The sequence below is a fragment of the Tinamus guttatus genome, unplaced genomic scaffold, assembly GCF_059628265.1.
Source record: "Tinamus guttatus ecotype Peru unplaced genomic scaffold, ASM5962826v1 Tinamus_guttatus_pri_ptg000489l, whole genome shotgun sequence".
In the NCBI taxonomy this organism is placed as follows: domain Eukaryota; kingdom Metazoa; phylum Chordata; class Aves; order Tinamiformes; family Tinamidae; genus Tinamus; species Tinamus guttatus.
This window is the reverse complement of record NW_028289023.1, coordinates 2137593-2249235: the sequence shown is the minus strand read 5'-3', so window position 1 is coordinate 2249235 and position 111643 is coordinate 2137593. Positions and strand designations below refer to the sequence as shown.

At 39.9% G+C, this 111643-nt stretch overlaps 1 protein-coding gene across 3 annotated transcripts; it reads left to right on the top strand.

Moving 5' to 3' along the window:
- The first annotated feature begins 23103 nt into the window (after positions 1-23103).
- On the top strand, positions 23104-109524 carry SRPK2 (SRSF protein kinase 2). 3 transcript variants are annotated; one of them, XM_088533186.1, is made up of 16 exons: positions 23104-23353; positions 69423-69577; positions 73226-73334; positions 73885-73972; positions 74248-74335; positions 79300-79406; positions 84525-84690; positions 86610-86635; positions 88077-88323; positions 89285-89773; positions 93529-93629; positions 93728-93835; positions 102891-102960; positions 103655-103747; positions 104231-104323; positions 109190-109524. In XM_088533186.1, exons 1-16 carry the CDS (start codon positions 23316-23318, stop codon positions 109372-109374), a joined length of 2163 nt encoding a protein of 720 aa, XP_088389312.1. In that variant the 5' UTR covers positions 23104-23315; the 3' UTR covers positions 109375-109524. The 3 variants fall into 3 exon arrangements, with proteins under 3 accessions (XP_088389312.1, XP_088389314.1, XP_088389313.1); XM_088533188.1 differs by lacking the exon at positions 103655-103747; XM_088533187.1 differs by lacking the exon at positions 104231-104323 and having other exon boundaries at positions 23105-23353.
- The last annotated feature ends 2119 nt before the right edge of the window (positions 109525-111643 follow it).

The window sequence follows — 111643 nt, the reverse complement described above, 5'->3', positions numbered from 1 at the left end:
TTGTTTTCTTATTGAAATGGTGACCTTGTTCAAATATATCCTCAAATAAGCATGAATAATAAAAACAATTGTCATTAAGAAAAATCTCTCACAATATAGTCTTTTTCCTTTCATGAAGTAAACACTTGATGGGTGTCTTGTAGGCCCAGTCTTATCCCCTTTTTTTCCCTCTTAAGAATAAGGATTCACTAAAAAGATGAACAAGTCTACAAGGAGCATTTTGCATCCTGTATGTGGTAGAGGAACATGTCAGGAAGGAAAGCTCTTACGTTGGCATCATGTGTCCTACTGAAAGCGTGTGAGGGCAGCAGTGAAGCTGCCTTGGGACCACCAGGCCAGAGAAAATGAGGAAAATGGTGGAATTGCCTCGGGTGTAAAGATGAGTTCCCTGCTGCACCATGCTTTTTGTACTTCTGGTGTTAAGCTTTTACGTTTTATGGAGGAATTTTGGAAGCTATTTTGTAATGTAAGCATGCCTGTCTTGTCCAAGTTTCGTAGCAGTCTGAGATCTGAACGGCTTTTATGTTTCTCTGCAGGTGGACACAGTGGTGCCCAGGTTTTTGTCTCCAGGAACTGCTTTGTGCCTAGTTTATGTGACTCAGTTGTTCTTGTCTGGAGAAAGTCTCAGGCTTTGCTTTTCAGGTTCCTGATCTGAAGGGAATTGAGGTGGTGGCCCTGCTAGGGTGCGAGGCTTGTGCTGAAACTAGGGCTGGCTTATCAGACATCAGGCACAACAAACTGCTTTGCTTTTGTGTTTGCTGTTTCATACACTGAAGCATTTTTTTAGCTATGTATTTGACTGTATAGTTTTATTATGGAGAATTTGAATTGGACTTTGCAAAACCCTATGAAATAGCTGTTTTGATCAGTAGCAGCCAATCTTTGTGTAACGGAACATAGTCCGTGCGTTTCTGACCTGGCGTTTTGCTGTCGAGCTGCGTTCTGTCTCTGCCCTAACAGTGCTGGTGTGGATTTGCTTTATGCTTGAAAGGGAGGTGCGCTGCCGCGAGGGTTATCCTCATGGTTTTCCTTGAGGATTGCTGCTTTGGAAAATAAGGAGTGTCTCTGAGCCTGAATGATGCTTCTTTAAATATAGAACCTCCGTCTGAACAGTGAGCTGCGTTTATGTGACTCATTGCCACGCTATAGTGTGGTGTCTGGAGGGGGAAAAATCCACCAAAATTCTCAATACTGTGTTTTAACAACATTGAAACAAATACAGGTAATTCCTATGTTGCTTTACTTTTGGCTTGACACTGCAAGTTTATCTGAATATCTTAATAGCGCTGATCAGCAGCGTGACTGTGGCCTTATAGGCTTGGTGTTTCAGGAGATTTTAATGTACTGGAGTTACCGCTTAAAAAGGGAACAGTAGGTATCAATTTTAGGCTGTTCTTTAGCTTGTGTGGTATCATTTAAGAATGCATGAAGAAATGAATAGTGTGAGTGGAGCTAATACTGTGTTATTTAAATGTCTGAATGTCATTAAGATGATGTCACTGCCTTAGATGTGGCATTTTGCACTTGCACTGAGGTGAGAAGCACCAAGTGGGCGTAAGTAGTTCAAAGGCTCCATACTGCAACCCTGTACGAAGAGCAATCAAAGTTAGTCACACTGTATCATATCGAAACAGCAGAAAGTACAATAGGGACAGCTCCATTTTAATAAAGGAAGAATAGAGAGAGAGAACTAATTTTAATTGAAATAATTTAGATCACTGAGGAGGCTGCTTGGGAATTATTTTAAAAAAGTAATCATAGAAAATGGCATACTAATTTTTTCTGGGTCAGATGTGAGGAAACGACAACTAAAGAGAAATCAGGGCTTTTACTCATATTATTTGCCAATGTTTCAATGGAGATATAAAAACAAAGCAATTAGAACAACATAGGTACTTATTTAGCAATAGTTATAAGAAAAGCAAACTTAGACTTGCAAAGGAGAACCTCACAAGAACTTGTAGTGGGCTGACACCATTAAAATATGAAGTTGACGTGGGTTATTTCTGCATGAACCTGCTTCTGAATTTACTTCATTATTTGATTGTGATGCTGCTAGTGGTGAACTCAAGTCAAAATTTTTGATAATTTAATAAACCCAGTATAAGATGATAAGTATGATTAGACATGATCTAAATGTACTGATTTTTACGTACTTACAGGAAAGCATATATTTGAAAAAATATTTTTGCTTTCTATTGTTTTAAAGATACCGGTAAATAAGACCTTTATTGTGCATGACACCTATAGTTAATTTTGTTTCTGACACTGAAGGTTGTTCAGTTTTGGTGTTTCTTGTAGCACATTGATGTTTTAAATTTCACACACTATTTTTGCAACAACTTGTGCTAGATAAATCAAAGCCTTTAGCAAAGGTCAAAAACATTATCCTGACTGTGCAAATAGGTGTATATAACCTCAGCTTCATGAAAGCATTAGACTCCTATTTTCTATTTAAGTGCCATGTCAAAGGTCTCTTAGAACTACAGCTTTTAGGTAGACAAAGGAGACCTCTTGTTTCCACCTCAGGCATCAGCTGGAAGGAACACTGAAATCAAATTATTTGTTTATGGGGATCTGTTTTACTAGATTAAATTGTAAAATAACTGTTCAATGCTGACTTAGTCACTCAGAATATTTGTACAGTCTGATTCTCCAGCAGAGTAGGAATCACTCGGCAGATCTAAAAGAGAGCAAAGTAGAGAGGACATGCTTAGGGCTCCTCATGCTTTATAAATTCCTTTGAGGGGAATTATATATCTGTGTGTGTGTGTGTATATACATATATATATTTGTTTGTATATATATTCATATATATATGTTGGCTAATGAATCTTTTATTTATCTATTTATCTATATATGCATCTAATACTACACATATCTTAGAAATTGTTTGCCTTTTTTGCCTAATTTTTGATGATTGAATTCTAGACTGTTAATATATTTTATAACTAACAGATCTCTTAGTAAGATATTGCAAACTATTCTATATACTGATAACTTTATTAGCCTCATATATCCTCAGGAATTACTAAACTCTGTAGTTCCAAATTTGGAGCCCTAATACCTCGCAGAGGAAAGCATGCCTTGTCAGTGCTTCTCTAAGGAGGTAGTAAATCAACAGCCTGTAAGTAAAGGGGAAAAAGTAAATTTCTTGAGCCTTCTCAAGATGTTTAGATTTTGAGAAGTGCTTGATTTTACAGTATCTCTCTCAGAAGAGAGAAATTGTTCTGACCCTCATTACTTCTAAGCTTTTGCCTGGAAGATCTCCCCGATAGCATCAATTCCAGCTGTCAGAGCACGGGAGCGCTCGGCGCTGGCAGAGCAGCATGGACTTACACCTGCCCCCGCTAACCCTGCGGCTGCGGGTGCAGAGCGTCCCGCAGCACGTTCACTTCTGTCTGCTTTTAGCTGCATGGCTCTCCATGCCTTTGAACGTCTGTCTGCAGGGGTAGGGAAAAAAGAACTAATTGGATAGCAGTGCATAGTCACATGTATGCTTAGAAATTCTTTATCCTGTACAGTTCTGTCTAAATAGTTCGCATTATGACACTAGTAACTGAAATCCACAAAGCAGTTAGTGTTGGCTAGGATCATCTTCAGCAAAGGTGTACGGATTTGACCTGGGAACATTAGCAAATCAGTGTTCTCTTTAGGGATCTTCATTTCTGCTTCAGTCATGACTAGTTTTTAGCTTTTTTCAAAACCTGTATCGCTCTCTCAAAAAACAAGAAGAAGAAAAAATGCACACGTTGCCTGTTAATAGATATGTTTAACTAAACTCTTCTTTTCTTAAAATGTGTTTATTTTTAGTTTTTAGCTTTGAGGATGATATCCTTTATGTTTCATTTTTCTTTCTATACCTGTATTTCATTTTGCAGAAGTTTAAACCTGGGGTAATCTTTTAGAACATAATAAATTCTACAATTGCTTTCTGTAAATAGTACTAAACATTATAAAAACTCACAGTTTGTCAGGTCTCCAACAAAGAAAAAATACTTTGAATTCTCTTAAATTATCTTCTTAGGAGGTTTCATATTCTTTCATTTGCCTCTTCTAGGCCGCTGGAGGCCATTAAGGACATTTCTGAGGACAGCTCATGAATTCTCTCTTCAGTAGCAGTGACTCTGAATTTTGAGATCTCTCTTTCCTGTGTAGAAAAATTCTCAGACACAAACCCATGCTTGGGAATCATTTGTGAAATTTTTCCTCAGTGAGAATTGTAAGTGATTTTTCAACATTATTGCACCTTCAGCTGTAATGATTAAATGTACAATAGTCTGCTAATGTTTAAGTAAGTGCTGTATGTATTGCTTTGAAAATTAATGACCTTGAATCTGTGGCCCAGGATTTTTTATAAGCGATTTACAAATATTAAGACATTATCCGATAACTTTACTTGATTATGTGCTGTAACTGCAGAGGTCGATATTTTCTAGCTTCAGCATGCTCTTAAAGAAGTTCCACAGCTAATGGTTTTAACTAAGAGAGACTTATTTGTGCTTTGTCTGGGGATTATCAGTTCAAGTACTCAAGCTTCTCTAGTAATAAATTGGCAAGTGATTCTCAAGGGCTAGAATCCAAGCCAGTTTGACTTGTGCATCTCAACTGAAATCTATGAAATAAGAGTGAGGGATGAACTGTGGAAACGAGGACATGAAGCCACTGTGCTCTGCGCTGTGAGTGAATTTATGGCTACAAAGATAAACAGTGGGTTTAAAGGTGATTAAAAATCACCTATTCTTGTCATGGGTTCTGGTTTGGTTGATAATACTGCTGCTGTGGAGCAGGCTTAGGAAACAACTTCCTTGCTATGACTTTGTGTTTGCCTGTGCTCGGGAAGTGCCTCTCACTTGTATTTTTGTTCATGGCGCTCGGTCCAGTTCTGTTGATACCAAGTGGCATGGCATGCAGTGCTCCAGAAGGTGGGATAAGGAGAGGAACAAGGCAAAAAATTACTAACGGAGGAAGGAAAAGATGAGAAACTGAGGAAGCAGGCACAGAAGAAGTTGCAGAAAAGGATGATAACTTTATGAGAAAGTGGCATGAGGCAAGTGGCGAGATGGATTGTTATGTCAGTGCTTCAGAGAATGATTTCTAAACTGTCCATCTCTGAAACATCTGATACCTTTGATCTAAGGAATAGATTTTATTTTGTACTGGTTCTCCCATCAAACAACAGAATAATATTAAGTTATATTTAATCCATTTTAGCATTCCCTTATGTAAAATTAGGATAGAAATTTTCAATTTTGAAGTGTCTGTGAATCTATTAAAGAAAAAGCTACTAGGTATACCTTTGTAATGCCTTTCTTTTCCTTAAACATACGGACTGTGTACTTTGCATACTTATTGATCAGATGAGTTGACAGTGTTGTAGTAGCTGAGCTTTTAAGGTGATAATTGAAGACTACCTCTTTGGTAATACCAAAGCTAAGACATTCTGAGATTCAGACTTGTATCCAGACTACACATGAACATAAACATTTCAAAATAAAAAATTCCTGGAGCACAGATGTCCATAAAAATTGAAAATTTCTGACGATCATGTTTGAAACTCATCAGTTTAAATATATGCTATGTTATTTTTATCACAGATTTAGTTTGGTGCTAAGAAAACGAGGGAATTGTACTGTGTTGTCCTAAAGATAAGGAGAGTTGCTGCCATGTTCTAAATGAGTTGATAACTGTTGCAACTTAAACTCTTCGGAGACTGACTGAGCAGGCAGTGATTATTACAGTGATACGCAACAAGATTCTTACATTTCAGTTAAAATAATTTGACTTATAAAATTCAAGTAGTGCTTTTCTTGCTCAAGGGGAGAAGCAATAAATAGTCAAAAGAAGGTTTTGATCTTTCCTCTTAGCTAGCTGAGTATTTGTTAGTAGAAGTATCTTCATGAAATGTATGTCCTTTTGTTTATAAAAAATACCCATTGTTGTTTCTCTCCCTCGAATCTTCATGCACTTAGAAATTTTGTATGCTAAGTTGGTCCTTGAAGTGGACTTTAGTGAAGTGGAAGCTTAGAACCATCTTCTCTTAGATAGAAATTATTGTAACATGGGAGGCTGAGAATTGATTTGGAGCAAAAGCTGTAATGGGCAAATGCTGCTTTTGTTCCTCTAGTGTCTTCAAAGAGTCTGGAGAGGAGACCCGTAACCTCATTTTGGCGAGCTGGCCGACTAATATCTTTTGTCATTTGAGGTCATTTGCAGAGAGAAGATGTGATACCGTACGTTGTTGGTAATTGCTGGCAGCCAGTGAAGCGGTGCAGCTGCAGATTTCATGAAGAAGAAATGTGCGAGTCAAGAAAGATGATAAAAATACTGTGTAAATCTCTCCACATTGCTGCATGTTTGGGGGCTAAAAGTAATTGTAGCTGGGTTTATGAATAAATGTGTGCACCATCATCATAAAGGTAAAGAATATTGCTGTGGTATTACTTGTTACTAAAACTAAGCAACAGAACTCAGTAAAAACAGAATTCAGATGAGAATTAAAAGAAATACAAGTAAGAGATAGCTACTATTTTGTCTTTGTAATGATGTCAAGCAGTAACTAAGGAGGTATTTTTAGGAGTTTGATTTTAATATTTAAAGATACGTAATGTCATGTGGTTCATGTTATTCTCATATTCCTGCTCCATCCTCAGTGGCCTCACTGCAGGTGGATTACAATCCGTTCCTCTTCAAGATACTGTATTTTGCATAATATGAATGCAGTGTGTTAAAGAATGCAGTGCTGCCAAAGATACCTTCTTGCTGACGACTTTTAGACTATCAGCTTGATTTTATGTGAAGTTAATATGGAATTATGAAAGCTCTTAGAGGCTAGAATGCGTGTTAGCACTTAGCATATGAAATGCAGAAGAGAATCTTAATTGAGTCTGGGAGCAATAAAACATGTTTGTGTTCTAAAAGACTTCTCAAGTGGGGAAAAAACAATCTGTGTGAGAGAGGAATGTATGTATGCCTCACCTGGTGGCTTGATTACTGCAGCATCACCTCTTCTGGTCCATCTAGGAAGCCTCATGAATATATTTTATTCCATGTTTTAAACAAATCGTCCTTGTTAGATTTCTTTATCATCATTCCCTTCCTGCTCTATTTTTTTTCTTGTTTATTATCTAAATTTGTCCCGTGTCCCTCCGTCATGTGCAAATTTCACTGCATCTTCTCTCTGTACCTCTGACAACATTGTGAGCCTTGCCCATTCATTTATCTCCTATAAATGCTCTTTTCTTCCACCCGTCATGATCCTTTTCCTTCACAAACCCTCTCTGACCAACATTGGAAGCTAATATACTCTTTGTTTTCAACCTTCTTACTCATTTCTGCTATCATACCCATAAGCAATAGAGGGTGATGGATGTAGCTGGCAATTGTGCAACTCTAATATAAACATCGCCTGTGTAAATGTATTTATGTATTTACTTGTATCTTGCCATGCCCGCATTCTGCTTCTCTCCAGTATATTGCTTGTACTCTTAGTTTGTAAAGTTTTCAGGAGGGTGGTCGTGTCTGTGTTTTAACCCTAACTGAGATTAATATAAGCACGATACAAGGATACTTCATTATTATGGTAGATGTTCTGGCTGGTGTAATTTTGAGTCCCAGTATTTGCTGTAAGCTCTGTGTCTGATCAAATTGCTACAACTGAAATATAAGAAGAAAAAAAAAAAGTGGTTTGAGGTCTGTCACAAATGCTCCATGGCTGTAATGCTGAAGGAAATAAAAATAAGGATTTAACAGAAAGTCTATCTTAAAACACAGTTTTGACACTACAGCACTATTATTTATTTACAGCATATTTATCCTAGCGTTTCTTTGTATGGGTACAAAAACAAGAATGTGCAAAGAAAAGAACATTAATTGAAGGGAAATATAACAATCCTCAGGCAAGGGGAAGTGTCATCTTGAGTTTTCCCTGATAGTGAGCACTTTCTGCAGCTGCCTAAAAGACCACATTTTGTATTTTGAATGAACTTCTGCTACAATGCTATAAGAAAGGATTTTAATGTTAGACATTGACAGCAATAAAATTTGGATTGTGGCCCTTCTCCCCTCCACTACACAGGTTTTCATGACAGATGAGCATGTGCTCATCCAGATGGGTCTTACAGGGCAGGGCTTAACGGCAGCGTTGAACTTGACTTCCTGTCTTGGAGACACGGCCAAGCTCCGTGTGCGTGGCTAGGCCGCGCGCCCGGGATCCGCACACTGAGACACCACCGCGAGAAACAGGCCGCAGATCTCGCAGCCTGGAGAATACTGTGCTGAGCGTCAGGGCTGGAGGAGTTGAAGTGAAAGATACCCTTCTTTATAGGTAGCTCTGGAAAAATCATATTTTCACCTTGTTTTTGTAGTTACTACATAATTTTTAATTAATTAAGACTGAGCTGGGCCTGTTTAGCCTGGAGAAGATAAGATTGAGAGGGAATCTGATCAATATATACAAGTAGCTGAGGGGAGAATGTAGGGAGGATGGGGCCAAACTCCTCTCTGTGGTGACCAGTGACAGGGCAAGGGCTGGTGGGTACAAGCTGAAGCACAGGCAGTTCCACCTCCATGTGAGGAAGAACTTCTTTCCTGTGAGGGTGACAGAGCCCTGGAACAGGCTGCCCAGAGAGGCTGTGGAGTCTCCTTCTCTGGAGATCTTCCAAACCCACCTGGATGTCACCCTGTGCCACGTGCTCTGGGTGTCCCTACTGGAGCAGGGGGGTTGGACTAGGTGATCTCTAGAGGTCCCTTCCAACCTCAACCACTCTGGGATTCTGTTAAATTCACCAAAAGGTCGCTGGTTTTGAGCTAGTTGCAACACTGCTTCAATGTATTAAAACTCTTTGAGATACAAACTTGGACTGAGATAGCTTGCTGTGTGAATAAAAACATTTCTTTTCTTTGAATACATAGTTATGATTTATTTTTGGACTTATACTATGGTATTTTGCTTTTTCTTCAGTGTTCACATTCAAGTTTTGCTACATAATCTGTGCTCTCTTTGAGGAAAGGACAAAAAAAGATCTTTTAAATGTTTTCTTATTAATATTCCCACACAATATAAGGGAGACCAGTAGTCTGAAACACATTTTACTCTCAGCAACCTCAGTCCTGGGTTTCAAGAGGTTAATATGCAGCTTAAAACAACGCAAACGTCCTATATGCAAAATAGCTTAAATGCAAGGCAAAAAATAAGGACTCCCCAACATGATTTAAGAATATGTACTTAACAGTTGCGTAAGAGCAGATTGATAAAGCTCTGCTGAGCTAGATTTCTGACTAATAATAACACAACATGTAAATAATATATGCGGATCACAGACTTTTGTTTGGAATGTGTTAGCAACTAATGATATGTAATGTTTTATTTATCCTTTCATGGTGTTGCATTTTATAGTATTATAACTATAATGATTAGAAACTAGTAATTAATTTTAGCTTAATCAGAAGACTTTTTAACTAGTCAAGAGGTCTAAATCTTGGTTGTAAACTTTCAAACCATTTCCGAGACAAGATATGTGAAATTAGAAGCAATCTAGAACATTTAATTTTCTTTGATATCCAAGGACAGGAAGTAGAAATTCCCCTTAAAACATATAGAGGAAAGTGAGAGATTTGCTTGTAAAGTTGAAGCTGAAGTACTTGAAGATTGTATACATCAATAGAACTGTTGAATCTGTAGTATAAGGGTGGGATTCACTTGACCTTATGTCTGCAATATATAGACATTGGGTTACCTAAACTCCTTTATTATCAGTGGGGAGAAATTGGCACTTGCAGGGTTTGAGCCATCTTGTTTAGAATTTGACTTACTGAATTGATTAACTCTGTGCTGATGTTTTTATTTCTCTTTATACTGTGAAAGGAATCTCAGGTAAGTCAGAGGAAAGAATTATTTTCTTATATATATAATATATATATATAAAAGGCAGAACTGATTCTGATGCAGGGTGCGATGGATAGTTGCATCTGCCTTGCCAGCGAGAATTATAAGAGGACCTCTGGATATAGCCTAGTGTAATGTGAAATAATTCACACTTTCTTATATATTGCCTCTGGATTTGGCCCATCCTTTATCACTTATCTGCTTTCTCAGGGATATGAGCAAAGGAACAAAGTAAAGATTTCTTGATTTCTTGGGCTGTAAAGGGAGTCTGAATATTTTTACCATCGTCAGTCACTCTTCCTATTGATATTTCTAAGTGAAAGTAAACCAGAGCAATGTTAAGTCTTGTCCTTGTCTTCTTGTTGGAGGAATGGCTTGATGAATCATATTCATTGGGATTTTTTCCAACTTCAACATAGCAATTGGGTTATTGCATTTTTTTTTAAGCAAGCTTTCTTCCTACTCTTGTAATTAAAAAATCATGAAAAATAACAGCAAAAACTGCATAAGAGTCTGAACAAAAATCCCATTTTCTGGGTTCACATTTTGCTTTTGATATTCTTTGTGTCATTCTACTGTTCCACTCACAAGTTTTTTTATAAGCAAAAGCAGAATTTCTAATTTAAAAAGATAGATGCTACAGAGTTCCCAAATATCTTTTGGAGTCTCTTAAAACAGACGTAAATTGAACTGAAGATACTGTATTTTTCGGTACATAAGGACCTCTGAAAAGTACTTCTAAGTGCTTCTAACTACAAGCAGCTGAGCTGCCGCCTCCTCCATTGCTGCAGTTGCTGCCGTTGCTTCTTGAAGCAACGTAGTGGCCAGGAAACCAGTTATGTCTGCTGCGACTTTTTGTTCGAGGGGAGGAAAGGATGTGTTGTTTTCCAGCTCATACTCCAATGAATTTTGTAGACAGTGCATAAGAGAGTGCACATTAATCTTCCTGAAATATTTGAAGTGCTCTTCTCCTAAACAACTACTCATTGGTTGCCATATGTTGAGCACATTTGGTTCTTCCCCCTGCAAGATGTAGCCCCTGTCTTTTTATAGTTCACTTTCCTTCCTACACTCTCCCCAGCTTTCTTACCCTTCTTTGTCTACTGTCTCCAACTATCTATATTTGCCTTGGCAATGAACCTTCCTCCCTGACAACATGCCTGCTTCCCTTGTCCTCTCCCCGGAAATTTTGCTTTATTTTTCTCGTGCTTGATTTTCTGGTGCTGTCAGTGATTCCTGCTAGTTTGTCTTTACTCCCTAGTCTTTTTCTAATATAATATTAATCCATGTAATATTTGATGCATGTTTCCTTTTCTGTGAGGGAAGCCAGGGTGGTGATCATGAGGCTTTGTCTAGGCTAGGCTCTCCAGTCCTGTTGCAACTTGATTTTTTGCATGTGTCTTCTGTGACTGTAAACATAGGTATTTTAGGGAATGATGAATAGGATTGTGAAATGAGAAAACAGATAACTTTCAGTATTCCTTCTTACGACTTTTATTTAACATTGTTTTCTCTCCCCCCTCCCTCCTTTCTTACGATGTATTTATAAATAAGGGATATGTATCTATAGTATCAAGGTGGGACTCTTTGTCTGAGTCCTCCGTGATGTAAATCTGCCTTTTTCCTGCTTTATTTTTCCTTTTGATGGCTTTGTCTGTTTTGGTATAATAAAGAAAAGAAAGCAAAACAAACAAAAACAACCAAACTTATCTTATTTCATGACCCCCACCAAAGATATAACTAACACTACCAGCAGCGTGTTCAACACTGTGTGTTGTCCAAAGCCTTGCACCCCTGGTTACTAAATTAGGAAGTGATATTGTGGGATTCTTGCCAGCAGTGAAAAGTGAATATGCAGGAAAAGACTGAAACGTGACTGTTTGGACAGGCAGAAGTGACACCATTTACCCACGCCGCCAGCCCGGGGGCTGGGGGTGCTGGTGGTGACGAGGCCTAGTGAAGGCCTCTGCGCCAGAGCCAGGGCAGCTCTGGGGGAGGCCACCAGCAGCCACATCACCCTGTGTCACTGCCGGAGAAACCACTGGCGGGCAGCGTCTCGGCATGGCAAAGCCCAGTTTTCCTGTGATGGCTGAGTTAGTACTGGGGCAGTGAGCTGCGAGAAGGCGCGCAGCTAGGGAGATCTTGAGGAGCTGAGGAGATGAGGAGACTTGCACACCAGCAAAGCGCACGCTGGATTTTTGTGCACTAACAGCCAGTTACAACATGCTTTAGATGAGTTGTTATTAAAAAAGGGCAAAAAATCATTGTAGATAAAAGTAAATAGAAGTAAAAAGCCCTCCTGATTGCAAAGTTAGGTCTTCTGTCTGGACAGACTTCTGCTTTCTGTAAATTCCCCCATCATTGTTGTTGCTTTTATCTTCTTCCTTTTCTTCAGGAATGTTTTATATCCAGACGTTTTTTTCAGATAAGATTTTTGTTTTTGATTTCCCATACTTTTTTCATTTTCTTCCAGATGATACTTTCTTGTGGCATCCTTGACTATTTACCTTTTGCAGTAAAGGATTAGAGCTGTTTCTCCAGACTCTTTCCATGTTGTTTTGCATGTATAACACGGCTACATTCTTTGAAAGTAAACCGTCATATTTCTCCAAACAGAGCAAATGCAAAGCAAGAACGTGTTTTGACATATATTTGCATGTGCTATATGTTTTACTTGTAAAATTGAAAATATTCCATATGGAAGTCATTCAAGAATAGAAAACTTTCAAAGCATTCCCTTAATAGAAAGAACCTCTCCTAAATATTCAGTGATAGATATTCAATATATATGTATTATATTTACACGCCCGCTTTAGAAAATCTTAAGTATTCTGAAGAATTCAAGCCATTTTTGTTCCTTGTGAAAAAAAGAGTGCAAAGAGAAGATTTTCTCTGTTTGAAGATTTTTGGTCAGCACCAGATTTATGTGATGAGGGTGTTTAAATTTAAATAAATATCTTCTTATATTAATACGATATCCACTGTTAGTGTAGGGAAGAGCCAAACAGAAAAAAAAAAGTCTCTTCATGTTGCTATGTAAATGTAGGCTGGCATTTAATCCTATAAAATACTATATCAGAGAAACATATTTAAAATATAATTAGAAGGTTCCTTTTTTGTATCGCTGAATGCATATTTAAAATTTGTCTTCAGTGCAATTTTTTCCTCAGTAACAATATTCAATTGATTTTTTTTTAGTTTACAGACTTTCTACTAAAAATCCTGTTTTGAATACCTTAAAATTGTTGAGTGTGTAGGATTTATTTTATTTCTGTATTTTAAAATAAGTATCTTTGGTTTATTAAAATTTTATTTTAGAAAGTTAAAAGATGCTTTAATAATGGAGAGCTGTGCTTCTGCTCATGGTCGTATCCTCTTTCTTGTTGCTACTAGTTGTCCATTCTAATAGAGAGAGATTTTCTGCTGTGTGCAGTACAGCAAGTTTTGCTTTTGTTGGCGGTGCCGATGCTCTTAGGAAAGCAGACCCATGCGTGGGAAGCAGTATGATTGCAGCTAGTGCCCATGCATTGAAGGTGACTGGGAGGTGGTAGTACTTTTTCTTTGTTTCTTCTACCTTCTGCTTGCTGTGTGCTTCGCCTCGGAGGCAGCAAAGGTGGTGGGCAGGCTCGTTTCCACATGTCATGGTCCGATGCCTTTTTCTTGCCGTAACTGATGTTCATCTGACAAGCACTAACAGAGGATTTCAAAGCATCCTTAAAGAGCTTGCACTGACCTTCAGTTGTCTTTTCCACAAGCAACTAGCTGTGAAGAACCTGCCTGAGGACCTTGGGATGCTGTTTGTCTCAGATGCCTAGCTCTGTTCCGATTAGAAATTTTTAGGTATGTTTTTAACAGGAAGGTGGCTTTGAGACAAAGCCTTAATATTTTATGCAGTAGTGCCACTGATTCCTGGAATCTCGTGTACGCAGTGGCAGCAGATCTGAACATTACTGTTCTTCATACAGCAACTTTACAGAGTCCAAACCTAGCAGCTATAGGGAAACATGGTAGGAATATTTAGATATTATTTGACTTTTGTGGCATAGTGCAGCCAACATCAAAATCTTGGCTTTTGCCAGCTGTTACAGCCTACTGGCATTTCAAAGATGCTCTGATTCCTCCTTGTAGGAACTCTATGTTGTTCCTCTTTTCTTTCCCTCATCTCCTCCTTTGCAGTCAGTAAGGGACATACTATGTTGACATTGGACTGCAAGAGCTGTTTACTCTTCCTCATGTTTCTAAAAAGTTAGTTTCAGGTAAGATGATCAGGAACCTGGACCCATGTTCTTATCTCATGGGACACACAGAAGGGCTGATGGAACTTGATGCTGAGTCTTTCTGGCTTGATTTGTGCTCAGGCTGCCATGCACTTTTTTTTTGTTGGAGCTTTGTCTTAGAGATGATTGTCCTTTTATAAGTCCAGAAAAAGCAAAACAAGTCTTGTCTCTTGTTCTAGAGGAACAGAGCTCAAACCATCTTCTTTACAGTATAGACTTCAAGGAGTACACACATTTGTTAAAACTGGATAACTGGATAAAACTTGGGTAAGCATTACGGGAACCCTGCATTACAGAAGCTTTACAGAGTACAGAAGTTTTGACAGAACATGCTGAAAAATACAGAAAACAGCTTGGGAATATCCTGTCAGAACATCTTAATTCAAAAATATTTAGATTATAGGGTTTTTTAATTTTAAAATTTATAGCAAAAAGTAAGCAAAAAGAAAGTCTTTAGAGCAGTGAATAACAAAAAGGCAAAAGGGAAATACTAATTCAAAGCTTGAGATTATAACAGGTATCTAACAGTTGTGACCCAGTTTAATCCTTTGGGGTAAATTATGTAGCTTCATCTTCTAGAAGAGTCAGAAATCAGAATGTATGCAAGAATTTTTGAGTCATTCAGTTACTCCTTAGAAGGTAACATATGCCTGACTCTGTGTAGATGAATAGAAATCTGTTCTTTTTTTTCTAAAAGCTGGAATTTAATGTCATACCACAAAATCTAAGCAATTTTTTTTCTTGAAATTTTAAGAAAAAGAACATAACAAAATAAGTAGAAAACAATATTATTTGAAAATGTCAATAGACCTTAGACATTTAGGCAAACTGCAGACCGGAAAGAAAATGCTGTTGTTGGAAAAATTCTAGCTCAGTGATTGTACCCTAGATCATATAAGGAATAAATCAGAAATAAATCACTGCAGAAATCAGAAATCATCATTTCTGTCTGATAAATTAAGACAGTATTAGAAGTAATCTAGTTAGATATGTGGAAAAAAAAAAAAGCCCTCTGGTAGCTGACATTGCCTTCTGATGGAGGTTCCCCTTCCTTCGGCTTGGATGGGAAAGCTGACCGTGTGCGCTCATGTGCATTCACACTAACCTAAATACTTCTCTTTAGAGCAGGTCTGGAAAATACATCTAATCCCTGGCAGTGTTTTAACCAGCAGAGCAGTAGCTTCTTAAATTACTGTTTGTTTAGCTAGATTTTTTTGTGAGCGTTCCTATAAGATGTTTTCCCTAGTAACAGGAAGCAACTGGCAGCCTATTACAAAGGACAGGAGGGTATGTTTCAACAGACTTAGCTAAATATGTTGTTTTTCTGGATATGCTTTCAGGAGTTAGAGTTCTGTTTTTCAGCAGCTTTAAGAAATGTTTTTAACTCTGTCCCTGACCCCTTCAATCCAAAACTTTCAGGACAGATTAATACATATGAGTAATTAGAAAATACCAGTAAACACAGTCATGTTTGGGATAGTTGATGTTTTCTTTGGTGTGCTTTACTAGTACTTAATTTCTCAAGTAGTTATGCAGAAAGATGGTTTATTTTTTAATTTAATTTTATTGTCTTTGAATACTGGCTCCATGCACAGCCAGAGACACTCAAACACTCAGTGTTACACATGCGGGTATCTTAACTAGTGGAAACGGGGAGAGAAGACTTCCTGATAAGAGAGAAGCCAGGGAAAAGCAACAATTTGGTGTTGGGAGAGCAGCTGGATAGGGAATGTTGCCAGACCAAGGAGAAGCAGAAGAATGAAGAAATCCTCTTAATCTCATCCGTGTGTTTCGATGAGCACTTACGTATAAATGCTGCAGCCTAGCAAGAGTTCAAGTGCCAGATAATGTCAAAGGCTTAGTTAAAGTTATGTGGGTGTTGTAAAATAAATTCAAATGTATAGTTAACTGTAATGCCATTTCCCTGAGTTTATGATGGACTATTTTTAGGATAGTTATACCCTTAATACTTTTCTTCTTAAATATCTAATGCTTTACTCAAGTTTATCTGCAAACAGAAATTTTCATGTGCAAGCATAAATGAGAAACCCAAGAATTTGTTTATATGAAAAATTCTTCGGGGATATTTACTATGAGACTTTGGCTGATATTTTTATGTATTTGGAAGCTAAATATTTAGCAAACTGAAAGGCAGATGCATCTATATATGTCATATGTTTTTGGAGAAATAGAAGGCAGCTTGAAGGTACTGCTGAGGCCTCAGGCTCCTGGTTTCCCTCCTGGGGACGCCTGCAGTGCCGGTTTCCTCCCCTGTGTGTGTCATTCCCTCCTGCGTCCCTTGTTCTCCACGGCCTCCTCAAGATTCAGTGAAATGAGGTTCTGAAATGTACTAGAGCTGCCATTTTTCACAAATAAGATATCTCCCTTCGTAAGTCCTTAATAGAAAAAGAAGGTTTGATGAGAAATTGCCTTGTTTCTAAAATACCGCAGGGACTGCCTTGTTAAATATATACTGGCTTTCCAGTGTCTTTGGCCTCCCTCTGTGTTAGCATCCTTAATTATCTACCTCTTGCAGTAAAATATTATAGTATTTCTTTTAATCCTTTCTAATCATTTATTGGATATCATTTTTGTAAAAGTATTATGTACCAACTTCAGCTAAAAACTGTGTCCAGACTCCCCTGCTCGTGTATGCCTGGAGGGAAGGTGTATTTTAAAACAAACTGCTGTGTTTACATTCAGAGCAGTAATTAAAATATATCTGGTGTTTAAATGTCCAGAAGGTTGTATATTTTGTGTATTTTATACTGCAGCATGATCATTGTAGACTTATGTTCTAGCAAACAGATGTTGCACAGAAAGTAAAAGAAAATAGTTGAACTTCTTTTTTGTATATATTACCAGGGTAGATTAACAAACATGGATGAGCCTGTGTATTAATAATCAGATATTTTCTTGCTTCTGTTTTCTATAATGCTTATTTTAAAAGTGCTGTCAGGAATCTTATTTGCAGTGGTTTACATGGCAATAAATTGAAGCTAATATGTTTATCTACCACTTGGTCTCTACTCCTCCCCCTTCCTTGCTCCCAAGGGAAATTAAAAGCCATAAAAAGACTGCAGTAAGAGTGGTTCCTGCTTTGGATATATTTCATACATGCATGTTGGTAAGATACTTACTCATGACTGAACATGTTGTAGACCACCGAGATAACTGTTTTCAATAGACACAAGTTTTTACTGAAACTAAAAAGTATCATGAAATCATAGAATCATAGAATGCTTAAGGATGGAAGGGACCTCTAGAGGTCATCTAGTCCAACCCCCCTGCACACACAGGGTCACCTAGAGCACGTAATCAGACGTATCAGTTGACTTTGAAATAGTGGTGACTCTAATATCTCCCCATATGTCACAGGGAACATGCTTTGTGCTCCCGTCTACTTTGTCTGCACTTTTCCATCTGTGCTAAACAGCAACTAGTTTTTTTTTCTTCTGTTTGTCTCGTGTTTAGCTTATTGGTAAAAACAAGCAAGCAAAACTGTGGGCAAGTTTCTTTCATTATCCTTTCTGACCTGGTTTGTTCTAGGTTCTTTGTGGAAACTTTCTCTGTTCATTCCTGGAGCTTTCTCTGTGATGCTGTCCTACAAATCCCTTTTGAATATAAGAACTCTGCCAGCATTTCTTGCTATGGCTCTCCATTTTTCCAAGTCTCTGGTCATCTTTTTTTTGTCAGAGCAAGTGATGGTCTCACTCTAAAATGAGAATCCCTTCCTGTTTTTACTTCATCTGATGCCTTTTCCTCTGAGTCAATCCACACCTGAAAAATCTCAGACTAGGAAGAAAAGAAAGGCTGAGCCCAGCTTCCTCTAAATGGTTAACATGTGCTCTGCTTTGCTTAAACAAACAAATAAATAAATAAATCCTGGTAATTAAGAAGTCATTTGGGCAGTGCAGAGCCTTTCTGAGCTTGTTTTTTTGTTTTCATTTAATTGCAGTTTGAATGGTATGGTTTGAGACTTAGAGTATCTGCTTTGCTCGGGTCTTGGGTGAGAGCCAAGTGTCTGACACTTGTTCTCCCTCCAATGTAAAATTCCTCGGAGGCATCTGCTAAAGTGTATGGAGCAAGTGGTGAACTGGTGGCAGTGATTCTCCATACCTGACTTTATTTTTATTTTGTAACTTGGGAATTTTATTACATTTGGATTCCCAGGCACTAATTTTCATTTGTTTTTGCCTTTCTTCATCTGGCGTGATCTATTCCTTTGGATGTGGTTCTCCCTACAGTGTCCCTTCTTTGTTGCCTCAGAAATTAGGGCAGTCCAGAAATCTTCCGAGAGACTCCAGTTGCTCACTTACTAAGTGGAGGTATTTGTATGATGTTCACTGCACTGAAGCACAATCATCAATACAGTTATCTGAATAACCCATAAAGGTGTTTTAAAGTAGTTTTGGAATCCATTACTGGTGTTAGTCCTGGGCAGCTTATTTATGTCTTTGGTCACAGCTCACCAGAAGTTGAGCTCTGGAGTTCTCTGGGTCAAGCTGGAGGGTTTGCAACCACGAGACTTTCAGGAAGAGCTGTTTGGTTGCAAAACTTTGTGTTTTTTCTTTTCCTCATTTTCAGTTTAATACATGTAATTGCATTTTACATTATTCTAGGCTATATCTGTGGAGGCTGCTGAGTGGGTGGTAGGGTAACCATTATTTGCACAGGCTCTGTGTTTGAATTGGGATAAAATTGTATTGCATGTTTGAGTGGATTCTGTGTATGAGCCCAGTTTTCTGGACATGTAATTTATAAATAATCATAATAATCATAAATGTATGTATAATATAATCATAAATAATCATAAAATAAGTAATCAAAATTAAAAAATGATATCATTGCTGTTTCTGCTCAAAGGAATTTAGTATAAGCATCTGCTTTATTTTAGTGATATTATTTCGGCCATCAGTTTTGTATCTAGAGTGACAGGGGCAATATCTGCATGACCTTACAGATACAGAGAATGGATTTGCTTTAAAAACAATGGGAATGAGTTCCCTTGCAAAAATCTCAGCTAACAGAGACAGAGGGTAGGTAAATCCCGAATAAGAAAGTTTCTCAAGTTGACAGCAGAGGGTCAAAGGGTGGAACGAAACGAAAAACCCAAGTTAATTATTTAATGCTGTGATGGAAATTGTATTGACTGATAGGTGAAACTGTGCATTAATTATATTATATATATATATATATATATATATATAATATATTTGCTGTGAGTCTCAACTTATTTATTCTTCTTACATTTATATTAAATGCATCCTTGATACTATGGAATAAAATGAATATTTATTGGAATAGCCTTACAAGAGAAAGGTTTTTTGTCAAGTTTCAGGCTTATAGTAGCTTTTATCTTGCATTTTATGTTTAACATACTGGCTTGTGTATTTAACAATAAACCTTTAGCATAATAACCTTAGTGTTCATTTTATATTAAGGTAGTGTGAAAAGCCTACTTGAAGGCCTGCATGCAGGATGGTTCTGTTGATCACTCTATTCCAAGCTCTGTGGATTTTGTTTTGTTATAGAATCGTAATCTTGGCTTTTCCATCTGTATCATCATTTTTAAATTTTAAGATGATCAATTAGCTTCATTGGGAATAAAAAAAAGCACCTGTGAAGTGAAGCACCTGTGGGTAGGGCAATTTCAACTCTATGTAGAATTGGAATAAAGAACCTGACAGAACTTCTTTTCTCAGGCGCTCATCAGGTACCTTCATACCAAAGAAAACCAAGCGAATAAATGAACACCCCCAACCCTGCAGTAATAGTAGAGAGTACTAAAGGGATAAGCTGTTTCCAGCAAAGCTGTCAAAACCTTCAGTCTCCTCCATCCACAAAATTTTCTGTGATGTGGCTATTAGCTTTTAGTACTGAGAACGTAAACATCCTAGCAAAATGTGTAAGAAAGGATCCTGTTCTTGCTGAACTGATTGGGTCAAGGCAGAAAGTGAGAATCAGTAAGGAATTACGAGTGTGTTGATCCTTAAGAAAACAGTGCATCCAAGAATATCGACTGTTTGGGTCAAGTCCTAATGCCATGCAAGTTAGAGTTGCAAAATTTGCTAGTCTGCTAGAAATGGAAACTGGAAGATGGGAGAGGGAATTTACTTCCTGGCAGCAGGTGTGCTCTCAGTGTGCCCTGGATCACATTCAAGAAGAAGGATTTCAGGCCTTTAACTGCCCGTGGAGCAGAGAAGACACACAGGACACAGATCCACCTGCCTTTAATGAAACATCGTGTTTTTGTAGAGGGCAAATGTATGTCACTTTGCACACACAATGTTTTTTTGTAACAGGACATGTTGCAAATGCCATTTAGTTGGATGGATATGAACAGCTGGGATTCTAAGCGATAAAAAGGCAAGCATTAAGGAATGGAATCTGTATATAAAAATGGTGGAGGAATTGTTGGGAGAGTTGTCACGCTGTCTTCAGTTGGAAACAACTGTTAGAAACACACAGGGACACTCCTCTTTCATTACAGATATTGTAGGTCAATATTTATTTTCTGCTTGGAATTGACCTTAAGTGCTCAGAAGGGTTAAAGTGCAAAGTAGATACTACCTGGGACTTTATGGAGCAGGAAGGAAGGAAGCAAAGTTTGGGAGGAGGAAGTTTAGATCAGGAAAAAAAGGTACGGCAGTGTATACTTTCTTTTAACCTCCAGTATGAATCAGTCTTTATTCAGAGACTAGTCAAAGCATTTTTCTTCTGAATTATCTATCTAAAACTATCTTAAAGGCAAAATTTAATTTAATTAAAAATTATCTCTCCTTCAAGAGAGACTGCCTTTTTTTCAAGCTGAAATTCGGTACTGTAACTTTTATGTTCATTTATATTAGCTGTTAGATTCTAACACACACCCAATATTTTTCCAGTATTCTGAATTACCCGCTTGAGTCTCATAGCAAATGTATTTGATCACCCCTTACTGCTCTTCTATCTTGTTAATCATCTGTGCTGTATTCATACAATCTAAACATAAAGATGTTTTAAAATACTCTTTTATGATAAGCCTAATATGATAAGCTCCATCTCTTTAAAACAACCTTTAAAATAAGTGACTATATACCCAGCACATTGGGTAAGTTTTATGATCAACAGCAATGTCACAGGTTACACTAAAAATGTGTTTAAAAAAAACCAAAACCCATTATGATTGTATAGATGAAGGCTAGGCAGTATTAAAGCTGTGCGGTGTACCGTCATTTGTGTCAGGGCGTTTTTACCCTAACATGCCTGGCTCTGAGGGAGTGGTTGCTCAGTGTTTTCTGTTCTTGTTCACTGTGTAGGTCTAGGTGTAGGTCCAGACTGAACACAAAATTAAATAACTTGGGGCTGGAGGAGGCCTAGAGGGACTTAGGCATGCTTTATCTTGACTTCTTTTTTTTTCTAACCTGTGCTCTAGTAAGGTTTAGTTGATGCCATTCTCCTTTTGGATATCGGGAGAACTGAGGTGTGGAGAGAAGATATGTACGGCCTAAAGGAGAGCTGCAGTGCACTAGGAAATCGAGATCGACAAGGCAGTTCCTTGGTGCTGCCTGGAACAGCCCTCGTGCCCCTGTTGTGGTGGTTGTGTGGGTGGCAGGGAGATGCCTGTTCTGGGATGAGCACCCACCACCCGCGCTGGGCAATGTCATGTGCACCAGGTTTGGGCCTTGTGGTTGTCCGTGCAGCAGACATGTCTGTGTGCGTACGGAGATCTCAGGAGCTCTCTGAAAGCCCTGGAAGCAGCTGCTTTCAGCAGGACACCTAAGGTTCCTTTTGGAGAAATATGTGGCTGGATATGATCTGGGAAGAACAAGGGACATATGCTAAAATCAGGATGTGATCCCTGTAACTTTCAAACCCTCCACTAGGCCTTGGGGATGCTAAATTCTTTTTTAATTTGGGTAAAAAAAATATAAATTTCTCTTTTTCAGTTTTCAGAGATTTCTGAGACTTTGTACATGAAATTACATATATACATATATAAAAATATATGTATGAGTGCGTGTATATATATGCCAAATGAATGCTATCTCATGGTAGCATCTTTAATCCTAAATGGTTGATGTTTACTTAAGCTGTAAAAAACTCAATGTAGTCTTGCACAACCTTTCCCAGTATTTCTATAGGTGGTACTAATATCTCCAGCTGTGACAGGATCTTACAACGATGCTTACATTTGTGATAAAATCAGCAGTCTTTAATTATTTTTAATCACAAATGTCTTAAGTATATCCTTAAGTCTATAGTTATGGCTCATCCGAATTCATTTTTCCACCAGATACCTCTTTCGGATGTGCTCTTGTGAAACAAGTCACAGATGGCACAAGAACGTCCCTGTCTCCGCTCTGCTCCCCCTTCCCTCTGCCCTCCCAGGAGAGGGGCCTGGTCGCAAACGCAGCGGCTCCGCTGCGGCGCCCGCGGTCGCCTCACGGCCGGCGCTGAGGCAGCGCGCGCGGAGCCTCCTCTTTGGTGGTGCCGAGGACTGGATTGGTGATTAATGCAGAAAAAATAACTGGGGGAGCATCCAACATTACTTTGCAAAATAAACTTGAGTGAAATTAAATGCGGGACACTAAAAAATTCCAAGTATGTGTAGTGTTTTCTATCCATGATTTTTAAGCTGTGTATTGAAGTACTGATTTAATACTTCATTCTTTGTGACAAAAATGATTCAAAGAGCCATATTTTTCAGGGCTTTGGAAATGAATCTTTCTGAGGGTAGCAAATAATGCTTACGTAATTAAACTGAAAAGCAAGGAATGCCCTAAACCACTTGTTTTAATTTTTTGTGCTAGGAGCGCACGTTTGTGCGACAGTTCGTACTGGCTGTGATAAGAATCACCTCGTAAATGTGGCAGCTCACCCTAAGGAAAGGAAACCCCCCTCTGCTTAAAAGCAATGGTACTTCCTGCTTTCATAAACAGTCATGTGCATAGTTTAGCAAGGCCTGATGCCTCTGGAGCTTTTTCCTTCATAGCCCGATTGAATCGGTCTTCACAGAAGTACTGTGCATCTTGTGGCCTCATTTTAAACAAAAGGGATTAGGGAGAAAACATCATTTCACTATAAGACTTTGGAAAGCAAGGGCAGGCAATCTTGGTTGTGAATATTTTCTGATTTTTCCAGAAATCAAGCAGAAGATTGAGCTGCTGATGTCAGTTAACTCTGAGAAGTCGTCCTCTTCAGAAAGGTACAGCTACAGCTCTTGCATGAACAATTAATGGGGTAGCATTGCAAAGCAGCCGCACAGGGCTTTTTATTTTCTTTGTCGAGTTTGCTAATTTTGTTGATGTATTGCATGCTGGTTATTGCAATGTATCAATTGAATCCCTGTTTTTTGGTTAAGCTTTGTGCCTTTTTGCAAGGGTTTATCGATTTCCTTTTATTTTTTCTTTTTTTAATGAAGTCTACTCAGCTGCAGCATGCAAATCGTAATACAGGAGGCTACCGGTTTGTGTGTGCTGTTGTTGCAAATCTGGCTCCTTTTTATTTTCGTGCCGGCAGCATCTTGATTTCTGAATTCCTTTTTAAAGATGCAGTGTTTTTATAATGTTTTAAAAAACATCCAAAGGTTGCAAAGGCTTCTTTTGAATTTAGGTTACTAGAAAATATAACTTGGTGAAGCGTCTAATGTCCTGTTATGTAGAAAGGGAGTGTCCTTTGCAAAGTAGCTCAGGAATCGCAAATCCTCAAATTAGTCACATTCTGTAAGATAGATGTGATCCTTGTTCAAGTCCATGCTAGGAAATGGAGCAGTCACTGCATGCAGTAATGGTTCATGCCTGCAGGTAAGGACAAAATGACTCAGAAGTGTTTTTAAAGCAATTATTTTATCCGTCAATCAGATTAGAATAATTTTAAATAGCTGTTTCATTTTAAGGAAACATTTTGAGGTACTAAATACACAATGAATTTTCTGACATGAAATGATCTCCAAGTGACTATTTTATTGTTTCTAAAGATCGAGCCTGTTCACTCCCGTTTTGCCTGGGGCTCATTTGTAACAGAATTGCCATTAGTGAAATTGCTTAAGTCCAGATCAACATAATATCAATTTGTATCAAATTATTTACATTAATCATTTCAGCTGTGTGCAAAAGGCCATCTAATGTTACATTTTTGCTTTTTAATATCAGCATCATCAAAAAATAGTTTTTAATTAAATGCATTTAGACTGTATGTTTAGGAGAAATTATCTAAAGTACATTATTGAATGGCTCAGCATAGTAAGGCATGATAATGCATGGAAAGCTATCTTAAGGAAACAGGATAAAAGACAAATATTTCAAAACGAGCAAATCTATGTGGCATGAATGAATTAAAAAATCAAAATGAGCAGTTCAAATTTAAGTGTATTTGTGGTAGACAGCAGCAAACCATATTGCCTTTCAGTAACTATAGTAGAGCAAAATATCAGCACTGGGAGATAAAATGGTGGGGGGGAGTGAGTTGTTAAGTCACCCTTCGAAAATGGAGAGAGATAACAGCTTTGAGATTTATTTAATTGATTTATTTATTCTGAGTTAGGATTTGTGGGAGAAAATGTTAATGTTTATTCGTTTACCTCTATCTCGCCCTGATGCTTTAAAATTTTTAAATGGCAGGCTAATAAAATGGTGATGATAACAGAGAGGATGATGGGATGAAAATAGTAAAGGGAACAGGTGTTAACTCGATTTTGGGGAAGACTTTCATTAGAGTTGACATTCCTGAGGAGGGGAGGGTTCGGATTCAAGGGGATTTCCTTTTTGTTATTTTTATTTTTTTAAACCAACCTGAATGTTTTGCAGCACCCTAGCACTCATCAGTGCATTTTTGAGCAAAACATGCCTGCAGTTAAACTAATGGTTGTCCAAGATGAATGTGTCCGTGTGGAGGTTTATAGGCCTAAACAGATCCATTTGTCTGAGTTATGTTTAAATGTCATTTTTTAAAAGTAAGATTTTGCAACAGCCTGATGCATAAATAGTATACGGGAAATAATGCAGCAGAGATTAAAATGTGAGCATTGTGCATACATATAAGCCTAACTCTTTTGAGGGCTTTAAATGTGTGGTACTATTCATTTACAGATTGATTTGACAAATCAGCTGCACAATTGTATATGATCAGTTATAAATAAAAACAACTCTACATATTTGCTGGGTATTTTTTAAATAACCACATTCTTTTTCCGTCTCTAAAAATAGACCGTTTTTTTTTGCAAGCTGTTATGAAACAGTGCTGCCTATTCTACTAGCTTTCAGTTTCATACAAGGCCCTTTCAAAATTCCTATATTTAATTTTTTGAAAGAAAAAAGAGTTGTATTGAATGTCTGAACTGCAAAAATCTCTCAATGTGCTGTGTAGAGAGATTGCAGTGTGTTCATAGTGCACACAGACACGCACACACACGAAAATATACATGTTTTTGATGAATATTAACGCAAACTCATGCACTTCTAATTATGATTAGTATTTGCCCTTGTTTATACAGGTTGGGCTTTCTGTGAAGCTCGTGTTCCCTGGAATGCCAGGGAGAAGGTGTAAATGGGTCCATGGCTTGTTCTCCACACAAACAGAGGCTGCCAGACAGCACTTGCACGTAGGGAGGGCAGGCGGGAGGAGGTGCTTCGTGCATGGAGACGATGGAGCAGGAGCAGAGAAGGAAGGAGAGAGCAGCCCATCATGTCCCCCTGCTCTGTTTCTTCCGCCAAAAGAGTTTGTCGGTGTCTGTAGGTTCTGCTGCTCATTTGGCAAGTTCAGTGCTGTCCTGTCCTAGGATAGCAAAAGAAAAAAAATTATATAAGGAAGCTGGGCTATAATGGGCGGTCTGGCTGCTGTGGACATTCAGTGTTGGAGATGCTGCAGTGTTCTCCTGGGGTGGTTCGTGGTTATGATTTTGAGAGGCGTTTAGGAAACATCAGCAAGAAAACAAGATGAAGCCTTGTGTTGAGCATGCTGTAAGATGCTTTCGATCTCAAAACGTTTGTTAATAAAAACCTGAGATGTTTTCCTTTATAGGGTTCATCCCTCCCCTCACCTCTCCACCAGAAAAACTTCAATTGCTGATTGAGAGGAACAAGATACTGATATTTTGGATTTGCGGGGGGATATTTCATTAGGCAGACACAACTAAATAGCATCTTCCAAGTCCTAATATCCTGACTGGTTAGTGTCGTTCTGCACCTCCTATGTGTGTCGGTGACAAAGTCCTGTGGGGCGGTGTGATAAGGTGACGCCGTAGCCATGGATGTGACACGTGCGGCGGTTGCGGCGGCCCAGCTGCCCCGCTCCGACTTGTTGCACCGAGCTGGGCTCTAGCAAACAGAAGGAAGCTCTAAGTGCACCATGCAAAGAAAGGCTTCCTCCAGCATGCTTACAACGCATCACATACTGCTTTTTCTTCTCTAATAAGCAGTAATTTGACTACCGTGTAACATGAATGTTCCTTAATTGTTTTTGGGGGCACTTGTCCCAAGTCTTATAAATGTTGTTAGAAAGGTAGGGCCAGAAACCAGGCAAGGGAAAACAGTATTTCAAGAAGCTTCACAGAAAGCAAAAATACTTATTTTTGTTGTACCAGTTATTGAGCTGAATTTTTTCTTTCTTTTCTTGCTTTGTTAAGGACTTTGTAGAACTTGTGAGTTTTTTTTTTAATTCCATTTGGTGAAATGTCAGTTCTTCTGCCCACATCATTTTCTAATTTTTACGCTGTTCTTCAATAAAATTCAATGAATATATATATATATATATCTTTGTATGTTAAGGCAAAGGGGTCGGTATTTTTGCAGCTGTGATTTGTGTATTCTGCATTTCTGTAGTTTGCCCACAATGTGTTGCTGGTAAAGGTCACTAGGGAGGCTCTTTGACCTGCTCTTTTCCTCCCTTTCTGCAAAGGCTGTATATACATGTTGCCTTAAAATGAATTTATGCTTCAGTGTTTTTCCAAACAAAAATTAAAAAATCAATAGCAATCAAGTGCTCATGAGCAGTCCTAAAGTAGATAATCAGTGCCTGTGTGTAATTTGATTTTCATGATTTTGAGGGCTTATTTATAAACAGAAGTAAAAGAAGATATTGTCCAATGACAGTAAAACAGCAAAGTTCTTGTTATTCAAATATGTAGCAGTATTTGGGCTTGGAGGGTAGTATAGGAAAGGTTTAAGGACAACTGTTCTTTGTTTTTATTTCCATACTGTTTTGTTAGCCTTGAGCTATGTAAACTGTACACTTTCTGTGTAATTTATCTTTTCATAACAAATTGAATGTATTTCTTAATGCTCTTACATGGTATTTGGATCAGGTCATGCCAAGAATGCAGTCGGGGATGAACTAAAGGAGGAAGAAATCTAAAATGATGAAGGGGAAGAAAAAAGATGGAGACTGAGGACGGTCTGTTTCCTTTTTTAAGAAAAGCTCTAACGTTGCTTGCTGTAGGAGACATTGTGAAACAGGCTGCAATGCTGAAAGATTCCTTCAGGTTTAGAAACTAGCAGGGCTTTTATTTATATATTTCATTGTGGATGCACTGTTTCTCCTGAGGCGCAAGTGTCATTTATTGTAATGAATTGCAGGGATGAAACACATGTAAAAGTGGAGGAAAAAATCAGCTTACAACATTTAATATGACCTGACATTACTGTGTGTCAAATAAATGTTTAGAAATAATTGTTAGATAAGAGGGCATTATAAGGTAATAATTCTATGGTTATTTTTGTAACTAGCATTGAAAGCAAAAATAATTAGCAAAATAATACATAAAATAATGTTTTATTAGTTCCACTAAATTCTGTCTAAGTATTTAAACTTCAGTATAAAAGAAACGTCTAACTTCTATTTCAAGACATATCCAAGTGTTTTTTTTTTTTTGTAGTACTCTTGATCATACTGCTTTGATTTTTTTTTTTTTTTGGTTTTACTTAAAATGATATGCAGTAATGGTGAACATGTATATTATTTCCCTTTTTATAAAATTCCAAGCTATTTGTGCTGCTTTATCTTACCTTACTTGATGTTTTTAGGGGAAAAAAAAATCCTATCTTAACATGGGGCCTGAGCTACTTGCCTAGGAATGCACTTCAGCCCCTGTAGGAGAGCTGAATGACTGTTTGGTGGCAACTCAAGGAGCCAGCTAACTTAGAGTAGATATTTAATTTGTAGATGGCTAAAATTGGACCAAAATAGACCCAAATCTTTGTGTATTTTTCATGTTAGAGATTTCACAAGCTCAGTGGACATTTAAGTGAAGTATGAATGGGAAGGAAGAGGGAAGGGATGTTGTAATTTGCTTTTGTGATTGTGTGGAGAAAAAAATGAAAATAGCATATGTAGAAACAGGCACTTGGGAAGCAGCTTTTTCACTTTCTAGGGGATGCTCCACATTTTAGGTTTAAGTATACTAATGGTGACTGGAGTGGCTGGATCAGTCCACTGGTGACTTTTGAAGAAGTTTAGAATTGGAAGTGTGTAGTGAGAGATCTTGCCTGTTCCTGGGTCTGTTTTGAAATTCTGCTGTACATAAGAAAATCATAAACATAAAATATTAAAAAAAAAGATTTGAGTATTGTATTTTATCTTTCTGAGATACACGTACATATCCAATTTTATTTGAGGAAAAACATCAGAGAAAAAACAACAGTTGATTTTAAGATAAGCCTTTCGTATCACAAATTTGGTCTGTTTTCATGACTGGGAGCTTTTTGCCAAGTCATTCCCTTAACCCAGCAGTCGCCCAAGTGTCTGCTGGAGCCCCACGGCAGATGTGGGGGAGCAGCGCCCGGGGACGGCGCCGAGCGATGGTCACTGTGCCAGGCTGCTGTGTCGCCTGTGCTGCACAACAGGGTCTGATGCGGTTTCCTGCGTCTTTGTGCTCTACACTTACAATCAATAAGAGACTATTTAGTTATTATTCTGTAAATTTGCTATGATGTGATAGGTGTATTTTAGTTGCTGTGCAATTGATGTATAACCACGTATACCTAAGCCATGAATAGCTAAGCCACGAGTTTACATGTATATTGACTTAAGCATTGGGTGCTTCTGCATTTTCTTCAGGCCTTACTTTTAGGCTTGAGTAGCCATCTGACAAAATCGTAAAAACCTTAAAAACATTATGAAAGTAATTGCATTTATGATTGGGTGGATGGTGGATTGTTCTTTCCTTTTCTTTTGCTTCCCTTCTGCTTCCCTTTCTATTCCTTGTTAAACACATGTGTTTTAAAATTTCATTGATTAATATGAAGACCATATTATTTTAAACCTTGGAGCGATGTAATTTCACAGGAGGGAGGAGAATTTTCTTAGAGCTACTTTATTTTTGGCAAAATGTCATTGGAGATTAGCAAGAGACTTTTTAAGACCTCGGTGCTTTGTCTTCAAGAAGCAGCTTCCCATGCCCGGATCTACTGGGACAACCACTGTGTCCCTAAGAAGCCAAGGACCTGACTCTAGTTTTGTTGCTAAGTACTAGTGTTCACAGGGATGGATCAACTGTCTACCTCCTTTCTGGGACAAATTTAGCCATATTAGCCATATTAGTTCAGAAGCATTTGTAAAACTGAGCTTTGCTCTGTGTTGTCAAGTCTTAGATTTTAGCAATAATTCTGGGAGAAACCAGCAGAATGCTTTTGTTGCTAGTATTGCTATAAATAATATTATTTTATTTTGTAAACGCTATTACCAGAACTGAATCAAAATCTGCAGCGGCGGTTTTGACAAACGTGGAGATGCACAGGGGCTCTGCAGTTCATACGTGTATCGGAGGACAGCTGACTGTTTCTTTACTCTCCACCCAGCACCAGGTCCCTCAGGGCCTCACTGTCTTCTTCAGCTGCCGTCCAGCAGAGCAAACCTGCCTGTGTTTAGTCCATGCCAGAAACCAGGCTTAAGTGTTTGAAATTAGCTCTGTTCTTGACCATTTCATGCACAAAAAGAATGACCTTCCCCGTGCCAAGCAGCACGTGAGGTGTCCTGCTCAGAGCTGTGTGTCTCCTTTCAACAGAGAGCTCCTTTTAGGATCCCCAGGATGGGTCCTATTGCTCATGGAACAGGAATCAGGACCTGCCACTGCTGTTTGGTGCTTAGTGAGGACAGGATACAGCAACACTGCCCTGGACCAAGGCTTCCCTAAGTCATATAGAAAAGATAAACATAGTGATTCTGAAGCATAAATTTTCTCAGAGGTCAGACATTTATGGCACAGAACTAAGCTCTCGAATGTGGTGAGTGCTTTTACCAGTTAAAACACTTTGTCCAAAATATAGAGTCCAAACAATCTTTAGCCACTTTGCTTGAAGTGTCATTTGGCTCCTTCCCAGGTGATTAATGTTGCAGAATATTAGAATGTTAGTCTAGAAAGCCAAAAAAAATGACCATCTTCCTCAATTTTATTTATTTATTTACTTTAACGACAGAAGATACAGGATGCTGACCTTGCAAAGAAATTCCGAGTGAACAAGAAAGCAACCCATCTCTTCCTCTTCCCCGCCAGCGTGCAAAGTACTTGTTTGTAGTAGCTGTGGGTTGACTGTTGAATGTCCCAGATACTTGGGCTCCCTGCTTGTCGTGCGTTGTGTGTCAGTGTATTGCTTCTTGTGCAGGACACTGGTATTTGAAGTTGGAAATCTGTTCACAAGTTTCTCCAAGGCAAACTTACTAAATATTTTCCTGTAATTTAATTTACATATATTTTATCTCTGTATTTTGTCTCTCCCGAAGAAAACATAGGAAAGATCCAGTTGAGATTCCTTTCAAACATGGTTAGCGCTTAGGAATTTCAAGGGCTATTTAAAGAACCAGCGACATGCAGTTAGAATGGAAGAACAGTGTCAGAGAAATGCCAATGCATTTTTCTGCTATCGTTTCAAATACTTAATAGTTCACATTTTTTTTAAGCAAAATCGAATTGTATGTGTTCCAACAAATGCAAGACAACTTAGGCACAGAAGTCTTGTCCTGAACTCCAATTCAAAGCAGATGGACAGTCTTAGTGTAGCGAAGTTGCACCACTTTGAAACACTACTGTGACTTTGGCTAATAAACTTGGTGAAGGTGTGTGTCCGTTCGGGATTTTCACACTGCATGCATCACTCCAGGAGCTCTCTGGAGGTGCTCTGACTAGTAGCTGGAACCTAGACCTTTTATCTGCTGGATGTCTGGTCCGATTTGAGGCTCACTACCTGTCGGAGTAGAAAGTGCACCTATATAGAAGATAGTGAGAAACAACATTTAATGACAATATGTAATAGGTAGTAATCAAGCTCGGAGCACAGTCTCACATCTGTACTGCTGAGCTGCCTGCTTGCGCTGGACCTTCCCATTTAACTTTCCCCACTGTTTTCCCATGCACGGTCCCCTGTTGTCCACCTTTATCCCTCTCTTTCTCCACCTCTGTTTGCTTCTTTGAAACATTTCATAGTAAGTATTACATGATAGGAATTTAAATACGTGATGGCACAGAGACATGGTGGGATAGCTCACATGACTGGAGCGCTGCCATGGAAGGCTATGTGCTCTCTAGGAAGGACAGGCTGGGAAGGTGAAGTGGTGGAGTTGCTCTTTATGTGAGAGAGCAACTGGAATGCATGGAGCTTAACCTGGGGGTGGATGATGAGCGAGTTGAGAGGTTGTGGGTAAGGGTTAAAGGGCAGGCTAATGTGGTGGGTGTCTGCTACAGGCCACCTGACCAGGATGAGGAAGTTGATGAGGCCTTCTATAGTCAACTGGATGTTGCCTCAGAGTCACAGGCCCTGGTTCTCATGGGGGACTTCAACTACCCTGACATCAAGTGGAAGGACAACACAGCCAGGCACAAACAGTCCTGGAGGTTTCTGCAGTGCGTGATGATAGCTTTTTGACGCAGGTTGTGGAGGAGCCGACGAGGAGAGGTGGGCTACTGGACCTCGTGCTAACAAATAGAGAGGGACTTGTAGGAGATGTGAAGGTGGGGGGTAGCCTCGGCTGCAGTGACCATGGTGGAGTTGAGGATCCAACGAGGAGGAGGCAGGGCTGTAAGTAGCCTTGCAACGATGGACTTCAGGAGGGCCAACTTTAGCCTTTTCAGTGACCTCCTTGGAAGAATCCCATGGGCTAGAGCTCTAGAAGGAAGGGGGGCCCAAGAGAGCTGGTTAGTTTTCAAGCGGCACTTCCTTCATGCCCAGCAACAGTGCATCCCTGTGTGTAAGAAGTCAGGCAGAGGGGGCAGGAGACCTGCGTGGATGAGCAAGGAGCTTGTGGCAATGCTCAAGCAGAAGGCAGCGGTATACAGAATGTGGAAAAAAGGACAGGCCCCCTGGGAGAAATACAGGAACGTAGTCAGGGAATGCAGAGATGCAATAAGGAAAGCTAAGGCGCGTTTGGAACGCAATCTGGCAAGGGATGTTAAAAATAACAAGAAAACTTCTTCAAATATATTAACAGCAAAAGGAAGATCAGGGAAAACCTGGGTCTGCTGGTGAACGGGGTGGGTAGCCTGGTTACGAAAAACACAGAAAAAGCAGAGTTGCTGAATGCCTTCTTTGCTTTGGTGTTTGCCAAGGGCAGCCCTTTAGAGCCCCAGGCCCTAGGGACAAGAGAAGAAGCCGGTGGAGAGGAAGACCTGCCCTGGGTAGAGGAAGATTGGGTCAGAGAGCACCTAAGGAACCTCGATACCCACAAATCCATGGGCCCTGATGGGATGCACCCCAGAGTGCTGCGGGAGCTGGCAGAGGTCATAGCTAAGCCGCTCTCCATCATCTTTGAAAGATCCTGGAGAACGGGGGAGGTGCCGGAAGACTGGAAGAAGGCCAATGTCACGCCAGTCTTCAAAAAAGGCAAGAAGGAGGACCCAGGCAACTACAGGCCAGTCAGCCTCACCTCCGTCCCCGGAAAAGTGATGGAACGGCTCATACTGGCTGTTGTCTCCAGGCACATGGAGGACAAGAAGGTGCTCAAGAGCAGTCAGCATGGATTCACCAAGGGGAAATCTTGCCTGACTAACCTGATAGCCTTCTATGATGGAATGACCGGCTGGATAGATGAGGGGAGAGCGGTGGATGTCGTTTATCTCGACTTCACCAAGGCTTTTGACACCGTCCCTCACAACATCCTCCTGGGCAAGCTCCGGAAGTGTGGGATAGATGAGTGCACAGTGAGGTGGGTTAGGAACTGGCTGGATGGCAGAGCTCAGAGGGTGGTGATCAGCAGTGCAGAGTCTAGTTGGAGGCCTGTAGCTAGTGGTGTCCCCCAGGGCTCAGTCCTTGGTCCAGTCCTGTTCAATTTATTCATCAATGACCTGGATGAAGGCACAGAGTGCTCCCTCAGCAAGTTTGCTGATGATACCAAACTGGGAGGAGTAGCCGATAACCCAGAAGGCTGTGCTGCCATCCAGAGGGACCTGAACAGAATGGGCAACTAGGCAGCGAAAAACCTCATGAAATTCAACAAGGCCAAGTGCAAGGTCCTGTACCTGGGGAGGAATAACCCCAGACACCAGTACAAGCTGGGGACAGACCTTCTGGAGAGCAGCTCTGCAGAGAAAGACCTGGGTGTCGACCATGAGGCAGCAGTGTGCCCTTATGGCCAAGAAGGCCAATGGGATCCTGGGCTGCATTAAGAAGAGCGTCTCCAGCAGGTGGAGGGAGGTGATCCTGCCCCTCTACTCAGCCCTGGTGAGGCCACATCTGGAGTATTGTGTCCAGTTCTGGGCTCCACAGTATAAGAGGGATGTGGAACTGCTAGAGAGAGTCCAGCGCAGGGCTACAAGGATGATCAGGGGCCTGGAACATCTGCCCTACGAGGAGAGGCTGAGGGAGCTGGGCCTGTTCAACCTGGAGAAGAGAAGGCTGAGAGGGGATCTAATCAGTGTGTCTGAGTACCTCAAGGGAGGCAGTGAGGAGGATGGTGCTGGCCTCTTTTCACTGGTGGCCACCGACAGAACCAGAGGTAATGGCCACAAGCTGAAGCACCAAAAGTTCCACATGAACTTAAGGAAAAATTTGTTAACAGTGAGGGTGACAGAGCACTGGAACAGGCTGCTCAGAGAGGTTGTGGAACCTCCTTCTCTGGAAATCTTCAAAACCCACTTGGATGCAGTCCTGTGCCACGTGCTCTAGGTGACCCTGCGTGTGCAGGGGGGTTGGACTAGATGACCTCTAGAGGTCCCTTCCAACCTTAAGCATTCTATGATTCTATGATTCTATGATATCATAATCCCCTTAAAGCATCCCGTAAGTTTTCCACAATCCCAAACGCTCTTTCCCCTGTGTCCCAATGTAAGTCCTATAACCCTCAGGACAATAATCTTCTTTCCCTGATTAGATAACTAGGGTTCTTCTGCCTATTGTTTTCCTCTGATCCTGCCTGGGTCTGCTTTAATTGCGAGGGACCACTAGCACATTAGACTCTAGTCTCCTGGGAATCATTTACTCCGTGCCAGAGCCTAGTAGCACCTGTTAGGAAGAGATTTTTGTCAACCCGACATGGACATCCAGAAGGCTGCAATCTGCTGAAGATGCAACATGCACAAATCCTTTTCTCCAACTTTTTTTGTCTTCTGTAGATTTACAGTGCTGCAGAGTTTTGTCCATTCCTTGATTCCTAGTCAGTTTGCAGAGAAGTGTCTCTGGAAAGGAAAACTGAGGTATCTTCTTACAACTTGTTAAATAAATACGCTGTGCTGCAGGCTTCACACCTGCCCGAGATGTTACTCTCATATAGATCTAGTGGCACAGACAAAGCTCAGCAGTGACCACAAGCAAATAGTGCTACTCCATGGAAACTGTGCTCTGTGTTTGTTGCAAAACCCATCCCCAAGGTAAGGAATTCGGGGACGTCTTGTGGGTGGGATTGCTGAGCATAAACAACTCAAACTAGACATCTTCCCTCTCTCCATTCTGGTCCAGAAAAGTGTCTAATGTTGAGAATTCCGTTAGCATTTGTTGGACCTGTTGAAAAAGGCAATAAGCAATCAAATATTCTCATTTAGAAAGGGAGTTGTGTCTCTAAGGTGCACGGGACAGCTAATGGTTAATTTGACCTGCAAATATTGAGAATGCTCAATTCCACAGCAAGGCAAAGACTGAGCAGGCAAAAAGCAGGTCTACGACGTGAACAACGTGGGACTGGCTATGCAACGTGCATGCAGAAGAGTTGGCATCTATTATTTCTAATATAATAAGAGCCCAAGCGTTAGCTAATGTTGAGGCTTTGCCAAGTCGCTCCTCTCAGAAGGAGAAATGGATGATGTGATGAGAGGGTTGTGGGACTTGGTGTGTGTGTGTGCGCAGCCCTGTTTATTTACTGGGGATGTAAACAGAGCTCTGTTTGCTTGAACAGAATGGAAACAAAGCTCAACAGGCTGCTATTTTGCTGATGTTTTCAAGTCTGCTTATCTAGAGAGTGCTGTAGCAAAGAGGAAAAACAAAACAAAACAAAACTTGTTCCTCCACCTTCCCAAGATCACAGGCACTTTATTTATTTATTTATTTATTTATTTATTTATTTTTGCCTAATGCCCTGGGCAGATATAGCTGCCACCAGTTTTCCAAACTCTGGTAATTTCAAATTTTTTTTTTCAATCCATGCACCTTACAATCTGACTAGATTTGATGTGTCGTTACTTTGGACAGTGCTTTTATTTTGCACCCAGCTGGAAAATAAACCTTACATAAAAGGTCTCACGTTACTTTTTTATTTAAAGTAAAAGGAGAGTATTTAGCTCAACTGTCAGTCTTGATTGCAGATTAATATGGATTTATTTAGAGAGCCGCTGGATCACAGCAATTAGATTTTTACATTAACAATATCATACCTAAAATATAACTTTAAAAAGGACGACTGTGCATGCTATAATCGCTATATCCACTTGCTAGACTCTACATTTTCTTCCCCAGTCACACTGCCTGGCATCTGAAGACTCCTGCCCTTTGCCGTAAATAGCTCTAGTGAGGCCTTTCTCATGGACAGGTGGGAGCTCCTTTAGGATCTTCCCAGACTTCTGCCAAATCATCACTGGACTTTGGGCAAAACTGTTTAGCTCCAGTTCATCCTTGTTTTCTTTTGTTTTTCCTGTAAACGACTGTTTTTCTTTTATAGGCAGCCTAGCTCTAGAGTGTGGTGCTTAATTGCCCTGCTCTGATGCTTCAAGCCCACGGCTGGGGCTGACATGCATACGTACATACATACCTACATGCATATGTACATACATCTCCTTCATTAACTCCTGAAAGCTTCTGCAACTCTCATGACTTCCTGGCACTTTAAATTACTTCTAATATCTAGTTGTTTTGTCCACATAGCTAATACATGTTCATGTTTATACTCCTGCATGTAAAAAGAAAGCTGAGATTCAGTTACAGTGGAGTTTTATGTGCAAATAATGTAAGAATATGATTATCCCAGGGATGTAGCCCTTCACCCGGTCCTCATTCTTGTTGTGTACTCCTTGTGTTTAGATGTGACCTGCTCCTAGGCCTTTGCAGTCTGCTTGTTTTATTACTCCCACCTTTCATTTTGTGCTCATTACTTGAAAAGTTATTTTCAAGCACTGATAGCTTCAAAGAGATTTAGAATGTTTGAAGTGAAGATCGTAAGTATGAAAATCTGGTAGCACTTGCTTCTGCAAATTTTTTTTTTTCTTGGATAGAAGATTGTTATATCATTATTGTATCATTTCAGGTAACCTGTTAGCTTATATCTTATATCAGCCAAGATTCACAAGAGAAACAAATAGAAAATACCCTGATGGAGAAAAAAAGTGTTCTAAATATAGTGGAGAGTGGAAACGTTAGAGGCTTAAGATATATTTAATGTAGATGAAATGCTAGCAGAGGGTGTGGTTTTATCCTGACTTCACGAAGACTTTCAACACCGTTAACCATTACTTACATGTTGGCAAATTGATGAGGTATGGGCTAGATACATGCGATGAGGTGGGTTGCAAGCAACGGGCCACTGGAATGACGAAGGGTCTGGAGCATCTGTCACACAAAGAGAGCTCGAGAGGGCGATCCTGCCAGGGTGGGTGAGTATCTCATGGGGGAGAGTAAAGAAGCTGGAACCAGACTTTTGTCAGTTGGGTTAGAAGCAGTGGACACAAACTGAAATACGGGGATCGCCCTGTAAACATAAGAAGAAAACATATTTAGCCTGTCAAACACTGGAACAGGTTGCTCGGAAAGGTTGTGGAGGCCCTGTGACTGGGCATGGTCCTGGGCAGCCTGCCCTGGGAACCCTACTCAAGCAAAGAGTCGGACTAGATCATGTCCGTAGATGCCTTCTAACCTCAACTGTTCTGTGACTGGGAAGACAGAGTGTTTGGATAAAACAATTCAGTTAAAAACTATAACTGATAAATATTTCATTTTTAAAAAGCTTTTCCTTTCTCTTTGAAAATAAAACCTTCTTGCACCAGGAGTTTGGCTTTCATCCTCCTGAACTTGTGCTGCAGTCGTAAGACTTGCTGCTTATTCAGCTGGTCTGTATCTTTTTCTATAAAAAGCACCTTTCTCAGCCAGTTAATTCCCATGAGAAGGCTTAGCTTTCTTCTCATGCAGTTCTGTATGTTCCTGGTTATTGGCCATAATAACATTTTTTGGTCAAAACCTGCAAAAATGCCTGCCTGAGAGACTTCTCTGTAGATCTCTTTCTGGCTATTCGTTTTGCCTGCTGCAGTAATTGGTGCCTCCCTTAAGTGTACAATACTTAATTTGTCTTTACCTTTTTCCCTTAACTGTTTCTAGACTTCAGTATTTGGTATTCAGCTGTTTTTCATCTAGGGTGGGAGCTGGGTCAGGTCTGTATAGGGAGCAATTTTACAGTGGTCTTGAACAAGACAAAAGCATCCAAAAAGGGAAGTGCTTGATTGCTGTTCATCACCTGTTCTGGCTATTTCAGTAATGCATACGTACATAAATACTCACACATGTATATGTATGTATATATATACATACCCTCCTATACATACATACATATGTATATATAGCATTGCAAATGGAGTTACATGGAATTGTTCATAGTAGATTACATTCTTCAGCTACTAAATGTTCAGCAGATTCTAAAATAAGATTTTTTTCCCTTTTTGTAAATATAAATCCTTGATGGTTGAGAAGAAATCTTTTACTACATTATATTAATTATGTGCTGATTTAACTCCTTTAAGACAGGTTACTGATTTATTTTTTCATACGCCATACAGAAATTTTCACTTTTGGGACATCTTTGCTCTTAACAGAGATATTTAAACATCATCCTCACTTTGGTTTCTGTGGGAACTGCTGTGAGGTAACAAGTGGGCAAACCATAACTTATTCCGTGTAACTGTGCAGCTGGAAAGGATCTTGTATCTTCTAGGTTGGTACCGGTCCATTACAAGTAATAGAATACAAACTACACATACTCAACATGACAAAATATGGGAACATTGCTTATTGAATAAAATTGTGATCAGAGTTTTAAATTTTTAAAAAAACAATAATAATAAAGATGCAGAATTTATTTTAAATGTTTTGTGCTTAGGTGAAATGAATGCTGTTGTGTTTTTAGTGAAGATTGGTAAAAACCTGATAATTCTGAGTGTAATGATGGAGCCCTCAGCATGGATATTTGTGCAAAAGATTTATCTGTAAAATGCATTGCACTCCATTTTTATTAAATTGGCATGTTATGAGAATTAGTGATGTGTTGTTAGATTTCTGCAAATGTGAACTTTAATGATTTACATGAAAGCATTTGGTAATGACTTTCCAGTTTCCAATAACTGGAACATCGCTTCCTTTTTAGCCCCACCTGCATCTATTTTCCTTCTTCCCTGTTGATTGTTTCTTGCATTCTTTGGATATTCCCAGGCAATGGGAGCTCAAGCTTGTGGAGCAGCTTGGTAGCCTGTTAGAAGACCTGAATATTGAAGAATCAGTAGGCAATCAGGAAAGAGGATAATTCTTGCAAAATGAAAGTGAATTTTTTAGTAAGGAGAATCATGCAGTATTCTTAGGAGAAAAAAAAAATCCAGTTTGCTGATCTATAGAGCTCAGTGTACTTTCAAGTTTATGAGAAAGCATTGCTTGTGCTGACCATAATAAAAATTATTTTGTTTCAAGGTAACTTTGAGATGGTGAACTAATAGTTATGTTATGTAGAATGCCTTTGCTGCAAGATTTTTGAAGTGATGTGTAAATGGTGAATGATGTGTAAATTATGATTAAAGGAGAAGATAATGATACATGAGTTTAAAAGCTATGCTTCCTATCAGGTGATCTAATCTTTTTTTTTAATCAAATCCTCCTAAGTTGAAAATCAAAATTTTGTAATTTAAAGTGTTACATGAGCTTTGAAAATCTTAAAGGAGGATTGTTTTTCTAGTTATTTTCTGGCATGTTTGTTGCTCTTGTTAGTGCACAGTGCTATAATTTGGTAGTAATGAAAATGTCTGGTTTCAGTTAAGATTTTATTCCCTGCCTGTTCCTAGGAATCAGGAGAACTCCAGCAAAATGTGCAGCATCGTTCTGTGCCAGAGCGGAGCTTTGGAATTGCTCTTGCATAGAGTCGTGGATGGTGCCAGCAAAGAATCACTGGGGATGATTAGTTTGCTTTGAATCCCTAACTGGGTATTAAAAAGCAAGCTTAGGAGTTTGTAACTCACTTTTTATTCTTATTTTATATTTTCATTTGGCTTCAAAATACAAATCTTTATTAATCTAAGAGAAGCAATTAGAAATTATGAAAGGCAATATGTGTTGAACTTAAGGATCACAACATGCTATAAAATATGCAGAAGGGATATTATTATTTATACTGTGGTAATATATTTTTGACAGTGGGGAGTTTTTTTCTGGGTTTTCATGCTGGCTAAATTTGACAAATAAGACTAGATACTGCTAATTAGTGGTCCGTTACAGTTGATACTATATTTTGCTTTTGCAAAATCCACTGGATATTCATATTACATGTTTGCTCGAGACTTTTTTTTTTTTTAAACAGTTGTGGCCAATTGCACGCTGCTCTATTGACATACTTGAGAGCAGTGCAAACTCGAGAAGCTGTAAACATAATTAAGATGATGGTCGTGTTATGGTGCAATTAGGTGCTGTAAGGTTATGAACACAAAGGGGAAGTGTTTTATTCACAAGAGATGGTAACAGTAATTTGTCTGTTTTAAAGTTTTCTTCCAAGTGATCTGATTTTTTTTTCTTAAGGACGCGGCTGCTCAGTTTAAAAGATCTAAGTTTTTTCTTCTAGGGTTTTTTTCCTAAACGAACGTGATTAATGGAGAGATACGATGCAAGGTCCTCTGAAGTTAGGGAATTTTTAAAAAGTATTTTATTTTTTAGAAGGAGCAAGATCTCCATTTTGAGAAATTAAAATGCCTTATCCCTTCTAGTAAAACATGAGCCCTGTACATACATACCTAAGATGTATGTAACTGCAATACATTGCTTTGAAAAATGGTAAGTATTTAATGTAGTTGAGTATTTCCTGTCTTTTATTTAAATGAAAGAGACAGGAGCGAGGCTGGTAAAGCACTGTTTTCAGTAAGTTTGTATTAATTTGTTGCTGCCTTGGTTGGAGACGCGATCGCGCTGTTTCCAGCTGGCTGCTCTGCGGGCGGTGGGTGCAGAGGGCCCTGCCGCAGGGAGGCCGCGAGCGGCTCCCGCAGGCGCCGCAGCCGAGCGGGCCGAGGGCCCCGGCGGAGCCACAGGAGCCCGACCCCGGAGCCCCGCGGGCCGCCCTGCTCCCCTGGAGAGCCCCGCTGTTTCCGTGGTGCACGGAGGGGCTGCCCAGGCTGGTAGCGGGCGCTCGCGCCTCAGGCACCTGGGCTGGGCGGCCGCAGGGCCTGGCCTGCGCGCTGGAAACGCCCTCACTGTGTGGGCTGTTGGCGGGGCCTGTGAGCTGTGTGGTCCCTTCAGCAATATGAATTCTTCAACAATATTCAACAATAATGACATTAATATCTAGGTTTACAAACTTCTAGATCCCGTGGGCCTTGGATATCCAATACAACCTCATGCCTGTCAGGATGTGCTTTGCACCTCTCTCTAAAGATGGCTAGGATAGCTGGATATCCTGGCATTTTTACATTTTTTGTATTTTTTTTTCAGTCTCCACTATTAAGTAATATAGTATCTGTTTTTATCTTCTGTTTCACAGAAAGGCACCAACAATTAATTTGTGCCATATGAGATCATTTAACTTGTTGCCTCAGGACGTGGTAATAGCAGCTGAGTGGCTCTTAAGCTTTCTTAAACCATTCTCATTCTCCTTAGCAAAGTTTGAGAATAGAGGCATTGACTTCTTTAATAACAGTGGAAGACACAACTGTGTATTTCTGAAAGAGGATTCAGTGCTCGAGCAAGGCACTGGCATTTGGTTAAACCTGTACCTATCTGTAGGGTGACATAGGGTGTTTTGATCTGTAATCATTAGTAAAGTGTTTTTTTTTTTTTTTTTTTTTTTAAGATGAATCTTGGAGCAGAAAATTCTCCTAAGTACTGACCTAGTTCAACAATAGCATAAAAGAAAGTTTTCTGAATTAAAAGAGAAAAAAAACCCCAAAGCCTTGGAAAATAACCTTACATGTATGTTTGCCCATTTGAGTGATGTGGTTACATCAGCTGGGAACTGGAGATCTAAATGTTGTCAAAGGCACATTTGTGATATGAAAGCCCCCATTATAATCTCCATTATAATTCATAACAAGTGTTTTAAGTTGAGTCTGCCCCAAACCTTTTATGTTTTTGTTAAAGGGAGAATGTTTAAGCCCTAGCCTTAGTGAATAGCTAGAGCTTGCGCATGCAAAAAGACATTTGATCTCCGAGGCAGTAACCCCAGGAGACACTGTTACCTTGTTGATAGTCTTGTTTGGAGGTAGGAAAAGAGCCTTTACTGTTCAGCAGCCTCTGACAAGAGCAGCTGGTGGGAGGCTGGCATTTGCTCTCCCTTGCAACAGTTGCAAAGAAATAGAAAGGGCTTGAGAAAGTAAACAGTGCAAATAGGCAGTGACTAAAACTACTGGGTGCTTCAGTTTCTTTTGGAGAATCAAGGAAAAACCTGGGAAAGGAACCTTGTTCATATGGTAAAATTTGGATTAACCAGGTCAGTATAGCTTAGTGATGGATGATGACAGAATGTACTTAGGAAGCTAATGAACAGGGATGCCTCTGCTGCACACACTGAGCGCACGGTAAACTTGGGGTTTGGAGAGGAGTTTCTGTACGTGTGTGTATACATGTACGTATGTGTAGTTTTCTCCAAAATCCTTATATGAAGGATGTGGGTTGCCCAGGCTTGATTTTAGCGCAGAGGTTTGGTCTGCACGAGAAGCCAGCAGATCCCTTTCGGCTCTTGGTTTGATGTGTGTTACTGCATGGGTTGTAAGGAATTAATGGAAAACGAGCAAAAAGCAAGACGGTCACCTCCCTCCCCACAAAACTGGAAGCCTGAATTTAGACCAGCTTAAGTTAGTTGTAAAGTTTCACTGGCATTTTTTGAAGAGAGCTCTACAAAGTGTCCCTCAAAAGAGATACACCAGATAACCTGAACAAATCCGAGAGCTCATTGCCACTGAAGTGGCTTATGCGTCTTACGTGCACTCCTGCCTGCATCATCTCATCCCTTCATTTTTGCATTATCTTTAAGCTCATTAAACACACTCTAGAAAAGTGAATAAACACTGCTAGAATAAAGCAAATAAAGCGCTGCTAGGAGGGAAGGGGTCAGCTCTGCATGCCGTGAGTGTGGCAGCGAGGAACTGAGGCTGGGTCCTGCAGTGGCAGCAGGCTGTCACGTTGTCACAGCATGTGCACGAATGCACATTGACTCCTGCCTTGCATCAGCTCACGGGCCCCTTCTGTGCACTCGGGAGAAACACTAACCAGTTTGATTTGCTTTTAGGATTTTTTTTCCCTGTTTTTTCTGTCTTTCCTTAGTAAATTGGAGAGGTTCAAGCAGGAGTTCAGTAAATTCCAGTACCTCTCCTTGGTCAGTGGCAGGATGGGAGTGAGCAGCTGGAGGCAGGTGAACAAAAATTGGAGTGCACAGTGTGTCCTCCCACTGTTGGAATGATAAACGTGACACTGGCTCCCTCATCTCAGGAAACTGTCTGTGAAATATTTCTAGCTCTTATCAAAAGAGAGAAAAAAAAGAACATTAAAAGACAAAAAAAATAAAAGGGGAGAGGTTATAAAAGTCAGTGTGTTCCACTGGGAAAGATGCATCCTAGAAGCGAATGCAATGTGAGGTGTAAAATATGCAGAAAATTTCCTGAGAAGTCGGGGAATGAGGGAAGTTTACAGTAAGTCAGTGGATAAAGGAACAGAAGAAGACTTTCCTTATTTAAATTTGATGGATTAGCTGAATTTTTTCTTCACCCCTATATTTTACAGCCCTTTGTAACTGTGTTATATTACTTGCACCTTCTTAAACAAGGTTTTTGTATGTATTTTGTCCTGATTTGATTTCCAAGTAGGAAAAATACCTATGCGAAGCAAATGGAAGTGTTGACTGGTGGGATGATGGAGAGTAAAGAGTGACAATACGAAAGAATGGAAGACTTTTTTGCCACACCGAGAGTTGATGCTGACATTTTAAGATGCAGTCAGTGAACTGAAGGTACTGACCTAAGAGACTCGTCATGTAATTCAGCCCCGCTGGATGTTGAGAGTCTGTTTCAACATGGTAGTGATGAAGCAGTCACTCTGTAACAGTGATCATGGTATGGTAAAATTTAGCATCCTTTCAGGAGAAACAAAAACTTAAACATGTCAGAATCTTTGAGGTCTATAGATGCTAGGAGTAGTCAGAGAAAATAGAATCATAGAATCATAGAATCCTTAAGGTTGGAAGGGACCTCTAGAGGTCATCTTGTCCAACCCCCCTGCACACGCAGGGTCACCTAGAGCACGTGGCACAGGACTGCATCCAAGCGGGTTTTGAAGATCTCCAGAGAAGGAGGTTCCACAACCTCTCTGGGCAGCCTGTTCCAGTGCTCTGTCACCCTCACTGTTAAGAAATTTTTCCTTAAGTTCCTGTGGAACTTTTGGTGTTTCAGTTTGTGGTCATGACCTCTAGTTCTGTCGGTGGCCACCAGTGAAAAGAGGCCAGCACCATCCTCCTCACTGCCTCCTTTGAGGTACTTATATACACTGATTAGATCCCCTCTCAGCCTTCTCTTCTCCAGGTTGAACAGGCCCAGCTCCCTCAGCCTCTCCTCATAGGGCAGATGTTCCAGGCCCCTGATCATCCTTGTAGCCCTGTGCTGGACTCTCTCCAGCAGCTCCACATCCCTCTTGTACTGTGGAGCCCAGAACTGGACACAATACTCCAGATGTGGCCTCACCAGGGCTGAGTAGAGGGGCAGGATCACCTCCCTTGACCTGCTGGAGACGCTCTTCTTAATGCACCCCAGGATCCCATTGGCCTCCTTCTTGGCCACAAGAGCACACTGCTGCCTCATGGTCAACTTGTCATCCACCATGACACCCAGGTCTTTCTCTGCAGAGCTGCTGTTCAGAAGGTCAGTCCCCAGCCTGTACTGGTGTCTGGGGTTATTCCTCCCCAGGTGCAGGACCTTGCACTTGGCCTTGTTGAATTTCATGAGGTTTTTCGCTGCCCAGTTGTCCAGTCTGTCCAGGTCCCTCTGGAGCCACCAGCCTTTCAGTTAACAGCCGAAATAAAGCCAACATAAAAAATTACTTATTTTTTTGATCATGTTCACTGTGTGTGAACTTCTGGTGGTTCACATGCCAGAATCCTCCTTTGGAAAAGATTCAGAGACTCTGATACAGATTTAAGCATCTGTAAAAGAGGTAGTTGGACTAAAAAGGCAAAATTGATAGATGCAAAACGGTGAATTGTGAAGCAGTTTGAGCTGAAATGGTGGTATGTAAATCTTGCTTAATGCCTCCAGTGTAGTTGAATACTGCAAAAAAAGTTGAAGTAGATGCCAATTTTTAAGAATGGTTTTGAGTTAGGCTGGGGAAACTACAGAGCAATAAACCTGCAGTTTGTGCCAGATAAAGTCCCTGGATACTGTAATGAAGAACAAATTCACACTTAGGCAAATGACAAATCCTAAGAAAATCAAGCAGGCATTTCTATAGAAAAGTGAAGTCTCAGAAACATGCTGAAGCTTTTTCAGGTAATCAGCAAGCTTGTTCGTAGTCAACATAGTCTACTTAGATTTTGGAGGCGGTGAGGAGGAGTATTAGAGGAAGATGTTTACAGAAGGATCTGAAAGATGAGAGGGAGGACTCTTGCCTGGAATTGATTAAAAAATGTGGTGAGAGAAATATATGGTGATTTTTGACAGTAATATCAAAATGTCACCTGTAATGTGACATGTCCTATATGTGGTCACACATGATCTTTAAAAAGAGAGAGTAGTCTGAGAAAGTTTGCTCATACTATTAACTTACTTTGGATAGGAAAATGGAGGGATGACTGGAAGAAAAAAAAAAGGAAACTGTTCAAGAGGAGAGCACTGAAGTATCAGGTAGCATTCAGTAAATAAATGGGAAAAGGAGAATGGAAATGGCTTACGGGGAAGAAACAGCTCTACCTACACATCTGCTGATAGGATCTAGCACACATTATCAATATTGTAGTGATACTAGATAGATGACAGTCACATCTTAGTGCTGTAGTGGTCAGAAATAAAATAGAACATTAGGGATGATCAGGAAGGAAAAAGTGATCTATGGATAAATGTGAGGTGCCCCATGCCATGAATATTTTACACAGTTCAGCTCTTCATCGCAGAAAAAAATGTGATAGAGAAATGACTTAGAAAAATGACTTGCTTGATTCAGGTTATAATTTCATTCAGAGAGCAGCAGAGTAGATAGGGTTCTTTACACTGGAAAAGAACTGTCGATGGGGAGATAAAATGAAAGTCTACAGAACTGTGAATGACACAAAGATGGTAAATAGAAAATAAATTTTCACTGTTTATTGCAATACAAGAATCATCCACATTTAGCTTGCAAGCTAGAACTGAATAATCAACAGGAAATTGTTTCTTGAATGTGCGTGGTGACTGTGTAACATCCTGTCCATAGGATGTTAGTATTCTGTATTCAATTTTAATGTTAGTATTAGATTTTATCAGTTCCAGAGGTGACAGGACAAGTTTATGGAAAAGTAGTTCATTGAAGACTGTTTAAATGCAGAGATAAGATTTGTAGCACAGGGAGTGCCTGTAGCAAATTGCTGCAGAACCAGGTGAGTACTTGGAGAGGAGACCACTTCTTGCATGTCCCTTTCCAGGTCTTACCAATGTTTCTGCGTTCGACCACTCTCAGAAACAGGATGAGAGACCAGGTACAACTTTGGTCTGACCCAATCTGGCCAGCAGAGCTCAAAGTGTCTCTATGTATTTACAAAAAACACCCCCAAATTTTACTTATGTATTTATAGTGAGAAGATAAGTTATAAAGTGAAGATGGCCAAGGCTCTCTGGATTGGATTGTCAAAACTAAAATAACAGGCTTGAGGTTCTTGATCTAGAAAACACCACTGTGATAGTTTCTGATTGTGAAGACTTCATTTTGAAATGATGAGTGGTAAATGGATGAAGCTATGATAGGTGTTAAGGAAAAGGCCATTACTATTTTTCCCCCCGCCTTTTTTTTCGAAGTTGTACAGAACAAGAAATAAACATGTACCTTATTTTTAAAATGCATACAGAAGTTATGAAGGTGTTCTGGACTCTTCCCCTCCTACTCTCCAAAATGTTTTTTGATAGTCTCATCCAGCTTTCTACATCTTTTAAATAGAATCTCAAGTCTGGTGCCTTCTCTGTTTTGCTGGAGGTTTTTGTGGATGAGTCAGCTGTGCATTAGTAGTTCTCACTGTTTTAATTAAAGTGGAAGAGCTGCTGAATCCTTAACAAGGCAGACTAGGGTGGAGGGGACAAAACAAAACAAAAAGCCCCTCACATCTCATCTTGATTCTCAGGTTAATCATCTATGGTGTGTCTAAGTCATAATCACATCATCACAATCACACCTACAGAGTCTTCTAACGAAGACAGTAGTTTAATATCTAGAGTGAGAACAAGCACAAGAAGTATTTAAATCCCCAAATGAAAATTTAAGGGTTTTCAAACACCGTAAAGCACTTTTAAAGGGAGGAGTATAAATCCTGCCTTTTGGAAGGTAATCTTTTCATTTAAGTAGTGATCCCACAGACAGGCCTGAGTATTTTCTGGTGACAGTAGCAAAATCATTATGTTCTACAGGAGATCATGACAAGATCATGGAGTCCATGCAAAACTGGACAACCTTTCCAGTAGTTACGTGCTGTGGGTGCTCTATCACAGGCACATGTGGATTTTTATGTTGGGGATGTAGAACTAGGGGTCATAAACATAGAGAAAACGAATGAGATCATGAGATTATTTTGGGGCCCTTTAATGTGAAGAGTCCCAGAGTTTTGGTTGTGTGATTATTTCTTGGTAAATTCTGTTGCCTCCCTAATTTGAACAGTTATTGAATTAGACGCAAGTCTCAGTGTTGTAACTCTGAACATGAGTTACTTCCAGTATTCAGCATTAGTCTTTATTCAGTCTTTTGCTTCTGGAATAGTTGAGAAATTTTAAGCTACCATATATCCTGTTCATAAAGATAAATGGAGTTCCATTTTTCATTTAAATATGTTCAACTGCTGCTGTCCTATCTTCTTAACTGGTATGTAAATTCCATTTTCTGATGCTTATTTGTGGTACCTGGCATCAGATTCAGCTTCCTGTTGGTGTACTTACTGGATCTTACTGATGGTTTTCCAGTCCTGTTTCCATGTCTCTCATATCAATTTGACAAGTGAACTTCAGTCTCCCTGTCAGTACTGCCATAAACTGCTTGTTTCAAGCCATACCCTATTTTGTTTGATATAAATGTGGCTATAAGAATCTTTTAAATAATATTTTAAGGAGAAGGGTAATTATCTTGTTTTATATTAAATTACAGGTTTTAAGTTATACAGGAGCCTAAGTTTAGTCAGGATACCAATAAATCATTGACAAAAAATGAATTTTGTAAGGGACATGCTGAAAGCTATGAGCCTTACTCAGTGATACTGTATTTAGACAGAGCTTCAATGGTGCTTGAAAATGCTGAAAAACATCTGTTTTTAAGAAAGTTACTCCTCTCCCTTTTTGCAACAAAATGAGAAGGCATTTTTATAATGCTAGTCATAAAATTCTGACACCATTCAAATTAGTGACAATCTAATTATATTTTCTCATAGAAAATGCTGAAGTTTGTCTACTCTTTCATATTTTTTTTAGAACTGCTACAAGCCATTTCTTTAAAAATTCTCTTTAAAAATGCTGTAAACATAAGGAAATCAAAGACTCCTTAAAATCTTATTCACAAGTTTTAATACTCTTGATTCTTCCTTTCTTAAAAATGTAGTATTAATACGATCTCTTTTTGGAGTCTCTAAAGGCTAAACTACTATCTCAAAAGATTTCTAAAGCTGTAGCTTCATTAATGCTATTTTGAAGCCCGGCTGGTTTGAGAATTTGGGTTTAAAAGATACATACTTGGGATGTAAGTTAGCCGACTCAGAGAAGGGCTCTCTATAAGGTTGTGTAGAAAACCACCAGCAATTCCTGGTTCTGGGGTTTGGCATCTGCATGACTGGGATTTCTGTGAGTGCTCCCTGTGCTCCTGCTCTGTCTCCATGCTTGGTAATAGAACAGATTAGGTGCTTCCTTCTTTTTTCCTTTGGAAAGGAAAATAAAAGTATATGAATTACAAAATTCAGTTGTAATTAGAAATCAGAAGTAAATGCGAAGCAATCTTTGGCTTGCAGGTCACTTCTGTTTTTCTCAAATCTGGGTTTTTTAGGTGCTCTCCATGTTGTAGTCCTTATTTGCCAAGACTTGGCATTATCTTTCAACACAAAGTAATTGCAACATACACTGCCTTTTGAATATTCGTCCACTTGTGAGCCTTTATTTTATTTTTTAAAATCTGAATGACATTCCCATGATCCATGCAGAAGATTAAGGTTGTATTCAGCCAGATCAATATGGAATTTTGAGAAGAGATTATTTAACTCAGATTTTAGGGTATCATGTAAGTTGTGTAACTGGAATGCAGCTTCTCCCAGAATGAGACTGTCAGAAGGAAGAAAAAAAAACCTCTTTAAAATATGGTTTAATTCATTGTGTTTCATTAAACTCTTTTCTGACAAAAGTCAAGGTTATTTTTAGCAAAGATTTTTCCGCAGCCTGTTCTACAGCATTGTTACACGAAACCTGCCCTCCAAGTCTGTCTGTTAATTGTCAAAGCCTGCAAAGGATGCTCCATTTTAACAAGAATTCTTTTGATTTTGGAGAGGGTACAGTATATAGGCAAGGGACTTAAGCTCCAACCTCTGTTTGATATTAGCCTGCTCCAGACATTCGGCAACCGTCTGCATCCACAAAATGCAGTGACCTGTTTCTTATGAGAGATGGGAAAAAAGAGTACAAAGTGAGTCTAAATTGGATGCCTTCACATTATATTTGAGTTTTTCTCCCTGTGCCTTGCTGCAGTTTTCTCTCTCTTAAATTAAGAAGGGAAATCATCCGTAATACAGCCATAGCTCCTTTAAAAGTCCTCAGATTTTTATGTTCCAACACGGAATTGCCACTTTGCTGCTGCAGCTCCCCAGCTGCACTGACGATACCCCAAAGACCTGTAGCACCCTGAGGTGCCGAGAGCACTTAGGGAACCTGTGGGGATGAGCAGCCCTTCTGCGAAGGGCAGCAGCACCCAGGCTGGCCCCAGCCCTGTGGCTTTCGCGGGCAGGATGTCCCTCTGCATGTGCCCTGCTCTGCCATGGGCAGTACCGCTGAGAATACAGCCAAGGATGTCCAAATCCCAGGTAGCTGCTAGCCAAGAAGGTCAAGAAACTTCTTGGGAATGCCTGTGGAACAGGATGACAGAAACAAATGTGACCTGCTTCCTTCTGTGAATGCCAAAGCAGCACTGTGCCATCCCCAGCCATTTGCCCAAATACTCAAGAAAAAGAAAAACCAGCGAAGGGTGGTTTCACTTCATGAATATGGGGGCGTTACACTGAGGCCGCTGCCGCTGAGAAGGCTCGGGGCACCCTGACAGAGGACCAGGACATTGCCTGATCTCTGAGGCTTCCTCTGAGGATCTCCTGCCGTGTGTGTGAAGATCTGTGAGAGCAACACCCAACTGCTCAGTCTGTCATCCGCGTGGATGTGGCATCTGTACCCACGGAGGATTTTCTCCAGCAATTTTGCAACGTCAGCCATTAGCATTTCCAAGCATGTTCTGCTTTTATTAGACCAGCTTCGTTGGAAGCGAACACGTTTCATGGCTTACAGCTTATTCCTCAAGTTTAACAAGAAACAGCTTATCACCAGGCTTGATGTAAAAGCTCCTCAGTCTGTACGCTAGTCTACTTTTCATTTCCAATTTTATCAGCTGTTTTATTAAAAGATTGTTGTTGCTCTTGGTTAGCCTTGTTTCCTTAAACCTGTAGGCCCTTCCGTCTTCAAGAGCACTTTAACAGACTTGCCGTTTAAGGCTAGGTCTTGTAGCAAATGCTGGGTGAATTCATTCTGCATTTAGAGATTTAATTACCCTTTTTCAGCTTTCTTGCCTGTGACCTCCATCCTAGCATTCCTGCTAAGCTATGCCATTTTAATTATCCAATTACTTGCCATATTGCCAAAATATTATAGATGAGATGGAGTAGTAGAGCAGATAAAAGGTTAACAGCTGTTTGTGTTGCTTTCTAAGCTTAAAACTTTTTGAAGGATGACCTTGCACAGCCTTTAAAGTGAGGCTGGCAGAAGAACGTGCCCACCTCGGTCAGCTTTCTGCGCGGATTGCACTCTGTGCGCAGACATGTTTTGATTTAGCTACAGCCCCTACCCTGGCAGGAAGGAGGGCACATTCTGCTAGTTTGGAAGCAGACTTGCAAAACTGTCACTTGCTGTTCTATTCATACACACTCACAGCAGTATTTTTTAAAATTTAGTATCCTTTCTGAATGCTTATTTTAGGACAGCAGTTCTGCAAAAAATATGGCCTCGTTTGGGTTGGACTGGTGATTGATCTGCAAAATAGGAACGGCAGAGGCTATTTTTAAGAAAAGATTTTTTTTTTAATTGGTTGCTGTTTTAATTTTTTTTTTAAATATTGCCTCCAGAGACCTACATTCCAGATCTATTTTCGGTATTTTGATTTAGAAGAAAAATACAGAGGAACACTTTGTTCATTGCTGCCTTCTGTATTTTTGACCTTAAGCATTTAACTTCATGCATTCGTCCAGCCTTAACAGTCACTTGCGCAGAATATACTTAATGAGACAATTATTGAGTGTCCTTTTCATTCCCATTATGGTCATGTTAGCATGTAGAAGATTGAATTATTAGTTCAACTTAACTCTCCTGCAAGTATAGAGTCAAGAAAAGTGAAATAAAATTTCTGTGAAGTCTTATATTTATGTGCATCATCTGGATGAGGCTCCTAATCGCTGTTTTGGTCCTAGGTAGAAGAAAGAAGCTGATAGAAGAACTGTTACTTTATTTTCAGCTGGTGTCTGAGACCTCCTTGTACTTACTCTTTTTAAATACACTCCTTAGTCAATCATCTGGGATTTTTTGCAAGAGATTCAACTGCTTAGGCAGTCTACTCATTTTTAGATTTGATCCTTTCCTTGGGAAAATTACTTCCCAGGAGTAAAATTCTTCCAGTCTCTTTTATAAAGCAGCGTAATTTGACTTAAAATAAGCATCCAAGCACTGCAAGCATGGTAGGGATTTCTCTTAAATCTATAGCCATAAACTTTTTTAGGCGTGGAGTCATATGCTCAGTTATATAGCCTTACAGAACTGTCACAAGCTGACAAAATTTTATTAAAAAATCTAGAAACTCTTTTCACATATGTTGCGAAAGCTGCATAAAGAAAATGTGGCTCTGCAGGCCCTTTCATTTCCCTTGGTTTTTGTCCCAATTTCTCCGTTGCTGGTGCTGCAGCAGGGCAGTCTCCAGCTTGCAGGTACCAGGAGGAGGTACCTGTGGTTAGAGCTAGCCCTGGGGAGAATTTATATGTACCACCATGAATGGTTGTATACAATTTCTCATTTTCTCAAAAGAATTCATAAATTGATGTGAACATGAGAGTATGGAAAGCAGCATGGCGCAATAAGCAATTATGTCCAGTATTTCCAGGTTTCCAAAAGAACCATTCCTGCACCAACAGGCAGCCTGATGACTGTGTTTGAGTTGTAACTTATCAGGAGAATCTTTGCAGAGTCTGAATATATATAAATGAGCAACAAGTAAGTTAAAAAGTAGGCCAAGGTTTGCCTTTCTCTCAGATAGTTAGTTACCTGTGTTTATGTATTTTTTAGTGTTTCTTAGTTGATACCTGGAGTTGTTTTTCACTTTACAACTCTTAAAACCTCTTCTCAAAGCATTCTTAGGGTCCTGAGTGTCAGTATCGTACAGGTTAATGTGATTGTGGTGCTTGTTAAGGGACCCGACAGGGCAGTGCCGATACTTGGGCAGCGGGTGGGGATCACACCGTCTTGCTCTTCCCTCCTTGGAAAGTCTGTGTGCTCCAAGTTGGCTTGAGAAATCGTGTGAAAATGTTTTCTGTTTCCTAGATAATGTGTTTTCCAGAACTGTTACTGCATTTAAAGGAACGGAGGACTAGTGTGTGCAGAGAAGGAGCCTTCCTGAGAAGAAGGTCAAAATGGCCATCAGGAGCTGGCTGCCTTACTAGTTATTTTTCTGTGATACATACTTGTCTAAAGTACCAATGTTCATTAAATAGCTCTCCTTTTTGCTGCTTGGTGTTTGCCTTAGATAATCTCATATCCTTGCTTTGTTTTCTAAGGCACAAGTAATATTTTCTTGGTTCAGTGTGGAGTCCATCTTAATGCATTTTGCATTGCACTGTGCAGCTCGCTTGCATGTTTATTTTTATAACAAGCTTTATTCCAGTCTATTTGTCTGTAGTGATGCTGGGATTTAGAAATTTTATGGTTTGACCTAATTAATTTTTAACATATTCAGAAAATGGCACCAGACAAATCATGCTGCTACTTCATACAGAAAACAAATGTTGTTCATCTTTCTGTGTAAACACTACTCAACTCTAAAAGACTTTGGGAAATGCAAATCAAGAGCCATTATAAGGGCAATATATTCTGTAATATGTGTTTTCTTATTGTGCAAAGACCATGGTACTTCATCTCATTTTTGTATTTATTTTAAATAAAATAACTTCCTATCTATATAAAAGCTGGCATTATTATAATGCAGATTACTATAATGCATTATTATAACTAGTTATATAAAAATGTTTGTTTTAAGTATTTTTCAATATCCTTTTTCTGAATTGCTGTTTTTATTGGTGAGATGGGGACATCTATGATGCATGCAGTAGGTATTTAATTTAAAGGGAGGAATTTATGAAAGCAGGTAGGGAAATAACCTAATTTTTTTGTCGTTGCAATTACACAAAAATGGACAATTTATTTCCTTCTGTATTCATTAGATGGTGTGGCATGCTCATTTTTATTCCCAGATAATTTTTTGCCATATTTCTGTAAAAATCTAGTGGTGGTCTTGCTTGTGTGGTTTCCCATCCCTAAGAATCCCTTGGAACAGAAGGAAATTATGTTGTAAAATCAAAAGATGCTTTTGTTGTCTGAGCAATAAATGGGATATTTCCAAGTGATTACGGCAGTGCTGAAACTTCTCTGGAAGCTGAAGAGGGATGTTTCCCACCTAGTTACCTTTCTCCTATCTTAGATTTCTCTTTTACTTAGTGTACTGAAACAACAACAAAAGAAAAATAGAGCCTAAAATCTACTTCACTTTTGCTTCTGGTTATGGAAGACCTGTTCTGATTAAGGAATAACTTTGAAAACCACTTGACCTCTATATAGTTCAGTAAGATAGTACAGTGGTATTTCAAGACCACTCTCTATCATGTTTGAGAGGTCATGGAGAGCAGGGCAGGTGCCGGAGGACTGGTGGAAACCAATGTCACTCCAGTCTTCAAAAAGGGCAAGACGGAGGAGCTGGGAAACTACAGGCTGGTCAGCCTCCCCTCCGTCCCTGGAAAGGTGATGGAGCAGCTCGTCCTAGAGACCATCTCTGGGTATGTGAAGGAAAAGAAGGCGATTAGGAGTAGCCAGCATGGATTCACCAAGGGGAAGTTGTGTTTGACGAATCTGATAGCCCTCGGTGATGGGCTGGCTGGCTGGCTGGATGATGGAAGGGCCGTGGCTGTTGTCTACCTTGATTTCAGCAAGGCTTTCAACACTGTATTCTGGTGAAATATGTAGTTTTGTGTCCTGATGAACATCATGCATTTCTAAACAAATATAGTTTTAGTACTAGACTTCTCGTTTACTAAAATGATAGACTTTTAAACTAGAATTATTTCATTCTCCATTTTAATGGATCTCAATTTCATAAACATGTTTTACTTATTTTTGTAGGCCTTTAATACTAGGTAAGCAACAGGCATCTCCGACAATAGCATTTTTTCTCTACAGAAATGGTTGAAAGGGAAATGGCTTGTTTATATCACTAGATTAAGTTTCAACCTGCTACTGTTTTGTTGGAAATATTTGTATTTGTTCAAAATATTTGTATTTGTAATTGTAATTGTAATAATGACAATTGTAATTGACAATGCGTAATTGTAATAATGACAATGAAACATATTGCACTATGAAATTTAATTAATATATTAAAATAGATTGTCCTCCTAAAAAACATATGTATGATTTCTGCTAATTTATACATTGCTTGAAGCAGCTACCATTTTCCCAAGAACTGCTTAATCAAAGTCTGCTTTCTGCTCTGAGCTCTCTGTCCTGCAGTGGATAAGGTGAGACTGGGCAATAGATTGAAAATGCCACTTATGCATTTGATTTTAAAATTGGTTTATCTCACTTGCCTTTACATTTTGTCACTGGCATTTTGTAATGCAAGTTTTTTTTGAGAAAAAGTATTGTTTTTGTGATTAAAATGTAATTTTTAACACATTTGGGTCATATTTATTTGCATTTATGGTATATATATAGTGGGAGTGTAAACATTTAGTTATCATTGACATTTACAGTTGAATGATGTATTTAATCTTGTCCCTGCCAGTATAAAGCAAAATTTAGTTTATTTTTTTTTTTTTTTTGGCATTTGGGCCGTATAGCATTGGTCATTCAGTTTGAATTGAATATTTATTTTACTACTTATATAATGTTTGAATTGTCCCTTTTTTCTGCCTTTGTTATAGAGGGAGTTTAAGGCAGCGAGGTGACTTTTTGCGACATCCTCTTGTCGCAGGGCTTCGGAAGTGTAATGATGAACGCTTTTCTTCTGTTTCAGTCTTCTCTGTAGTGTCTGCGTTTTTTAGATGGCTGCTTTCTTCTGGTTTTATCAGTGACATAATTAATCAGGTTTCATACATTAACTATTTCTTAAAACAGGCATTTCCACAGATGTGGTGACTGTTGTGTAATCACAGATTACATAGGCAATCTGTGCATCTTCTTTTCAGGAGAGAGGACACCTGGGTAGTATCTTGGAGCCAAAGATAATTTTATCTTAAGGGACATGTCTCTTCTGCATCACCTTGCAAAGTATATGCTTTATGATGGTGTCTAATGTAGCTAAAACCATACAAGATTCTTACATATGACTTGAGTAAATATTTTTAATTTCTCTTTACAAGTCTCTTTGCAATTGTAAAATCTTATTTATTAAATTTCATGAGGCATATTTATTTTTATGTAAAATGATATTTTAAAAGGAAATGTCATTTCCTTTTAGAGCCCTTTAGATTAATCTATTTCTGCTTGGAGAGGTAATAATTCATAACATAATCACACTCTAATTATAAACTAACTAGACAGTTCTAGGGAGTCACAATCATATGAGGCAGTCATAGACCTAGGATGTAAAAAGCAAATCCCTCCACCCCCTCCCACAAAATGGTTGTCATTATTTAGCGTGTTGAAATTAAAACAGGTGTTATGTAAAAGCATCATCTCAGTGCTCAGTAGCTGTGGAGAAGAAAATAGATCATTAGGAATCAACAAAAATTCAGCCAAGGGAGATGTTTCTTTGGAAAAGGTGCCCTGGAATTTTGTGCCATAGTATGTGGATGCTAAAAGTCCATATAGCTTGAGAGAAAAAGATAGATTTATGGAGTAAGAGTCTGCTGAGCATTACTAAATATACACAAATTCATCTGCCTCAGGCAGTCTCAAAGCTGCAATTTCTTGGAGACCAGGACACTCCGTGAAAGAAGGATCCGTATGTGCTTGACCTGGTGTTAGCTCGTTCTTCTGCACATGGCAATTTTTCAGTTACAGAATACTGGCATGTATGGATCTCTGTTTTTTCCCAATAGAGCCCTTTTAATATCATTACACACAAGTTCTTGAGACTATTCCTTTTCAAAGGGATTTCTTTCTCTCATTTTTTTCTAGTCAGAAATTCTTCCAGACCTAAAAATCGAAGCCAAATAGTTCTTTTCAATACAAAATACCTTTGAAAAATCTTTGGAAAATCTTAACTGTTAGAGATGAGAGAAATTAGACTTCTTTTTTTTTCTTCTTTTTTTTCTGTTTTTACATCTTTGCAGCATTTGCCACCCCTTTAAACAGATTTGAAAGGCAACTTCGATTTGTCATTTTCAGTAAAGCTGTCTAGTAAAGTTCCTTTGGTATTAAAAGCATTTTCTTGGCATTAACCAACATGTTATTTGCTCTTTGGAAGTTGGAATTTGCCTCCTGGTCTTAAGCCAGAGGTTAAAAGCTAATTGTGTGGATGTATACAGCTTCTGTTCAGAAAGCTGTAATTGCAGGGTAGCATTTTTTATTGCAATATTTTTTTTTTCCAAAAATTTGTTTAAAGGAGAGGGGAAAAAAAAAGTATGTCATCCTATTGAAGTTATAAAGACTTCAAATAAGGCAAATACTGTAAGTAAGGTTGGGCTGCCTTGTTTTGAAATTTTCCTTTTGCAAGAAATATGATAGAGATAAGACTTAGTTCTTACTCCTTAATGAATAAATTAAGTTCCATTTTTTTTTCAAAGAACCGCAGGATGGCTGAGGTTCAAAGGGACCTCTGGAGATCATCCATTCCAGTCCCCCTGCTCAAGCATGGTGACATCCAGGCAAGCTGTGAATATCTCTAAGTCAGTAGACTCCGCAACCTCCCTGGGCAGCCTGTTCCAGGGCTCTGACATCCTTACAGGAAGGAAATTTTTCCCATACATGCAACTTCTTGTGTTTCAGTTTGTGCCTGCTGCCTCTTTTCGTGATGCTGACCACCACTAAAACATCTCCCTTAAGATATTTATACACTTATAAGATCCCCTCTCAGTATTCTCTAGGTTAAGCATGCCCTGCTGTCAGCCTTTCCTCATACGAGAGATGTGGAGCTTCTCCAGCCCTCTAATCATCTTTGTAGCCCTACGCTGGACTCTCTCCATGTCCCATTTGTACTTGAGAGCCCAGAACAGGACACAGTGCTCCAGATATGACCTCACCAGGGCTAAGCCAAGGGGGAGGATCAACTGTCTCAACTTGCTGGCAACTCTCTTCCTAACGCACTCTAGGATCCCATTATCCTTCTTGTTCACAAGGGCGAATTGCTGCCTCATGGTCAACTTGATGCCCACCAGGATGCCCAGGTCTTTCTCAGCAGAGCTGCTCTCCAACAGGTCAGTCCCCAGCCTGTACTGGGCCAGGGGTTATTCCTCCCTCCCCAGGTGCAGGACTCTGCACTTGCTTTCACTGACCTTCATGAGGTTCCTCTCCAGTCTGTCCAGGTCCCTCTGTCTGTCAGCACAGCCCTTTGGGCTATCACTCCTACCAACTGGTAGTCACCAGCCAGGTTGCTCTGCGCCCTCATCCTGCTCACTCAGGACCCAGTACCAACACCCCTGGGTGACACCAGTAGTCACAGGCCTCCAGCAAGACTCTGTGTGATTTCACAGTAGAGTGCAAGACGTCCTGATTGTATTTCCTTACAGAGTCCTGAGCTTGCCTGCCTTTTTTGATTGAAAGCAAGAAAAACCTCATCCTGAAGTCCCCATGCATTTGTATTTCCTACAGCGTGATTTTGAGGCTAGTAACAAAAATCCACTTCGGATGTCTGATAGAAACAATATGAGATTTTTTTTAATCCACTTTAATCAGTCCTCAGGCTTCCAATGAAGTCATAAACATTGTATGTGTGTTCTTTGTTGCATATTATATAAATATTACTTAAGCTCTTTTTTTTTGCTTATACAGAGCCTGTATCGGCAGAAGAAATCCGGGCCAGTTCCCATGGCAACGTGGAGGCACTGGGTGAAGGGCTCATCCTCTGCTGCCGTTGCTGGGTTTATGCAAGGGAAGAGATTCAGGCCTACATTTTTGAACAGGAAATGTATCTCAAGGCACAAAAGCACTTAACAATATTTCTAGATGTATTGAATAGGTACATCTGAATAACAATAGAAACTGAAACGTCTTGCTCGTTGTCTCCAATAGAAAATTAATTCTCATTACATATCTCTAACATTGCAGAACAATGTTGTTAAATATATACACAAATATTACTGTTGTATTTGCAGAGAAATCTGTCCTGAAGCAAGGGAAGTTTTGTGCCAGGAAAAAGATGGACAAAATAGACTGATTTTTGGCTAAATCTTTTTGCTTTTCCAATCACTTCTTAAAAATTCTTTTTCTTCATTTTTATGACAATGCTATCCTGTTTTTCTCCAGATTTTCAGAAGATAATGTTGAGTTAGTTTTTGTCTCGACTCTGATCTTTCAGCGGGTCCTGCCTTCCCTCTTTCTAGTGTTTACACAGTCATAGCGAAGGGGACAGTTCTTACACTGACCAGCGAGAGGTGAGGAAGCCAGGCCCCCCAGCCCCTTTTCTCCTCCTTGGGCGTTTTTGTTTCCTGTGTTAGCTGTTGTTATTCGCTCAAGAACCGATTGTAGCTGGCACACATACCTGTGGGGAAGTCAGCTAAAATTAGATGAAATAGGGACATCTATTTTACAAACTATCTTCCGTGTGCTGTGGAGATTGCTCATAGGGCTGTCATTCAGGGGTGAAAGAGGTGATGTTTGTATGTAAGCTGTCGCAACTGTGTTTCTTACTTTCCTGAAAGGAAAAAAAGGCTTTTCTTTTTCTTTTTTTCCTAGAAGCTGCATTTCCAGAGAATTGAATCTATAGTGATGATTTCAGGTAGTTATTTTCCTTTGGTATTAAAGAAAATGTTAGGAGTGAGGAAGACATGAATTAGAGGTATCAAGTAGCTCTCTAGAAACCAGTTTTCATTTGGGTATCAGGAGTTGTTGAGGGAATGGATTTCTAAAGCCTTCAGTGTGTCTTTTATCTTGGAGAGGCCTAGGGTGAAGCTCTGCACATCGTTGTGTTTCTCCTCTCACCACGCAAAGTGGAACCTTTGGAGAAGCTGGATCCTCCTGAGCAGGTGAATCTGGCTGGAAGCAGCGTTCTTCATAAATGTGAAAGGCTTCATTCATGTCACTGAATCATCTGATCTTTCTTTCCTAACCCTAGTACTATGCAGCTAATTCTTATCTGTGTCACCTAGCAGGAATTCATCAAATATCTAAAGGAAACTGATTTATCCTAACTGTGACTATTGCAGCAATCCGTGTAGGTAAAATGTTCAGAAAGCAGGATTAGCCTCTTCCCTATCAACCCAGGCCTCTCGCTGTCGATCAGGATTAGTCTCCAAGACATTTTACAGCTGTCCGAGGCTTGGCTGCCTTGTCATGCTAATGATTTAAAGACATCTCGTTTTATATACTGGAATATCTCCATCTCATCCTGCAATCAGCTTGTGTTTCAGCTATCATCTTTTAAGAGGTTTAGCAATTTAAACTTCCGTTCTCAAGTGATAGTCTGTGTGCAGAGACAGTGACTGCATATGAATGCAAGTGACTTCCAACAGGAATAGAGAAAAATCTTTCCCTCTTCAGTAATCATAGGTGAGATGAAGATGTACATGTTCAATTCCTTTCACTTTCCTGTCTCAAAACACAGTGCTTCAGCCCTGAGTTTCCCTCAGCTGTGTGGCCATGTTTCTTTCCTGTCTATTAGTCCTGATATGACAAGCTCCAAAAGCTGCGTGCACTGGCTTCTCTGAGGCTTGTCAGGAAACAGCCGATGCTGGAGTAGACTAGCTGGCTTTGGCACCAGCTCACCTTAGTGAAAGTCAATGCAATACATTGCAAACTTACATAGTGTGCCTTAGCCTTAGCATCAGTCAGCTCAGCAGCTGTCAGCACCACAGCAACAACTTTCATTTCCATTTTTTGACAGTGGTAAACTTAAGAAGTTCCTTGGATTTCACTTTCTGCTAGAGGTGTCATGGGTTCGAAGTCATGTTGTCACTGTCCTTGGGACTCAGTACCGAAGTGTTGTACTTTGTGTTGCACATCAGACTCATGCTGTGCCAAACCAATGATTCTGGCCATTTGACTTTTGGAGTGGGGAATCTGAAAGTTCTTCCACGTCTTCCTGTGCGGTGTTCAGGTGCAGACACTGTCGTCATTAGTTGGGAAACCATAAAATGAGATTAATCATGTAGAAGAGGTGAAATGTAGGTAATAGCTACACACAGTAGTCCAGTTCCCATTATAAACCAGGTTCTGTATTCACCTTTGCAAAATGAGCTTTGCTACAAGTGCAAATGTCCATCCAAACACCACCACAACTGGGATTCCCTTAATCCTTAATTAGCATCTCACATACTGTTAGAACTAGGAATATTCCCATAAATGAGTCACTCAGCATCCATGCTGCGAGGTAAAGTGTGCTGAGATGACTCAGATGGTTTGATAACCCTTATTCTCAGACCTGCTGACACAGAAGAGATTCCCAACACATCATCAAGAGCTGTGGGTGTTTTGCTAACCAGAACTGCCTCATCCAAACCACCTGAACTACCTGAACAGGGCTCTGGAGTAGGGAGGTGGCTGTCTGGATCCTCCTGAGACTAGCCACTGTTAGCGAAGATCCAGCCAAATGAAAGGACCTTAAAGCCTCGGGCAAAATGGAGAACTCCAAAATGAGCTCTGCTGCCCACAGGCAAATGGTGGATGGGAATAAGGAGTTGAGACACATTGCCCTGGGAGCACTGAAGAGGTCACACACCAAAGTGGGAAGTCCTGCAGACTGAGTAACAATGACAGGATGTGTGGCAGGAGAGAGCACTGACTGCAGCTGCTTTTGGAAACACAGGAGGTAGAATTCACCCTAAGTAGAAAATGCCATGTGTTCAAAGAGAGGCAGATGGTAGTTGGGCAAGAGATCAGTTTGTGCATTAAAGAAATGGAGGCATTCCAGTGAATTCTGGCTTGAGCTGGTGTGAAAGCAACCTGAAAAAATATTCTGAGATCTAGCCACTGAAAGAGATCTTTTTTTGTCAGAAACCAAAGGTGGTGTTTTCTTCTGGATCACCTTATCAAACAATTATCTAGATAAAGAATGTTTCTGTATGTCTGAGCAATAATAATTGTTACCACTTTGATGAAGACAAAAAGACAGAAAGATGAAGTAAAGGGATCTTAAATTGCATGTTATATTACCTGAGAAGAAAATGGAAGAGGTGTTGTTGAGTCAGTGTTATTACAGTATGAAAATATGCACACTGGAGATGAAGAGCTATAACCTAGTCTTTACTGAGCTGCCAGGATCGTGTTGGCTGGTGTCACCAATCTGAACTGTGATTCAGAGCCCAGCAGTTGCCATGTTCCTATATGCAGAGGAGGTTGCCAGCTGCTTTTTCATTTCACCACTATGGAACAGCTGCCTTACAAACTCCTGTCCCCTGCATGCAGAGAAAGTGCAGCAAAGACAGAATGCAAATCTGTGCAGACTCACAAGATAGATGCACCATGCTTGTGTGTACTGGCAGTTTATTTCTAGGTCCTGCTTTATCCACCATCAGTATCCAGCTTTCAGAATTACTCTCTTGACTGTGGTATTAGATACAGAATAATGGCTGTTAAAATCTTGTTCACCTCCAAACGTAGGTGCAGCCCTATGGGCCTCTGTTTTTTTAAACCATATTTAAAGCCAGCTGCTCACTCGGGATATCTCTCTCTCACACAGATGGAAATGAGTTTTATTGAGATACATATATAATGGTAATTTTGCCATTTTTCCCATTTGGAGTCATGCTGAACTTTGCAGTCTTTTTACTGCTCTTATACATTTCTGTTATGAAAGTGAGCACTTAAATTAACATTAAAAACAATACAGAGGGAGAAACTCGAAGTAGTAGATCACTGTCCCATCCAAAATGCTTGACTGCCCTGTAGTATTAAGTTCCCAACCATCTAGGGAATCTAGGGAATGATATTTCTTCCAAACATTAGTTCATCTTGTAGAGGAAAGCTGCTTTTTTTGCACGGAGATGATCACCTGAATTCAGGGTTACATCCTACTGGGGTGTATTACTGAACAGAAAAGCAAAAAGTTCTGTGCTGCTGACTGGGTTTGATGTTAGGGGAGGGATAGCAATCTCACTGTTCTGATTAAATCTTTTCTGCTGGGCTGCTTCTGGGTGACGAGGAGTACCAAGTGTTGTATTTATACATTAAATTCCTGCTCACTTCCCCTAAGATTATGGCAATTGTCTTCACATATAGCACAATGTAATGAATATATACTGACTTGTAGTTTATGTATGTTTATGTAACTCCAAGGAAGTTGTTGACATGTAGTGATGAGCTAGGACTAAATCCCATGTTTCATAATTTAGTTACTGCATTTCCCCTCCAGCTTTGAGTTCAAAGGCTTACTGACTTAAGGGTTTTGATGCCAGGATAAATGAAATCTAATAACTAAGTAGTTCTTTTAGAGGGAAGAAGGTGCTTCTACCCACCTACCCCATCCTGGTGGCTATAAGATACTGAAACAATAAGTACTATGTTTTCTGATTATATCCTATTAACAAGTCACACATATTTCCATTTAAACACATAGGTCTTTATGTTAAAGGCAATTTAGCAGAACTTAACCATAATAGGAGGAAAAAAATAGTCCAAACCAAATAGTGGTTACTTCCTTTACTGAATACCAATGTTTCCCTATGGTCTTGCAGTTACTCCTCCTGGCTGGAAGTAGAAGCACATACGTAGGGAGGTGGTGGAAGGAACTGTGCAGCATCAGAAGAGAATTTGGAGAAATTAAAGCTGTATATGGAGACTGTGAGAATGGTTTGTTTTTTACCTAGATTTTTGTCATTGTATTGGAGGAATATTCCTTATCTAACTTAATTCAGATGAAGGTTTCATTTCAGCCATCTGTTAGGATGCACATATAGAAAACGCTGCATTCTCCGTTCTTTAGGATGTATTCTGTGCGTTATGACAGCTGTGTTACTCCTCTTTGGCTTTTAGCAATTTGGGTCAAATTTGATGTATGACTTTCTCAACCTTTACAATGTTTTACTAGTCAGCAGAAATATGAGTGAACTGAAAGCTTCGGGGCTATCTACATCTATGTATCTATGTCTTTTCTTTCTGTGTACCAGGTGCTTCTGTTTTTTTCTATTTAAATGTTGATTTCCCTCCTTCTGTGTGAGTCTGTAATGGAGAATTGGTCTGGGAAATAGAACTGCGTAAAACCAGTATTTGAAATGAAAAAGTGATACCTTGGCCAGCTTAAGATTGAGGCTTCCTGGGTAGATTTGGCTTATGACTTGCTCTCTTACAAACTTTTTAGCAGAATTGCAGCAGGTTGAGTACAAAAAATAGACTGGGAGTGGTGTTTAGAACTTGAAACCAATTGTTCTGGGTGCTTGGTGAATTCAGGCCCCAGAAGCCCAAAAGAGCAATTGCCAGTATTGAGTACTAACCTGGCAAAAGTTATTGCTTCCTGTTACACATAATTTGATATAATAGTGCTGCTCTTGGCGACCTGCTCTTGCTGCTTGCCTTGCCTGGATTGGACTAGATGACCTATAGAGGTCCCTTCCAATCTTAAGTATTCTGTGATTCTGTGATTGTGTGACTCCAGTTCAGCTTAGGGATTGGTTTTCCAACATGGCCATGTAATTGCTGGATATAGCACCAAAGGAGAGGAGAGAATCATGCACAAGAACGGAAAGAGAGTGCAATGTCCTTCTTTTTGTTTGTTTTTCCCTTCTGGATTTATGACCTTTGACTCGGAAAACAGTAAGATGCCATCTGGTATAATGGCAAATAATTACAGTATTAAATCACAAATAGAAATAGCATTAAGTTGTTAAATTACAAATAATTATAATGGTAATTTCAAGATCTTATACAAAATGCGCAACATGTTCATTAAGCCAGAGTTTAATGGTTGTTCTGACCTCTTTCTTACGTTTTTGTTGCTTGGTATATGCATAAAGTTATTTACGAAGTCTTCAATTAAGTCTGTCTAAAAATTTAGAGAGCTCACAATTAGATGGCACCTGTCTAATTAAACTAAATTGTCATCAGGGAGGGAGAATAGGCAAGAGTTCAACTAGTTAAGCAGACACCATTTGGACATATGAGAAAGAGATTCAAATAGCTGCGTCCTTAAGCAATTAATAACAGCTGGAGGAAATTTGTGTTTAGGTATTTCAGACTTGAAGTTCAACAACCCCCCAAGCGCACTGCCCTGGGACATGAGAGGTTTTTCCCGCTGGAGCAGCAGGGAAGCGTCGCTGCCGCCCCTGCCGGGGGCTCGCGCCCACGCGGGGGGTCTCAGCGCACACAGCCGAGTGCCAGCCAGCCCGCAGCAAGTGTCTCCTGCTGCTGGCCCTCCCCCTGCCTCCTTCTGTCAACCTGAAATCCCTGAAAGAGCCTCTGTGCACCCAGGAGATTTATAACATCGTTGGAATTTGGGTGATTCCAAGTGTTGCTTTATTACATTTACATTTTACATTGAACTTCCGTCCAAATGCATTTGCTCTCTGCAAATGAACTTTTCTTGATATATACTGCTGAAAATCTCAGGGGATATTTTCCCCCCCAGATTAGGGTGATTCCTAGGCTAGCCCCATACATTGATGTTCCTCCCCAATATGTATTTCCTTTGAATCAGTCTGGCTTCTTCTCAGGCAGTGCCCTTCTAAAAACCCACAGCGGGCTTTAGATATGTTCAAGATAAAGTTCTGTTTACTTGAATGTAGTCTTTAAAGAAATATTAAAAAAAGAATAAAGACTGGTATTTATACCTAGTATTGCCAGATTAACAAATAGAGTTGATTTTGTTATGGCTGCAGTATTCATAGGAAAGGACCCATTCTGTATTATGCCTGTTAATAGTTTTTTTTAAAAAAAAAAGTTGAGGTTTGGATAAAGTGGTTTGGAGTCTATTTTGTTTTTTAGTCATGAAAAGTGATTCATTTGTTGAGGAAAAACATCTAGGGCAAAGAATGGCACTTGCTAGCTTCATTTTGCATGAATAATTGCTCCCTTTTTAGTCCTGAACTTGGCTCAGTTTATTTGGGAGAAGCAGTGAATGGTCATTTCCTATGTATGTTTTGTGCTTCTCAAGGTTTTATAGGTCTCTGCTTGTCTGCTTTCCTGGCCAAAGAGTCCTGGTGTACCTAGGTGCTTCCTATATGGAAGGCATTCCATGTTTTTCATGGCCTTTGCTGCCCTTGTCCAACCTTTACCAGAACAGCTAAAAATATCTTGTTTCTAGATTTAAACATTTTGTATTCAAAATTTTATATTTTCCAGTCAAAATATTTCCAGAGTATATTGAAATCCCACCAAAACAAACAAAACCCACAAAAAATCACCTGTCTTCAAAAGGACCCATCCACACCTTTTCCCAGTTTTCTTTTCCCAGTGTTTCCACATTTTATGGATATTTTGCTAGACTGTTCCCCAGTGGGAACGTGGAGCAACATATTTTGCAGGAAGAAAAGTAAAATCAACTCTTTTGTAGTTTTACATTCCTGAAAGTGGGTAACTGATTTTCCCTATGACTGTATTCAACATTTCACTGTATTTTGCTTTACTTCAGTCTTTATTTTGTATTTTAAGAAGCATTCCTATCAAGAACAGGTTTAAAGTAGGATTTGTTTTGATTGGACTCTGCTGTAAATGTGTTTTTGTTTGTTTGTTTAAAAAGAGGTAATTAAAGGATTAAGTGTCCTGTCTGGTGTTTGTTAGTTGTTTGCAATGCTTATTTAGCAAGATGATAAACTCATTGTAACTTGCGGAGATGGTCACTTCTCTGCATGCCTGCTGATAGAATACTGTGAATCTAGAAATAATGTTTTGTCATGTGCATTTAATTAAGTATTTATGCTTGGGTGGTGATGAATGGCCTAGTAGTGGTAGACCACGGCGTACTAAGTGATTATATCAGAGAAAGTAAAATATATATGGTAGGTGGCTCTGTTTGTGTGTGCACACTAACACATGTAATGTTTTAGGAAGTATAAAACTAACTTGAAATGTTCTGGCTGTTGAAGAGCTTATTATGTTACGATAGTTTATGATAACTATGTTTCTGAAAAAGGAAATTGAATTTAGCACAGTTATTACAGCTTCCTGTAATAACTGTATGGACTTTATAAAGAGAAAAATGGACACTTTGAAGAAAAAAAACATATTTTGACAAACTCTACTGGAAAAATGAAATCTACACATAACCAAATAATGCGTATATTCATGTCATACCTCACAAGGAAAGATAATGTACAAATATTCATAGCATTTTATATTTCTGATCCAGTAAAAGGGTTACCAAGCAGTAGCAAATCTGGAGTTCGCAGGAGCTGATGCCCTGACCTGGTGCAGTGGAACCGCGCGGTGGCGGGGAGCGTCCGTGAGGCGCCGGCTGAGCTACGCGCGGGGAGGCTGAGCTCAAGCAAGCGCTGCAGACTCCATCTTTGTGTGTGCGCCAGAAATGTATCCGTGACAAAAACAGACAACACCGTCCCTTCCGGAGAATCCTAAGCGAAAACAAACAAGCAGCAAAGTAACAGCTGGATTTAGCCCTTGGGCGGGTGGAGCTGAGCAGTGCTTCTCCCCTTCACCCTTCTTCACACTGTAACACCTAGTGCTTCCAAAGGTGCCACCAAAGCTGAAAGGACAAATCCAAGATTCTTCTCCACTTAAATCAGGGTTATTTGCAGATAAAATTGTAAAGAACCCCTGAAGGAAATAAATAAAATCCTTCCTTCCTTCCTGATATGCACAAAGGATAAGAGGAAGGCGCTCCCGAATTCTAGCATACCAGCCACAGCAAGGCTGGGAGATGGAAGGAAAATAACTCTTTTCAAAACAAAATCAAATACAGTAGATTAGAAGGACCCAGATGAAGATGAATTTTGTTAATCTTTTTTCTTAGAAATAATAAAAAAGAGGCCGTTATTTGAGTCTAAATATTGCAGAGTCTGCTTCCTCCTGTCTCTGAGGGAGACTCTTGATCCTCCCCTGCGTTTATTTCACATGGGTGGATCTCAGCTCCAGAAATCCTTCCCGGATTATCAGGTGAAGAAATACAACAAATAGTTGTTTGCTTAAAAGACCAAGTCAAGCCCAGCTTGAATGGATTTTTAAAATTACGACCTCTACAGCGCGTTGCCTTGCCTGCCCTTCAGTTAGGGTTTGTCTGTGTTTGTCCCATCTGATTGATGTGGTCAAAACACTGACATGCAATTTTATGGTCAAAACAAGGTAAAATGGCAGTACCATCCCGAAGAGCAATTCCACATGCCCACAAGTGTCGCCAGGTCACTTGTGTCCCAGGGGTCCCTGCTCGGAGGTGGAGTGATGAAGTGCAGGCCGTTCTGCTGTGTGTTGCTGCTCGTCGGAGTTCACCTTGAGCAGCGCCTAGGCCCTGCTGCGGGTATCCAGCCTGGCCTTGTGCCCATAAACTGCGGTTTCAACCCTTGTGATGTGGAGTGCTGTGGTGTGTGTATGTGTGTGTGTGTGTGTGTGTGCGTGTGCGTGCCTGCATTTAAGTGGATTAAAACTCTCATCTAGGTGTGTGGGCCATCAGTGCTGACACAGTAAAGCCAGGCTTTGGGAGGGTCATTAATCCAATAGGTAGTCAGTCCAAGAGAAGCACAAGTGGTCAGGCGGGCACTGTGCCTTCCATTGGCTAAATCAGTTTATTTTTCCTCATACAGAGACATCTGTTGGGAACAAAAGACAAATGATTAAGAGAAAAAAAAAAAGTTATGAAAGCAGAAGCATTTTTATTGTGCGCCCTATGAATGAATCCCTTCTCTCACTTCTGTTCTAAGCTTTATACAGTTAAAAATAAAAGATTGATTTGAGGTAGATTCCTCTTTATAACTTAAACTGTTTTATTTCAGTACTATATTAACTCCAACTATTCCTTTTGGAATCAGACTGTGCTGAAATAAGGCAGAATTAGGTTCTTCTGCAGAAGTTACCAGGCACCTTCCAGAGCCAACCTGTCAAGCAAGGGCCAGGAGCAGCTGCCAGGGAGCTGCTGGGGGAGTGCCAGGGCCCCCCGCACAGCCGTCCACCGCAGCGGCGCTGTCCAACTGCAGCAACCGCTGTGTGCAAAGACGGGGAATTATGGAAAGAATGAACCTGGGCGTGGGATAAATACAAATCAGCTTTTGCTCATGATCTGGGCAGGGTTTGTGTCCAGATTTTAGGAGCTGAGAAGTTAACCAGCTACGGAAAGGTTTGTTTCAGCTCTGATTATTATTTGAAAGATAAAATCTGAATGGTGTTTTTCAGACAGCTTGGATTTGAAATGGATGTAGAAGCAAACTTATAGCAGCTTTTAATGATCTTTATAGCAGCTTTTTAATGATCTTATAGCAGCTTTTAATTGCAAGTATATTTCTTTCTTTGTGTGAAGTACGAATACACAAAATAAATAGCATCGACTTACTTAGAGAAAACTTTTTTATTTAACAAGCACTCTGCTTCAGTCCTATGATTCCTTTTTTTAACATATCTGTTGAAGATACTTAGAATTTCAAAATGTGAGTAGTTTTTAGGCGTTCAAAAACACCAAGTACAGTTTCTCTCAGATTAAGATATAAGTAGCAACATGCTTTGTTTGCTTTGAGTAGCATTGTATTTCTGTTACTTGTTTCTTTTTTCTAAACTCTAGAAGCGGAACACTTAGAAAAGCTTCTCTTGGTTGCTCCCTTTTTCCAAAAATTCATCACTCTAGCACCTCACGCAGTCGTTGGGAGCTCAGGAGGCCCTGGTGGTGCCCGGCGCTGCCGCCGCTGCCTCGCGCGATGTGCTGCCCTCGGGCTTCCCTGCTGCTCCCGCCGCCTTAACCGCGTTTTTTCCCCACTCGCAGGCCCGAGCCGCAGCAGAAAGTTCCCTCCGCGCCGCCGCCACCGCCGCCGCCACCGCCGCCGCCGCCGCTGCCCGAGCCCGGCCCCACCGAGCCTGAGGAGGAGATTCTGGGCTCTGATGATGAGGAGCAAGAGGATCCCGCCGATTACTGCAAAGGTGCGTGCCCTGCCGCGCGGCGCACGGAGAACGGCGCCTGGCGTGTCCTCATTGCTGTTCCGGGGCCTTTCGAGCACTGGAATTGATATGAGTGGCTGCCACATCCAGGCCTGAGCACTGCTCTGTCCTCAGCCTGCTTTTTACTCAGCCATAGCTAATTTATGCATTTTGTAATAAATAAGTTACGAATCTTGCACGCCTGTTTTTTTCCTTCTGTCTGAGATACAAGAGCAGAGGGGGAGCTGCTCTTGATTGATGCTGGTTGTAAAAGAAACAAAAATACCCAATCCTAGCAAACCAGAAAACCCACTTGAAGGGTTGTTAAGTACCTTGATACCTCTGACAGCATCAGCTGATTTTATATTAGGCTCTGATTCTTACTTTGCTCTCTTTTTCTTTTCCACACCAGCTTGAGATGCTACATGCTTTTATTAAACATGCTGTTTTTCATGATCTTCAGTGTTTTTGGCACCCTGCATCTCAATTTTAGTGTTTGGCCTACCTCATTTTTGTGGTTTATGTTAGGTCAGATGGTTTTTGTTTAAGTTAAACAGCATGTGACTGCAGTACAGCCATGTCAATATTTAAGTTTGCTTTAATGTTGCTCCTAAACCACTTCCCCAGGGCAATGCACACCCTGTACATACATGGAAAATCATAGATGACAGATCTATTGACTTTGGCTTATCTCTCTCTTAATAGATTTCAGGGATATGAATATACAGCTCAACTATAACTGCTGTTTCATATCCCTCAAATCAAGAAATACTTGCTGAGTCAAACCTTGTATATGTGTGTTGTTTTAAAAATCTCTTCTCCCAGACTGGAACAAGTCTTTTTTTTTTTTTGGTCTTTTCAAAGCTAATGATTGGAACGTGTTAGTATAAAAAAATTATTAATCTGCAGAATTTTGAGTGTTTAAATGGCTTATGATGCCAATAGTGAAAACAAACTGGTAAACTCAGTTTGCTAAATTTTGAACTGTACTCAAGTGTGCAGGTGCACAGCAAGGAAAATAATATATATAGCCAGAATTTGTATTTTTAAAAATTATTTCTCTTACAATACATGTTCCTTTCAGGTAACTTTTTTTTTTTCTATCTGTAGCATCTTTCATCAGTAAGTAAGGATTTGTTGTTTGAACATCTGTTTGCTGTATTTCATTGCGATTAAGCATTCCTAGGCCCTCACTTAATTCTTCCCTGAAATAAGAGCTGAGTTCAGTTTCAAACAATCCATTATTGTCTGTGTCCCAGTATCTTTTGCAAAGTGTCACTGTTTAGAGAAGTTAGATCACACATGCACAAAAAAATAGCTTTACAGTTTGTTTGTAGGTCACCTGTGAGAGCCTGTGGAGCTGTTTATAATCGGTCAGTAGCAATATCTGTATGATTTTAAAATGGATTCTGTATTAGGCTAAGAATCACAGAATCACAGAATACTTGCAAGTTTTGTGAAAAATTAAATGGAATTTCTGTACACTTCCAGGAACAGATTTTAGCTATATTAAGTTCTGTTTTTTTGAGTTTTTTGTTTGTTTTGTTTTGAGACCTGCTTTATTAATTTGAATATGTAATTTCCTATTTTTGGCAATTTTACCTGTGTTTAAGGAGTAGAAGATAATGTTTGGGAATTAACACGTTAACTGAGTCACTCTTTTCTTCCATTTTTTTCTCCAGAGTGGGACTCTCCTAGGATATTTGAGTAGAGTCAGAGCATCCGTTCTCAGGCCTGGTTTGAAATTTCATAGGAAGACCCTTTTGATGAGGAAGCATATCATTAATTATTTGTTTGAATTTAATATTTCACCTATTAAATATGCTTCACAATGGCTCTGTTTTTTGTTGCTGGTTTTATTTTTTAATCTCTATTTTTATGGATCTGTTAGTGTGAGCTGGACTCTCACACTCACCACATTATGTGTTGGTTAATAAATAGTTCCCAGTCATGAGAGTATTCATAATCAGAGAACTGGATTAGTCTGAATTAGCACCTGAAGTGAGAGAGACATCTAACACCCACTTGTGTAAGGTGAACAGACTCTCCCTTGTTCCCCAGGGACCTTCTCACAACATCAATTTAAATCTGTGGAATGACTTCTGCTGATAATCACTCAATTTAGATTAAATGCTTCTCAAATGTTTAAGAAATGGAAATATCAAAACACCAAATACCTGATCTTTAAAGGTGTTATTTAGACAATGAAGATACTTTTTCTGCTTTCTGAAATGCCTTGAAGCACTTGGAGATTTTTTTCAAGTGTGTGTCATGTCGTGGCTATAATTGGAATTCTTTGCTTCTCTGATCTTCTTCTTTGCCCCCGGAGATGTCGCCCATTCATCCAGTTCACAAAGAGAATAATTCCCTATACAAACATAGAACTAGTCAGCTACAATTACCAATACATTGAGGAGACCTTCAGGAATAATGATCTCATTTTTCTGACCCCCTTTCTTCAGTGTATGTAGCTGTTGCATGAGAGACTTTTTTTCTGTTTGCTGAACTGAATAGCACAGCAGAATTTTGTTACATTATCAACAGTAACGCTTATACGTTGTATATTTTCAAATACCAATACTGGTTTTCTAAATTACATCCTTTTGCTCTCACTTCTTCATTTCATATAGATGCTTTCTTGTTGCTGTAATTGGCAGCTTAATTGGGCACCACTTCGAACCTATTTTTCAAGGGATTGCAAAGCAACTGTAACAACTTACAGCAAGTAGTAAGGAATGGATAGTGAAAGTAATCAATAACTAATGATTTTACCTAAAGTACGGTTGCAGGTGGCATTAGGAAGGACCCAAAAGCACAGAAGAGATGATTCTTTGGCAGCTGCTGTGCATGGGTGTTACCTGCATAGAGCAGCTGTATTATTTGTTGGTAATTTAGGCTAAATTGTGAATGTTATTATTAGTGGCTTAGGGCTCTGAATAATAAGTCTCGTCTGATTGCTGTCTTCCCTGTGTTTTCGAGTGGGAGGAAATATGGAAGAAACAAAAAGCTTTGTCGATGAGCAATAAGCATCAGAATTGCTCCTCACAGCCCCTTCATGCTGCAGGGAAACCCGAGCTCCAGCCTGCTCAGGTGTCTGGCCTTTTCTCTGATTTTTGAGATCCTGTGTTATGGAAATAAGTGTCAAGATAGGGATCAGAGGCTAGCTCTTAGGAGAGCATCAATAAATTCTGTATTGTTCTTAAAATTTTCTCAGGAAATGTTTTATTGCTGCCTCTATTACTAGAAAACAAATGGGAATTAAAAGATTCTCAGTTCAGATTCTGCAATCATATAAAAATACATTGACTAGAAAAGCTTCGAATGCAATCATCGAAGAAATAATGCAGATGTTTCCTGTACTCCCTGCAAAGTAGACGATAAGCCTCGAGAAATAAAGGACTGATGGTAATCCTGCTGCAAATAAAAGCCCTAAGAGAGAGAGCAGCAGCTCTGCGATAGGTACAGGTACAATGGGCTTCTCCCTTCTGGCCAAGTAATGGCAAAATTCTTATCATTGGAGTTTAAAATTTCCTATTTTTAGTATAGGACAATTTGAGGATAAAAATCTATTTTTGAAACAATTATTTGAAAAGCTAGAAATCTTGCTTTTTACTGAATATTCTTTTCCTACTTGTGTTTTTTTCCTGAAAGGAGGCTATCATCCAGTGAAAATTGGCGATCTCTTCAATGGCCGATATCATGTTATTAGAAAATTAGGATGGGGACACTTCTCTACAGTCTGGCTATGCTGGGATATGCAGTAAGAACACTATATTCCCTTCCTTTTTTTCCTGACATATTTTGCGTGCAGTAGCTTCTGTTTTATATGTATGATAATGATGTAAATTCTTGGTGTCTTTTTATGTAAAAGGATGTCTGCAGTATAATTTTGCTCTTAGTTAAGAATGTATTTTATAAAACCTGTCAGAAATATGTGTAAGTCCACTTGCTTGGACAGATAGGTTTTGCTTCCTGAATTTATGTGTTGTTTTGAAATTGTGAGAGGAAGATAATGGTTTTATTCCTCTCGTTATCTGTAATAAAAAGAATATATATTGATTAAAGGTGAAAGTGTGTACCCAAGTTCCTCTTTAAAGACATTAGCATTAAGCAGAGCAAAGTACCTAATAAATCAAATTGTTAACAGTATATTATTAAAAAAAGTTTTAAATGTAATTTTAACGTATTCTAGTTTTCTAACAATCAGAATATGTTAGATAGAAAAATGTACTATTTAAAATTTCCAGACCTTTAAAATATGTGATTTTTAGTTCAGAGCATGTGTTGAAAATGTTTTCATTGTTTTGAAGGGGGAAAAGATTTGTTGCAATGAAAGTTGTAAAAAGTGCCCAGCACTATACAGAGACAGCCTTGGATGAAATAAAGTTGCTCAAATGTGTAAGTAGAAGCCTCACAATACACTGCTGGTATTGATGCTAATTACAGTGGTGTATATATATATATTTTTATTTAAAATTTTTAAAATGCAATGGAATAATGTTTTTAACCTTTTTTACATGCATTTTTTTTTCTAAATGTGTGACTTGCTCTGTGTTACCTTGATTTTTGAGAACTATCCAAACTATCATTTATCTTTGTAAATAAGGCTAAATAATTAGAATTTTTAAGGGGACTTATTTCCTCAAATGTCCATATTCACACTTTTGGTTTAGGTTCGTGAAAGCGACCCCAATGATCCTAACAAAGATATGGTTGTACAACTGATCGATGACTTCAAAATTTCTGGAATGAATGGAATACGTATCCTTTGGAAAATACTGAACCTTCATTAAAAATGACCTACTGACGTGATAAGTATTTAGTTTAAAATTGTAATGCAGAATCACCAAAATATGTGCAGATACAAAGATCAGTCCTCTGTGTTGTGCATTCACCTGAATGAAAGAACCTTAGCTTTTTTAAACACAAAAATAATAAAATACATTAATCCTGTGTTGGTCTATTAAAATTGGAGCAGGTAGATTTATTTAGAAACAAAAATTTTACTGAAAAGATTTCTAATAGCTGAGGTTTACAGTAAATATGTCTTTCTCTAATCTAGTAAGGGAAAATAATGTCAGCTCATAAAGAAATTGGTTTCTTTTTTCTTTTGGAAAAGTTTAGAAGCGTGGAGATTCTGCTCTTAGCCTCTTTTGGCCAGACTTTAACCTCTCTGTGTTAGTGAAGCTTTTAAAAATTTAACTAATACCTCCTTAAAAAGACAAAAATGGAGCCAAAGGAATATATGAATAAATACTGTTCCAAGGTAAAATTTTGGTCCTGAGTATATTTGATGTATGAGTTGAATTAAAATGAATTATCTTTGCTGATTGCATTAGATATTTCAGCAGCTTATGATATTACTGCCATTTTGTTTATTGTTTTAATTGGTAATTTGTATGATTGTTGTGTCTTGGAGCCCTAATAACAAGACTTCGTTGCTGAAGATAAAGATGATTCCTCCTCTAGAGAGCTTAAGACTGAGTTGATTTTGGTGAGGCTCCTCCAGTCTTCAGCAGATTAGGTTCAGGTGCTCTTCAACAGCTCCCTCTTCGCCTTTAGGTGAGGAATTAGGATCTTGCTTTAAGGAGTTGTGTGCAAGCAGGTCTCATCCTGCCCATCTGTCTTTTGACATTGGCTGCGGAGCCTTTGAATATTTAGTAAGAGAGATGGAGCGTGTGGGAACAAATATTCTGACTTGCAGAATGGGATCTTAACTGCTTTTTCTTTGTCCCTCTTTGGGTTGTTTCCTCATTTCTTCATTGGTCAGCTAGCATGACATGCTTAAATTTAGATGAAGAAAATATAATTTGGTTTTCTTTTCTAGGTTGCAACATCAAATCACAATGGGTTAACCTAAATTATACCGTGGCTAATAGTCACCCCCAAAAAACTATTGGTGATGAAGGAAACCGTTTAGCGCAATGAGGCAAAGAACCCTGATTAGGACTTCTTGGTGCAACTGTGATAAGAGAAATAGGTTTTAATTTGTGATGTCCCTGCGTATGCAGGGGGGTTGGACTAGATGATCTCTAGAGGTCCCTTCCAACCCTAAGCATTCTATGATTCTATGATTCTATGTTTTCTGAGAAGTATTACTGGGAAGTATTATAATCATTTTGTCTAAAAATACTGAAAATTAATGAGATCAAAGTATTGATCATTTCAGATTTTGGCTTCTGTATGCTATGTTCAGTGTGCAAGAAGTTGTTACAGTACTCTTTTCAGCTGACCGCTGTACCACTGAAGAATAATTAAAATTTTTAGAAATCAGATTTGACGTACTTTCTTTATTTGTAAAACTAGTTTGTTTTTATAACACTAATTTGAGACGGGGAATAAGGAAATAGTTTCATGCATATACATGGAAATGCTTCCCTGTGTAACATTCTTACATTATTAATATTGCACATGTATCAAGAAAGCCTTTCCTGAATGTGAAGAGTAAGCTTTGTTAATGATAGTATTTTGAAAAATGTCCTTTTTTTTTCTTTTGAAATAAGGCACTTTGGTTGACAAAGTGAGAAGAGACTGTTAATTAGTCAAAAATAAGAGCCCAGATAGCTTTGTGTTAGTAGATTAAAACTGGACAGCTGATATCGATCATTTCCATCTTTAAGTTTACCTTTACATTGAAAGCTCTGGCATCTCAGAAGTTGCTTTTATGTTCTTGATAAAACTATTCCTGCCTTACTTGGGAGTAAATTATTCAGAAAGGTACAGTAGACAAGATGGGCTGATCCTGGAGTAGGATCCCATTTAAATTGCAGCTGCAAGTCCATCAAAATCCAAACCACCAGTGAAAACAAGCTAAAAGGTATCTTGTGCTTTGGGTTTCCTTGAATGAAAAAATTGCACATCCTGTGTTGGCTGCACTGATTACTTGATCAGCTCTTCTCTATCTCCTTTGAAAAAAAAATCTGTAGTGCAAGTTCTTTTGAGAGGGGGGCAGGTATGTTTTTCCACTGGAAAAAACATATTAGTTTCTGTGTTAACGATGCTCTTATTGAGTTGAACATGTTGAGAGAAGTACAATAATTTAAGAGTTTTCCTGCTGTACTGTTTCTGACTTGCTTTGAGCAAGCCACTGAGTATCTACTCGTCATCTGTAAATTAAGACGACACACAGGTAAAGGATCAATTATTCATGAAATACATTTAAAAGCTAAAGCAATACAGAAGAGAGGTGAGTGAATCCTTTAAATGGCCAATACCACGGAGTGCTGTGGAGCTTCCAAACAGGGAAATCTGTTAAGGCCCGGGTAGCACAGGGCTGGAAATGTGCAGAGCCATATATGTTCATATGTAGGTGAATTTTAACAATGTCTATTATGCTATGCTAGACTGTTTTTTTAAAAAAAAACTATTTGTGTATTCTAAAAAGATTGCAGTTGTGTTTTTTTGAGGAAATAACAGAATTTCCTAACTTTGGCTGCTCAGTGATTTTGATAGAGGTATGTTACTATATTTTGCCACATTGGATATGTATTAAAGTTGTAATAAATGTTTAACTGAGAATAATATATTTTTGTAAGAGATTCAGATAATCATATAATGAAGCAAGTGTTTGGAGGCTAAGCGAAAAATAAAGAAAATAAGTCGTAAGTACTTAGTTCTGACAGCTGATAAATGTTGTATAATCCCCCATATTGGCTGCTCTGGTAGACTTTCTCCTTTGGTGTATTCGCCTAACTGCATTCAGGAGCATCTCCCAAAGGCAGCTCTACTGGGTGGGCTTCACGCAGTGTCTTTTCTCTGCAGCACTTCTGGACATGGTCATCTGTGAGGACCATGGTGCTGTAGGAGGATCCTGGGGTTTCCAAGGCTGACATCAACATCTTGGTAGTTTATTCACAGCTTTATTGTAGTGCATCTTTACGAAGCCACTGTTTTAAGGTTAATCATTTTCAGGTTGCATGATAGTAAATCAGACAACTCTCACATTTTTTCATGTCTAATCAAAACTCTGAGTCTTCTTTATGTCTTGTCTTTGTCTTAGTGGCTTCTCCAGTATCGAGGGATATTGTGCTTCCCCCAAGCATGCCTTGAGTTTGTCAGAGCTCTCCCAGGCAAAGTATTCTGATCTTTTTCCAGTAAATGGCAGATATTTTCTTGTGGACCTCCTCTTTCTCTGTCCATGGCAGCCTTAATGGCTTTGCTTACTCAAATTAATAAGGTCTGTAGAACTAATGGAGCGTGCTCAACTCATCCTCTTTGATTGTATGCTTCACTTGTGATTTCTGCTCGTAGGATGTGTGTATGGTTAGGCAGCCAAGACTGTTCCCTCTTCTGAATGGAAGAGGGATTTATAATCTAAGTAGATTGATTAATATGAATAGGAAATGATTATTCACTATCTGTCTTAGTACCGGGATTAAGGAACATCTGATGAGATGAGCAAGTGACAGCAATCAAAATGATCCAGTTCTTCACAAAGTACTTTGACCTTTTGTCTTTCAGTCTAACTACAGAATAGGTGATACAGATTTTAAACTTCATTTAACTTTATGTATTGGTAGGTACTTGGGAAGAAGAATATAAATGTTAGATCCATGGACAAATCTCATTTTAATGTGAGTTAAAGCAATGACTGTGAAATCCTTGTCAAGGTTCTAATTAATGTAACTTTAGTAAGTCAGGTAAGATACCTCCCCTGATACTGTGTTTCCCTGTCATTAGTCCTGAAATACAGATTCACGCTAATTTTTATCTGTTGAGAATTTCGTGCAGCAGAGATATCATTTTGTATCTATCCATTAATTCATTTTCCTGTATTGGTTTTGCATTAGTCTTTGCAAGCTTACCGTATCCCGCAGCTGAGATTTTAATGTTCTTCTCAGTTTGCCACTGCAAAATTATTCCCAGCTTATGTGTGAAGATTAATGCTGTAGAGTTAAATTGTGCACTTGTGAGGATGTTGTGGATGCTAAAACTTGCAATTAAGTTGAATTTTTTCTTCATAGATGAATAATCTATCCAAGAGTCCAGAATCTCCCAATTTAGCAACTCCCAGAACCAGAAATCACTGGGAAATCATAAATGCTTGCTCTCTTCTAATGCTCTTTTCAGGATGTCTGCTCTTGGCCTCATTTGGTGGCAAGATGTTGGTTCAAGGAACTTGCTGGGTTTGTGTTTGTATATTGCTTTTTCTGAGTTACGCATTTTTTTTTATTTCTGATGTCTTCAATGATTGCATTTACTCTGTGTAGTTAGAACTTCTGCAGTAGTGGTAAGAGGTCCCCTCTTTTATTATTTTGACTGGTGATTCTCAATTGAGCCCAATCATAAAGATGTTCAGTGTGTCTCATTTTATAAACTTTGTTGCTTCTGTCTTCTGTTAAAACCTTCTATTGATTTCCTTTAAAATTTATTAGAAACTGCAGATGATAGGACAAATCAGTATTTTGAACTACTTCAAGTTAAAATAGCTGGTCTCCAAAAGTGCCTTCCAACCTTATCTGTTCTGTGAAAAAATAGTTATTTTTTGCAAGTAGCTGTTTCATTCTTTAGTGCTGTTTTTGCTTTTAGACATAATTAACAAGAATTGCATCATTAAAATGTTTTACTTGTTTGGATATAGGTGCTGTTCTTGCACATGTTCTGCTTAGTTCAAGATAACCTGTTTTCTTCCAGGATGATGAGTGCTTTAACCAATACTAAAAAAGAAAAAAGTGATTGATCTAATAAACAAGTTTCTTTGGATATTATCCTTAATTAAATCTCAGATGTCTGTATGGTCTTTGAGGTACTTGGGCATCACCTCTTAAAATGGATAATCAAGTCCAATTATCAAGGCCTTCCCATCCGTTGCGTAAAAAGTATAATTCGACAGGTAAGATTTGTTAAGTTCTAATTAGCTTCTCCCATATTTGTTAAACAGTATGAAGGTTAAAATAATGATATTTCAAATGAAATCTTGCCAACAAATCTAGGATAAGTTAATTTTATAGGCAGCCCAAGGGAGAGTTTGCAAGACTATCTTCCTGCCTGGCCTGCATTTCTGTATATTGTATTTTTATTATCAAAATACCCAACTGGTATGGGAGTTTCCTGTGCTGCTTTAGAAAACAAAAAGCTGAAATAATGAGTCATTATACATTTGTAGGGATATTCATACTTAATTGCAATTTGTTTAACAAAGCCATCAGTATGTCATGCTTCTTATGAAGCTCTCCTGGAACATGCAACATCATCGCATTGGGAAATAATACACAATTATAAAACCGAACAAGAGTTGTGTATCTATCTGAAAGATATGTCCTAAAGGAAACCCTTTTTTAAAATTCTGTGTTCTTTCTATATTTAAGTTGTTTTAGAGTGAAAGTCCCAGCATGATTAGCCCAGAACACCCCATGGAGAGATTTTTTTTTTTTTTTCAAAATATATTGTCTTGCTATATGAAAGCCAAATTGATGTGAGGTAATCTTAAGGAGAAATGGTGTCTTGACAAGGAAATATTATAGGTGATTTTGTATATGATTTTTCTGTATATGATTTTGTATTTACAATTAAACCATATGCCATTAATTTATACAGATGATCAAAGAAATATTTTCAGTGGCACTAAAGAAATTCATATTACCTTTAATTGGCATCACATATATTAGTATTGTTAAACTATCATGTTAAAAATGTGTGGTTTTATATTATATGTGCATATGTATAACCATTCTTTTCAGTAAATACTGTCTTTTTTTTTTGTTTGTAATATTTTTGCTTGGTTGCACTGTTGTCCTGAAGTTTGGCTGAAAACTGGAAGTCTGTGATATAATTGCTTGAAACCGCGGCTCTAGCAGTGAGCCAGATTTAGGAGCTCCCTCAGGTACTTTACTGTGGCCTCAGTTACCCTGGCTGCACAAACAGGCTCTCCAGCAGAGCACCGAACAGATCCAATGGAAAAAACACTGCTTTCTGGGTGGAAAGTGTGAGCTACTGAACCCAGCTCACAGCAACTTTGCCACCAGGCTCCTGTAGCCTAAGAGGGGAGGAGTGTGGTCCCATGAGGAGTGTGGCCAGTGAGGAGATGCTCAAGGGAGTTTTGGAGGAGACTCTCCATGTTTTCTCTGCTAGTCAGGACTGAGGACCCCCCTCAGGTGCCCTATTAGGCAGAGTAGGCAGGGAAGAAGAGTTGACTTCTACACAAAGGAGTAATTTAAGAGCTTGAATCGTGTAGGGTGGGTGAAATGCAGGGTCAGAGTCAGAGGGAAGACCGGCAAGGATAACATTATGGCAGGTACTGCTGGTATGGCAGTACATATGTGAGATAACATTATGACAGGTAGGCTGCCATTTTCAGTAGACGAAGAACTTATTTAGCCAACTGGAGTAAGCCCCCTGATCCTAGCCCTGGTTCTCATGGGAGGCTTTTAACCACCTTAGTATCTGCTGTGGTGGGGTGCAGTCAGGAGGTTTCTAGAGGATATCGAGGACAGTTTCCTGGTGAGCCAGCATGGTGAGCCATTTGTTAGCAGTGAGCCAACCAAGGGTGTGCTTTGCCAAGGAGGAGATGGTGGAAAATGTGAAGGCTGATGGCAGCATCAGCGTGGGGGTGTCTGGGCAGACAAGCTGAACAGGAATCAGTGGTGGGCCCCTGTAGTGATACAGGCTAACCACATACTGGACCACACTGAAAAAAGAGGAAGCAGGTGAAGGTTAGTTTTGGCACTTCTGAAATTGTATTTGGAATGCCAGACTCTATGGTACAAGACATTGATGTGCTCAAGTGAGTCCAGTGGAGGACCACCAAGATGATGTATGAGGAGTTGGGAGAGTTATTTTTGTTCAGTTTTAGGAAGAGATTGGAAGCTAGATGCTGTTTCCAACTGTGTAATGAGTGGTTATAGAGAAGATGGAGCGAAACTGCTCTTGGAGATGACCAGAGGTGGGACAAGAGGCAATGCATGCAAGTTTCAAATAAAAAAGGACATTCTTATTACATATTAGGAAGACTATTCTTTACAGCAAGGGTAGTCAGACACTGGAACATGGTGCCTACAATATTATGCAATCTTCATCATTGGAGATGCTCAGAAGTGAATGGCAAAATGCTTTCGAGCAAGCTGACCTCATTTTGAGGTTAGATCCAGCTTCAAAATTGGTGTGACTTTGACTAGGGGGGGAAGGAGGGTTGAATTGCATCATCTCCAGAGGTCCCTTCCAACCTAGATTTATCTGTGATTTTAAGTGAAAACCCCAAGTGGTTCAGACAGTTCACAGGAGAACCTGCTTAGTCTTGGAAGAGGAAGATTTACATTTTGTGAGGTTGGAATGAACTGTATGAACTAATTTCCTTGGCACTGTGAGTACTGGTAAACCCTCCAGATTCTGCATGTCATTAAAAACGCACAAATCTGTGGCCTTCAGATTAAGACAAAAGACTCAGACATAACCCACACACAGATGCACTGGTGTTACTGTGCAGCGCTATGCTGGAAGAACTCCCGGATGCTACAATTTGGAAAATACCTTTTAAAAAAAAAGAAAAAAAAATGGACTGCATTTCTAGCACTGGGACTTTTTTTTTAATGCAACTGAGAGTTGAATTTCTTAATAAGAAATTTCATTTCAGTTTCAAGCAGTATTTTTCCCTGGGGAAGAGTTATATGAACTGTCACATAAGAGATGACCCTGCAGCATGGAAAAGTGGCTGGTTGTCACAATCCCGTTTGTTTGTGATGGGCATGATTGGAAGTGTCAATTTAATTCTAATTCCTTGCAGTGGATAGTAAAATGGAGCATTAGTAAAATATAGAGCATTAGTTTGTTTTAGAAGGAGCTCATTTCAAAACAAATATTACAGAAATCAGCATCACATATCAATGTGGTGCTGGTGCTGGTGTACAACATAGTTAATAATCTTTATGTTTATGTTTAATGTTTAATGGGTCAATATGATGTGGCTTCTTGAAAGGAAAAAAAAAGAATTTAGATATTACTTAGAAACTGTAAATTATGGCAAAAAGTTTCTTGATGTGAGGGTAATCATTTGACCTTTACAAGGGAAGAAATAAAATCTCGTAAGTTACTTTAGTAAATATGTTGGATTTAATGATTGCCTCATGGACCCTTGTGAGAGTGCAGTGTCTATTTTCTGTGGAATAGCCAATGCTATTAATTCTTTTGAATGTGTATTGTAGTCATTTTCCTGAAATAACTTGCACATTTTCTGTCAGTAGAATTGACTTAAGTGCAAATGTGTAATGGGACATTCTTTTCTCTTTAGATACGAGATCTGTTTTTTGAAAAATACAATGTGTTTAAAAAAAAAAAAGAATCTTCAGTCAAAAAGAAAGACAAAACTGAAATCTTAAGACTTTTATTTAAGAATGGAAAATGGTATCTTTTGGGAAATAGCAATTCTAGCGTTCATATTAATACCATTTCTACTTAGCACAGTGGAACAGATTTCATTTTTCTCTGAAAGGTTGTGGCTTCTGTGTACTTCAAAATTTTTCTTTTAGTTTCAGAATTGTAGGCGTTATATAGTAGCTTGGGAGATGCTGTGCAGCCCCTGAATGAAGGAAACCGACATAATGAGTCTTTATGTATTGCTGGTAATGCCTCTTTCCTAGAATTTGTAAACACTTACTATTAACTGTGTTCCTAGTAGGAACCAATCTTTCTTTAGTATTTCTTACTTTGAGACATATTTCATGTTCTTTCCATTGCTTTGGCAAACACTCGGGCATATTTTGGATTTACAGGGAAAACAAATCAGGTTGTTACAAAGGGAACAGCTGTAGGTGTATGAGGGACACTGACACGGGGATGTGCTCTGGACGGAAGGTTTGCGGGGAGGCTGCCCACCAGACTGGCTACAAAACTGGTGAGAGCAAAGCCATGTGCTGGAGCGGTCTGCGGTACATTAGCCTGAATATAAGCACTGTTTACATGCTACTGCTGCTCTGCTCTTACCTGAGCTGCCTGGTGAGCTCTAAGGATGTAGCAGTTCTGGTCGGGTGGCAGACAAATTTCCCTGCATTCTGCTAGGGCTGTTCTGGACCTGTGCATTTTGTGTCTAGCTTTCACTCTACCTATGTCTGAGAGCAAGTAGGGAGGGCATGTGCCAATTTATTTATAAAATGCCTAGGATGGAAGGATGCCCTTCTGGGGGAAGCTCAGGAATAAGTGATTTAAGATTTTCCTATAGATCGTTCTTTAAAAACAAAAATCTTGTATGCGGTGTTAGCTACTTGTGTTTTTCTTCTTTACTGACAATATAATCCACAATATTTTATACAGGTTATCATAACAGTAACTTTGTTTATCCTCTTACATTATTCTGTTAAAAAAACATGGCATTTTTCTAGTCCCAGAAGACATTTAAGGCTTTGGATATTCAGTTTTAATATATGCTGGAAGAATTTAACCTGAAAGACTAGTGGAAACTTTCACGTAACAAGAACAGGTAGACAAATTCTTATCTATCATCTTGGTCACATTTAAAGCTGACTTACTACTGCAGGTCTATGGAAAACTATAGTTAACATTTCAGGCAAACAACATGTTTGCCTTTATTTTTTATTTTTTAGAATAATTAAGTGGAAGGTGGTTATTTGCAAACCAGACTTCAGTTATAGCATCTAGTATTTACAACAATTTGGAATAACGATTTTTCAAGCAGTGAATCAGTGATGCTCATGTTGTCCAACTGAGAAGTCAAATAGGAGTTTGCAGACGAAGAAAGATTGAGGTTTTCATGTTTGTGCAGATCAACTAAAGAGCATTTGGGAAATGGAAGGTCTGAAAGCGGGTTACTGTCATCAAGACAATTCAGCCAGTCAGCAACTTATTTATCAAAGTTTCTAAAACTGGATTTGTGAGCTAAGTAAATTTTTCTGGCAGGCCACATATGGACAACTGGCAATAAATGAACATCTTTGTACTAACGAGACATACATTTAGCTTGGCCTGCCTCATTAAATTAAATTTCAAATCCTTCTGCAATTAGGTACTTCAAGGTCTAGATTATCTACACAGCAAGTGCAAGATAATTCATACAGACATAAAGCCAGAGAACATTTTGATGTGTGTGGATGATGCCTATGTTCGTAGAATGGCTGCTGAAGCTACCGAGTGGCAGAAAGCTGGTGCTCCTCCTCCTTCCGGCTCCGCAGGTAGGGACACTGTGTCCAAATATGTTCTAGTTAAGCTGCATCTGTGTGTTAATGCTAACAGTACTTTACTTTGTGAAAATTAACATATTTGAAATAATTGCTTGGGAATATTAAGTGATCTTAATGTATGCCTGCTTAACTTTTACTTATGCTCTGGAACTATGAGAGGAATGCTTTGATTTTCTCAGTTTTGCATGCTCAAGTTTTTGGAGTCCCCTGATACATGAAAAGAATAACCCTCCCACACTCACCCCTCTTTTGTGGCTGGCTATTGCAGCACTGGAGCCTTGCCTGTCTAGTGTTGGCATATAATAATAATCTTTTAAAAATTATATGCCTGTCAGCATACATGTGAAATCATATAGTCGATTGGAACTTACTCTCGCAAGTCAGCAGAAAGTGTTAGATTCTGTAGACTTTCCCACTTGTAATGGGAATTTATTGTACTTGAATTTATGATAAGCTCTTCTCCCCAGCACTGCATGTGAGATGTATTAAGTTAAACTTGCCAAGAGTTTAGACAGGACCTGTAATTTTTCCATGTGTAAGTGAGACAGTGTGCTTAGCTAGGAGAGACTGAGGTGAAGGAATTTTGAGCAATCAGTAAAGACAAAGAAGGAAAAAAAGGGCCTTTTTACTGATCTTTAGTACTGTGGCTGCTGTTTAATTTTCAATCTAGCACTTCAGGTACAAGTAGTAGAGAAATAATAACATTTAAATGCCTTTGTAATTTTGTCAGAAAATATATTGCAGAGCAAAATAGCTGAGTTGTAATAAAAACATCTGTTATATCATGAACAATCACTGTGATCAAAATCCATAAATATTTCTACAAAGCATGTTATTTTCAGACTCTTAAAATTTCCCTAAAACATTTTCTTTTCAACATAATTTTAGACCCGGTTGTTGACTGTTGTATCTTTTTGTTCTGCCAAAAATGATTGTGATATTTCACAATATATGTATTAAGATACAAGAGTATATAAATGAGGAATATATTACATTGAATTTAACATGTGTGATCGTGTAGCTAAGAGCTCTGTTATTTTTATGAGAATTACCTTGTTTTCCTTATTCAGCCTTGGTGCTGCTTCTTGACATTAGAATAAACACTGTTTTTGAGACATGGATCAAATCCTTTTTACACTTTATTCATAGCAAATTTTAATTTAAAAATACGACTTTCCAGAGAGGAGCTAAAGATGCTATTTCAGCATTTCGGGAATAGGTTCTGCATAATTTCACTTTTTTGAAAGGAGGTGATACTGAAGTTGAAGAACCTTTTGGAAAACATTTCATGGTCACAGAAGCGGTTTTCTCTAAGTTCAGCAGTGGAAGCTGAACCTATAAAACCACTGTGAGATATTAGTGGTGCCCATGTTTGATTTTGTGCTTGTGAACAGCTGTGTGCAGATGTGTTCAAAGAACTTCCTTCCGATTCTTCTTCCCCTCTTCCTCTTTGCTCCAGTCTCACGTATCTGGCTATTTTTCTTGTTTTCAGGTATTTGAGGGATTTCTGTGTGGCTCATATTGTTATGTGCTTTTGCAGTTAGCATGGTGATCGTATCAGATGGCAATTATATAATTATTTCTTAGCAATAAATAAGGAATTATTTCCCGTTATTTATTATTCTTTGAACTAAAGAATAATTTAAGGAAGGAGAGGAGCAGTCATAGATAGACTTTTCTTGGCATCCTGTAAGATGGAACAAAATTGATCGTGGTAGAGAGCCTGACAGAGACATGAAATGGCTTCAGGCAGCAGGCAGTTGTAAAGAGTCAAACAACTACTAATCAATACAAAAAAATCTCTGCTTTGGGATTTAGTTCAGAATATATTTATATCATTTCTACTACTTCTGCTATTAAAGAGTTGTTTTTGTAAAACTGTGTATTTAAAACTTTTTTTTTCTTTCTAGTGAGCACAGCTCCACAACAAAAGCCTGTAAGTATTGTTATATTACTCAGATTAACTATTTTGTTTTCTGTATTTTTATAGGTACTAATTACACTGTTGATAGTCTGTACCCCTTTTAAAAGGGACTATATTCCTTTGAATATAGCTTTTACCTTTCAAAGGATTACTTTCTTCCAGGTTTTAAACACAATATTTCTCTGATAGAAACTCTAACACACTTTACAATTCTATAGTTATAATAATAACTTCATGTCAAAAAAAAAAAAAGGGATTTCAGTTTCCATATCTTGTAGACATTAGGTCTAAATCCTAACAGAAATGTGCACACACACAGAGTGTCATGCATTGTGGACAGCGTAAGGTCTTCAAGGCCTTAAGAGAGCGGATTTTGCATGAGGCTTGAAAAATGTTTTTGGCATGTGCATATACCAAATAAAGTGAAACACAGCAGTCAGTAACATCCAAGCTCAAACCTGCTTTCTGTATCTGTGTATGTAACATATTATTTAACTGTGTATACAATATGCAGGTAGTAGGACTATCAGATTACTGTTTTTGACTTGTTTGAGCTTATTTTGAAGATGATTGATAGGATTTATAGATAAAACTCTGAGTCCAGAATATTTATCTTTGTTTCCTGTGCTTCATTTTTGGACGACACAAAGATTTCTTGTTGTGGTAGAACTAATTTATCCAAAAATTGAGTAGAACTAATTTATCCAATAATGAAATTAGAAATCAAATTGCAAGCAAAATTTAATCAACTGTTTCAATGTTAGCTCAGATATCTTAGCTTATCTTTTCCTTGTTACTGTGCCTAATCTTTTCAATCCTTATGTTATATATAAAATGTTAAACTTTTTATAATGGCCATCTGTTGTTTGTGATTCATATGTTTTGGACCAGAAATGAATAATAAAAGTACTTTTTCTTTCACAGGAAATAGCTAAATAACACAGGATTCATTCAAAATTCTTTACCATTTTTGGACTCTTCGGTTTTCTCCTATTTTTCTTAGCCTACTTTGGCTTGCCATGAGCTGCAATGTATAGGAAAAAAAATCATGGCTATAATTTATATGTAGATTAATAAAAATGATAGCAGAATATCTTCCACATACAGCAACGTGATCTTTGATATAGGGAATATCTTAAAATTATTCTACTAGTCAAGATTGTGCAATTGTAGAAATTTTACTATGGTATACCAGTTGTATTTTGCTTTTGTATCTAATAAACTACCATATAACAACATGTATACCAATGTAAGATTTTGTTAGCTTTTTTGCTCCTTGTAACGCTAAGTTTTTCTTAATTTGAAATAAAATGAAAAAAACCCAAATTATTTACTATATTGATTGCCATTTTCAAAAAAGAAGTAATCACACTGCAAGTGAACTTTTGGTATGAGATGCCTTGGGGAGAAATGTTTAGTGCTTTTTGTTTTCTCTTGTTTTTTAATACTTTAGATCGGGAAAATATCCAAAAACAAAAAGAAAAAACTGAAGAAAAAACAGAAGAGGCAAGCTGAGCTATTAGAAAAACGCCTGCAGGAAATAGAAGAACTAGAGCGAGAAGCTGAAAGGAAAAAAATAGAGGAAAATGTAACCCCAGCTGTGCCATCAAATGAGCAAGAAGATGAGTACCACCCAGAGGTGAAACTAAAAACAGCCGATCTAGAAGAGGTAGTAGATGAAGAACCTGGCAATGAGGATGGTTCGTATTAGCTGCTTCTGTTGAATCTGAAACCAAGTTACTGTGTGAGAGGGGAGTGTAATTGAAGCATTTCATCTATTGTAATGAATGAAATCACTTAACTTTCCTGGATCCTTGTTCCATTTTTTTCTGTAGATAAAGTCATAACTAAAAGTCTAAAATGAGAAAAGAAAGGCAAACCATATTGTAGAAGTGAAGAAAAAGCATAAATTGCCATCTAGGTATCAAATCTCACAAAACAACACCTGGAGAACTCAACAGAACAGGCAGTTAGCATACCATGTTAAGTGGCATGACCAAGTATCTTGGTGAGCTAGGAGAAAAATAAGCTGAAGTTTTATTCTATAGCATTAATGTGGTTAGAAACATTCTTGCTTTCCCTTTTTTTTGGTCCAATTTTTCTTGGTAATAGACATCAGGTAATGATAATTACAGCTGCTTGGCTTTTAAGATGACTTGTTACAATTCTTTACTTCTGGAGGCTTGAAACATGATTGTTACAGTCCTGAACTTTCATAGCTTCCCTTTTTTTTTGTTGATTTTCTCCAATTCTTAAAAAAATACAACTGCAGAATCCATCTTTTTTTTGTTTTCTTTTTTTATGGTCATACTATGGTTTTTCCTACCTCTGCGATTTCCCAATTGACAGTGATTGATTGAGTAACAGACTTTTACTTAGTGCTTATTTTCAAGACTTTCTGTATCCTCCTTTCATGCCATTCTTTTCTGAATTTATCCCTTGGTTATAATATCTTGATGCACTTCTGTTGGTTCTCTAACAGCCTTATTAGTTTGTTATCTCACCTTTGATTTTGCTTTAAGGTGTTTGTGTATTTCAGTGATATTCAGTGTTTCTTTTTGTGCTATTTCGGAAAACACAGACTTCTGAAGAGTAAAAAATTCCAGATGCCTAATTTTGAACTAGGTATGACCTAATGTGTTGCCCATTAAATTTTTTCAGGCGAAGCAGAAGATCAGGATGAAAAAGAAGACACAGAGAAAGAAAACACTGAAAAAGATGACGATGTTGAACAGGAACTTGTCAACCCTGATCCTACAGACCCTAAGTGGATAGAATCCCCTAAAACAAATGGCCATATTGTGAATGGCCCCTTCCTATTGGAACAGCAGATTGAAGATGAAGATGAGGAAGAGGAAGAGTGTCCAAATCCAGAGGAGTATAATCTTGATGAGCCAAATACAAAAAGTGATTACTCTTATAGCAGCTCCTATGAACAATTTAATGGTGAATTGCCAAATGGACGTCATAAAATTCCTGAGTCACAGTTCTCTGAATTTTCAGCCTCAGTGTTTTCTGGGGCTCTGGAGTCTGTAGCTTGTGGTTCTGCTGTTTCTGAAGGATCAACTGTAACTGAAAGAGAGGAGAGCAGCCCATCTCATGACAGGAGCAGAACGGTTTCAGCTTCAAGCACTGGGGATTTGCCTAAAAGTGAGTTTTGCCCTTGGTGTCATATACTGTCTTTGGGGTCTCATGGAGCTGCAGGTGATGTCCTATGCAGAATGAGTAATGGGTTCAAACCTTATAGATGTGTGGCTTTTTTTTTTTCCTCTGTTCAGTGACACATGTATGCAGATTTTACTTTTGTTTGCTTTTGGTGAAAAAATATTTGCTTTGGTGAGAACAACAAATTTTTGTGTGAATCAGTAGTACCAAGCCGTAGGTGGCAGGCCATCGTGTGCTTCTTTCAGTAGCAGAAAATGATTCTGTCACAACCATTTCCTTGACCTTGGCTTGTGCAGTAAGGCTAGCACGTCTCAGCGAGGTTGGCCTTTCCTTGCCTGCAGTCTTTTAAACCTTTTTTTCTGGGTCAGTGCCAAACATACGTCCTGCTCTGCTTCCTGCCAGAGTCTGAGGAGTGTCCACTGAAAAGATGGTGTCTGTGTGCCAGCCTCCACAGTTGGAGAAATCTGTGCAGTCTTCTCCCAAATACTGTCTCCTAGGCACTTCCCAGACTTGAGCAGAAAGGGGGATATGGAGTCAGATATTCCGGGATGGGGGAACAGCTGCAACCCTCTACTGGGAACCCCTTTCTCCATGCAGGTTGACATAACCTTCCTGGCTGCATCTACCCTGAATATTTTACTCATTGAATTTTATATTGTGTGAATGCAAAAACTCAATTACGATTATTTTAAATTTCATATTTCATCCTAGGAAGCCCTTGGCAGAAAGGTAGGTCAGATATCTAAAAAATGAGGAGGAGAATTTTGCTGACTGTGGTCCAAAAGCATTCTGGTGAATTTCCACCTCACAGGACCAAAATTCAAGAAAAAAAAACCCCGATGCAGTCAGTTTTGAATGACTTTATGAAATAGAAAGAAAAAAAAATGTTCCGATTTGAATTAATAAAAATCTCTTGGCTGGTACTACAGATTTAGATTACATTTAAAATGAAAGAGTGAATTGATTGGAATAGAAAGACAGCAATTCAGTTAAGGAAAACGTGTACTATTTTCGGATCAAAGGCAATGGCTAAGCTTACTTCAAGCAAATTGGATGCTTTTCCTTGCATTCAAGTCTAGGAGCTTGATAGATGTAGTTTAAACACGGTACAAAAGAATTCCTGTTAAATTCAAACAATTTGGTCATCCTAAAATTTAACAGAAAAGCATAACAGTAATTTATTTTCTTCTATCATAGAATGTTTTTTAAAGTATTAGGTAAATTTACTTGATAAGATATTGTAGACAATGTATTTGTATTGACAGAACAGTCTACACAGGAAAGAGAAGAGGAAGAAATAGTTGCAAGTAAGCAAAGTTTAAGGCGGAAGGCGATCATGAAATCACCTAACCTGATTTTGTGTTTATAACAAGTCAGTAACTCACCCTTCTATTGAGTTTAGTACCTGTGTTTGGCTTAAAATGTGTTTTCCAGAAAGATACCTGCTCTTGATTTTGACAAATGGACTGAGAAAAAAACAAAACAAAAACAAAACAAAAAAACAAAAAAAAAAAAAACCCAAAACAGTATGTTTGTAGTTTATTCCACTGGTCAGTCCTTTTGAATTGTTTTAAGGGATTTGTGGCTAACTGGATTTGTCTAGCCCAAGCTTCTAGCTATTGCTTCTTGTGATGTCTTCAATGTCTTTTGTCTGTCATAGTCTAGCTTATGCGAGAAACCTACTTGGTTTGTCCTTGATGGTGTCGTGTTGGGAGCAGTTTGGAAGCCCTGTGTGCCAGGAAAGCAGAAAGGGAGGGAATTCAGCTGCAGCTCACATCTTCCTCAGAAAGAGGAAGAGCTAAATGTGACCTATATTAATGGAATCAATAATAATGTTGAGCTAAATGGGAATAAAACAGTATGTGAGAAAGAAAAAGGCTGTGAGTGTTGTAGGCTGTTCAGAATTTTTAAGTGATGCTACTTTTTTTGTAACTTTGGTCCTTTTTTTCTTGTTGTGATGTCTTCCTTTGCTCCTCCCTGTGCAGTCAGTGCTGCCCATGTGCAAGGACAAAGTTTCATTTTTCCAAGACACTTTCCTTGGTCCCTGCCTTGGTGCTCTGTGGTTGAGCAGCTGTTTGCTTTTTTTTTTTTTTTTTTTTTTTTTTAATTTTCACCATGTGATCAAATGCTCTTAAGATAGAATTATTTATTTCCTCATGACTCTCCTCCTCCTCCCCACGTTTGAGTGTTTACTAAGTACATGATCATGATGTGACTGTGAGAAGAGGAGGTGATAGTTCTCAGTTCTACAGAACTAGGGCGCACAAAAGAAAAAATCAGGAATACTCATTAAAGTTGCGCTCAGGTTGAGCTCCTTAGGATACTTTTTTTTTTGAGAGAGAGAGTGTGTACTTGCTAAAAAACACACTTTTCCTGACCTCACTTGCAGTTGTGAATCATCAGCATTTGCAAAACCAGAATCCAAGGCCTCATGCTCGTCTTGGAAAATATGGGACACAAACTTAGCAAGTTTCTGAGGAAAACACTGCAGTGTAGGCACTTGCCTGGTGTCTCACCATAGATGTCCTACTGTGGAGGTCTTCCCTTTCTTTCTTTTGTGCTCCTGCCTTATTTGCTGCAAACCTTCCACCTTCAACATGAAGTATGGCAAAGATTTCTTAGGCGATAACTTTTCTTTTGTAGGGCTGCTGATTGAGGAGAAGCATGTTATTTTTTGAACGGTGCATATGATTGTTGATAAAGACTGTAAAGACAGCATGCACTTAAAGGAAGATCTTACTATTGAATTTAATAATTCCTTTTAAGTGCTAAATATTGCAACCCTGATGTATTTTCTTAGTGTATTTTATTTTTGTGCCATCTTTCAGGGCTTTTTCAGAACTTGAGCCGTACGCTCTGCTCCAGCTTTTGTACGGGACTGTTTCCTTGAGGTCACTGCCCGTTCCACCTTCCTCCTTCTGTTTATTTGCCACTCAGTGCTGTCCTTTCCCTTGGGCCGATCCTCCTTTGGTCTTTCCCAGCTAACTTTGTCTCCCTCCCTTGAGTGATCACTGAAGTTTGCAGTCCAGGCAGCTCTGATCTCAGTCGCTCCTGCTTAGCAAGTGCTTCTTTCCTCTAGCTGCCCGTTTAAGGCAGTTGCCTCTACAGCTCTTAAACCAGTTTCACTGATGGCCGTTCACTCCTCCTGGAGTCCCAGCTGCCTTCTGATCTAATACTTCCTTCATAGAGCACCATCACTTTCCAATCTTAGTCTTGAACTGGGATTCAACCCTGATTTATTTGTGAAAGGGGTAATGATCCCCAGGTTCTGAAATGTGGCAAATTGTGGTGAGTCTTCTCCTGCATGGGACAGATTAAAAAAGATACAGCCACATTTCATGTACTTTATCCCACAATAGATATGCTGAATTATTTTCTTAACCAAACTGTTCTAAGAATGTATCGTTCATGTGGAATTCTTGGAGCTTGAGATTTAACATTTTCCTTCTGATCTGTTCTTGGAAACATATGCACTGTCTCTGCTTAGTAGCACCTCCAGATATTTTAATAATAGTCATTTGGCATTTCGTTCAAAAATGCAAACCATTTACACTTAAAATGTGTAAAGATGTCTAGAAATCTACATAAGAAATCCTACCTTTGTTGCTTTAATATCTCATAACGTTCAGCAACTCATTTTGATACCTGCAAGGTATTCTAAAACCTGACAAGGCAAAACTGCTCACATAGATGAACAATGTGTTCTAAGTACTAACTATTCTGCTTTTTGCTTGTGTTAGCAAAAACTCGTGCTGCTGACTTACTGGTGAATCCTCTGGACCCAAGAAATGCAGATAAAATTAGAGTTAAAATTGCTGACCTGGGGAACGCCTGCTGGGTGGTAAGTACAACTGCATCACTTCAGTTTAGCCTTCAATGTTTAGAACAGGTCATCTTAGTCTTTTTTTTTCCTCATTAATAATATTATTTCTATTGCAGCATAAACACTTCACAGAAGACATCCAGACAAGACAATATAGATCCATAGAGGTTTTAATAGGAGCAGGTTACAGTACACCTGCTGATATCTGGAGTACAGCGTGTATGGTAAGAGCATAAAACCTCTATTTTGTAAGAATAAACCTCCAAAGAAACAATTGTATATTTAGTGAGGGAACCTGACTAGGATGGTTCTGACATTTTGATATAAATACATTTTTATAAATGATGTAGTATCAGATTGCTGCTGGGTTTCTTTCTCCCTTTTATTCCACTCTGTTAAGCATCCTCAATCAAAAGGAAGTATATTTGAGGAAGTTTCTAATTTTACTTTGAAGCACTTTAATCTTGCAGTCAAAAAGATGCAAATTTGCAAGGAGTTTTATATATATTATAAATACCAAAACCAAACTGGGATAGTACAATTGCATGGTTTCTTCAAAAATGATTAGATATTAGAATCTGTGCAACTGTTTGCTGTGTTTCCTTGGCCTTTCTTCCATAAAATAATAAAACATTAAATACTTAAAACTCTTGCCACCTTCACTGAAAGCATTCATCAGATTAGGTTTGTAGATGACAACTTCAGGTTGTAAACTTGAAGGGAAGGAATTTTGTTTATTAGTAAAACATGTGCTTAAAGCTCTGCAGAACTAATTTTAACACACAATTAAACTGAAATGATGCATTTTAAAAAATATTTTAAAATTAGGAAAAAATCAATCTTGATCATTCAATTCTATTTGAAACATTCTGTAAACAATGTCTCTGAGGACAAATAAGCTGTATGTGCATACTGATTAGAGATAGTTTTGGAAATACATTTAGAAATACTTTATTTTAAAAGTGAAAACACATTCAAATCTTTATATCTTACAAATTCATGTCTGAAAAGAGTGTGTGAGGAGGAGGAGGAGAAGACTCAAATACTAGACACAGTTGCAAGCGTGGGTGATGAGAAGAATTGCAGAACTCAGAGGGAGAGGAGGAGGATTGAAAAGAACATAAAATCCTACAGATATAAGCTCAGCAAGCCATGTGTTGGAAGTAACCAACTCATAAGCAAAAATGAAAGTGTGTTTTCTCTGAGAGTTTAATACTCGATTTTGCTTTAGTACACATAAAAGATCTGAATTTACTCATCCCTTTTGAGGCAAAACATAAAATGTGGATATTCCACAGCATATTCCACAATTATGGTCCTAGGGCTGAGGTGTTTGTTAGACTCATATTTAATCGTTGGATTTTGCTGCTTTTTATAGCAAAGATAATGCAGAATCATCCATGAATGTTTTTCAGTTCGATCAGCTATTAAAGCTTGGCATCTGGTTTGAAGTTTGAATGTCAATGTAAAGGTTAGATTTTGAGAAATCTAAATTGTGAATTCTTTGAGCTCTCTAATGATTCTTTGGTTAACTAAGTAGAAAATTACTGTAGCAAAATTACTTTTTCATTCCTAATAGTTGATATTTTCTGTCAAGCTCAGTTTATTACCTTTCTTTGGTTTCTGTATTATTCTTCCTTAAGGCTTGCATAGGTGCACTACATCTTGCTAATTTTATAGTCAGCCTTGTAGCTAGAGCCACACAAACCAGGTTAAATTTGCATTTAAGTAAAATGGGATACTTAGTAACAGTTTCATGCTTAGGAAGTTCACTGCTCTTAAAATATTTGGCATGAGTTATAGATGACTTTCTTATTCCTTTAAATAGGAAAGGTATCTTTGGCAGGGCAGTGGTTACTAACAGTGTGTATGAGTTTGAAGCATATATGCTAAAACTGTTTATTTGAATTTAACCATTTATAGTGACTGAATGAATTTTTTAAAATTGTAATGCTGTGAGAGTGGTTGAAGATGCACATGCCAGGAGATACAGGGCTGTTTTATTATCTGAGAGACATCCTAACCCTTATATCTTTGTTCATGTTACATAAACCCTGTTGCTTTCTTTGTGTAAGCCCTTTTTAAACTCAAGAACCCCCCGTCCTGAAAACCTAAAGAATCTTTGCCATTTATTCAGGTTCACAAATATTTATGAAATTGCAGTATTTTCATGAAAAAATACACTGCTGATTTTTTTTTTCATTATGTAAGTTTTAAGGACAGCAAAGTATTTGAGGCAGAAACATTGGAATTCTGTCTTCTGCCGTACACTTTCTTTTCCTGCCCTTATAACATACTGTAGAAATTTAATAGTTCCGCGTCAGTGACATATGGTCGTTTTATTCAGTTGTCTTCATTGTATAAGTGCAGTCATGGAAAAGGTGAAGATCAGGTGTTTGCCCCAGAAATTTACAGTTTGTCATCTGCCTTCATTCCTGTATGTTTGGAAAATGGGTCAGGGCAGTGTTAATCCCAGAATCAGCTGGAATACAGCTCCGTGAGGTGGATATTAACTGAAGGCAATAACAGTTCTGTTCTGCAGAGAATTTTTAATTGAGATTAAGAGGCGAGGGGAATGAATATCTCTGATGTGGAGCTGCACAGACACCAAGAACTCTTTTACCTTGCTCATCTTTGGAAATGATGATCTGATTCTCTCCAGTCTCTGGAGCATCCAAGAACTGTACTGAAGTGTTTTAAAGCCAATGTAGTCCCACTTGCTCTTTCAGGTTTGGTTTCTTGAACCTAGATGTGGTTCCTAAAGTGTCCCTCTAGGTCACATTGTTCTTGTTTCTATATTTAATTCACTTTATTCCATAGTAGTTACTGTTATGTGTGTTTTCAAAGGGTTTGTCTGCAACAGGAGCTGGAGGTCCTGTATATTTTGCTGTGGCTGACTGAAGATATGGCCCAGGCAACCTGTTAGCCATGTTGTCTAAAACCTCAAATTCACTGGGGTACCAGGAGATTCTCCACTTCTCTGTCACATTCCTTTGCTTGCACAACAGGCCCAATGTTGTTAAGGACATTTTTGGAAGCTGCACATACAAAAGGGGTTGTTCAGCACTATTGTCATTATGTCTTTTCCCCCTAGTTTCTGTTCTTCCAAAACTGGCCTAGTGAGACAGTACCAAGCACGCACGATGTGGTTGTGCTGGCTGACACCTGTGTTTATTTTAGATTGTATTTCTCATACAGTGCTTTAAACAGATCATTAATTAAGGACTATGTGCTAAAATGTGATGGTAAACTTGATGTTGTGTTCAGAGGAGGCATCAAATACTTCCTGTCACTCTACCAGAAACCTTGCAGTTGTGGCCTGTATTGGCCTGCCGGGAAAGGAGGCATTTTGCACTCAATTTGGCTTTGTGCTGGGAACTGTGCAACAAAATTATAGATCCTGTGTCTTATTTTCATGATGATTTTGACTTACTTAAGCTGTCTTGTCCCAGTTTATCTATTGAAAAAGAATGATACTTGGTGTACAGAGTGTGTGCCGGATATGAATGATGTGAATTAATGCAGATTCAAAGAAGAATAAGCTGAGCAAGGATGAGACATGTAAAAGATGGGGAAATAACTCAATGCTAATAACCGTACAGTACTTTTTCTTTTGGCATCGTGTCAGCGAATAAGTAGCACTGTAAACCAGCAGCCTGCAAACTGAATCTTCTAATTTTAGATGCTTCATCATGGTCCAGTTTTTCTGCCCAAAACATGGAAAGCTGGTCTTCAAATCAGATTTAAAGGATGAGAGGGGGATTTCCTCAGGGCAGTACCAGTTCAGCTAATGTGAATCTTAAAAAATAAAAATGCAGGGAGAAAGGAGTGTGATGCCCCAGGCCTGAGTGATTGTGGAGATCATTTGCTGGACATTTACATATTTTGCTAAGAGAATTGCATGGTGCTTTTTTATCTTTTCTTTTTTCTTTATTTTATTTTTTTTAGAACATGGCCTATTTATCTAAATGTGGGCTACTCTACTGCTCTCATGCCAGACCTAGGAACACTGGGGAATCTCTCCCCACAGTTACTAAATGCTCTATTCTAGATATGCTGACATGGAGGTGCATCTCTCTTGTTTTTTTCTGAAAAAAAGGAGCAGATTTGGAGCCAGTGATGCCTTTGACAGGATTGAAACCACCCTTGGTCATGGGTTTTTTTCAGGCTGAATTTCCACATTTGCAGAAGTAAAAGGGATTGCTTCTGTGGAGTGTAAGCTAAACGGGCACTGCATGATGTAGCACATTTCCTAAATCCAGAAGTCCATGGAACACAGCACTCCCCTGCTGCTGCCAAGAAATCCTGGCAAAATAAGGCCTCCGATACTAGCAGAAAGGGCATCCCTTTGCATTGCTCCTGGAAATGACTGTGGGCAACATGATTCCACTGTTTTTCCAGGCTCTTTGGATTGGAGATGGGAAAAGCACCTGAAACAATGAGTCTCATCATGTAACTTTTGTTGTCCAGGATGTATAATCTTGTGTAAGATGTGGGGAGGACATGAGTAAGTCACAAGTTAGGACATTGACAAGACAGTATTTTTCTAATATCTTTCTGAGGTGGTTATTGTGGAGAGTTGTGATTCCTGAAATACATCCTTTTTATAAAAAGAAACAGCTGTACAGCATAGCTATAGTCTGACAACAAGTGTCCTAAGTGTAACTACTCTTTCTGTATTATAAGCAGGAGGAAATAATCATGTCTTCGTAGGTTCATGAGTACCACCATGTCAGTTCATGTGCATGGCACCTATGCAAGGTGTGAGGAGAAGCCTCAGTCTGCCCAGAAAATGGTTTTTGAGGAAAAATGGAAAATCAAAAATCTGCTTGAGAGAAAAGAACTCAAGTCACTATGCACATGTTTTTCAGTGGGCAGATACAGTACAAAATGCTGTTATTAATCACTGTACACCCTTTTGCTTTGAAGGTGGTGGGTGGACAACCTAAAATGTTCAAAAGAAAATGATTTTCTGAATATAGAGTGACTTTCCAGAGCAACCATACGGCATTTGTGTGATTTTGAGATCAGAGAGTAGAAAACAATAGAAACCTGTTTCCTTTTCAAGCAACCCATGAATGTCTGTGCTCTGTATGTCTGGCCCTTCGTCCCAGGCAGTACCCATGCAGTTTCCTTTTATATTCTTTTCATTGCCTGACTCTGTTGGGAGAGATGTTGAGGAGCAAACACACCGTCGGCTGGAGTACTCATCTCGAAAAGCCTTCTGCTGCTCTAGCTATGCTCCCACTTGACTGGGGGAATGATTTCTTAGACAAAACCTATTTTTAAGGCAGTTACAATCCTCTCATTTACAGCTTTTCATTTCAGCTGGGCAGAGAAACTTTGGCTAAGAGCTGGATCTGGTTTGTTGCAGTAGTAAATTCTGGCCCATGGTTTGTTGCCCATTTCAGCTAGGGCTTCATAAAAGGTTTGCAGGCAATTTGGTGCAGTCCAAATGAGTTATTCTTCCAGGTCTCTTCCAGACACGTTTGCCTAGATGTGCCTCCATTCCCAGTCACCAGACTGGGTGCACAGCTGTCACACACTGAAAATGTGGCTATTTCCCATTGTATGCTTGGACATGGACCACAGTCCATGGTAGGTGGTTCCAGCAGTGTAGGGGTAGGTCCATTCGCAATCGCAGGCAGGGGCAGAGTGGGGGTAACCTCTCCAAAGCCTGCGGAGCAGCAGTGTGGCCATTTCTGCTGAAAGGTTCTCCAGTTGTTCTCGTTTAGACTGTTTTTTTGTGATAACCTTAGGGAAGTGGTAAGTAACATTTGCAAGCACAGCCTATAAAGATGGGTTGCCTTGGGCATTTGTGTCCTATGTTAAATGTGCCACGTGTTATTTATTGCTGCCATTTAAAAATTGGAATACTGGTTTCTACTGAGGCATATGCCAACTTTAGCAAAAAAAAAAAGTGATTGTGATAATTCAAAGTCAGAGTTTCTGTCAAAAAAATAGAGTTTTTTGACTGTTTTCCAAAGGGATCTTGGCCTTCCCTCTCTGGATGAACAAGCTCCAGCCCAGGGCTGCAGCTCCTGCCCTCTCGCTGCGGCTGCGCTGCCCTCTCCCAGCACCTTGTCCACGTCTCTCATACTGGGCATCCCAGGGCGGTCACAGCTCTCCAGGTAGAGCCATGTGGGGCTGGGGAGAGGGGAACCATGGCCCCCGGGATGAACTGGAAATGCTGGTGCTGGCAGAGCCCGGGATGTGGTTAGTCTGGGGTGCCACAAGAGAGCACTGCTGGCTCGCGCTCTGCAGGGGCTCCGGTCCCGCCTACCCCAGATTTTGAGGCAGTTGTGAATTAAGGGGGACCCGGTGGGTTTGTGTTCCTGTAGTTGGGTGTGAAGAGATTATAAATGTAGAAATGTGCTAAGTAAGTGCAAAACATCAGTGTATTTCTGGAAGTGTCACTTTGAATATTAGCAGCAGAGATCCCTTCCTTTGGTGCCACTTGCTCTCTGCACTGAGGCAGGAATGGGGCTGCAAAACCTGCACCACTTGTTTTGATGCAATTTAGTAAGAAGTAGGACGATTCGGACTGTTGCAGCTAACAGTGTCTTCACTGCTATTCACCTGCTTATTAACGTGTTTTTTAATATTGATTCTAGTTTTGTTTGTTTATGATAAAAATCTAGGTCAAGGATACATTTTTTTTTTAATGCTGCCCAAATAATTCTATTTAACTATGGAGCCAGTCCATCCTAAAATATCTAGGGACCTGTTACCAGGTTACTACAGATGAATCCACAAGCCAAGTGGGTGGTGAGGACTACTGGTAGAGATATTTACTGCACCTCCAAAAGGCAGGGCTGCCTCTAGGTTACCTCTGTGTGCAGCTGAGCCAGATGTTTCCATGCTCTTCATACATGGTCCTTTAGGAAACTCATGTAATCAACTTAGGGGGTGGATCTTAGCAATGTTCATAGATAGTTGGTGGAAGACCATGAAGAGGATGGGGTCAGACTTTGCTCAGTGGTGCCTGAGACAAGATCTGACTGGACCAAAGTCTGGGCAACCTGCCCCAGCCAGCCCTGCTTGGGCAGGGTTTGGATTGAGCAACCTCCCGAGGTCCCTGCCAGCCCCGTCTGCTCCGTGGTTCTGTGGTTCTGTCTGAGGAGCTGCGATTCCAGCCCGTCCTGGGCACACAAACAAAGTGTACGAGACGGGAAAGGAAGCAGCATCAAAACTTTGGGGAAAAAGAAAGTTTCTGCTCAGGAGAAAAGGTAGTATAAATATCCCAAATGTGGGAGAACTTTTACCTCTAATTGACTATAGTCAGATTTAAAAGTGTGTGCGCCACCGTTTTATACTTAGTTCTTGTGCTTGTCTGTGAACAGTTTGTATAGTTTTTCCAATTTAATCTTTTTAATCTCACACAGACATATTCAGCTACTAATACTTCATTATGGGACTAGAAACTGTATTGTTTGCAGGACTTTACCTATCCATCTTAATTCAGCTACATGTCCTCTGTTCTCCAAAAACCTGTATTTAATTGTTCTATGTTTCTTAAAGTCCTTTGAAATAAGGTGCTCCAGTGTGTGTTCTGGAAAAGTTGTCCCAGCCTTTTTAATGACTCTTCTTCTTATGAGATGAAGGGAACATTTGGGTTTTCACACTCACATCTGAAGATAATAACAATATGCTCCATGTTCACATTAGAGATCTTCACTAGTGATGTATTTTGGCTAATGTAAGAGCTTTAATTTAAACACCTGATAATTTATGAAGTTCTTTAAAGGTGTGTGGTGAAAGCTGTCAATCTGGAACTCAGTGTAGAAGAAGAAAAAAAGTGAAAGTTTGGTTATTAGTGACATCAGAAATTCAAGGTTTGTTTGTACGATTGACAGGAACGTCCAAGACGGACATGTCTGCTTTCTCGCCTGGCATTTATGATGGCAATATATTATTTGGCAGTAGACCACTTGGATCACTCCACAGTTCACAGCTTGAGGAAGCCAAGTGCCAGTAAATAGGTTAAATTTACAAGTGACTCAACAACTCTGATCTATGAATTGGAACAGAAAAGCATGTCTGTTTTCAGGAAACAAATATTGTGTAGTAAATGATCTACTAGAGTGGAATTTCCTCCTAAAACCATGCCAGGAATTTTTGTCTGATTTTTGGACTGATTTTCTAGATCAGATACTTTTTCTGGTCGTGAAGAGAGGAAATACCTTGATAATTATACAGCGTTAAAGGAATTAGATCCCTCTGGCTGTTTGGGTAGTGTAGGTACTATGAGAAAAAATCTGGAGAGAGAAATGTTCTGCAGATTCGTCTAGACTAATCCCTGTTTACATACTAATATTTTCTCTCACCATTATTTCTCTGCTTTAAGGATTTTAAGGTGCATGTGCATAATAAGAAACTCTGCTCTACTGAGAGTTTGGTCATTGATTTTGGTCATTGATTTAATGCAGGATTAGCATCCATGCAAGGATTGAAAGGATCTGTCATCGCGCTATCATCTGCTCTGATTGACACCTTCATCAATGTCAGCTGTAGTATTTTACCCTGTGATTGCAGTATTTATTTTGATGACTTGTGATTCAGCAAAAGCACCTTTTAAAAAACTGTTCTAGTTTTAGCGTCATCAAGGAGGAAAGAGCTTGTCCATTGCAAAATGATAATTATTGTTAAAAATGTGTTTTATTTCCAATTTGGACTTTCGAATTTCCATTTCCAGCATTGAATCTCTGACAGATAAATAGGCTTCAGATACAAGCACAGCTCTTCATTCTCTTGGGAATGAGTTCCTGTGAGTTCCATTAACTTCCACCTCTTTAACATAACTAGTACATAACTTGTGGGCAGGTTAAAATATACTTATCGTTAACTTACACTGAAGCCCTGTTCCCACTGCCTAAGAGAGAGGATCGATATTTTTGAGAATGCTAGAAATACTAGAAATACAGTGAGCCAGTTAAGCCCCAGGAGGTGCTGGTTGGATGTGTCCTTGGTCCGTGTTCCCCCTCTGGTATCTCGTTGCTCCTGGGCGGCCTTCAGGCTCCCTGCCCATTGCCCATGTCCAGTCTGGCTCCGTGCTGGGAATGACTGGGAATGACACTCGTGCCATCACTGTCCTTCAGGAACGGGGGCTGCCAGGTAAGGAGCCTTGATCGACGCTTTGGGCTAATTTCAGGCCTTGTAAGCACTAGCTTCGAAGCTAATTCTTTTCTTGCTTCCAAGATGGTTGTGATGTTTTACTGACATTATAAGATTAAAAGAAATATTTCTGACATACCCATAAATATGTCTGTTACATTATAGGCATTTGAGCTAGCAACTGGAGATTATTTGTTTGAACCACATTCTGGTGAAGACTATTCCAGGGACGAAGGTATGAATCTTTTGAGAAATTTATGAGTTTCTGTATATTTTCACACTCTTCTTCTTAAATTTCTAGCAAGCTTACAGTGGGGTTAATTTTTGTATTTGATTGAACTGTTCGTATACATTGGTTTTAGAATATAAATACAATTTTTTTCTTTTTAGTTTTAAGTCCCATCAGTAGCAGAGGGTGGGCAAAAACTCCCTTCTGCAGATACTCATCTACCTAACACCTACCTGAAGGAATTAAACTGCCCTTCTTGTAAGACTGCATATGTGTGGAAACCTGATTGAGAATAACAATGTTTTCTTTAGTTTCTGGAAGAAACATCAAAATTGAACTTTATAAGTTTGGCACTGGAATAATGTTTACATTGTGTATTTTTACTTGGATTAGGCATTTACTAATTTTTTAAAAACCAGAATTAACTCCTGCTTCCATCTGTGTACCTGTCCATTTTCATGCTTGTTTGCTTGTAAAGGCCCTTGCGGTGGTGACGTGGGCATCATTCATTGTTTTTAAGTGCTGCTAATGATGCCAGAGCTCTGCTGATCCTGGAAACCTCTGCATGGATTTGCTGCAAACATTGTTGTTTTGAAACTATTTCTGATTTTTTACTAATTCCAGTTTCTTTCCTCTTCTTTTTATCCCATCCTTTCCCTGCCCCTTCCACTCCCGTATCCTTTTTTTCTCTCCCTCATAGACCACATAGCACACATCATAGAGCTGCTAGGCAATATCCCAAGGCACTTTGCTCTATCTGGAAAATATTCTCGGGAATTCTTCAATCGCAGAGGTAGTACCTCTTCTTTTTGAAAGGTGCCGTGATGCAGACAGAAGTGGAATTGCTGTTGCTGGTTGTAACATGTCCCACGAAAGAGCATCTTCTCAAATCTAGCAACAAAAAAATGTCTTTGTGAAACAAATTCACATGAATTAGGGGCAGAAATCTCGACAAACTCAACTTCTTTAGCTACACTTCCAAAAAAAAAACCAACAAAAAATCCCAGAAAAACCTACTAGTACATTTTAAATTGTATAGAAAAACACGTATATAGTAGCTGATACTCAAATGTCTTTTTGACAAGGGAATTTTACTGGAAGTGTTTTTTCCAAAGTAGCCCCCTTAGCCTTAACAACACGCTGACTAGTGTGCACGTGTCTGTTTACCAGGATCAATCTATTTCTGTCTGTACCGGGCCAGTGTTAGTGTGTGCATGCAATGTACTGATTAAACTGTTGTATGTTTCTGTTTTGCTGGCAATGTTCTCCAATGCAGACCACATAGCATTGATCATTGAACTGCTGGGAAAAATCCCTCGAAAATACGCTATGTTGGGGAAATATTCCAAGGAGTTTTTCACCAAAAAAGGTAACGGTATTTATGCAACACTAATTTAAAGCATAATACTATCCAAAAGGAGAATATGTTCATTCTATTATGGGTGCTGAAGAAATATATCCATTTAAATGGAGAGCTCTTGTAAAAGAAGAATTTTGGTGCGAACTTGCCCTTCTAAGAAAAGCAACCTTCGCAGCGTTGGTTTCATTTTTTTTTTGCTTAAAATCTGTTTTGTGTTGTACACAACAAAGTGGATATTAGCTAACGCTTTTGTGAGTCTGTCGGCAAATGTTTATGTATGTGAGGGCAAGGAATCATCAGCAATGCTGACAGCTTTTGGCTTGGCTGGAAGTCAACCGTGACCCCCTTTGGTAGTATGTGGTGGTCTGGCATATGCTCTTGGTAAGGATTGAAGTAGGTGGACAAGGATTTATGGGCAGTAGGTGCCCAGCGGGGTGCAGCGCTCACGTGGGCCCGGCCCTGGAGAAGGTGCAGGCGGGAGCTGTGGCCGTGGGGCCGCGGAGGGAGGCTCCGCCGTGCGCGCTGCCCTCGCCCTTTGAACACTGCTGGTTGTGGTAACTCTGAGGGCCACGGGCCAGGACGTAGCTGCGTTTGGTGCTTTGCCAAAGTGCCAGCTGCCACAAGGACCCAAAAAGCCCTCAAGCCAGCAGTCCGTGTGAGCTGTCTGCCTTCTTGTGTCGTGTGTGGGGCCGGTCCTGCAGGAGCTGCGGCGAGACGCGCGCCGGGCGCCGTGGAGGGCGGCTGTGGCCGCAGCGACGCCGCAGCGCGGTCTGACGTCCCGCTCGCGCCTGCAGCGAGCCCCGGGGCATGGCCACAGCGGGGATCATCGCACCAGGGTGGCCGCAGGCAGAGCGGGTCTAGGACATGGAGCAGCCGCTTTCCAGGGGCGGCCAGAAAGGCTGGACACAGTCTGGAGAGGAGAAGGTTGGTGGGGGATGATAGAGGTTTGCGGAATGGTGAACGGATGGGTTCGCTGTTCTCCTGCAAGTCCTAACCCTCAGGAAAGAGCCTGTGGAGGCACCTGGAGGCTCTGCACTGGGTGGGATGGAGGCACTTTGCACTGTGCGCCTGAAGTTTAAGCCCAGTTTGCTCTGGAAGTGGAGCAGACTGGATCTCACATGTTTTACTGAAAACAGCAAAATCACAAATGCAAGATGAATGAGCAAACAGCCAAGTGGTGTTTTCTCATGACACTAATAATTCTGGTATCACAAAAATCCCATAAATCAGGAAAACAGGAGGGCTTTGGAGAGGAATGCGAATTGTGAACCGTGGCGGCAGAGGTACAAATGGGATGTTGAGTTTCCTGAGCTTTTAGCATAGTTAGGACCTCACTTCCTGCCCAGCACGTTGTGCTCCCAGCCCTTCTTCCCAGCGCTTCCCGAGCCAGGGATGTGGCGGGGCCATCGAGGACGGCCCTGGGCCTTGTGCCGCCCCGGGCTGAGCTTGAGCCGGCGCCGTCCCAGGGCCCCTCCGACAGCTCCGTGCTGCTGCGGGGCGAACGCGGGCCCAGAAACGCAGCTTGGGAAAATCAGGCTTGGGTAAAATCAAGAAATCATGGCTTTTTTTTTTAATTCTAGTGAATGCCTAAGAACATTTTAACCAGATGACATCGAAGGAATTTTGTTTTGTTCTGACAAAGACTAATACTACGGAGCAGAAGCTAGAAAAATAAAGCGTTGCTGCTGTCTGAGTGAGTTCTCTGTTAGAGAGTAACTCCAATTGTGCCCCTGCAGTCACAGGCAACAAAGTTCAGTTATTGCCAGCTAATGAGTTACCAGGACAAAGGCCTTTCTTTTCAGTGATTGCATGAAGCAGTCTGTGACCTCAGGGAAGAGTATTTTTATAAAGAAAGGGTATAACTTCTTGTTAGCCATAATAACACAAATACATTCCTTTTATAAGGTCTTGTCTTGGTTTATAGTGGGTCCAGGACTAGCTTCTCTGTCACCTCTTTGGAAGCCAGTTTGTCTTTAAAGATCCTTAACATTTTGGCACTGGAACTTAAAGCTCTTCTGCCTTTCTGGCCCTCAGTCCATTTCTTTCTTCTGCAGACTCTCTGCGTGAAGGGCTGTGTGCTGACCCCCAAGCACGTGCGAGGTGCTGGCCCCCTTCCCAGAGGATTTGGCTGTGGGAGGCTGCTTGAAGAAAAGCCCTGGGAAGGGAGAGGCTCCTCTCCACGCCTTGCTGTCATGTAGGACCTTAGCACAAGTTCTGTGTTAGGCATATGGGAGCCCTTCCTCAGAAACTGTGGTAGCAAATTACAGCCCACTGCTGTTTCTCTAGTTCCTCATGTCCTCCATTCCTTGCTGTTCAATAAACCACCCTACTCTTTCTTGGTGAGGCATCTCAAATTTGTCATTGACAACTTTTATGGCCTATCCCTGTTCTTTTGTGCTGTGGTCAACAAAGTAGTAGTGAGTTGCATCTTCACCAGCAGATGCCAGGAAATGGCACTAGTCATGTCCTTCTGTCCTAAATCCTCCTTTTCCAAGACAGCCTCTCACTGCGGCCCCTTGGGCGCCACATGGGGGGGCGGTTGTGATAATCCCGTTATCCCCTCAGGCAATTTCCTACGTGCTTCATTATCAAAAATCTAGACCAAAAAACTTTCGTCAGTGACTTTTCCCTTACTATTTTTTCTGAAGTGTTTCCCTTTAATCCCCAGGATGCCAATGATGCTGTACAAACCAGTAGGCCTGTACATTTCATTTCTGTATTACATATAAGCACTGCCTTGCTGTCCTCCACCTACATGGTACAAACTTCATGAACCTGGAGAAAGTGCTCGTTGTTGGAGCTCCATTTCTGTGCTTGCTCCGCACAGTCTTGGGTCAGGAGTGAGCACGCTCTCAATTAATATCAGTTCTGTGAGGATTTTTCTTTCCACCTCAGTTAGTTGTGTAATTGCCTTTTATTTATCCTGATCTTGATTCCTGATATCATATTATCCTGATATGATCGTTATCAATATCTTTATGGAAAATGAAACCATTAATTTAATTCTTCCTTCACACACAGGTATTTTTTTCTCTATTTCATCTTCTTAAACACTGCTGTGGTTGTTAGGGAATTTCTTTTGGAAAATCTTCAATTCTTAATACTAAGAGAGTTTATTCCTCAACATAAAAACTCCAGGGGATGTTATGCTTCCCGGGACACGTTAGTCTTAGCCTGGATATTTCAAACTCAGGCTCCGTTTCTGAAAATAAGGTATGGGGAGTGTGCAAACATGATGAACTCAGGCTTTACACTAACAAACGCCTATGAAGAACTGGGACGTCCCATGCTCAGCCTGGCTTTGTCTCGCCCAGAGACAGGACTGCTGCAGTTGAATGTTATAAATGCAGTTTGTGAACAAAATGGACGACAACTTTGGAATGCCAGACCAGCTTGTAGATCAGCTCATGGACTTTGTTGTTGTTAAAAATATGATAACAAAACCCTATGTAATTTAAATGCATTTTAAAAAGTAATCCTGCCAGACTGCTGTAGTTTTGTAAATGTTTATGGCAACCCTTGCACTGGAGAAGTAACATCGGACACGGGCTCTCTTCTTCGCCTCCTTTTGCAAACTCTTGATGGTTTTTGGCACTGGGCTTGCTCGCTGCACAGTACCTGAGGCTGTGGGTTCGTCCCATCGTGTTTCCTGCCGGCTTTGGCGCGAAGGCAGCAGCACAAGCGTGTGCAGCTCCTCCGGGCGGGAGGCGTTCCAGCCCTTACCGAGGAGCGATGCCGAGGGCTGGGAGCGCGCGGGACTCGTGCCCTCCGCAGCGCGGCGGGGACGGGGCGGAGGGCGACGCGCGCCCGGGGGCGTCAGCCGCTCGCAGGCTCCGTTCCCAAGTGAGGGGCCTCGCGGTTACTCGCCTGGGAAGGAGGTGGACGAGGTGGGTTTGACAGGGCGCCGCGGGCTCTGCAGTTACACAAAGCCGATCTCGGCCCCAGGCAGCACTTGCGTTGGCAAACCACGTTGTTGGAGAAGAGTATGGCCTGCAAGATGGTGTGATGTACGTGTGTGTGTGTGTGCCTGCTTATTTGTACATGGAACAGTGGAATAGGATGGGAGCATGTTCAATTTCCAGTATGTGTTCAGAACCCACTGTCCTCCTCAAAGTTTGGGGGATGCCTCGGAGTCAGCACCAGGATCCCTGAAGCACTTCAGCTTCGAGGACGGCACTAGGGCCGGTCTGGCTCCCTTGTGTGTCTGGGACAGATGGGGACGGTGGTGCAGGAGGAGCAGGCTCAGAAGAACCCGCGTCCCCGGGCAGCTGGAGGAGCTGCAGCTGCCCCTGGGTGAAACAGCACGGCCTTGAGGGCAGAGGGAGCTCCCGCAGGGGCTGTGCTGCTCTCCCGTGCGCTGCCCGCGGGCTGGTGGGCTCTGCGGAGGAGCGTGGGCCTCGCTCGTGTTGCTGGGGGCCCTGGGGGCAGCTCTTAACCCAGGACGTCGTGGGGGCTGCTCTCGCGCGGGGCTGCCCTGGGCCTGGTGGCCGCTTGGTGCTCGGCCTGGCTGGCACCGAGCTGGTGCCTGCGACTCCCCTGGAGCAGAGCAGCCGCTGCCGCTGCGCCCGTGTGTCGGAGCCATCGGAGCCGTTCGGCGACGCCAGGGCCGCTGGGTGAGCGCCAGGAAAGCCCCGCAGTGCCCTGGGCGCCGCGGAGCCTCGGGCGGCTGCTGCTCGTGTGAGCAAGGAGTGGAAAACAGGTGTTTGCAGGGGCCTCCTGGTGCCGCAGACGGGAACTCTGCGCCGGATACGTTCCCTTTCTCTCAGGACCCGAAAGAGGCGCCGCACGGGCCCGACTCGCCGCTGGAGGCGGTGGAGGCGCCGCGCCGCGAGTGGCAGCGGGCTCGGGCTCACAGACACCTCTGTGTGTTCGCAGGGGAGCTGCGGCACATCACCAAGCTGAAGCCCTGGAGCCTCTTCGACGTGCTCGTGGAGAAGTACGGCTGGCCCCACGAGGACGCCGCGCAGTTTACGGATTTCCTCATCCCCATGCTCGAGATGGTCCCCGAGAAGCGCGCGTCGGCTGGCGAATGCCTTCGGCACCCCTGGCTCAACTCGTAGCAGCCTCTCCCGCCTGTCCCACGGAGCCAGCAGCCCCTCCAGTGCAGCGGACCCGAGCGGTGACTCTCACAAAGTCTTTAGCGGGATCACACGTGAGCTGGCTTCAATCCTCAGACCTTTATTTTGCTTGAGGTACTGTTTGACATTTTGCTTTTTGTGCACTGTGTTCTTGGGGAAGGGTAGTCTTTTTGTCTTCAGCTAGTAGTTACTGACCCACTTTCTTCAGAAAACACTTAACGTGTCTTTAAGCATTGTTTCTTGTGTTGTGTGGCATTCAGATGTCAGGGTTTTGAACAAAAACAAAACAAAAAAAGCAACAACAAAAAAAACTTCCCCCCCATGTGTTTTGGCAAGTTTTGTAACTATTTATGAAAAAAATATTTTAGCTGATGCATATTATATAATTTACAAGCGTAAGAAATTTATCAAGTCAGGACTGAGTTATGGCGAGGAATTGTACAATTTTATCTTCCAGCAAAGGGACGTCATCCTTGTATTATAGTGTATGTAAATGCACCCTGTAAATGTTTATTTCCATTTAAATATGGGATTGGGGACTCAATTGCAGCATAAAGCTACCAAGTTTGAGAGAGCTTTATAGCAAACAAACTGCATGTAGTGGACTTTACACTGCTTTAAGGAACTGTGTAAACTTTCTATTCTGTAGCAGGTCCCGTTCATTGGATTTTAAACAAAATGGCTCTGGTTTACAGGATTTCATTCCCCAAATGGCACTTTAAAGGAAGGCTAGACTTCTTTCTAATAAAGTATGCATTAACGGTTAGCACTCCCCTTTTAGAACTTTTGCCTATTTTAAGTGCTTTTAAGAAGAAAAAAAAAAAAGCAATTTCCCTTACAATGTGATAGTGAAGACATGGTACCATATGGTGTTGCCTTTTTCTAAGCACTGTAAGTTGTACTATACCTTAAAAATTAAAAATGGAGCATGAGAACCACTCTCTGTGTAAAATTACTGCTGTTTTATACAAGTGCGTGCTTGGAATCAGTTGAGGAAGGATAGATGCAAGTATCGACAGTGCAGTGGGTAAAATAATCCAACAAGCAGGATCATGCTCACTCCATTCATAGCTTTACATGTTTCTAAAACAATTTGCACTAGCTTTAATTTTTTTTCCCATAACTAGACATACGATTGATTACCCTTTGTACATTGCACGCAAGAATTAAGTGTTTCCTAGAAAAAAAAAAAAAAGCTACATAGACCGAGGCTTATAGGCAATACAGATCTTAGAATGTAAAATACAAGGTATATTTTGGCCTCTTTTAGAAGTCCGTGGGATGAATGTAAGCTGATTTCTGGTTTTCATGTTAACTATGGTGCCACTTTTTCTTGACTTTGTCCATACAAGACTTATTCACATGCCTTTGCAATAACTAGATTGTGAGACGATAGCCCCATGCTGTACCAATAACCGACTGTTGGAGGTGCTTGCAGTTGTCTAATTAAAGTGTTTTGTTTTTTCAGACCGTGTGCTGGTCATTGGGCTCTTTGCTCCCGGGACCTTGCAGCAGGGTGGGGGGTTTCCTGGCCTGGCCCCGGGAAGCAGCTTCCTGCGCTCGTTCGTACCGGGCTCTGCCCGGTGCCGCTCGGGAACACGAGGGCAGGCGCCCGAGTGACGAACGGGAGAGCCCCGGGGAAGTGGGGGCTGCAGCGACGCTCTGGGGGAACCCGCGTGCGAGGAAGGTGCTCCCGGCGCCCCTCTCCTCGCTGCTGCAGGCAGGGCGCCTTTCACCCCCTTTTTTTTCCCCCCCTTTTTCTCTCTCTAGGGGTTGGGAACAGCCCTTTCCTCTGCCCTGGGATTTCAGTCTCTGCTGGCAGGTTGCAGGTCGGATTTCCTGGCTGGGGCCTGCGATACGTAGCCAGGACGGCTGCGTTTCCTTAGCCCTGAGCACACGGCAGGACCAGGGGCTAAACCTGCATCCCGAGTTAAGAGCAACCTCGCAGCAGCCCCAACCTCCCCTTGCAGGAGTAACTTACTGCTGCGCAGGTCCTTAAACTCTGTGTCCAGTCCTGGTCACGGAGCAGCACTTACCTCCTTCGTGGAGCAAAGGGATCCCTACAGGGCAGCGCGGACAGCACCCGCATTATCAAAACACTTCAGCCCATTTCCAAGTTTCCTGAAGTTGGGAGAGGCCTCGGCTACCACACGGGGCAAGAGGCCGAAGAGGAGGAGGGGACAGGAACTAATGGGTGCAGGGCGGCCAGGCCTGCAGGGCAGACCCAAGCAACCTGTGTGGGAGGGAGGCG

Excerpts from the sequence above, each read along its gene's own strand:
- SRPK2 (XM_088533186.1), top strand. The coding sequence starts at position 23,316 with ATGTCAGTTAACTCTGAGAAGTCGTCCTCTTCAGAAAG. Across the intron at positions 93,630-93,727 it reads TGGGGAACGCCTGCTGGGTG|CATAAACACTTCACAGAAGA; the intron begins GTAAGTACAACT and ends TTTCTATTGCAG. Across the intron at positions 102,961-103,654 it reads AGACTATTCCAGGGACGAAG|ACCACATAGCACACATCATA; the intron begins GTATGAATCTTT and ends TCTCCCTCATAG.